The sequence below is a fragment of the Physella acuta genome, unplaced genomic scaffold (assembly GCF_028476545.2).
Source record: "Physella acuta isolate Inbredline_101_S28 unplaced genomic scaffold, ASM2847654v3 ptg001199l, whole genome shotgun sequence".
Classification (NCBI taxonomy): Eukaryota; Metazoa; Mollusca; class Gastropoda; family Physidae; genus Physella; species Physella acuta.
The window spans coordinates 188352-332530 of NW_026732716.1; the positions used below are offsets into that span (position 1 = coordinate 188352).

General features: G+C 39.6%; 6 protein-coding genes across 6 annotated transcripts; 3 read left to right on the forward strand and 3 right to left on the reverse strand.

Annotated features, from left to right (window-relative positions):
* Positions 1-13922: 13922 nt before the first annotated feature.
* LOC131957055 (protein JTB) lies at positions 13923-23972 on the forward strand. Its single transcript, XM_059321756.1, has 6 exons — positions 13923-14126; positions 21424-21527; positions 22236-22321; positions 22432-22502; positions 22679-22758; positions 23038-23972. The coding sequence occupies exons 2-6, from the start codon at positions 21469-21471 to the stop codon at positions 23198-23200; spliced, it is 459 nt and encodes a 152-aa protein (XP_059177739.1). The 5' UTR covers positions 13923-14126; positions 21424-21468; the 3' UTR covers positions 23201-23972.
* A 2891-nt stretch (positions 23973-26863) lies between these two features.
* Positions 26864-36683, reverse strand: LOC131957057 (SCO-spondin; the record flags this gene model as incomplete). The annotated part of the gene is made up of 16 exons (XM_059321758.1): positions 26864-26950; positions 27730-27937; positions 28066-28221; positions 29412-29530; positions 30094-30140; positions 30228-30365; positions 30918-30993; positions 31292-31335; positions 31660-31773; positions 32644-32809; positions 33218-33373; positions 34127-34311; positions 34798-34960; positions 35511-35664; positions 36110-36363; positions 36443-36683. Coding segments are annotated over 16 exons (2223 nt in total), but the record flags the coding sequence as incomplete, so codon positions are not given.
* Positions 36684-38189: 1506 nt separating this feature from the next.
* On the reverse strand, positions 38190-40643 carry LOC131957052 (uncharacterized; the record flags this gene model as incomplete). Its single annotated transcript, XM_059321753.1, has 2 exons — positions 38190-38783; positions 39237-40643. Coding segments are annotated over 2 exons (2001 nt in total), but the record flags the coding sequence as incomplete, so codon positions are not given.
* A 2262-nt stretch (positions 40644-42905) lies between these two features.
* Positions 42906-107098, reverse strand: LOC131957053 (uncharacterized; the record flags this gene model as incomplete). Its single annotated transcript, XM_059321755.1, has 48 exons — positions 106901-107098; positions 104206-104379; positions 104024-104085; positions 103653-103778; positions 102819-102977; positions 101684-101877; positions 100894-101038; positions 100389-100565; positions 99935-100005; positions 99543-99644; positions 98745-98916; positions 97873-98128; positions 96842-96992; positions 95542-95714; positions 95064-95178; positions 94701-94847; positions 93560-93743; positions 92523-92754; positions 82399-82615; positions 82075-82163; positions 81846-81901; positions 81307-81459; positions 80547-80747; positions 79684-79886; positions 78099-78226; positions 77519-77628; positions 77035-77184; positions 76693-76807; positions 76143-76303; positions 75053-75160; positions 74740-74859; positions 74426-74533; positions 74028-74057; positions 73554-73810; positions 73047-73173; positions 72893-72934; positions 72287-72373; positions 71386-71706; positions 69973-70059; positions 69271-69564; positions 68730-68816; positions 67533-68554; positions 64577-67289; positions 63842-64459; positions 58747-58861; positions 44979-45735; positions 43917-44765; positions 42906-43445 (listed from the first exon to the last, which is right to left on the reverse strand). Coding segments are annotated over exons 1-48 (12588 nt in total), but the record flags the coding sequence as incomplete, so codon positions are not given.
* Positions 107099-117887: 10789 nt separating this feature from the next.
* Positions 117888-127415, forward strand: LOC131957048 (uncharacterized). The gene is made up of 6 exons (XM_059321750.1): positions 117888-118210; positions 119121-119248; positions 122121-122583; positions 123236-123588; positions 124426-124812; positions 126302-127415. Exons 1-6 carry the CDS (start codon positions 118012-118014, stop codon positions 127148-127150), a joined length of 2379 nt encoding a protein of 792 aa, XP_059177733.1. The 5' UTR covers positions 117888-118011; the 3' UTR covers positions 127151-127415.
* Positions 127416-130758: 3343 nt separating this feature from the next.
* Positions 130759-132664, forward strand: LOC131957056 (E3 ubiquitin-protein ligase cblA-like). The gene is made up of 2 exons (XM_059321757.1): positions 130759-130909; positions 131507-132664. Exons 1-2 carry the CDS (start codon positions 130892-130894, stop codon positions 132122-132124), a joined length of 636 nt encoding a protein of 211 aa, XP_059177740.1. The 5' UTR covers positions 130759-130891; the 3' UTR covers positions 132125-132664.
* The last annotated feature ends 11515 nt before the right edge of the window (positions 132665-144179 follow it).

The window sequence follows — 144179 nt, forward strand, 5'->3', positions numbered from 1 at the left end:
TGGAGACATACTCGTGTGCGCACAATTGCACACACACAAACACATACAAACATTGACTCACAATTCAATGTAACTAAAATTTAATATTTTAGAGAAAGATAAGACTAGAAAAAAGAGATCAAAGTGGGGTATTTAGATAAAAGAATAAATGTCATAAAAGCTATAACTAAGTTCATCACCCGAAAGACTGATTACTGAAAGGCTGTTTTTATCAAAATTCTTTTTTTTTCTGTCTCTGTGTGCTATGTTACATTTTTTATGTTGTTTTAAATAACTGCGGCAACACATACAGTATCGCAGTGGTCACATAGCCAGTGGCGTCACTAGCTCGGGTGTCGCCCGGTGCGGCACTACGTGGTGTCACCCCCCCCCCCCCCCCCCAAAAAAGTATAGTCTCTATGTGTGCGTCGTCCTATAATTTAAAATATATGCCACATACCCGTGCATGTATGTGTATAAGGTTTAATCACTGTAAACTTAATAGTAGGGGCGATGTTTATCTATAGTGTGTTAATAATACAGTTGAATGTAGCATTGTAATGTAGCATAAAACTATTTAGTTTTAAATAATCATTAATAGAACTGACAAAAGACATTTTTTTCTGCACATTTTGCAATTTTTTTCCCTGGTGTCACCACCTTAAATAGTTTCACCCGGTGCGTTCTCAACCCCCCCCCCCCCCCCCGCCCCGCCATCGCTACGCCTCTAAACATAGCGACACTAATTTAAACAACTGTTGCAGCGATTAAATGATCATTTTCACGCGACTTGCAATTATTTCTTGTTTTAAAAATTTACTGGCAACATTTAAGATAACATTAAGCTACCAAAGCAACGAAACAGTTATTTTATGGTTTGTTTTAGCGAGAGGATTTTAAACGATCTCAAATTGGTTTTACCGATAAGAGTACAAATTAAAGTGCTACTCGGTGTTCAACTTACGTAAACATGTTATTTACTAGGCTTATATTTAATTTTAAAAAATAATTCTGATTTATAGGCCTGTGGGTAATAGAGAAATTTTTAATTGCAAATTTTTACCAATAGCGCTAGACACACAACAAAAAACACCGTATAAAAACGTTTTATGGACCAATAGTGACACAAAAAATCAAGAGAAAGTATATTTAAGAAAAAATAAGTCAATAATGTTTTTAATAGTGAAACAGTAGTCTGAAAACATTTTATTCGATTGTGTCTGATAAAAACGCTTCACACTTCACAGAATCTCGAATGTCGATTCCCATTTTAAATTTGCAAACTGATCCTCAATCAACCCTGTCTAAAAATCTTTTTAATTGCTAATTAAAACTCCTCATTAACACTTGCTGATGCTAGCGGCCTTTGTTCAAGTGTGACGACAAGCTAATACATCTGGGATCCTATGCATAACGATTCACATTGAATCGCGTTAATTTCAGAATCGTGTACCTGCAAACATGACAACATGCATACCACAGTACTATTTTTTTTTGGGTTTGTTACTCTTCTAAAAAGGAATTTTACTGTAAAATAAATGAATTAAAACACTTCAACACCTCCAAAAAAAACCCTCGAAAAGTCAATTCAATTCGTGGGTTCGGTCATAGATTTATAATTTTACTCATAAGTTAGCGATTTTCAAACTTAGAGAACGGTTGCACTCCGCGGATTTAGAATGTAAACGTTTTATTTTCAACCGCTAAATCTATTTTATCACAGTAATACAATGCAAACAGACCCTTTTGATGTTGTTTTTTTTTTTTTTTTTTTTTGTAATATCGCGGAGAGAAATTAAATTACAGTTGGATTATTCTGAAGTCTGTCGAATTGTAAGTTACAACGAAATATACGCACAAAACTTGCCAGTTTTACCTAGATCTAGACCTTACGTAAAATGTAATATTTCCATAGACCCGACCCAGAATAATAACTATTTTATTTAGGGATACAATGTATAAAATCTGTTTTCTAAATAGTTTTAGGGAAAATCGCTTGCTATGCTTTCGTAAGAAATTATTGAGAAGACTTAAATGTGTTAAAATTAAGAACTTTTAGCCAGTGATTGCAGCTTGTTCTAACAACGTTTATAAATAGTAACATTAAAGGCAGTGCATTATGTAACATTACTTGTAGTGTATTGCATTACAGGCAGTATACTGTAAAACAATAAAGATTGTATTATACGATAATAGGCTCTGTATTTTATATCATTAGTGGCTGTATTACATGAAATAAGGGGCAGTGTGTTGTATAACATTCGAGACTGTATTTTATAATAGAAGAGGAAGCGCAAGAAATAATTTGACAGTCAGAGTTTAATATAACATTAAAGACAGTATGTTATCTACCATTAAAAAAGCTTGTTATATAACGTGTTAGAACTTTGTTCGATATCATTTCTACCATATGAACAATATAAAGGCAAATCATAGAGAGAAAATGGGGATATAATGGGCACACGCTTAAGAAGGACGCTGGCAATAATGCCAGACAGATTCCTGAGTGGATTCCCCCCCCCCCCCCCCCCCCCCAAGGCAAGGGACGCAGGGGTCGACCCAGGACGGCATGGCGACGTAGCGTACAGGAAGAGGTGCGAGGACCTTTGACCACATTGCTTTGACCATAGGGGCTTTGACCACAGGTGTTTTCTCAGCAGAGTGTCTTTGATCACAGGCGATTTGTCAACGGGTGTTTGATCGCAAGCGCAGTGTCCGGCTTTGATCACAGGTGTTTTGTCCACATAGACAACTTTCTTGCAAGGTGTCGCTTGGGCAAGCTACCCAGCTGAGAAGCGATACAAGATGCTGCACGAAAAAGTACAACGTGCTGTCCAGAAATGGTTAAACAGATGTACTGACATATTTGCGTGCTACAGCACATCTGTCATTTAGTTAGCCATTTTAAGTATTACTTCTTTGACTATATTGTTGGCATGTTTTTTAAAATCATTTTTTTTGTCCTTTATATATGCTATGCATTTTCAAGTACATCTACATTTTTACTTTCTCGTATATACGAAGTATAGAGAAAGTATTGTAATCGTGCCCAAAAATCAATTGAAATTTTAACAATTTTCACCGTATTACACCTCAGTCCTTCATCACATCCGAAGTATAGAGGACTTATTTTAATCGGGCAAAAATTATCAATCCAGATTTATCAAAATTAAGAGGTTTTATGCGTAATCCAGTCTGAAAAACTGGGCTTTGCAATTCTGTCCGTATGTCTGTGTGTGTGTGTGTCTGTCCGTGTGTAAACACGATAACTTGAGTACCGTTACAGCTAGGTTGATGAAATTTCATATATAAGTTTTTTATCAAAATCGTAGATCCTGATCAACTTTTGAGCGATTTCCGATAACCGGAAGTGGTACTTTTCCTACTTTGAATTTTTCAAAAGCCTATAACTTGAGTACTATTTCAGATAGATAAATTAAATTTCACATGTAAGTATAAGATCTAATTCTCTACCTTCTATCAAATTTTGAGTAATTTCCGTTGCCCGGAAGTACTAATTTACGCTACTTCCGATTTCTCAAAAAACTAATGTAAATTTTTAAAGTACTAATAATATTGCGCACTTTTATGCACTTTTTTTATTTGGCGTTCACTTGGTGTGCAATCTTTTAAAATGGATTAAAAATCATGTCTATAGCCCGAGTTCCCATCCCCTGTTATTTTATATAAGAATATTCGAGAAAGTTTAGGGGAGATCACTCCCGGTTTATTTAAATACATGTTAATTTCTATTAACGTACTCCCAGAAAACATGTATAAAATCGTATTAATTGTATCATAAATTTAAATCAAATAACAGTTTATAATTTATATTTTGAAATATATATGGTTAACTACCCTCTGTGGTTAAAGCCCCGTTGTGGTCAAAGCCCCTATGGTCAAACCCTCTATGGTCAAACCCCCTATGGTCAAAGCACCTGTGGTCAAAGCACCTAGGACCCAGGAAGAGGAGCAAAAACAAAAAAATAATGAAGCTGATCATCATCTCTACCACATAACGCAATAAATAAATAAAAATGTATAATGCGCCGCTCTTGTTATATAATATTTACTCGACCGTTAATGGACATCTATCTATATATATATATATATAATTCTCTTCTGGGAAACGCTAGAAAAAAAGCTGTAAACGCGCTCCCTATCACCCCCACCCCTACATGGTCTGATGAGCTGTGGTTCACTCTAAATGTATACAAACAGAGCCGGGTTTAGTGACGACTATTAGAGGCAGATAATTTAGTTTGAAACGATTTTAAACGTAGAGGGGGGGGGGGGGGTAACTAAGTGGAATTTACTTTAACGAAGGGGGGGGGGAAGGAGGGGGGTTATCGTCCTTAACGAGCTACTTATAGTGTTTTAAAGAAATATTTTCAGTGGCAGCGTTGGTAGTGTCGAATTCACAAATTATGATTAACTGAAAAGTAGAAAAAACAACAACTAAATAGCGGCGTATGATATGCCGCGGGTCGGCTCGTTTTAAAAAAATAAAATCAGCAGTAGGCAGTGATGAACTGGGCGGCCGGCAATATCCCGAGGGGCCGCCTGCTAGAATCCAGGTTGCCCGTATAGAAAGTGCGGTAGTAACAGAAAAATGTCTCTTCCTGTGTTTTCCCCGAGCACTTGAACACTCCAGACCACAGATGACTGCATAGATCGACAAGCTGCATTGTTTTGGTCTTGACTTATGGAAATTCTGAAAATGTTTATTTGTTTTCTTGAAATAAGAAGTTTACTGTCTTACAATACATCTTTCGCTATTGGACACTAGGTAGTTCAAAGCTCGACAGACTTTTTTTGCCACGGTAGATTTTCGAGAATTAATAAATTTTTGTTCAGCAGAATGTTGACTTTTGATCAAATAAGTTTCAAATGTATTTCACTGGTATATTTTTTGTAGAGTCTATTATCATCTTCTCCTTGAAGAAAGCCAGTAGCGGTGTTTATGTTAACTCTCCAGTAGCCGGCATCAACAAAAATCACACACTACCATAACACACTCCCAAAAACATTTCTGGTCAGCATGACACAGCCAAAAAAAGCTCCCAAGGTAGAATTTTAAGAACAGCAGCCAGTTTTTTACTAACATTTTTAAAAAGTCTCCATCTGTGAGTATTTAAAAAAAAAACCTGTTCCCATTCTTATTCTAATATAAGACATAATGCATGACCAATTTCAGGCTTCTGGTGTTAATGAGGTAGACTACTCATAGGCTTGTGCTACTCATCAGCATCTACTACAAGGAACTCTCACGTTGTAAGCTTTTTTTTTCCCCGTTAAATTTAGATTGAAGTCAATTATTCATTAACTTAATTTCATTAGCTAATTAAGTGAGTTTTCACGTCATATCACCGTTACAGGTGGAGACATTAGGAAGTAACTGTGTAACTATATATCATTTTATTCCATAAAAGAAGTTGCCTTTACTCGCGGTAAAATACCAATAAAGAATGGTTGAAAAATTTAGCAACTAAATTATCTATTCTCCTCTTCAAAAAAAGAATATGCTGGATAAAAATAAATCTAATATATAAACAAATACAAATAAAACTAGCGTTTTCAACTATATCAAGTTCGAAACGGCTGTATAGTGAATGTTATTATTTTTGTAATGGCTAGAATGCGTATTGGAAATAGCTTCCAAACAAATTATTTTCATTGCTATAAATTATCAAATCAATAATCAAAGACATGAAACAAGAACATTATTTTACAAAGACAACAAGACTATAAAAACAACTAATGTAATTAAATTATTTGTAAAATAATCATGGTGTAAATCGACAGCTTTATTATATTTATGGGGTCCTTAAGTCCTTTCCACTGTCTAGCTGACGTCATGGCAAAGTGGCTGTTGACTAGGGAGAGTTTATTGACGTATCAGTTATTAATTATTGTTCCCTCTGTACATTTTACAAACGTTATCTACAGCCGGATGTATCGTTGTTTTTCTTTAATTAGTACGTTAACAGCATGGTGTAGCCCCCCCCCCCCTTCCACTCTCCTATCAGTGGGATCGTCAATTTGCACTTAAGTAAAGTTTCTCTTTAGACCCAGAGATCCATTTGGGCAGATGAAGTAGAGTTCATATGTTTCTTGACCTGGGCATATGAAGAGATGTTGTGGTCAGCACAATGCCCAGCCGCCTTTACTTTCCTCAACGTCAACGTAAGCCAGGTACTCATCAGAGCTTATCCAAGCTCAACAGCTAACCCTTGCAGTACCATAACAGTGTCCGTAACTCTAGTGTTAGGATTTGGTAAAGGGTCAATTGGTTATGGACGGGGAGGGAGGTGTGTGAAACTTAAGCTTCGACAGGGGGTAATTTAAGCTGCTCCCGAGCTTTTTACCCCATGATAACTAAATAAAAGTCGTATCGCTTTGTCGATTTAAGTGTTAGCTTTTTATATTCTGTTGTGATTGCCTTTTAGTCAATGATGCTGCCAGATCCTGCACTTTAGTTAACAAACATCTAGCAATGTAGTTCCACTACCTATATAGGTGTAAGCCCTGCTAGGGGGGGATACCTTAAAATCTACCCTTCTAGGCTTAACTAACTAATCTGTCCGGTCAGTGCAACCGTGGTAGAACCCACAGTGGTTAAACCCTAACCTTAGTCTAGATAATAAGCTACTAAAATAAAACAAAAACTTTTACAGTTAATAAAATTTATTTATCAAGAATGACTAATATAGATTTATTCAACAAAATATGGAACCAAAAGTTATAAAAAAAGAATAGATAAAACTGACACAAAACAGAACCAAACGAAACAAACTTTTTACATCAAACACAACACCCAATTTCGGACTACGTCCAGGACTACGACGAACACAAACACAAAATAAATATGGCTGGATGGTGCGAATTTGCTATTTTTTTTTTACCCGATGACCAGAGAGACTGCCTGCTCCCTTCACCGCAGCTTTCCACACAAAGACAGAGTTGAACAAGCCGGAAACCGACTTCCACACACCTCACACGCTACACGTAAACAAATAGTCCCTAATTCACGGATAACAAACCAAACACGACGAAACATGCAACAGAATATTATAAAAAGACACTTACTATAAACAATGACAACAATATAAACGAAATATATATAAACTAGCTATAACCAGGGACATAAACAGTGAGACAGCGGCGCCATAATACGGGACTACACAACTAAAAAATACGAACAATTTACGACATGAAACGAAACGATACATTCGCCTTCTAAGTTACAAATAATAAAAATACACTCCAGCCGCTCACATACACGCCCCCTAAAGCTTGCGGTCACCGCAAGCTAACAAACTTGAAAAAAACAGCCCACAGGGCATAATCATAAATGTTACAAAAAAACTTTACAGGAAGAACTTGCAAAAAAATCAGCCCACCGGGCACAATCATAAATTTTACAAAAAAACAATCTTTGCCAGAAAATCAGCCCACAGGGCATAATCATACATGTTACAAAAAACAAAACTTTGCAAAAGAACTTGCAAAAAAATCAGCCCACAGGGCACGATCATAAATTTTACAAAAAAACATTGTCAAAAAAATCAGCCCACAGGGCACAATCACAAGTCTAGCCTACTAGGGACTCTGCGCTCCCTGACCGACCTACGGAGAGGTATGTCAGGTACTGTGGGGTTACCGGCTGCTCTGGTCCCCGGCAATTGGACCTTATAAATAATGTGGCTGTAACCTGGAGTAGCCGGCGGTATCACTTTGACCGGCCTTGGGGAGGGTGGTTGAGCCCGGGGAGGCACATATCTCCTGATCTGGGTGCTGGCCACCCGGCGGGTGCCAGAAGGGCCATCTTTCTTTTTAATGGCGTAACACCCGCCGGTGATCGGAGGTACTTCGACCACGACGTAAACTGTCGGGCCGTACAGATCAGCCATTTTGTGCCTGCCCAGGGGGTGCTGCCTTAACAGGACCAGGTCGCCTATGGCCAGTTCAGCGGCTGGCCTGTTATTGGCCTGTCTGTCCCTCTTGGTGGCCTCTATTTGCAGCCTCTCCTGGGCTAGTTTGTGCAGGCTGGCCAGTCGTGTTAGGTGGCCCTGGAGGTAATCTCCAGCACCACCACTATTTGCCGTAGGGGCTTGATTTAAAAATAGGTCCAAAGGGACGGCTGCCTCCCGCCCAAACAACAGCTGGAACGGGGAGAAACCTGTTGACGAGTGCGGGGTTGTATTGTACAGGAAGACCAGCTCGGTCAGGTACCGAGGCCAGTCCTTTTTCTTGTCAACAGGTAGGGTCCGAAGCAGATCGTGTAGGGTCCGGTTGAACCTCTCTGCTTGGCCGTTTCCTTGGGGGTGGTATGCCGTTGTTCGGGACCTCTGTATCCCATAATGGTCGCACAGTTCGTGTATTACGGCTGCCCCAAAGCATTTGCCCTGGTCCGAGTGTAGTCGCCTGGGGACACCGTAGTGAACTATCCAGTCCTGCACCAGAGCCTTCGCCACGGTTTTGGCAGTCTGGTCCTTCGTCGGAACAGCAACTGTCCACTTGGTGAAAACATCGGTGAGAATCAATACATCCTCCGTACCGTCTGCCGCTTTGTCCATCAGAGTGAAGTCGACTGCCACAACCTCTAGGGGCATGGTGGCCAAAAGATGACCTTTAGGCTGGTGCACCTTCAGACTGGTCATTTTCGCGTGCTGGCAGCGGTCACATGCCTGGCAGTACTGGCGTATATCTGCCTCCATCCCCGGCCAGTAGCATCGTTGCCGTAACAGCTGCAGGCAGCGGTCTGGTCCTTGGTGGCCGTTGTCGTTGTGACTTAGACGGAGTACCTCTGGTCGTAGTTGATTGGGGATAACGCATTGTGCGATTTCCCCTTGACCTGGCAGTTTCACTGTGCGCTGCAGGATACCGTCTTTCAAACTGAGTCTCGACTTTTGTCTCAGGAGAATCTGGGCTGGGAGTGATAAAGTCGAGGAATGTAATCTGTGGCCGGGCGTCAGGAAGGGTAGGATCTCCTGGATGGTTGAGTCTACCTGTTGGGCATTCTTCACATCGGCCGGTAAGGCCGAAGACAGGAAATTGCAGTGGGCCTCCAGAGGGACAGGTTGAGGTGTTGATATTGCCACCTCTGGTGGGACCCGTGTGGTGACCTGGTACACTCCGGAGTACTGGACTTCTGGATCTCTGGCTGCAGGCTTGTCCACAGGAAACCTGGACAGGGCATCCGCATTGGCATTGGATTTGCCGGACCTGTATTTTACTTCGAAGTCGAAGACATCTAGGTCAGCAATCCAGCGGTGCTCAGTTGCACCAGTCTTAGATGATTTAATGTAGCTAAGCGGATTGTTGTCTGTCAGTACCAATGTCTTGCTGCCCAGCAAATACCCTCTGAATTTTTCGGCCATGGCCCACTTCAAAGCCAAAAGTTCTAACTTGAGGGCACTATAGTTTTTCATGTTTTTTTCATTTACTCGGAGTGACCGGCTGGCGAAGGCTATTACCTTCACCCCATCCGCTTGTTTCTGGCTTAGGACTGCACCCAAACCGTAGCTGCTGGCATCTGTCTCTAGAATAAAGGGTAGGGTAAAGTCAGGGTAACCCAGAACAGGCGTGGTGGTCAAGGCCGTCTTAAGCCGGTTAAAGGCTGACTGTTGTTCTGGGCCCCACAGGTTGGTTATGTCCTGCCGTTTGTTTCGCTTGCCGAATTGTTCATGAGTATTGGTGACTACTTGGTGAAGGGGCTGTGCTATGTTGGCAAAACCTTTAACAAATCTTCGGTAGTAGCTGGCAAGGCCCAAGAAAGAACGGAGTTCTTTTAGGGTCTTTGGGGGCTGCCACTCGCTGATGGCTGTAATTTTCCCTGGGTCAGTCTTCACACCATCCTTGGACACCACATGTCCCAGGTAGTGCACGCTCTCCGCCCCAAACACACATTTCTCAGGGTTAAGTTTGAGACCGATATCTCTCAGTCGTGCGAGTATTGTGCGCAGGTTGGCTAGGTGTGAGGTGAAGTCTGGGGCATATATCAGGATGTCATCCAGATAGGCCAGCATGATTCTCATGATGTGCTCACTCATTACCCCCTGCATTAATCTGGAAAAAGTCTGGACGGCGCCACATAGGCCAAATGGCATTCTGGTCCACTGGTACAGACCAAAGGGAGTAACGAAGGCAGTCTTTTCTTGGTCTTCTTCAGCCATGGCAACCTGGTGGTAGCCACTGGCCAAGTCCAGCGTGGAGAAGAAGGTTGACCCCGCCAGGGCATCCAAAGTTTCATCGATTCGGGGCAGCGGGAACGCATCCTTCCGGGTTATGCCATTCAGCCTCCTGTAATCGCAGCATAACCGGATCTCGCCATTCTTTTTCTTCACGATGACCATTGGAGCTGCATAAGGGCTCGTGCTGGGTTGGATAATGCCCCTGGTAGTCAACCTTTCAATGTGTTCTTTAACCGCAGCGAACTCTGTAGGCGGAAGCCGGCGGTAGGGTAACGCTACTGGTATGTCACTGGTTAGTGGGATGCTGTGTTTAATTTTGTCCGTGAAACCCAACTGGTCGTCTGTCCAAGCAAAAACGTCTGTGAATTCCTGGAGTAATTTCTCCAGAGCCGCCCGCTGTGGTGGGTCTAGGGTTTCTGCCATCATGCTGGAAAACGAGGGCTCTGGCATGGAATCGTGGGTCTCGCTGGACAGGGATGAGTCTATGACCACCTCAGCAGCCAGAGAGTTGACCCTGAACTGCAGGTTTGGGGGGACCAGCTCGAACGGGTGGATTGTTGCCAGACAGGTCCTACTGGAGATGTAGACGGGCTCCTCAGACAGGTTAGCCACCTGTACCGAGAAGAATCCCTCACGGCAGGAAGTTAGGCCTGGCACCACGAGCAGGTCCGGGTGAAATGGCTGTTCCAATGGCTGTACCAGCATGTCATCTACCATTCTGGGGTCTCCTCCCGTCGCTCGAATGGTCGATATGCTCTTGGCAGGCACCAGAGTTCTCTCGCGGGGGCTGAGGGCTTTGCCCTCTCGCCATACCTTCGGTGTCACCCCAGGTGGCTTGACCAGATGGGCCAATGTGGTAAGGTCTTGGAGAATGTTCATGCCCAGCAGGCAAGGTGGAGCTGGGCCGCCTACTGGGTCTCTTATGACCAGGAACCCCTTGTCACAAAGTTTTTCTTTGTTGACTTCAATGTCAGTAATAAAATAGCCATTGTATGGGATGGCCAACCCATTTGCTGCTCTCAGGGATAGATGGGTGCCTGTTTCTAGCACAATGTTTTTTAGGCTGCAGTTGAAAAATGTTTCTGTGACTGTGCTAACCTGGGAGCCACTGTCTATAACAGCAGTCACCGGTACACCTTCTATGTAGATAGTCAGAGTGGGACAGTGTCCAACCAGTTTGTGTAGGGTGGAGCCTGGGCCTGGCCCCCCAGCAGTGGGACTCCGATCTACTGAGGGCCCCCGTTTTTTGCAAGCCGGCAATGACGGGCTAAGTGGCCTTGTTGGTGGCAATTGTAACATGTTCTTGTTTCCGCCTCTGGACGTCGGCGGAGTACCCTTCGACCAGCTGGCACTTGGGGAAAGGCAGCAGGGGGGTTCTGGGCCAAATGGGTCAACAGGGCTGACAGCTGCTCTGCTAGCCTGTCTACCTTGTCTTCTAGCTTGGATCTGGGCAAGGCTGGTTCTTCCTTGGGGCGGGCCTGTAGAGCTGCTACATAAGCAGGTTCTGCCCCTGGATCCTCATCTCCGGACCACCTGATGGCTGCGTCCCGTAGAGCCATAAAGGGGGTTTTGGGGTCGTGGAACACAAGTTCTTGGAGCTGACGTCGGACCGAGGACTGGCTCAGGTTTTCAAGGAACTGGTCCCGAAGAAATTCCGTGTCGGTCTGTGGGACCTGCAGGGTGCCCTGCCTTGCAACAAGGGTCTTGAATGCCCGGTGTAGGCGGTGTGAGTAGGCCCTCACTGACTCATGTGGGCCCTGTTGCACCGTTTGGAATTGAGCCATGAGCTGCGAGACGCTCCTCTTCTCGCCATACACCTCCCGGAGGAGCCTGATGGTGGCTTCCGGGTCGCGGTTCAGGTCGTCACCCCTGCAACTCAGCTCCTCCCGCACTGCCTCGCCCAGGTACTGCCAGAGGAGGTCCTTCTGCTCATCGGCCGTGAGATCCTTCCTGACCTTCCAGGCAGCCCGGACTTCTTCAATGAAGCGATCAACCTCAGAGGCATGGCTGTCTCCATGAAACCTCCTAATGTGGGCCTCCCTGGGTGGGACGATGATTATGTTGGTCGATGCAGCCTCCGCCATCTCGTCCTAATTGGGTGTTGAGACTACAAACAATTCCTACACTAAACAAAAACTAAACACATATGGTTCCAAAAAAAAGGCCTATCAAAACAAAAAAATTTAACTAAGCTACACTAGCCCTAAAAAAACAAAAATTTAACTAGACTAAAGCACTGACCCCACTCGTGCTACCAATTTGTAAGCCCTGCTAGGGGGGGATACCTTAAAATCTACCCTTCTAGGCTTAACTAACTAATCTGTCCGGTCAGTGCAACCGTGGTAGAACCCACAGTGGTTAAACCCTAACCTTAGTCTAGATAATAAGCTACTAAAATAAAACAAAAACTTTTACAGTTAATAAAATTTATTTATCAAGAATGACTAATATAGATTTATTCAACAAAATATGGAACCAAAAGTTATAAAAAAAGAATAGATAAAACTGACACAAAACAGAACCAAACGAAACAAACTTTTTACATCAAACACAACACCCAATTTCGGACTACGTCCAGGACTACGACGAACACAAACACAAAATAAATATGGCTGGATGGTGCGAATTTGCTATTCTTTTCACCCGATGACCAGAGAGACTGCCTGCTCCCTTCACCGCAGCTTTCCACACAAAGACAGAGTTGAACAAGCCGGAAACCGACTTCCACACACCTCACACGCTACACGTAAACAAATAGTCCCTAATTCACGGATAACAAACCAAACACGACGAAACATGCAACAGAATATTATAAAAAGACACTTACTATAAACAATGACAACAATATAAACGAAATATATATAAACTAGCTATAACCAGGGACATAAACAGTGAGACAGCGGCGCCATAATACGGGACTACACAACTAAAAAATACGAACAATTTACGACATGAAACGAAACGATACATTCGCCTTCTAAGTTACAAATAATAAAAATACACTCCAGCCGCTCACATAGGCATATGCAAAAATGTAATTAATTTTTCCTTATGTAATTAAATAGTAAGGGAATGTGGGGGTAAAAGTCATACGGGATCACAAGTGGCCTATAGCCACATTTTGATCACTTAAAATTCAAAACTATTGCTAAGATCCTTCGATAAATCACTTTTAATGGTAAAAAGAAGCGATCCACGCAATTTTTTCATCACCAAATTTAAGGACATCAAATTCGAATTTTGAAAAGGATTTTGAAGTTTTGGAATTCTGGTGCGTAAACATATGAACCTATTTTATGAAAAAAAAAAAGAAGTAGGCCTATTTTTAACCTGGAACAAAGCACATTTTTCATCTATATCTAAAAAAAAAATTAAAAATTAAAAAAGATTTAGGGCCTAAAGAAATTTATTTGTTCATTTTGTTGTTTATAAGTTGCATATAGTTCAGTCTTATTAGTATTGATTTACTCTTATTCCTGTGACTTTTTTTTTCTACAATCCTTTCCCCTCCCATGACAAAATGTTGACTCATTTCTTAAAACTTTCTTCTTCTATTACTGTTTTCCTAAATATAGATCTATGTGTAAGCTTTAATATATCGAGTAATCTAGACCTAAATAAATTCTAATAACCTTAAACTTTTTTCCATAATGTTGGCTGTAAAACCAAGTCAAAAATTTCACCCAAATCATCCTACTTGTAGATGTACTAGCTTTAGCATTTTTGTTCTATGAAGTCTGGCCATATAATATTTTTTACTGCTACGAGATAGTTATCAAATGGTTGAATCGTCGATTGACAAAAACTTTCTCAATCTAGAAATCTAGCAAGAGAGTTTAGATTTCTTCTAGAGATCTAGATCTAGATTCTAAACCTAAATCTTTTTTTGTCGTTTAATTAAATCTAATTGGTCTAGCCTTTATTAATTTATTTGGTATTCTATCATTTTAGGTACGTAGAAACGGTCAAGGAGGGTGTGGGGAAATTGCGAGACGCGAAAAGCGAAATGGCGAGGCGGGAAAATGCGAGAAGGGCGCGAAAACGGTCGGTCACGTGACTTTATTGTTTCGCATTTTACCACAAGCCGATACTTACGCAGGGTGGTGTTGAAATGCGAAGATTTCTGCGAAAAATTTACCGCACCCGATTTTCAGTGGTATTTGGTCCAGACTTCAAGGAGTTTCGTTTACATTGTTAAAACTTCCGATTTTTCCGTCGCTAGACATACTGATGATTTGTCAACTCCCCCCATCTTTTGTGTCGACTTAGAATACCACATTGTTCGAAACCGACGGAAATACCGCAGACGATAGATCAACTTCTGTCTTTTGTGTGGAACGCCAAGGCCGCCTGATTTACCGTCTTTGAAGATCGCCGTGCCCGGATCCGCTGCCGCCGCAAACATCTATATACTACTAAAAGTCAAGTTTGTTTACATGTTTGAATATTTATTTGTTTGTTTGCCTGATTGAAAATTGTGATATGTTCGACTCTATCTGGAGAGCTGTAAAATAGTATGTAGGTAGAGAATAATTTTTTAATGCAGACAGACTGTTGATCACAAATTTATTTAAAGACGTTAATTAATTTATTGATTTATTCATACGTACAGTAACCCATTTTTTTAAAAAATATTTGAAAAGCCACTAGACTCGGCGGGACCGTGACGTCACAGGTTTTTGTTTACTCTTTAGTACAATAAAATGGCGGCGTCTATCGAAGAAAATTGTGTTCCCATTCACAAGTTTAACGCGTTCTAAATCTAATTTTCTGTCGGTCATAACTTTAACAATACGTCCGTTTGCTGTATTTATTACGTTCCAACACTTATATCAATTTTCAACTGTCTTTTTCATTTAGTTTTACAATAAATTTCTCTAGGTCTAAAGATCAGCTGTCGAAGGAAAGTTATTTATAGATCTAGATCTAGAATCTAGAATCTAAAAATCTAGGTCAAATCCAAGATTTATTAGTTATAAATACAATAAAAAAAACGAAACTTTAGCAAACCAGTCGTAGATCTAGAATATAGATAATTCTATCTAGATTTAGATAATAATGAGTTTCTATATACTAAACTATTTTAGACCTTTATTATTTTATATAAATCTTTTTTTGTATAGCTATGAAATATGCTAATTAGGAAATGCTGGATGCGGGGCCTATTTGCATAACTTAAGATTCATACGCGGCTTCTATACCGCTAAGTGTGCAAAATTATAGACGTAAACTCTAGATATAGCTCAGTCGTAGATCTAAAATATAGATAATTTTCTATCTAGATTTAGATAATAATGATTTTCTATATACTAAACTATTTTAGACCTTTATTATTTTATATAAATCTTTGTTTGGAATATGGTAATTTTGAAATGCTCGCTCCGGGCCTATAAGCGTAGCTAATGATTAGATCTAGATTCTAGGTCTAGCAAGAAAAACTAAACATAAGAAGACTTAAGCAAAAGAGTCGTAGAATCTAGACTAGATCTAGATAATTCTATCTAGATCTAGATAATTTCAGACCTTCTTTATTTTATATAAATCTTTGTTTGGCTAATTTAAGATAAAATTTAATTTGAAAGTTACTACTACTAGAACTAGAGTTAGATCTAGATCTATGCGCGTAAGGAGACTCAAAGTATAGTATAAAACTTCACTTATAATGTCAAGAGTAAATAGCTAACTTGGTAGTGAGGTCGGCTCTCATGTGGGTGGCACAGGTTCTAGACCAATTCGTCAATGATTTTTTTTTTCAATTTTTTTTTTAGATGTGAATAATAAAGTTGCCCATCTGAACTTGGCAGGATACAGGGCTGGTGAAGTAGAGTTTGTCTGTTTCTTTGTCCTAAGCATATGAAAGGATAGTGTGGTTTGGAAAAATAAATTGAAAGGTTGAGGGGGGTTCAAATCGAAAGTTTGAGTGGGGGGGGGGGGGGTGCACATCAAAAGTTTGAGGGGGGGGGGGGGGGTTGAAAATTGAAATCTTGGGAGGGGGGGTTAAAATCGAAAAGTTTGTCCCCGGGCGCCAGGAAGGGTCGCTATGCCTCTGAGTGACAGACGTGATGTTTTTTGATGGATGACCCCCGAAACCCACAGTTATCCAACGGATGACGGGTATTCTAGTATTTTCTATTGTTGCATAGAAATTTTGTATTATAGCCGCCGCCTACGATTTTTTTCTAGCTTTTTTTACCATATAAATCTAAGCATAAGGAAATGCCTACATCATTTGGATACAACAAAATAAAGTGACGTCACCGATATTATCAGTTGCTCGTGCTATATCGTAAGCTATGGGCCTACTTCAAATATTTTTAAAACCAAGTTGAACTTATCTGAATTTTTTGGTTTTGGTGGTGGTGTTATTTGGGGTCTTCCATAAATGACGTCACACTCGTAAGGGGGGGGGGTCTGTAATTTTATGACGATGTGTGATGAACGGGAGGAGGGGGGGGGGGGTTAGATGTGAAGTCACACTATAAAAAAGCAATGTTAGAAAAAGAATTTTAGACGTTTTTTCGCGTTTTAGAAAACTGTTTTAATACATTGTAATAGGAATTGATTAAAATACTCTATTTTGACCGAAATTAGACAAGATTTTGGGAAAATATCGATGTTTTAAAAAAACTCAACTGCTGGTGACAACAATGAGCAAGACATTGCCAAAATTACAGAAATGATAAAAAATACAAATAATAAAAAACGGAAAACAGATGTTGAGCGTGCGTATGATGATGATGAGAACATGGGTGCCAGTGTTGTTTGTGGGATGAACGAGGAGGTCAACTGTGATGAGAATGTGAAATGTTGTGAATGTGGATTGGAAGAAGTAGCAAAAGAAAAATGTATAAATGGGAGTCTAATGAACTGGGTTGGGTGTACTATGTGTGAAAGATGGTGTCACGAGGTGTGTTTGAGGACTGTTTCAGAAGATTTTGTTTGTAAATTTTGTTTGTAATTAAAATTACTTAATAAAAAAATAAATTGCACTTTTTAGAATTGTTTATACTTTTACACTTTTTGCAAGTACACAAATCCATAAATAGATGTTGCAGAATATCTCTCCTGTTGACAAGATTATACCAATTCACAATGACACAGCTCACGTTTGTATAAACATGAGCGGGCTAGATTTTTAAATTAATGCCGACTGAGACGGGATTTTCCTCTCGCTAACAAGAGCGGGCGATGACAGTAGCACAGCAACGATGTTAGGATTTTTAAATAGATAGATCTAGATATAGATCGATCTATCTTCTTAGTATCTAGATAAAAAATAACAACATACAACACTCGTGTTAAAGGGTATGGTTAAATGCTTGTTTATTTTAAAAATATTTTAACAAATAATTGAAATAAATAAAGATGAAAAAAAAAAGGAAAAAACTTTTTTCGCAAAAAGTGTCTCGCTATTTACCCTTAATTCCGCAGGTATGTCTCGCATTACCTTCTCGCATTTTCCCGCCTCGCCATTTCGCTTTTCGCGTCTCGCAATTTCCCCACACCCGGTCAAGGAGTAGTATGAAAGAAAGGCAGGGTTGCCAACTGTTGAACTTGTAATGTAGATCTACGTCTTATTTATTCTTGTGTCTTCACTTGTATCTAGTTGTAGATCTAGATCTACTTGTACTTGTACAGTAGGGTTTTGCCCGTAACTTTTTACTTTTTTCTTTACGATTTTGACACCCTGGTTACGGAATTACGATTATGTCGCAAAGGTTAAGCTTTTGCCTACAGTCAAGAATTAGCCTTATAGAAGAGAAATCTCATAGACTTATACTTATAGATCTAGATCTAGATCAAAATCGACTAAGCGTAGAATTTTTTTTCTGGTGGTAAAACTTAATGTTCCCGATCTGAGTTTTAGAGTTTTAGACAATGTTTAGCTAGTTTATTATGTCGCAAAGGTTAAGCTTTTGCCTACAGTCAAGAATTAGCCTTATAGAAGAGAAATCTCATAGACTTATACTTATAGATCTAGATCTAGATCAAAATCGACTAAGCGTAGAATTTTTTTTCTGGTGGTAAAACTTAATGTTCCCGATCTGAGTTTTAGAGTTTTAGACAATGTTTAGCTAGTTTAAATTTCAGCTGTGTTATCCCGCTGGATGGTTTCAAGTTTCGAGCATCTTCCTTAACAATCCCCCATCCCATCCTACCAATATCATGTTGGACAGTAGTCATTTGGTCTATGTTGTGAACTTAATTATAATAATTAACTCTGCAAATGGTCTGTCTGTGGTCTTGCCTTGATCATTGGAAGACGGGTTTTGCATGGAAAATGTCTCTGTTAAAATTAAACCTACATCTAGATCTAAATCTCTCTTCATTTTTCACGAGTAGACTTTCTCAAGTTTAGGCCTAAATCATCAAATAATAAATTATGCAAGCCTAGGTTTATATTTATTTAAAAAATGATTTGGGTGTGGGTAAAATGCGATACAGGAATGGGCGAGACATAGCTGTGGTGGAATATAATTTATCGAGGCAGGTTGTTTGAGATGTGCGAGAAGAAAGTTTTTTTTACTTAACAACTAGATTTAGACCTATCTAGATCAATCATGGATTGTATTTTTAAATAACTTTTTATTTTCTTCTAGATAATACCTAGCCTAGATAAAATGTAGATTAAAAAAAAAATTCATCAAGAAATATGCTGATTCTAAACATCTGACTCTTACTTTTTCTCATGAGCGGGAAAAAAATCTTGACATGGCCAAGGGGTCACTGAGTTCACATTGGTTTAGATATCAGTTGTGTAGGCCTTTAGCATATGTCATGCTACACACAGCAAGAACAACTCATATTTGAGATTTTCCATCATCGCCTTACACGCTGAATTCCACACCGTTTTTTTTTTTAAATTAGTCAATATCTTTAAAATAAAAAGTAGCTTGTGTAATGTAACGTCGCCGATTGTCATCATTACGCTGATAAGTTTTGCGATTATATCAAACTGGCTATGCAATAAAGTTCTTCACTAGTGATCACTAAATAGCAGTCACATGGTTTTTAAAAAAAAGAAAAATTTGTTGTCATTTTATTGGAGCGTCATATACTTATAAAAAAGTGGTTTACAATATTTTTTATATTTTTTCATAGACTGACATATCTACTAATAAAGCTACAATATTCCAATCAATTTTGTATTCCTCTGGCTGATATTTTAAAGGTTCTATTATTGTTAATAAAACCATCATTTAAATTTAGCCTTCATTCAAATTTAGCCTTCATTCTCCAAAGCAAATTTTGAAATGCTTTTCTGGCATATATAGCCCTGCCACCTATAGCTTATTTTTATAACGGGAAAAACCCACCATTGTGCCCATGGTAAACATTTCTAAAAGTAATTCTTAGAAGGTTACTGGAACTAAGACAAAAATCGTTGGAAGATTTACTTGGTGTTGACGCCATAATGTTGTTAGCAACCAGCCCTGCCTCCAGGGTAGCCAGCAGTATTACTATTCATAATTCAGTAACTTAGGTCTAATTATTAAATTTAGCCCAAAATGAGCTAGACCCTTCAAAACTAGTGACTAGTGTCTGATACAGAATAGGTTTCAAATGTACTTTATTTAATAAAATATAAGCATTTTGATGAAATTATCAAATCTATTTATTAACAGTATCAACCATCCACGTTTTAATAGCATAAAAAAATCAATTAAGCTAAAAAATGTGTAAAATTGTGTCCGGTTATTATTTATTAGGTCAACCAAAAAAAATTTCCAATGTGACAGTTTGCCTATCCTTCCTCACTTTTGTAAAAAAAAACTACATAATCGGTACTTCGCATATGACCTCCATAAAAACTTGCTTTATTCATTTGCTTTTAGATCTAATTTTAACTTTATATGTAATAAAAATTTGAAAATTAATTAAAAATTTTGGTTTTAAAGTGTGATAAAGAGCTTAGTAAACACATGCTTTCTTGAGGGGATTTGGCAAATCACAATATGAACTTTACCTATATTTTTTGTGTTTTATGACAATATTTGTACACAGTTAGTTAGAGTTAGCATGCTATGCTTTTTAAATTGACAGAGGGTAAGTATTGCAAGTTATAAAAATTGCAATCTAACTAATAATTAATATTTTCAATTTAAAAAATAAATAAAAAATTCTCATCAATGAGAAAAGCATAATGCTTCTATTTTTAGGTATGACATGATATAAAAAATTATCATACATGTGGTCAAATGACTAAATTTTAGCGTGGCACACATTATCCTGAGCTTCGTTTTTGGCAATAAAATAATGATAAAATGGCATAATTAGAGGATATGACCATACATACGGCCAAATGATATTTAAGATGTTGTCATGTATATAAACTAAGGCTTTCAAACATCTATTATTCATAAGATTGTTTTTAATGAGAGCGTTGTTTAGTAGCTATTTGATTTGAGCACAAAGAATAAGCATTGCATGGAAGAAAAACAACGAAATGACATCAAAGTACATTAAAATATCCTTAATTAACAGACATTAAATAGAAATGAGTAGTTTCAATTTCTAAAATTGGTGATGGCTTTAAAATCATTAGTTTTATCTCTCTACCATGTAATGAAAACTGGCTGCGATCTTAGTGAGATGAATTAAACAAACCTGTTAGCTGAGAACCGAATAGCCTACTGCTAGTATTCAATGATGAATGGTAAGCCTATTATTTTATTTAATAGGCTTCTAAACTTAGGCTAATGAAATATAAAAAATAATAATGCAGTACCTATGCAGATCACACATTAGCAATCCTATTAATTTTGTGTTCTGTACATTGTAATCTAAAAATAGGAATCAGGAATACTATTCAATACTCCAAAACATAACTAATAAACTCTATTATAGTACTAATATTAAAACTTAGGAGTAATAGTTTCTTAAGTTTCTAATACTAGTGTCTACTATTTCAAAACATTTTAGATGCATATTACTTGAAATCATGATATATTTTGTCTTACAATAAGAAAATATAGTTTATTTACTTTAGTCATCAGCTGTCTACTTATTTCAAATATTTATTATTTTAACACATCAAGGCAGATTTGACTGGCAGATATTGACTTATGAGCTCTGAGTTTGAATCTGAAGCTAGAGTGTTGTTTTATTTATTTTTTTATAAAGCAAACATTGTTTTTTTTTTTTAATCTTAACTGTGCCCCAAATTTTACATTTAGTGAGTATTTCTGTCAGTGGTGCAGGAAAAATTCAAATGTAATTTTGTAACTTAAAATTAATTTATTTTCAGATAGAGCAGCTACAAGTGTGACTATGCTGATACTGTAACTAAAACATGATGATTGAAGTATTAACAAAACGAAGAATTGCTGTTTTTGCAGTCTTTCTTGCACTGTAAGTTAATATTTTTAGCAAAAATTACTGGTCTTTTAGTAAACTGTATATTTCATGTCAGTTTACAGATATAATTTCTGACCTTGGTCGTAGAATTAGTACAAATACTACAATACCCCAAACAGGCTTGATTAGGCTTACTCTCGTAGGTTTACTAGCAAGATAGTTGAAACATTAAAGATGTATGCTAGAAGATTAAATTTGGGTGTGGTCAAGGATTTTTTTATCACTTAATTAAGAGAACTTAACCCCTTTGAAAGTATAATGAAAGAGGATAGAACAAAGAATAAAATTAAGCAGCACACTTCCATTGATGCACTAAAGACAAATCAGTACCTCTGAACTAGGACCAAATACAATGTCTTATATATTAATCTTAATTAGGTCTTTGGATTTCCTGTTGACAAAAATCTGGACTACATAACAAGGAGACTTATTATTTGTGGTTGACTTCATCGCTACTACTACTAGAACTACCCATTATCCTTCCTTATATTTTGCAGATATTGTTTTGTAAACATAAGCAAGATAAATGTATGCAGACTCACATATTGATTTTTTTAACCCAAGGCAACTTGTATTGTGCCTCATGGTTGTTTTGTATCAAAATATGCACTAAAAATAATCATTGCAATGGTATTTTTATAACTTTTCTGTAGGATCAGATGCATTTCATTAATTTGATTCTTTTTTTTTCTACTTAACAAGATTCACCATTGCTGGCCTTCTTTTAAGGAGTCACTGGGAGTATACCAGACTGCTAGCAATACAAGAAGCACAGATTAGGAGCAAAGGTGTGGATTATGTAAAGATTTTGTTTAGTGTTGTTGTATGTGGTTGTCTTTTAAACACTCACCACATTACATTGTTTATAGCTTACATTTATATGATTTTTTTTCTACAGCAAAGAAAGCCTCATCATGTGCAAACTACACATCACTATCTCAGTGTCAGAGATGCCCTAAAGAAGAATTAGTACGTTCTTTTAAATGATTTACTGTCAATTTAGTTAACATGTATTTTTACTGTTTTATCTGCCCCCAATGCAAAATTTATTTGACTAAAGTAAAGAGCAAGGCATTTTTAGCTAAAAAATTTCAGATTTAGAGCAAAGTTTTTAAACTATGAAATGTATGAAATTTTACTTTCAGCGCCAACTAGTGCCATATTGCATGCAAACTGGACACAAAGAGTTGATTCGATGTGATAATGGAAAAGAGGAATTTATATGGTAATGTACAAATTACACTTATTTTGTTAATTATTAAAAGATAAAAGTGCATTTAGTATGAATTATTATCTTGAATATACACAATGCTGTTCTATTGTATAGCTTAGCATTTTTTGTAAAAAAAAATCTTAAAACATCCAAAGTAAGTAATATATCATCCATATTAAAAATAATCCTATAAGTCAAGTGAGAACTTGAGAACTAGTGCTGTTAAAAATGTTTAAGTTTAGTTACATGAGGTATGCTCAACATTTGGATTTTAAAATCTTCTATCCCCAGGTGTGACATATCTCCAGCAATTGAAGAAAGAGATTTCTGGAAGTTTCAAATCTGTACACTTGTATTGGGCTTGTCATCTTACACTGTGGTTTACTTGCGACAGAAGAAACTTGATAAAATACTTATGGAGAAAATTAACAGACAAATAGCATCTGGGGTTTAATTATGAGTTCTAGCATGTACACATTTTACTGTAAATACATTCCTTCTTAAAGGTTGTCTTATTGAAATAATGTGAGATATTGAATATTCAGCTGCTTACTATATGATTCATGCTGAAAGATTTTGACTAAGTCTCCTTTTAACATATAAAAAGATGGTTTCTGTTTTTTTAGTAACAGTTTTTATAATTAGTTTTATTTTAGTTGTATGACTGGACTTTTTGTTTTCGCTAATTTTTAGATTATTTTGGCATAAAACTTCTTCCCATTGAATATCAATTCAACAGGGTTAGTTCTGTAATAGCTCAAAATGATATCAGTCAAAAAAAGCTTCATAGAATTTATGTGGTTTTAAAAGTATGCTTCCAAGTATGTTTGCTGTTTTAAAAGTAATTTTATTTGTAGTATGTGATAATTTGTAAAACAAATTATGCTGAAAGCTGCTTTTTTTGCAATGGTTCTTTTTTTTTAACTTTGTTTTAAAGTGCTTAATGATAAACACAAAACATTTTTTTTTCATCATAAATGTAACACAACTAATTTCTTTGATAGTTGTCATATTGTTTGCACGATTTATTGATGAATTGACTTCTAGTTCTAATTGATTTGGATTATTGATGAATTATCATATTGTTGTTGCTGTTATTGGCACTGTTGTATTTTAAATAGCAATTTTTACGTATATGCTTTGTGTGTATAAAAGAAAAATAAGGGTGTTCTAAATTAAATCTGTGGGACTCTAAATTAAAGAATTTTGTAAACTATGTGTTCAGTTTGTAAATTAATTTTTTCCCTACTGTCGCAAGTAAAATGTTGCTAGAGAAATGTAATGTCTTTAGGTAAATAATACGTCTATGTTTTAGCATATTTACACCACAAGGAATTAGTTTTTGATCTTTTATTCACGTTCAATTGTAAATAAAATATTCATACTGAAGTAGCCTACAACTGGAGTAGAATAACTGGGAGAATCCAGTGGCCTGTCTTCTCAGGTCTACTGGAATATTTTTCCAGAATTGCTGAAGCAGTTTCCTAAGTGTGGAAATTAAAAGCAAAATGTGTTGTTGAAATTGTGGGCTGATCAATATCTTTAATAATTGGATTTTGTTTTTAAATTGTTATATTTTTAACTTTGATTTAGAGGAAAACATTTTCGGCAGCTGAAAAAATGTTTAATTTTCGCACTTCCTGTTTCTGCGGTCCGGGCCGATTACCAATTACACTGTACCGGCCTGCCTAAAATGAAAGAAGTAAGACATGTAAGAGCATAATGGGCCAGCAGGTCTACCAACACCTTCAAAATATATCTCCAACCAACACTCCATGAACAAGATGGAGACCAATTACCCAACGTTAGAAATATGTACGATACAATTTACATGTTTCAGAAAACTTGAGTTAGTTCACAATCAATAATATATTAAAGTCAATATCTTTTACTTGATCAATGTTGAAGTGTCTGTTGACTACGCTGGTCATTTCACATATGTCTAGTAGCCTACACGCTATGCAAATGTTAATCTCAGGATTTGTGACGGCAGAGTTGCTTTCTGGCATCTCATCAAGTGGCGCTGCTCCACCCCCCCCCCCCCCCCCCAACCACTTCCACCGCTCCCCCTCTCCCCGAACAAAATAGAAACATACATAATTTATATAGAAAATTTACAGTTAAAATCAAGGTGCCCCCCCCCCACTGAGAACATTGTTTTTAAAAACACAGAGGAAGTGATAATGAAGATGTACGACAGGGGGATAAATGCCACCAAGGGAAGAGAATCTGTAGATGGTCCCTAGCTGGTTGTAGATCTACTCCACGCTTATTTATAAGATCTTGCAATTTCCAAGATATGCTTTCTAAAGAGAATGTATCGGTGGTACATCCAGTAGGTTACTGTCAGACATCTCTGCAGGAGGGTGGGTGGATATAGAAAAGTATTCAATTTAAATACAACATATTCTTTAACACCCCCCCCCCCCCCCCGCGAAATAGTTAACTACCCCTGAACAGTTTCTCTGAAAGAAACCTCCGCTAAACATCGGGTTGTTAAAATAAAGGAATTAAATGCCATTATCACCTGTGTGTCGGTAATATATTCAAATTTAATATAGTTCTTTTACTGTTGGCGTATGTCAAATAATTAGGCCAGAGGTTCTTATCCTGGGTTCAACCTAACCCCAGGGGTTTGGTGAGTCAGTCTGAGGGGTTCATCGGAGGTCAAGATGTACCCCCGACTCATATTATTCACGATTTGCTTTTGTCATTTCGGTCGATAGAAGGGTTATGTGAATGCATGTGAAATTGTTGGGGCTCGTTACATCTAAAAAGTTTAAGAACCACTCAATTAGGCTTTTACTTTCATGTCTCAACTTCATGGAGTAGCTTATGGATAGGACAAAAATAAATTAAATAAGTAAAGCAGTTAGTTTATCCAGAGCCTACTTAAGACAAAAAGCCCACTCATCGATATAGGCGAACTGGATTAAGTATCCGATAAGCTGTAATTACAGATCGTTTATTTTCCAATTGATTTAGACATTCAAAAAGTAGACTCTATGTTGTTTAAAGCCTAGGATTAGTGTAATAGGCCTACACGTAAGCTATACTCTGCCTAGTTCCCCACCAGGGGTGGGGGGAGGGGGGTAGGTGTATGGGTGAGAGGAAGTGGCTTTTTAGTTATATTTCCACATGTTGCAGCAAGCAACCATTGGTCACTTCTTTTCACAATTTTCTCTATTGACCCTAGTCTACAGTTTGAAAGAATATGTCTGCCCTTAAAAATATTGACGTATGTTTTTGTTGTTGTTTTGTCTTTAAGGCATGTCCTAACGAATGTTCCCGTAATTTCTTGACTTCAATGCACTTAGCAGAAGGGATCATCCATAAACAACGTCATGCTTTTTAAAACGATGTTAAACCCCCTCCAATCACCACAAAAGCCCCCCCCCCCATCTTTACAAAAGTCCGCCCCCCCTCCCCCAATAACCCTTTCAGCTTAGAAGTGTGACTGACGTCGTGTATGGACGCTCCCTTACAATCCAATCGGGCCTTGGACCTTACTCATGAGGAATGTGTTGTATAAGAACACGCTCTTCTCTAGCTTATCAGCTAACCAAGCAACATATGTCACCGTTGCCTAGCGAGATTATGACGCACATTTTTACGTTTTTCGATACTTTTAACGCTTGCAACATACAATCCCTTTATAAATGGGTATAGGAAATGAATTAGCTTGCTCGCGGTAAACACGGGCCAAAAACAGACGTAGAAAAATGATCCTCTTAAGCCGAAGATAAAAGAAACCATTTTAAAAAAACTAGAAATTTAGTTTTATTATAGTAGTGTTAATCATACATATGATAAAAAGGGACCTTTATCTTGATGCGCATTTAAGAATGCGTGTTCACCAGCCCATCCCTAATTGAGTAATTTTAGTACAGCTAAAAATATGTTAATTACTTTTTAAAACAAGATGTAAGCCTCTAATCTATTGGCCCACCCACAGAAAGCTTAGTCAACCAATCCTGAGGGACTTAACTAGGCCCATTGTGTTTTGTTACATAATAGTTAGGCTGACCCAATTAGCTTAGATTCTTATAGAATTTTTCCCCCATATGACTTGCACATTTTGTCTGTAACAAACAGAAAAAAAATTAAATAATACAGATATTGTTTAAAATATTTATTTATTTTCAAAGATGGCTGACAAACAAGCTGTATGGTGATCCTGTTGGTTTTCTGCTGTGCTTTAGCTCTGTTGACAAAAAAAAAAGCAATCCATGAACATTTTTGCTAGTATATTACCAAATGGGGTTTCATTTTAACATGCATTGTTTAATATGTGAAAAGACTATTGTATAACACTATAATGAAAAATTGGTTTGTATGTGATTTAAAACATTCTTCTAAAAATCTCAAAGCATCACTGATGAATCAGTTAGATATTCTTTGTTTCATGGATTTACTATTTATTTTTCTCCTGTTTGCCTAGTCTATCATATGTTACCTTGTTCTTTTTACGCTTTGTTTGAGGAAAATTATAATTAATTAGCATTAGTAAAGTTCCCTTTTCAAACCTGGCGTTCAATAGGGCAAGTAGAGTTCACCTGTTTCGGGGAACTCTACATATGGAGAGATAGTGTGGACAGCACTATGGCTAGCCACATTTAATTTCCCTTACGTGAGTTAGGTATCAATCAGAGTAGGGTGGACTCAGGGAGGTTCAAACTCGATTTTTGGATTAGCAGTCTAGACTCTACCGCTAGACCGCCGTCCCATATTAGTGAAACAATTTTAACTAAAATAGTAGACCTAAAAACATGTCATACATAAGATAAGATGACTCAACAGGGCAAGCAGTCTGGTATAGAGAGGTATCACTTTATAATTTAAGTATAGTAATAGCAGTAAATGACCCAAGTCTCTTCCATTGCAATAAAACTAGACAAAAAGTCAAGTGAATGCAGTGTTTTAGAGGCAGGAATCAAGTGGAAAACTAGATGAATAAATAAAAAAAGTTTGAAACAAACTTACATTGGCATCTGTCACAGCTACATCCAGAGATGTAAGAGACTTGGTAAGATTTGGTTGTACCATCAGCACACTGGAAGTCTACTGATTTACTTGATGTGCTAGCCTTGCAGCATGCACAGTTCTGTTCAGTAAAGAGTTCAAATCTTCCAGACTGGAATTTTCTGTTGACAACCATATCTGTGCTGTAGTCACATGTTCCTGAGCACATCTGGTGGGAGATTAAGTACAAAAAGTTAATGATATGAATAATAATTGCACATCTTCATCTGAATGTCAATGTAATTCTGGCACCACGCAATCAATTTGATAACATCACATAAGTTTTCACTGACTTACTCCGATATCTAAAGGCTGAGACACACAGAGTCCAGACACACTGTCAGTGACTTGGAGAGGTTCTGTGGAGCTGACTTTGTATGTACATGGTATCATCACAGGTATACATTGAGGACAACAATCATCTCCTTCAGTGTATTGCAGGATGTGAGTGGCCTAAAACATTAGAGACACATCCATTACAACTTGGAGAATATTTTGATTCAATGTTCCATTAAGATATCCTTATAAAATAAATAATTTTGTTTCATTAAAAGAAAGATTAGGCAATATAATGTATTATATGTTATAAGTTCATTAAAACTAGCAAACACTTTGGCAGTACTAAAATGTGAATTAAAAAAATATTCACATGCAATTTATTACTAAGATAGTGAAAGAAAAGTGAAATTGTTTAGAAGTGGTGAGAAAAACACTTAGTAGAATTAACCCATCTAATAATTCAATAAATCAATTAAAATATTCGCTTTTGAAAACTGCATACTTGGGAAGCATACACATTTTTTTTTTTAAAACACAACCTAGTTTAAAAACTGTGAAGCTCAACAAAATGATTTTGGAAATGTGCTAGACACTAGATTTATGGTAATACATGAACAATTTCAGACTATTCTCACATTGTTACAGTTGTGTATAAATGTGCTAGCCACTAAGGCTAAAGATGACACAAGCAATTTCAAACAATTCTCACATTGTTACAGTTGTGTATAAATGTGCAAGCCACTAAGCTAAAGATGACACAATTTCAAACAATTCTCACATTGTTACAGTTGTGTATAAATGTGCTAGCCACATGGTTAAAGATGACACAAACAATTTCAAACAATTCTCACATGGTTACAGTTGTGTATGAATGTGCTAGCCACATGGTTAAAGATGACACAAACAATTTCAAACAATTCTCACATTGTTACAGTTGTGTATAAATGTGCTAGCCACATGGTTAAAGATGACACAAACAATTTCAAACAATTCTCACATTGTTACAGTTGTGTATAAATGTGCTAGCCACATGGCTAAAGATGACACAAACAATTTCAAACAATTCTCACATTGTTACAGTTGTGTATAAATGTGTTAGCCACATGGCTAAAGATGACACAAACAATTTCAAACAATTCTCACATTGTTACAGTTGTGTATAAATGTGTTAGCCACATGGCTAAAGATGACACAAACAATTTCAAACAATGCTCACATTGTTACAGTTGTGTATAAATGTGTTAGCCACATGGCTAAAGATGACACAAACAATTTCAAACAATGCTCACATTGTTACAGTTGTGTATAAATGTGCTAGCCACTAGACTTAAGGTGACACATGAACAATTTCAAACAATGCTCACATTGTTACAGTTGTGTATAACTTCTCTGCATCTCTCCAGCTCAGGGTCCCTGACACATTCCATGATTCCACTGCTGTTACAGTAACATTTCTCTGTACATTCAACATTTGTCCAGATGTCTAGAATAAACATTTTTATATGAAATATTTTCAACATTTTCAATTAGAAACTTTTTTACTTGCTTATTTGAACACCTTATATTGAAATCAAAATATAAAGTAAAACAATCTTTGTTCATATCTTAATGTAGGTAGGCTTTTATTCCATAGTTGTGTCACCTAATGTGTTTACTTAAACACTAATAATTCAGTAATTAATAACCAGATATATAAATAAATATATATATATATATATATATAGGTAGATAGTAAAGTAAAGCATTCTTTAAGACAGTTTCATTCAATGGATAGTTGGCCTACAGTGAGCACCATGCTAATCCTTTTAACTTCCCCTGACAAGCCAAGTACACACTAATGCCAAGTGGAACTTCAGACTTCCTTACAGCCTGGCAAACTCACTAAAGTCTTCTGGGTTATCATATGCACACTCTACCTCTTGAATCCTACAGTGAATGTGGCCTGGGGCTTTACAAGCTTCTCAATATTGTCAGAAATATCTGACCATGTTTGGGCAAGTTTATTGTAATTGTCACATATATCTGATCATGTCTGTACCTACTTACCATTATTGTCATAGATATGACAATCCATAGCTCCATTGTTGCATGAGCTGTAAAGGAAAGTAAAAAAAAGATAATTAAGAAATACAATTAAAACATAAATATAGTAACAAAATAAATGAATTTATTGCTCATACCATTCTCGACATTGGTCTTGTACAACCTTGCCTGATTCCCATTCTTCTCCCTCAAAGATACAAGGGCATTCACCCAGGTTGCAGGACTGTGTCTGTACAACTTGTGTCTCTGGTGGGCAGCCACTGCCAAACTTTTGTCTGCATGAACAAACAAACAATTTTTTACTTTACAATCAAATTAAAGGAAGATATGTTAGCCATAATATTTGAGGGATTTTTTCAGAGCATGGTTCAATTTAGACCATATACATTTCTTGGATTTTTTCAGCGCATGGTTCAAATGAGACCATAACATCTGTTGGATTATTATTTAACTTTACAATCAAATGAAAGAAAGATATATGTGGGCCGTAATATTTGAGCAATTTTTAAGTGTATGACACAATACCAACCATAATATTTGTTGGAATAATTCAATGCATTACACAGCACTATGCTTCATCAACTTTTCTAAACGTCCTTTTGAACTTTATGGCGCAAGTAATTTCTAAGGGGTAATTTGTAAAATGTAAATAAATGTAATGATCCTTTTAATCCTTACATTATATTAAAAGATGTATCTCTGACAGAAGATGTAATCCAACAAATTAAAAATAGTCTTTTAGTGCTTGGATAGTTCTTGACAAACTTCTAGGAAAAAGCAGTTCTAGCTACTTAAAATTATAAAAACTTTTAAAAAGTTACTCTCACCTTGTTCTAGACTTTATTCCTTGGTCACATGTCTTTGAACACTCTGACCAATCAGACCATTCTGATAGTTCACAACCTATTTAAAAAATTTAAAATAACCAATCAACATGTCTTCAAACAACCATATAATAGTAAAATAAGCAAAATAATAGTTCTCTAGGTGGTAGAACAAAGGGATATGCTGGGTTTAAATTATTTACTGAATTGAAAGATAAAAGAGTACACTTAGAAAATAGCAATTAACCAATGCCAGACCTAGATTAAAATAAAATATCAGTTTTAATAATGGTTTACTGCCAAGAGGTATTGATCTTATATCAAGGACCTGTTATAAAAACACTAATCCAAGCTACAATTAGTCATGTTTAACTTACAGTTTGATTGTTCCTTGCACACTATTCCAGTAGACAGACATTCACTGTAAAAGTTTGTATAAAAATGGTTAAGTTTATTTAATAATTGATGAAAAATGTCAGCCAATGACTCCCTTTAAATTATTTTTGCATATTTAGTAAAAATCAAGGGACAGCATGGTCTAATCTCAGAGTTGACGACTGCTAACCCATAAGTCCTAGAGTTTGAATCTTGGGTTTGAGTCTGTAAGATGCCCCTGAGTCCACCCAGCTCTGGGTATAGGGCTGACCATAGGTAAACTCTATTTTAAATGCTGCATGTGTATTGGGCATTGATGGGAAAATATGAAGTAAAAATGAGATGAAGTAGTAAAGTTAAAAGTACTGACCAGGTTTGACATTGTGTAACATTAACTATGTATGACTGTGGGATTGGTGTAGTACCCATAGTACCCTCATAGCACTCACATTCCTCTGCTTTGACACAGTTGCCTGCATCATCCCTGGGGAGAAATAACACACTTTACTTTATAAAAAAGAATCAAACATAGGGTTACCATCACTGATGGAAATAGTTCATCATGTTTTTATATAAAGTATAGTGTGGAGGTGTTTCCTAGCTCTAGTTACACAAAGAAATAACTAGCTGCATAACCATGCTTCGCCACAGTGAATCTTTTTTAAATGTACTTGGGAACAGAACAGAACAAAACCAAACACAATCACAATGCAAGACGCAAACACAAACACAAAAGAAAACACAAACAAATGCAAATGCAAACTCAAACAAAAATGCAAACACATTGCAAATGCAAACACAAAGGAAAACACAAAGGCAAACATAAACACAAAAGCAACACACAAACAAAAACACAAAAGAAAACACGAACACAAATTCAAACTCCAACAAGAAAATTAAAATGGTAAGGGCACATCTCAAGAACAAACCACCTATCCAAAACAATTACGCAGGACATTGTGCCAGGTAGGAGAGGAAGGGGAAGGCAAAAGCGCCATTAGAAGGATGACATCTAAGACTGGACTGGGCTGCCTGTTGTACAACTACTCAGAGCAACAGAGAACAGAGACAGATGGCGGAAAATTATGAGAAAATCAACTCTGGTGCACCAATGACTCCTAGGGTTACAGGATAAGTGATTGATTGGTTGAAGTTGGTTTACAGTTAAGTGTGGTACTGGTCAAGTCTGGGTTTGCAATGGTTTTTCAAGCACACATGTAGACATGCTTCATCACAATGTCCATTGTATTTGATCAGAGATAACTTCTCTTTGCATAAAAATCCAGAAGTGTTTAAAATAAATAGAAATTATTATTCTTTAAAACAAGAAAGTAATTCAGTCCAACAAAATTACCTTAAATACCCTTCAGCACATATACATTTGTCAACACATGTATCATCATCCTTGAGAGAATCACATGTTGAAGCTTTCCTGAACACAGCACAAGACTCCATACATTCTTCGTATTTGCTGACACATTCTGGCACTTCATGATCCTCACACTCAAATACCGTGGTTGCTAGTATTGTTAGAAAAATAAATCACAAACCCTAATGCTTACATTTCATTATAATAACAATATTGGACATAAAGTATTTATTAAAAGGCAAAGGCGTAGACAGTACAGAACAAAGATCTAGGTTCTTGTAAAGACAGAACAGATTTAGCCAGATTAGAGCAATAAGTGTCGTGTTTCTTAAGAAGAAAACAGTATTGACATAGGTAATGGAAAGATCTTTTAAAATTTTAACATTTCATCATTATAAGATAGAAAAAATGAAGTACAAAATTACTAATAGCAGTGGAGTGATTAAAACCAATTTTTTTTGTTGGTTTAAAGAAAGAGTAGAATGGATGATAAAAATGTAAACCTACGAATAAAACAAAAAGTAAGATTTTTGCATTAATTCAATTAGAAATATCTTACAGATGATAGCACAGTTTCCACACTCCTGGGTTTCTGTGTCATTGAACTGGTGACACAGGTCACCACATTCTTCTCCGCAGTGGCGTTTGCGGAACTGTTGGCAGTTACTGGAGCAGGGTGACCATGATGACCATGGGGTGGGGCAGTTGGCAGGGGCTGAAAATGTTTAAATTCTGTTGTCTACTTCTGTTTACAGCATCAGGGTTAAAGGTTTGTTCTAAGAATCACACCATTGATTTACTTGCTATTTGTGATAATAAACTACCCATTTGTTCTAAGAATCACACCATCGATTTACTTGCTGTTTGTGATAATAAACTACCTATTTGTTCTAGGAATCACACCATCGATTTACTTGCTGTTTGTGATAATAAACTACCTATTTGTTCTAGGAATCACACCATTGATTTACTTGCTGTTTGTGATAATAAACTACCCATTTGTTCTAAGAATCACACCATTGATTTACTTGCTGTTTGTGATAATAAACTACCCATTTGTTCTAAGAATCACACCATTGATTTACTTGCTGTTTGTGATTTAACTACTATCACAGCTGGATACCCGTTTCTTAAAAAATGATGGTGGATTGCTTTCACTGGCATCCACTGAGTTATCCACTGAGTTATCCACTGAGTTATCTAAAGGGTTTAATTAGAGAACCACCAACTGTGTTTACTTGGACTTTGCCAACATTTTCTTACAAAATGTCAGCATCAACACATTAAAAAAAAAAGCCCAATTGGTTCCTTTGAGAGTCTACAGCACATACTCAAGGTAAGAAAAGTTGAGGTGGTTGGCTTTGTATATAACCATTAGCTGGACCAAACAACATCTGAGAGTTACAAACTTAATCAAAGTGACCAATACAGCCCAAGAGTAAAAACGTGAAGAAAAAAAACAACTAACTTGTGCAGCCCTCAGGGACACAAGGTGTGGACTCCACTTGACAGTGGGCAGGGATGCCAGGGGGAGAGTAGATCACTTCAGTCAGTCCACTGTTACAGTCTCCTTTACACTCACTGGTAATGTTTGTTGGACATTCTGAGCAATCTGACACCTGAGTGCACTCAAGCTGATGGTTTTTACATATGCTAGAGGGAAAACATATTGTTTATATATTTCATTTTATTTTTATATATTATTATTTATATTTTTTATATAACATATTGTATATAATTTATAAATACAGAGGTTTTATTTAATTAAAAAAAAAGTTTATTAGGATTATAGATTTATTTATTCTAATAAAATACTCTTGTTATTGATTATAGAAAATATGCCCATTAGAAATTGTGTTTTAATATAATTAATTCCCGACATAACAGAAAAAATATTAAAGATCTTTGAAATTTATTTCTGACTAATCCCAGATGCAATTAAAAACACTTGCTGTTTTAGAACATTTTAATTATAATTTTTCAATAAATAAAAGATTTAAATAAATATTTTTTATTGATGAAAACATTAAATCGACAAAAAGGTTTTAATGCATGCTAGGAAAAAAAATAATTTTAAAATGTTTTTAACTCAAAGGCTAAATATTGTCAAATGCAGCAAGTAAAAGTTAATGCTCTTACCAAACATAACATGAGCCATTCACAATAACACCTTCTGCAATAAAGTCCCCATTGTCACCTGTGTAAACTAATTCATTGTTCTCAACATTGATCCCAAGTATGCTGTCGATGGGCAGGAAATGAAGGGCATCCAGAACGTCCTTAGTACTCAATGTACAGAAATCTAAAAATATATCAAGAGAAACAAATCAAATACATGAGGTGGCTACACTTTCGGAGGTTTCCTAGAACTCAGTTAACAGAAATATAAAAATATATTGAGAGAAACAAGTCAAATATATAAGGTAGGTACACTTTCAGATCTTCATTAGAGCTCCATGAACAAAAATCTCTCTCTCTCTCTCTCTCTCTCTCTCTCTCTCTCTATATATATATATATATATGCATAAATATATATATATATATATATATATATATATATATATATATATATATATATATATATATATATATATATATATATATAAAATCATGTCAAATATATGAGATAAGCTATCCATTCAGACATGATAAGAGAGAGGTAAATTAAACCTGACCAAACAACATAAGTATACAATAAGATTGTGTGGTCAGTTGCATTTACTACATGGACTACAAGAACTTCCAACTCAGACTTTACATTTCACTATGGTTTCCCCAATCTTTGAATAGCAAAAAATACAAGTAACTGGTTTTAATTAAACTTATAAAAACAACACTGAACTACAGTATACCTGTATCTGGAAGGCAGACTTTAAATTCATCAAAGATGACGTTGAAACCACTGGGTGATCCATGAATAGTGAAGATAATGTTTGAATGCTCAGGCACAACAGTGTTAAAATCATTTACTGAATTAGGTAAAAAGACAACTTCCCCATCTGTGTTCTGAAAAATTATGAAACTATATTTACTATTATATTAATAAAAAGTTTCTTAAAAATGCAGTAATAATATATTATTGAATTAGGTATGGATTGGCCATATGGTAGAAAGCACAAATGGTACCCTGAAAACCTTAAGTTAAGGTTCCAAACTGGAGTCCAAAAAAAATGTCCTTAAGTCCACCCAACTCTGATAGGTACCTGACTTAAGGTAAATAAAAGGCTGCAAGGACATATAACTATTAGTTTCTATGCAAAGATCACAGAAACGGGTAAACTCTACTTCATCTGCACTATTAACTACTGTGTCTAAAAGTAAAAAAAAAAAAAGTAAAATTGCCCTATCCAACCTGGTAGAATATTATTTTATAAATAAAATTTGAATCTCTTTAATAAACTTCAATCTCTATTTCTAACAATGTTAGTAATACACAAAAAAATTAGGTTACCTGAAGATATGGACTTAGAGTTCCATTCTCATATTGCAAAGTAATTTCATATTCAACAAAGGTTCCACTTATAGAGACAGACTCAATGCTTGCACCATAGAGAACATTCACTTGAACAGTAACAACCTCGACACCAGGTCCAACAACAAAATTAAATGAAGAACCTGTTATGTCCTTATCAGGAGATATAACAATATGTCCCACAGGAAGATTGGTAGTCGAAATGTCTGTTAACTCTACTTCATAAGCACAAACTGAAAGAGAAAGTAATTATTGAACACAATAATTTTAAAAAGTTACTTAAGTTATTTATGAAAAGAGATAAAAAATTACCAGCTGGTGTACTTGGGACCTTTGGTGTAGTAGCTGATGATGAAGTAGGTAATTCCGGGGAACTAAAAGATCCTATTGAACCTGGTGTACTAGATGAGCCAGATGTGCTTGAAGAGCCAGGTGTACTTGATGAACCAGGTGTGCTTGTTGATAGTGGTGTACTAGATGAGCCTGGTGTGCTTGAAGATGCAGGTGTGGTTGAAGTGCCTGGAGTACTTGATGAAACGGGTGTGCTTGTTGATTGTGGTGTACTTGGTGTGACTGACGAACCAGGTGTGCTTGATGATCCTGGTGTACTTGATGAGCCTGGTGTACTAGATGATCCTGGTGTGCTTGATGATCCTGGTGTACTAGATGAGCCAGGTGTGCTTGAAGAACCAGGTGTACTTGATGAACCAGGTGTGCTTGTTGATGGTGGTGTACTAGATGAGCCTGGTGTGCTTGAAGATGCAGGTGTGGTTGAAGTGCCTGGAGTACTTGATGAAACGGGTGTGCTTGTTGATTGTGGTGTACTTGGTGTGACTGACGAACCAGGTGTGCTTGATGATCCTGGTGTACTTGATGATCCTGGTGTACTAGATGATCCTGGTGTGCTTGATGATCCTGGTGTACTAGATGAGCCAGGTGTGCTTGAAGAACCAGGTGTACTTGATGAACCAGGTGTGCTTGTTGATGGTGGTGTACTAGATGAGCCTGGTGTGCTTGAAGATGCAGGTGTGGTTGAAGTGCCTGGAGTACTTGATGAAACGGGTGTGCTTGTTGATTGTGGTGTACTTGGTGTGACTGACGAACCAGGTGTGCTTGATGATCCTGGTGTACTTGATGAGCCTGGTGTACTAGATGATCCTGGTGTGCTTGATGATCCTGGTGTACTAGATGAGCCAGGTGTGCTTGAAGAACCAGGTGTACTTGATGAACCAGGTGTGCTTGTTGATGGTGGTGTACTAGATGAGCCTGGTGTGCTTGAAGATGCAGGTGTGGTTGAAGTGCCTGGAGTACTTGATGAAACGGGTGTGCTTGTTGATTGTGGTGTACTTGGTGTGACTGACGAACCAGGTGTGCTTGATGATCCTGGTGTACTTGATGAGCCTGGTGTACTAGATGATCCTGGTGTGCTTGATGATCCTGGTGTACTAGATGAGCCAGGTGTGCTTGAAGAACCAGGTGTACTTGATGAACCAGGTGTGCTTGTTGATGGTGGAGTACTAGATGAGCCTGGTGTGCTTGAAGATGCAGGTGAGGTTGAAGTGCCTGGAGTACTTGATGAAACGGGTGTGCTTGTTGATTGTGGTGTACTTGGTGTGACTGACGAACCAGGTGTGCTTGATGATCCTGGTGTACTTGATGAGCCTGGTGTACTAGATGATCCTGGTGTGCTTGATGATCCTGGTGTACTAGATGAGCCAGGTGTGCTTGAAGAACCAGGTGTACTTGATGAACCAGGTGTGCTTGTTGATGGTGGTGTACTAGATGAGCCTGGTGTGCTTGAAGATGCAGGTGTGGTTGAAGTGCCTGGAGTACTTGATGAAACGGGTGTGCTTGTTGATTGTGGTGTACTTGGTGTGACTGACGAACCAGGTGTGCTTGATGATCCTGGTGTACTTGATGAGCCTGGTGTACTAGATGATCCTGGTGTGCTTGATGATCCTGGTGTACTAGATGAGCCAGGTGTGCTTGAAGAACCAGGTGTACTTGATGAACCAGGTGTGCTTGTTGATGGTGGTGTACTAGATGAGCCTGGTGTGCTTGAAGATGCAGGTGTGGTTGAAGTGCCTGGAGTACTTGATGAAACGGGTGTGCTTGTTGATTGTGGTGTACTTGGTGTGACTGACGAACCAGGTGTGCTTGATGATCCTGGTGTACTTGATGAGCCTGGTGTACTAGATGATCCTGGTGTGCTTGATGATCCTGGTGTACTAGATGAGCCAGGTGTGCTTGAAGAACCAGGTGTACTTGATGAACCAGGTGTGCTTGTTGATGGTGGTGTACTAGATGAGCCTGGTGTGCTTGAAGATGCAGGTGTGGTTGAAGTGCCTGGAGTACTTGATGAAACGGGTGTGCTTGTTGATTGTGGTGTACTTGGTGTGACTGACGAACCAGGTGTGCTTGATGATCCTGGTGTACTTGATGAGCCTGGTGTACTAGATGATCCTGGTGTGCTTGATGATCCTGGTGTACTAGATGAGCCAGGTGTGCTTGAAGAACCAGGTGTACTTGATGATCCAGGTGTGCTTGTTGATGGTGGTGTACTAGATGAGCCTGGTGTGCTTGAAGATGCAGGTGTGGTTGAAGTGCCTGGAGTACTTGATGAAACGGGTGTGCTTGTTGATTGTGGTGTACTTGGTGTGACTGACGAACCAGGTGTGCTTGATGATCCTGGTGTACTTGATGAGCCTGGTGTACTAGATGATCCTGGTGTGCTTGATGATCCTGGTGTACTAGATGAGCCAGGTGTGCTTGAAGAACCAGGTGTACTTGATGAACCAGGTGTGCTTGTTGATGGTGGAGTACTAGATGAGCCTGGTGTGCTTGAAGATGCAGGTGAGGTTGAAGTGCCTGGAGTACTTGATGAAACGGGTGTGCTTGTTGATTGTGGTGTACTTGGTGTGACTGACGAACCAGGTGTGCTTGATGATCCTGGTGTACTTGATGAGCCTGGTGTACTAGATGATCCTGGTGTGCTTGATGATCCTGGTGTACTAGATGAGCCAGGTGTGCTTGAAGAACCAGGTGTACTTGATGAACCAGGTGTGCTTGTTGATGGTGGTGTACTAGATGAGCCTGGTGTGCTTGAAGATGCAGGTGTGGTTGAAGTGCCTGGAGTACTTGATGAAACGGGTGTGCTTGTTGATTGTGGTGTACTTGGTGTGACTGACGAACCAGGTGTGCTTGATGATCCTGGTGTACTTGATGAGCCTGGTGTACTAGATGATCCTGGTGTGCTTGATGATCCTGGTGTACTAGATGAGCCAGGTGTGCTTGAAGAACCAGGTGTACTTGATGAACCAGGTGTGCTTGTTGATGGTGGTGTACTAGATGAGCCTGGTGTGCTTGAAGATGCAGGTGTGGTTGAAGTGCCTGGAGTACTTGATGAAACGGGTGTGCTTGTTGATTGTGGTGTACTTGGTGTGACTGACGAACCAGGTGTGCTTGATGATCCTGGTGTACTTGATGAGCCTGGTGTACTAGATGATCCTGGTGTGCTTGATGATCCTGGTGTACTAGATGAGCCAGGTGTGCTTGAAGAACCAGGTGTACTTGATGAACCAGGTGTGCTTGTTGATGGTGGTGTACTAGATGAGCCTGGTGTGCTTGAAGATGCAGGTGTGGTTGAAGTGCCTGGAGTACTTGATGAAACGGGTGTGCTTGTTGATTGTGGTGTACTTGGTGTGACTGACGAACCAGGTGTGCTTGATGATCCTGGTGTACTTGATGAGCCTGGTGTACTAGATGATCCTGGTGTGCTTGATGATCCTGGTGTACTAGATGAGCCAGGTGTGCTTGAAGAACCAGGTGTACTTGATGAACCAGGTGTGCTTGTTGATGGTGGTGTACTAGATGAGCCTGGTGTGCTTGAAGATGCAGGTGTGGTTGAAGTGCCTGGAGTACTTGATGAAACGGGTGTGCTTGTTGATTGTGGTGTACTTGGTGTGACTGACGAACCAGGTGTGCTTGATGATCCTGGTGTACTTGATGAGCCTGGTGTACTAGATGATCCTGGTGTGCTTGATGATCCTGGTGTACTAGATGAGCCAGGTGTGCTTGAAGAACCAGGTGTACTTGATGAACCAGGTGTGCTTGTTGATGGTGGTGTACTAGATGAGCCTGGTGTGCTTGAAGATGCAGGTGTGGTTGAAGTGCCTGGAGTACTTGATGAAACGGGTGTGCTTGTTGATTGTGGTGTACTTGGTGTGACTGACGAACCAGGTGTGCTTGATGATCCTGGTGTACTTGATGAGCCTGGTGTACTAGATGATCCTGGTGTGCTTGATGATCCTGGTGTACTAGATGAGCCAGGTGTGCTTGAAGAACCAGGTGTACTTGATGAACCAGGTGTGCTTGTTGATGGTGGAGTACTAGATGAGCCTGAAGTGCTTGAAGATGCAGGTGAGGTTGAAGTGCCTGGAGTACTTGATGAAACGGGTGTGCTTGTTGATTGTGGTGTACTTGGTGTGACTGACGAACCAGGTGTGCTTGATGATCCTGGTGTACTTGATGAGCCTGGTGTACTAGATGATCCTGGTGTGCTTGATGATCCTGGTGTACTAGATGAGCCAGGTGTGCTTGAAGAACCAGGTGTACTTGATGAACCAGGTGTGCTTGTTGATGGTGGTGTACTAGATGAGCCTGGTGTGCTTGAAGATGCAGGTGTGGTTGAAGTGCCTGGAGTACTTGATGAAACGGGTGTGCTTGTTGATTGTGGTGTACTTGGTGTGACTGACGAACCAGGTGTGCTTGATGATCCTGGTGTACTTGATGAGCCTGGTGTACTAGATGATCCTGGTGTGCTTGATGATCCTGGTGTACTAGATGAGCCAGGTGTGCTTGAAGAACCAGGTGTACTTGATGAACCAGGTGTGCTTGTTGATGGTGGTGTACTAGATGAGCCTGGTGTGCTTGAAGATGCAGGTGTGGTTGAAGTGCCTGGAGCACTTGATGAAACGGGTGTGCTTGTTGATTGTGGTGTACTTGGTGTGACTGATGAACCAGGTGTGCTTGATGATCCTGGTGTACTTAATGAGCCTGGTGTACTAGATGATCCTGGTGTGCTTGATGATCCTGGTGTACTAGATGAGCCAGGTGTGCTTGAAGAACCAGGTGTACTTGATGAACCAGGTGTGCTTGTTGATGGTGGTGTACTAGATGAGCCTGGTGTGCTTGAAGATGCAGGTGTGGTTGAAGTGCCTGGAGTACTTGATGAAACGGGTGTGCTTGTTGATTGTGGTGTACTTGGTGTGACTGACGAACCAGGTGTGCTTGATGATCCTGGTGTACTTGATGAGCCTGGTGTACTAGATGATCCTGGTGTGCTTGATGATCCTGGTGTACTAGATGAGCCAGGTGTGCTTGAAGAACCAGGTGTACTTGATGAACCAGGTGTGCTTGTTGATGGTGGTGTACTAGATGAGCCTGGTGTGCTTGAAGATGCAGGTGTGGTTGAAGTGCCTGGAGTACTTGATGAAACGGGTGTGCTTGTTGATTGTGGTGTACTTGGTGTGACTGACGAAGCAGGTGTGCTTGATGATCCTGGTGTACTTGATGAGCCTGGTGTACTAGATGATCCTGGTGTGCTTGATGATCCTGGTGTACTAGATGAGCCAGGTGTACTAGATGAGCCAGGTGTGCTTGAAGAACCAGGTGTACTTGATGAACCAGGTGTGCTTGTTGATGGTGGTGTACTAGATGAGCCTGGTGTGCTTGAAGATGCAGGTGTGGTTGAAGTGCCTGGAGTACTTGATGAAACGGGTGTGCTTGTTGATTGTGGTGTACTTGGTGTGACTGACGAACCAGGTGTGCTTGATGATCCTGGTGTACTTGATGAGCCTGGTGTACTAGATGATCCTGGTGTGCTTGATGATCCTGGTGTACTAGATGAGCCAGGTGTGCTTGAAGAACCAGGTGTACTTGATGAACCAGGTGTGCTTGTTGATGGTGGTGTACTAGATGAGCCTGGTGTGCTTGAAGATGCAGGTGTGGTTGAAGTGCCTGGAGCACTTGATGAAACGGGTGTGCTTGTTGATTGTGGTGTACTTGGTGTGACTGACGAACCAGGTGTGCTTGATGATCCTGGTGTACTTGATGAGCCTGGTGTACTAGATGATCCTGGTGTGCTTGATGATCCTGGTGTACTAGATGAGCCAGGTGTGCTTGAAGAACCAGGTGTACTTGATGAACCAGGTGTGCTTGTTGATGGTGGTGTACTAGATGAGCCTGGTGTGCTTGAAGATGCAGGTGTGGTTGAAGTGCCTGGAGTACTTGATGAAACGGGTGTGCTTGTTGATTGTGGTGTACTTGGTGTGACTGACGAACCAGGTGTGCTTGATGATCCTGGTGTACTTGATGAGCCTGGTGTACTAGATGATCCTGGTGTGCTTGATGATCCTGGTGTACTAGATGAGCCAGGTGTGCTTGAAGAACCAGGTGTACTTGATGAACCAGGTGTGCTTGTTGATGGTGGTGTACTAGATGAGCCTGGTGTGCTTGAAGATGCAGGTGTGGTTGAAGTGCCTGGAGTACTTGATGAAACGGGTGTGCTTGTTGATTGTGGTGTACTTGGTGTGACTGACGAACCAGGTGTGCTTGATGATCCTGGTGTACTTGATGAGCCTGGTGTACTAGATGATCCTGGTGTGCTTGATGATCCTGGTGTACTAGATGAGCCAGGTGTGCTTGAAGAACCAGGTGTACTTGATGAACCAGGTGTGCTTGTTGATGGTGGTGTACTAGATGAGCCTGGTGTGCTTGAAGATGCAGGTGTGGTTGAAGTGCCTGGAGTACTTGATGAAACGGGTGTGCTTGTTGATTGTGGTGTACTTGGTGTGACTGACGAACCAGGTGTGCTTGATGATCCTGGTGTACTTGATGAGCCTGGTGTACTAGATGATCCTGGTGTGCTTGATGATCCTGGTGTACTAGATGAGCCAGGTGTGCTTGAAGAACCAGGTGTACTTGATGAACCAGGTGTGCTTGTTGATGGTGGTGTACTAGATGAGCCTGGTGTGCTTGAAGATGCAGGTGTGGTTGAAGTGCCTGGAGTACTTGATGAAACGGGTGTGCTTGTTGATTGTGGTGTACTTGGTGTGACTGACGAACCAGGTGTGCTTGATGATCCTGGTGTACTTGATGAGCCTGGTGTACTAGATGATCCTGGTGTGCTTGATGATCCTGGTGTACTAGATGAGCCAGGTGTGCTTGTTGATGGTGGTGTACTAGATGAGCCTGGTGTGCTTGAAGATGCAGGTGTGGTTGAAGTGCCTGGAGTACTTGATGAAACGGGTGTGCTTGTTGATTGTGGTGTACTTGGTGTGACTGACGAACCAGGTGTGCTTGATGATCCTGGTGTACTTGATGAGCCTGGTGTACTAGATGATCCTGGTGTGCTTGATGATCCTGGTGTACTAGATGAGCCAGGTGTGCTTGAAGAACCAGGTGTACTTGATGAACCAGGTGTGCTTGTTGATGGTGGTGTACTAGATGAGCCTGGTGTGCTTGAAGATGCAGGTGTGGTTGAAGTGCCTGGAGTACTTGATGAAACGGGTGTGCTTGTTGATTGTGGTGTACTTGGTGTGACTGACGAACCAGGTGTGCTTGATGATCCTGGTGTACTTGATGAGCCTGGTGTACTAGATGATCCTGGTGTGCTTGATGATCCTGGTGTACTAGATGAGCCAGGTGTGCTTGAAGAACCAGGTGTACTTGATGAACCAGGTGTGCTTGTTGATGGTGGTGTACTAGATGAGCCTGGTGTGCTTGAAGATGCAGGTGTGGTTGAAGTGCCTGGAGTACTTGATGAAACGGGTGTGCTTGTTGATTGTGGTGTACTTGGTGTGACTGACGAACCAGGTGTGCTTGATGATCCTGGTGTACTTGATGAGCCTGGTGTACTAGATGATCCTGGTGTGCTTGATGATCCTGGTGTACTAGATGAGCCAGGTGTGCTTGAAGAACCAGGTGTACTTGATGAACCAGGTGTGCTTGTTGATGGTGGTGTACTAGATGAGCCTGGTGTGCTTGAAGATGCAGGTGTGGTTGAAGTGCCTGGAGTACTTGATGAAACGGGTGTGCTTGTTGATTGTGGTGTACTTGGTGTGACTGACGAACCAGGTGTGCTTGATGATCCTGGTGTACTTGATGAGCCTGGTGTACTAGATGATCCTGGTGTGCTTGATGATCCTGGTGTACTAGATGAGCCAGGTGTGCTTGAAGAACCAGGTGTACTTGATGATCCAGGTGTGCTTGTTGATGGTGGTGTACTAGATGAGCCTGGTGTGCTTGAAGATGCAGGTGTGGTTGAAGTGCCTGGAGTACTTGATGAAACGGGTGTGCTTGTTGATTGTGGTGTACTTGGTGTGACTGACAAACCAGGTGTGCTTGATGATCCTGGTGTACTTGATGAGCCTGGTGTACTAGATGATCCTGGTGTGCTTGATGATCCTGGTGTACTAGATGAGCCAGGTGTGCTTGAAGAACCAGGTGTACTTGATGAACCAGGTGTGCTTGTTGATGGTGGAGTACTAGATGAGCCTGGTGTGCTTGAAGATGCAGGTGTGGTTGAAGTGCCTGGAGTACTTGATGAAACGGGTGTGCTTGTTGATTGTGGTGTACTTGGTGTGACTGACGAACCAGGTGTGCTTGATGATCCTGGTGTACTTGATGAGCCTGGTGTACTAGATGATCCTGGTGTGCTTGATGATCCTGGTGTACTAGATGAGCCAGGTGTGCTTGAAGAACCAGGTGTACTTGATGAACCAGGTGTGCTTGTTGATGGTGGTGTACTAGATGAGCCTGGTGTGCTTGAAGATGCAGGTGTGGTTGAAGTGCCTGGAGTACTTGATGAAACGGGTGTGCTTGTTGATTGTGGTGTACTTGGTGTGACTGACGAACCAGGTGTGCTTGATGATCCTGGTGTACTTGATGAGCCTGGTGTACTAGATGATCCTGGTGTGCTTGATGATCCTGGTGTACTAGATGAGCCAGGTGTGCTTGAAGAACCAGGTGTACTTGATGAACCAGGTGTGCTTGTTGATGGTGGTGTACTAGATGAGCCTGGTGTGCTTGAAGATGCAGGTGTGGTTGAAGTGCCTGGAGTACTTGATGAAACGGGTGTGCTTGTTGATTGTGGTGTACTTGGTGTGACTGACGAACCAGGTGTGCTTGATGATCCTGGTGTACTTGATGAGCCTGGTGTACTAGATGATCCTGGTGTGCTTGATGATCCTGGTGTACTAGATGAGCCAGGTGTGCTTGAAGAACCAGGTGTACTTGATGAACCAGGTGTGCTTGTTGATGGTGGTGTACTAGATGAGCCTGGTGTGCTTGAAGATGCAGGTGTGGTTGAAGTGCCTGGAGTACTTGATGAAACGGGTGTGCTTGTTGATTGTGGTGTACTTGGTGTGACTGACGAACCAGGTGTGCTTGATGATCCTGGTGTACTTGATGAGCCTGGTGTACTAGATGATCCTGGTGTGCTTGATGATCCTGGTGTACTTGATGAGCCAGGTGTGCTTGAAGAACCAGGTGTACTTGATGAACCAGGTGTGCTTGTTGATGGTGGTGTACTAGATGAGCCTGGTGTGCTTGAAGATGCAGGTGTGGTTGAAGTGCCTGGAGTACTTGATGAAACGGGTGTGCTTGTTGATTGTGGTGTACTTGGTGTGACTGACGAACCAGGTGTGCTTGATGATCCTGGTGTACTTGATGAGCCTGGTGTACTAGATGATCCTGGTGTGCTTGATGATCCTGGTGTACTAGATGAGCCAGGTGTGCTTGAAGAACCAGGTGTACTTGATGAACCAGGTGTGCTTGTTGATGGTGGTGTACTAGATGAGCCTGGTGTGCTTGAAGATGCAGGTGTGGTTGAAGTGCCTGGAGTACTTGATGAAACGGGTGTGCTTGTTGATTGTGGTGTACTTGGTGTGACTGACGAACCAGGTGTGCTTGATGATCCTGGTGTACTTGATGAGCCTGGTGTACTAGATGATCCTGGTGTGCTTGATGATCCTGGTGTACTAGATGAGCCAGGTGTGCTTGAAGAACCAGGTGTACTTGATGAACCAGGTGTGCTTGTTGATGGTGGAGTACTAGATGAGCCTGGTGTGCTTGAAGATGCAGGTGTGGTTGAAGTGCCTGGAGTACTTGATGAAACGGGTGTGCTTGTTGATTGTGGTGTACTTGGTGTGACTGACGAACCAGGTGTGCTTGATGATCCTGGTGTACTTGATGAGCCTGGTGTACTAGATGATCCTGGTGTGCTTGATGATCCTGGTGTACTAGATGAGCCAGGTGTGCTTGAAGAACCAGGTGTACTTGATGAACCAGGTGTGCTTGTTGATGGTGGTGTACTAGATGAGCCTGGTGTGCTTGAAGATGCAGGTGTGGTTGAAGTGCCTGGAGTACTTGATGAAACGGGTGTGCTTGTTGATTGTGGTGTACTTGGTGTGACTGACGAACCAGGTGTGCTTGATGATCCTGGTGTACTTGATGAGCCTGGTGTACTAGATGATCCTGGTGTGCTTGATGATCCTGGTGTACTAGATGAGCCAGGTGTGCTTGAAGAACCAAGTGTACTTGATGAACCAGGTGTGCTTGTTGATGGTGGTGTACTAGATGAGCCTGGTGTGCTTGAAGATGCAGGTGTGGTTGAAGTGCCTGGAGCACTTGATGAAACGGGTGTGCTTGTTGATTGTGGTGTACTTGGTGTGACTGACGAACCAGGTGTGCTTGATGATCCTGGTGTACTTGATGAGCCTGGTGTACTAGATGATCCTGGTGTGCTTGATGATCCTGGTGTACTAGATGAGCCAGGTGTGCTTGAAGAACCAGGTGTACTTGATGAACCAGGTGTGCTTGTTGATGGTGGTGTACTAGATGAGCCTGGTGTGCTTGAAGATGCAGGTGTGGTTGAAGTGCCTGGAGTACTTGATGAAACGGGTGTGCTTGTTGATTGTGGTGTACTTGGTGTGACTGACGAACCAGGTGTGCTTGATGATCCTGGTGTACTTGATGAGCCTGGTGTACTAGATGATCCTGGTGTGCTTGATGATCCTGGTGTACTAGATGAGCCAGGTGTGCTTGAAGAACCAGGTGTACTTGATGAACCAGGTGTGCTTGTTGATGGTGGAGTACTAGATGAGCCTGGTGTGCTTGAAGATGCAGGTGAGGTTGAAGTGCCTGGAGTACTTGATGAAACGGGTGTGCTTGTTGATTGTGGTGTACTTGGTGTGACTGACGAACCAGGTGTGCTTGATGATCCTGGTGTACTTGATGATCCTGGTGTACTAGATGATCCTGGTGTGCTTGATGATCCTGGTGTACTAGATGAGCCAGGTGTGCTTGAAGAACCAGGTGTACTTGATGAACCAGGTGTGCTTGTTGATGGTGGTGTACTAGATGAGCCTGGTGTGCTTGAAGATGCAGGTGTGGTTGAAGTGCCTGGAGTACTTGATGAAACGGGTGTGCTTGTTGATTGTGGTGTACTTGGTGTGACTGACGAACCAGGTGTGCTTGATGATCCTGGTGTACTTGATGAGCCTGGTGTACTAGATGATCCTGGTGTGCTTGATGATCCTGGTGTACTAGATGAGCCAGGTGTGCTTGAAGAACCAAGTGTACTTGATGAACCAGGTGTGCTTGTTGATGGTGGTGTACTAGATGAGCCTGGTGTGCTTGAAGATGCAGGTGTGGTTGAAGTGCCTGGAGCACTTGATGAAACGGGTGTGCTTGTTGATTGTGGTGTACTTGGTGTGACTGACGAACCAGGTGTGCTTGATGATCCTGGTGTACTTGATGAGCCTGGTGTACTAGATGATCCTGGTGTGCTTGATGATCCTGGTGTACTAGATGAGCCAGGTGTGCTTGAAGAACCAGGTGTACTTGATGAACCAGGTGTGCTTGTTGATGGTGGTGTACTAGATGAGCCTGGTGTGCTTGAAGATGCAGGTGTGGTTGAAGTGCCTGGAGTACTTGATGAAACGGGTGTGCTTGTTGATTGTGGTGTACTTGGTGTGACTGACGAACCAGGTGTGCTTGATGATCCTGGTGTACTTGATGAGCCTGGTGTACTAGATGATCCTGGTGTGCTTGATGATCCTGGTGTACTAGATGAGCCAGGTGTGCTTGAAGAACCAGGTGTACTTGATGAACCAGGTGTGCTTGTTGATGGTGGTGTACTAGATGAGCCTGGTGTGCTTGAAGATGCAGGTGTGGTTGAAGTGCCTGGAGTACTTGATGAAACGGGTGTGCTTGTTGATTGTGGTGTACTTGGTGTGACTGACGAACCAGGTGTGCTTGATGATCCTGGTGTACTTGATGAGCCTGGTGTACTAGCTGATCCTGGTGTGCTTGATGATCCTGGTGTACTAGATGAGCCAGGTGTGCTTGAAGAACCAGGTGTACTTGATGAACCAGGTGTGCTTGTTGATGGTGGTGTACTAGATGAGCCTGGTGTGCTTGAAGATGCAGGTGTGGTTGAAGTGCCTGGAGTACTTGATGAAACGGGTGTGCTTGTTGATTGTGGTGTACTTGGTGTGACTGACGAACCAGGTGTGCTTGATGATCCTGGTGTACTTGATGAGCCTGGTGTACTAGATGATCCTGGTGTGCTTGATGATCCTGGTGTACTAGATGAGCCAGGTGTGCTTGAAGAACCAGGTGTACTTGATGAACCAGGTGTGCTTGTTGATGGTGGTGTACTAGATGAGCCTGGTGTGCTTGAAGATGCAGGTGTGGTTGAAGTGCCTGGAGCACTTGATGAAACGGGTGTGCTTGTTGATTGTGGTGTACTTGGTGTGACTGACGAACCAGGTGTGCTTGATGATCCTGGTGTACTTGATGAGCCTGGTGTACTAGATGATCCTGGTGTGCTTGATGATCCTGGTGTACTAGATGAGCCAGGTGTGCTTGAAGAACCAGGTGTACTTGATGAACCAGGTGTGCTTGTTGATGGTGGTGTACTAGATGAGCCTGGTGTGCTTGAAGATGCAGGTGTGGTTGAAGTGCCTGGAGTACTTGATGAAACGGGTGTGCTTGTTGATTGTGGTGTACTTGGTGTGACTGACGAACCAGGTGTGCTTGATGATCCTGGTGTACTTGATGAGCCTGGTGTACTAGATGATCCTGGTGTGCTTGATGATCCTGGTGTACTAGATGAGCCAGGTGTGCTTGAAGAACCAGGTGTACTTGATGAACCAGGTGTGCTTGTTGATGGTGGTGTACTAGATGAGCCTGGTGTGCTTGAAGATGCAGGTGTGGTTGAAGTGCCTGGAGTACTTGATGAAACGGGTGTGCTTGTTGATTGTGGTGTACTTGGTGTGACTGACGAACCAGGTGTGCTTGATGATCCTGGTGTACTTGATGAGCCTGGTGTACTAGATGATCCTGGTGTGCTTGATGATCCTGGTGTACTAGATGAGCCAGGTGTGCTTGAAGAACCAGGTGTACTTGATGAACCAGGTGTGCTTGTTGATGGTGGTGTACTAGATGAGCCTGGTGTGCTTGAAGATGCAGGTGTGGTTGAAGTGCCTGGAGTACTTGATGAAACGGGTGTGCTTGTTGATTGTGGTGTACTTGGTGTGACTGACGAACCAGGTGTGCTTGATGATCCTGGTGTACTTGATGAGCCTGGTGTACTAGATGATCCTGGTGTGCTTGATGATCCTGGTGTACTAGATGAGCCAGGTGTGCTTGAAGAACCAGGTGTACTTGATGAACCAGGTGTGCTTGTTGATGGTGGTGTACTAGATGAGCCTGGTGTGCTTGAAGATGCAGGTGTGGTTGAAGTGCCTGGAGTACTTGATGAAACGGGTGTGCTTGTTGATTGTGGTGTACTTGGTGTGACTGACGAACCAGGTGTGCTTGATGATCCTGGTGTACTTGATGAGCCTGGTGTACTAGATGATCCTGGTGTGCTTGATGATCCTGGTGTACTAGATGAGCCAGGTGTGCTTGAAGAACCAGGTGTACTTGATGATCCAGGTGTGCTTGTTGATGGTGGTGTACTAGATGAGCCTGGTGTGCTTGAAGATGCAGGTGTGGTTGAAGTGCCTGGAGTACTTGATGAAACGGGTGTGCTTGTTGATTGTGGTGTACTTGGTGTGACTGACGAACCAGGTGTGCTTGATGATCCTGGTGTACTTGATGAGCCTGGTGTACTAGATGATCCTGGTGTGCTTGATGATCCTGGTGTACTAGATGAGCCAGGTGTGCTTGAAGAACCAGGTGTACTTGATGAACCAGGTGTGCTTGTTGATGGTGGTGTACTAGATGAGCCTGGTGTGCTTGAAGATGCAGGTGTGGTTGAAGTGCCTGGAGTACTTGATGAAACGGGTGTGCTTGTTGATTGTGGTGTACTTGGTGTGACTGACGAACCAGGTGTGCTTGATGATCCTGGTGTACTTGATGAGCCTGGTGTACTAGATGATCCTGGTGTGCTTGATGATCCTGGTGTACTAGATGAGCCAGGTGTGCTTGAAGAACCAGGTGTACTTGATGAACCAGGTGTGCTTGTTGATGGTGGTGTACTAGATGAGCCTGGTGTGCTTGAAGATGCAGGTGTGGTTGAAGTGCCTGGAGTACTTGATGAAACGGGTGTGCTTGTTGATTGTGGTGTACTTGGTGTGACTGACGAACCAGGTGTGCTTGATGATCCTGGTGTACTTGATGAGCCTGGTGTACTAGATGATCCTGGTGTGCTTGATGATCCTGGTGTACTAGATGAGCCAGGTGTGCTTGAAGAACCAGGTGTACTTGATGAACCAGGTGTGCTTGTTGATGGTGGTGTACTAGATGAGCCTGGTGTGCTTGAAGATGCAGGTGTGGTTGAAGTGCCTGTAGTACTTGATGAAACGGGTGTGCTTGTTGATTGTGGTGTACTTGGTGTGACTGACGAACCAGGTGTGCTTGATGATCCTGGTGTACTTGATGAGCCTGGTGTACTAGATGATCCTGGTGTGCTTGATGATCCTGGTGTACTAGATGAGCCAGGTGTGCTTGAAGAACCAGGTGTACTTGATGAACCAGGTGTGCTTGTTGATGGTGGTGTACTAGATGAGCCTGGTGTGCTTGAAGATGCAGGTGTGGTTGAAGTGCCTGGAGTACTTGATGAAACGGGTGTGCTTGTTGATTGTGGTGTACTTGGTGTGACTGACGAACCAGGTGTGCTTGATGATCCTGGTGTACTTGATGAGCCTGGTGTACTAGATGATCCTGGTGTGCTTGATGATCCTGGTGTACTAGATGAGCCAGGTGTGCTTGAAGAACCAGGTGTACTTGATGAACCAGGTGTGCTTGTTGATGGTGGTGTACTAGATGAGCCTGGTGTGCTTGAAGATGCAGGTGTGGTTGAAGTGCCTGGAGTACTTGATGAAACGGGTGTGCTTGTTGATTGTGGTGTACTTGGTGTGACTGACGAACCAGGTGTGCTTGATGATCCTGGTGTACTTGATGAGCCTGGTGTACTAGATGATCCTGGTGTGCTTGATGATCCTGGTGTACTAGATGAGCCAGGTGTGCTTGAAGAACCAGGTGTACTTGATGAACCAGGTGTGCTTGTTGATGGTGGTGTACTAGATGAGCCTGGTGTGCTTGAAGATGCAGGTGTGGTTGAAGTGCCTGGAGTACTTGATGAAACGGGTGTGCTTGTTGATTGTGGTGTACTTGGTGTGACTGACGAACCAGGTGTGCTTGATGATCCTGGTGTACTTGATGAGCCTGGTGTACTAGATGATCCTGGTGTGCTTGATGATCCTGGTGTACTAGATGAGCCAGGTGTGCTTGAAGAACCAGGTGTACTTGATGAACCAGGTGTGCTTGTTGATGGTGGTGTACTAGATGAGCCTGGTGTGCTTGAAGATGCAGGTGTGGTTGAAGTGCCTGGAGTACTTGATGAAACGGGTGTGCTTGTTGATTGTGGTGTACTTGGTGTGACTGACGAACCAGGTGTGCTTGATGATCCTGGTGTACTTGATGAGCCTGGTGTACTAGATGATCCTGGTGTGCTTGATGATCCTGGTGTACTAGATGAGCCAGGTGTGCTTGAAGAACCAGGTGTACTTGATGAACCAGGTGTGCTTGTTGATGGTGGTGTACTAGATGAGCCTGGTGTGCTTGAAGATGCAGGTGTGGTTGAAGTGCCTGGAGTACTTGATGAAACGGGTGTGCTTGTTGATTGTGGTGTACTTGGTGTGACTGACGAACCAGGTGTGCTTGATGATCCTGGTGTACTTGATGAGCCTGGTGTACTAGATGATCCTGGTGTGCTTGATGATCCTGGTGTACTAGATGAGCCAGGTGTGCTTGAAGAACCAGGTGTACTTGATGAACCAGGTGTGCTTGTTGATGGTGGTGTACTAGATGAGCCTGGTGTGCTTGAAGATGCAGGTGTGGTTGAAGTGCCTGGAGTACTTGATGAAACGGGTGTGCTTGTTGATTGTGGTGTACTTGGTGTGACTGACGAACCAGGTGTGCTTGATGATCCTGGTGTACTTGATGAGCCTGGTGTACTAGATGATCCTGGTGTGCTTGATGATCCTGGTGTACTAGATGAGCCAGGTGTGCTTGAAGAACCAGGTGTACTTGATGAACCAGGTGTGCTTGTTGATGGTGGTGTACTAGATGAGCCTGGTGTGCTTGAAGATGCAGGTGTGGTTGAAGTGCCTGGAGTACTTGATGAAACGGGTGTGCTTGTTGATTGTGGTGTACTTGGTGTGACTGACGAACCAGGTGTGCTTGATGATCCTGGTGTACTTGATGAGCCTGGTGTACTAGATGATCCTGGTGTGCTTGATGATCCTGGTGTACTAGATGAGCCAGGTGTGCTTGAAGAACCAGGTGTACTTGATGAACCAGGTGTGCTTGTTGATGGTGGTGTACTAGATGAGCCTGGTGTGCTTGAAGATGCAGGTGTGGTTGAAGTGCCTGGAGTACTTGATGAAACGGGTGTGCTTGTTGATTGTGGTGTACTTGGTGTGACTGACGAACCAGGTGTGCTTGATGATCCTGGTGTACTTGATGAGCCTGGTGTACTAGATGATCCTGGTGTGCTTGATGATCCTGGTGTACTAGATGAGCCAGGTGTGCTTGAAGAACCAGGTGTACTTGATGAACCAGGTGTGCTTGTTGATGGTGGTGTACTAGATGAGCCTGGTGTGCTTGAAGATGCAGGTGTGGTTGAAGTGCCTGGAGTACTTGATGAAACGGGTGTGCTTGTTGATTGTGGTGTACTTGGTGTGACTGACGAACCAGGTGTGCTTGATGATCCTGGTGTACTTGATGAGCCTGGTGTACTAGATGATCCTGGTGTGCTTGATGATCCTGGTGTACTAGATGAGCCAGGTGTGCTTGAAGAACCAGGTGTACTTGATGAACCAGGTGTGCTTGTTGATGGTGGTGTACTAGATGAGCCTGGTGTGCTTGAAGATGCAGGTGTGGTTGAAGTGCCTGGAGTACTTGATGAAACGGGTGTGCTTGTTGATTGTGGTGTACTTGGTGTGACTGACGAACCAGGTGTGCTTGATGATCCTGGTGTACTTGATGAGCCTGGTGTACTAGATGATCCTGGTGTGCTTGATGATCCTGGTGTACTAGATGAGCCAGGTGTGCTTGAAGAACCAGGTGTACTTGATGAACCAGGTGTGCTTGTTGATGGTGGTGTACTAGATGAGCCTGGTGTGCTTGAAGATGCAGGTGTGGTTGAAGTGCCTGGAGTACTTGATGAAACGGGTGTGCTTGTTGATTGTGGTGTACTTGGTGTGACTGACGAACCAGGTGTGCTTGATGATCCTGGTGTACTTGATGAGCCTGGTGTACTAGATGATCCTGGTGTGCTTGATGATCCTGGTGTACTAGATGAGCCAGGTGTGCTTGAAGAACCAGGTGTACTTGATGAACCAGGTGTGCTTGTTGATGGTGGTGTACTAGATGAGCCTGGTGTGCTTGAAGATGCAGGTGTGGTTGAAGTGCCTGGAGTACTTGATGAAACGGGTGTGCTTGTTGATTGTGGTGTACTTGGTGTGACTGACGAACCAGGTGTGCTTGATGATCCTGGTGTACTTGATGAGCCTGGTGTACTAGATGATCCTGGTGTGCTTGATGATCCTGGTGTACTAGATGAGCCAGGTGTGCTTGAAGAACCAGGTGTACTTGATGAACCAGGTGTGCTTGTTGATGGTGGTGTACTAGATGAGCCTGGTGTGCTTGAAGATGCAGGTGTGGTTGAAGTGCCTGGAGTACTTGATGAAACGGGTGTGCTTGTTGATTGTGGTGTACTTGGTGTGACTGACGAACCAGGTGTGCTTGATGATCCTGGTGTACTTGATGAGCCTGGTGTACTAGATGATCCTGGTGTGCTTGATGATCCTGGTGTACTAGATGAGCCAGGTGTGCTTGAAGAACCAGGTGTACTTGATGAACCAGGTGTGCTTGTTGATGGTGGTGTACTAGATGAGCCTGGTGTGCTTGAAGATGCAGGTGTGGTTGAAGTGCCTGGAGTACTTGATGAAACGGGTGTGCTTGTTGATTGTGGTGTACTTGGTGTGACTGACGAACCAGGTGTGCTTGATGATCCTGGTGTACTTGATGAGCCTGGTGTACTAGATGATCCTGGTGTGCTTGATGATCCTGGTGTACTAGATGAGCCAGGTGTGCTTGAAGAACCAGGTGTACTTGATGAACCAGGTGTGCTTGTTGATGGTGGTGTACTAGATGAGCCTGGTGTGCTTGAAGATGCAGGTGTGGTTGAAGTGCCTGGAGTACTTGATGAAACGGGTGTGCTTGTTGATTGTGGTGTACTTGGTGTGACTGACGAACCAGGTGTGCTTGATGATCCTGGTGTACTTGATGAGCCTGGTGTACTAGATGATCCTGGTGTGCTTGATGATCCTGGTGTACTAGATGAGCCAGGTGTGCTTGAAGAACCAGGTGTACTTGATGAACCAGGTGTGCTTGTTGATGGTGGTGTACTAGATGAGCCTGGTGTGCTTGAAGATGCAGGTGTGGTTGAAGTGCCTGGAGTACTTGATGAAACGGGTGTGCTTGTTGATTGTGGTGTACTTGGTGTGACTGACGAACCAGGTGTGCTTGATGATCCTGGTGTACTTGATGAGCCTGGTGTACTAGATGATCCTGGTGTGCTTGATGATCCTGGTGTACTAGATGAGCCAGGTGTGCTTGAAGAACCAGGTGTACTTGATGAACCAGGTGTGCTTGTTGATGGTGGTGTACTAGATGAGCCTGGTGTGCTTGAAGATGCAGGTGTGGTTGAAGTGCCTGGAGTACTTGATGAAACGGGTGTGCTTGTTGATTGTGGTGTACTTGGTGTGACTGACGAACCAGGTGTGCTTGATGATCCTGGTGTACTTGATGAGCCTGGTGTACTAGATGATCCTGGTGTGCTTGATGATCCTGGTGTACTAGATGAGCCAGGTGTGCTTGAAGAACCAGGTGTACTTGATGAACCAGGTGTGCTTGTTGATGGTGGTGTACTAGATGAGCCTGGTGTGCTTGAAGATGCAGGTGTGGTTGAAGTGCCTGGAGTACTTGATGAAACGGGTGTGCTTGTTGATTGTGGTGTACTTGGTGTGACTGACGAACCAGGTGTGCTTGATGATCCTGGTGTACTTGATGAGCCTGGTGTACTAGATGATCCTGGTGTGCTTGATGATCCTGGTGTACTAGATGAGCCAGGTGTGCTTGAAGAACCAGGTGTACTTGATGAACCAGGTGTGCTTGTTGATGGTGGTGTACTAGATGAGCCTGGTGTGCTTGAAGATGCAGGTGTGGTTGAAGTGCCTGGAGTACTTGATGAAACGGGTGTGCTTGTTGATTGTGGTGTACTTGGTGTGACTGACGAACCAGGTGTGCTTGATGATCCTGGTGTACTTGATGAGCCTGGTGTACTAGATGATCCTGGTGTGCTTGATGATCCTGGTGTACTAGATGAGCCAGGTGTGCTTGAAGAACCAGGTGTACTTGATGAACCAGGTGTGCTTGTTGATGGTGGTGTACTAGATGAGCCTGGTGTGCTCGAAGATGCAGGTGTGGTTGAAGTGCCTGGAGTACTTGATGAAACGGGTGTGCTTGTTGATTGTGGTGTACTTGGTGTGACTGACGAACCAGGTGTGCTTGATGATCCTGGTGTACTTGATGAGCCTGGTGTACTAGATGATCCTGGTGTGCTTGATGATCCTGGTGTACTAGATGAGCCAGGTGTGCTTGAAGAACCAGGTGTACTTGATGAACCAGGTGTGCTTGTTGATGGTGGTGTACTAGATGAGCCTGGTGTGCTTGAAGATGCAGGTGTGGTTGAAGTGCCTGGAGTACTTGATGAAACGGGTGTGCTTGTTGATTGTGGTGTACTTGGTGTGACTGACGAACCAGGTGTGCTTGATGATCCTGGTGTACTTGATGAGCCTGGTGTACTAGATGATCCTGATGTGCTTGATGATCCTGGTGTACTAGATGAGCCAGGTGTGCTTGAAGAACCAGGTGTACTTGATGAACCAGGTGTGCTTGTTGATGGTGGTGTACTAGATGAGCCTGGTGTGCTTGAAGATGCAGGTGTGGTTGAAGTGCCTGGAGTACTTGATGAAACGGGTGTGCTTGTTGATTGTGGTGTACTTGGTGTGACTGACGAACCAGGTGTGCTTGATGATCCTGGTGTACTTGATGAGCCTGGTGTACTAGATGATCCTGGTGTGCTTGATGATCCTGGTGTACTAGATGAGCCAGGTGTGCTTGAAGAACCAGGTGTACTTGATGAACCAGGTGTGCTTGTTGATGGTGGTGTACTAGATGAGCCTGGTGTGCTTGAAGATGCAGGTGTGGTTGAAGTGCCTGGAGTACTTGATGAAACGGGTGTGCTTGTTGATTGTGGTGTACTTGGTGTGACTGACGAACCAGGTGTGCTTGATGATCCTGGTGTACTTGATGAGCCTGGTGTACTAGATGATCCTGGTGTGCTTGATGATCCTGGTGTACTAGATGAGCCAGGTGTGCTTGAAGAACCAGGTGTACTTGATGAACCAGGTGTGCTTGTTGATGGTGGTGTACTAGATGAGCCTGGTGTGCTTGAAGATGCTGGTGTGGTTGAAGTGCCTGGAGTACTTGATGAAACGGGTGTGCTTGTTGATTGTGGTGTACTTGGTGTGACTGACGAACCAGGTGTGCTTGATGATCCTGGTGTACTTGATGAGCCTGGTGTACTAGATGATCCTGGTGTGCTTGATGATCCTGGTGTACTAGATGAGCCAGGTGTGCTTGAAGAACCAGGTGTACTTGATGAACCAGGTGTGCTTGTTGATGGTGGTGTACTAAATGAGCCTGGTGTGCTTGAAGATGCAGGTGTGGTTGAAGTGCCTGGAGTACTTGATGAAACGGGTGTGCTTGTTGATTGTGGTGTACTTGGTGTGACTGACGAACCAGGTGTGCTTGATGATCCTGGTGTACTTGATGAGCCTGGTGTACTAGATGATCCTGGTGTGCTTGATGATCCTGGTGTACTAGATGAGCCAGGTGTGCTTGAAGAACCAGGTGTACTTGATGAACCAGGTGTGCTTGTTGATGGTGGTGTACTAGATGAGCCTGGTGTGCTTGAAGATGCAGGTGTGGTTGAAGTGCCTGGAGTACTTGATGAAACGGGTGTGCTTGTTGATTGTGGTGTACTTGGTGTGACTGATGAACCAGGTGTGCTTGATGATCCTGGTGTACTTGATGAGCCTGGTGTACTAGATGATCCTGGTGTGCTTGATGATCCTGGTGTACTAGATGAGCCAGGTGTGCTTGAAGAACCAAGTGTACTTGATGAACCAGGTGTGCTTGTTGATGGTGGTGTACTAGATGAGCCTGGTGTGCTTGAAGATGCAGGTGTGGTTGAAGTGCCTGGAGTACTTGATGAAACGGGTGTGCTTGTTGATTGTGGTGTACTTGGTGTGACTGACGAACCAGGTGTGCTTGATGATCCTGGTGTACTTGATGAGCCTGGTGTACTAGATGATTCTGGTGTGCTTGATGATCCTGGTGTACTAGATGAGCCAGCTGTGCTCGAAGAACCAGGTGTACTTGATGAACCTGGTGTGCTTGTTGATGGTGGTGTACTAGATGAACCGGGTGTGCTTGAAGATGCAGGTATGGTTGAAGTGCCCGGAGTACTTGATGAAACGGGTGTGCTTGCTGATTGTGGTGTACTTGGTGTGACTGACGAACCAGGTGTGCTTGATGATCCTGGTGAACTTGACGAGCCTGGTGTACTAGATGATCCTGGTGTGCTTGATGATCCTGGTGTACTAGATGAGCCAGGTGTGCTTGAAGAACCAGGTGTACTTGATGAACTAGGTGTGCTTGTCGATGGTGGTGTACTAGATGAGCCTGGTGTGCTTGAAGATGCAGGTGTGGTTGAAGTGCCTGGTGTACTTGATGAGCCTGGTGTACTAGATGATCCTGGTGTACTAGATGATCCTGGTGTACTAGATGAGCCATGTGTGCTTGAAGAACCAGGCGTACTTGACGAACCAGGTGTGCTCATTGAAGGTGTACTAGATGACCCTGGTGAACTTGATATACCAGGTGTATTTGTAAAGCTTGCAGTTGTATACAATTGACCAGTGGTGGAAAATAAAGGTGTTATAAGCGTTGGTGTAGTAGTTTGAAAAGGATAAGTTGGAGAAAATGTTTCAAGAGTAGTAAAAAATTCAGAGGTTGTAGATGTGACTATTTGAGTAGTAACAAAAGGTGTAGTGTTTGTTTCTGAAGAAACTGGTGTAATTGAAGAACTAGGTGTATTTGATGAACCAGGTGTGCTTGTTGATGGTGGTGTACTTGGTGTGACTGACGAACCAGGTGTGCTTGATGATCCTGGTGTACTTGATGAACCTGGTGTACTAAATGATCCTGGTGTGCTTGATGATCCTGGTGTACTAGATGAGCCAGGTGTGCTTGAAGAACCAGGTGTACTCGATGAACCAGGTGTGCTTGTTGATGGTGGTGTACTAGATGAGCCTGGTGTGCTTGAAGATGCAGGTGTGGTTGAAGTGCCTGGAGTACTTGATGAAACGGGTGTGCTTGTTGATTGTGGTGTACTTGGTGTGACTGACGAACCAGGTGTGCTTGATGATCCTGGTGTACTTGATGAGCCTGGTGTACTAGATGATCCTGGTGTGCTTGATGATCCTGGTGTACTAGATGAGCCAGGTGTGCTTGAAGAACCAGGTGTACTTGATGAACCAGGTGTGCTTGTTGATGGTGGTGTACTAGATGAGCCTGGTGTGCTTGAAGATGCAGGTGTGGTTGAAGTGCCTGGAGTACTTGATGAAACGGGTGTGCTTGTTGATTGTGGTGTACTTGGTGTGACTGACGAACCAGGTGTGCTTGATGATCCTGGTGTACTTGATGAGCCTGGTGTACTAGATGATCCTGGTGTGCTTGATGATCCTGGTGTACTAGATGAGCCAGGTGTGCTTGAAGAACCAGGTGTACTTGATGAACCAGGTGTGCTTGTTGATGGTGGTGTACTAGATGAGCCTGGTGTGCTTGAAGATGCAGGTGTGGTTGAAGTGCCTGGAGTACTTGATGAAACGGGTGTGCTTGTTGATTGTGGTGTACTTGGTGTGACTGACGAACCAGGTGTGCTTGATGATCCTGGTGTACTTGATGAGCCTGGTGTACTAGATGATCCTGGTGTGCTTGATGATCCTGGTGTACTAGATGAGCCAGGTGTGCTTGAAGAACCAGGTGTACTTGATGAACCAGGTGTGCTTGTTGATGGTGGTGTACTAGATGAGCCTGGTGTGCTTGAAGATGCAGGTGTGGTTGAAGTGCCTGGAGTACTTGATGAAACGGGTGTGCTTGTTGATTGTGGTGTACTTGGTGTGACTGACGAACCAGGTGTGCTTGATGATCCTGGTGTACTTGATGAGCCTGGTGTACTAGATGATCCTGGTGTGCTTGATGATCCTGGTGTTCTAGATGAGCCAGGTGTGCTTGAAGAACCAGGTGTACTTGATGAACCAGGTGTGCTTGTTGATGGTGGTGTACTAGATGAGCCTGGTGTGCTTGAAGATGCAGGTGTGGTTGAAGTGCCTGGAGTACTTGATGAAACGGGTGTGCTTGTTGATTGTGGTGTACTTGGTGTGACTGACGAACCAGGTGTGCTTGATGATCCTGGTGTACTTGATGAGCCTGGTGTACTAGATGATCCTGGTGTGCTTGATGATCCTGGTGTACTAGATGAGCCAGGTGTGCTTGAAGAACCAGGTGTACTTGATGAACCAGGTGTGCTTGTTGATGGTGGTGTACTAGATGAGCCTGGTGTGCTTGAAGATGCAGGTGTGGTTGAAGCGCCTGGAGTACTTGATGAAACGGGTGTGCTTGTTGATTGTGGTGTACTTGGTGTGACTGACGAACCAGGTGTGCTTGATGATCCTGGTGTACTTGATGAGCCTGGTGTACTAGATGATCCTGGTGTGCTTGATGATCCTGGTGTACTAGATGAGCCAGGTGTGCTTGAAGAACCAGGTGTACTTGATGAACCAGGTGTGCTTGTTGATGGTGGAGTACTAGATGAGCCTGGTGTGCTTGAAGATGCAGGTGAGGTTGAAGTGCCTGGAGTACTTGATGAAACGGGTGTGCTTGTTGATTGTGGTGTACTTGGTGTGACTGACGAAGCAGGTGTGCTTGATGATCCTGGTGTACTTGATGAGCCTGGTGTACTAGATGATCCTGGTGTGCTTGATGATCCTGGTGTACTAGATGAGCCAGGTGTGCTTGAAGAACCAGGTGTACTTGATGAACCAGGTGTGCTTGTTGATGGTGGTGTACTAGATGAGCCTGGTGTGCTTGAAGATGCAGGTGTGGTTGAAGTGCCTGGAGTACTTGATGAAACGGGTGTGCTTGTTGATTGTGGTGTACTTGGTGTGACTGACGAACCAGGTGTGCTTGATGATCCTGGTGTACTTGATGAGCCTGGTGTACTAGATGATCCTGATGTGCTTGATGATCCTGGTGTACTAGATGAGCCAGGTGTGCTTGAAGAACCAGGTGTACTTGATGAACCAGGTGTGCTTGTTGATGGTGGTGTACTAGATGAGCCTGGTGTGCTTGAAGATGCAGGTGTGGTTGAAGTGCCTGGAGTACTTGATGAAACGGGTGTGCTTGTTGATTGTGGTGTACTTGGTGTGACTGACGAACCAGGTGTGCTTGATGATCCTGGTGTACTTGATGAGCCTGGTGTACTAGATGATCCTGGTGTGCTTGATGATCCTGGTGTACTAGATGAGCCAGGTGTGCTTGAAGAACCAGGTGTACTTGATGAACCAGGTGTGCTTGTTGATGGTGGTGTACTAGATGAGCCTGGTGTGCTTGAAGATGCAGGTGTGGTTGAAGTGCCTGGAGTACTTGATGAAACGGGTGTGCTTGTTGATTGTGGTGTACTTGGTGTGACTGACGAACCAGGTGTGCTTGATGATCCTGGTGTACTTGATGAGCCTGGTGTACTAGATGATCCTGGTGTGCTTGATGATCCTGGTGTACTAGATGAGCCAGGTGTGCTTGAAGAACCAGGTGTACTTGATGAACCAGGTGTGCTTGTTGATGGTGGTGTACTAGATGAGCCTGGTGTGCTTGAAGATGCAGGTGTGGTTGAAGTGCCTGGAGTACTTGATGAAACGGGTGTGCTTGTTGATTGTGGTGTACTTGGTGTGACTGACGAACCAGGTGTGCTTGATGATCCTGGTGTACTTGATGAGCCTGGTGTACTAGATGATCCTGGTGTGCTTGATGATCCTGGTGTACTAGATGAGCCAGGTGTGCTTGAAGAACCAGGTGTACTTGATGAACCAGGTGTGCTTGTTGATGGTGGTGTACTAGATGAGCCTGGCGTGCTTGAAGATGCAGGTGTGGTTGAAGTGCCTGGAGTACTTGATGAAACGGGTGTGCTTGTTGATTGTGGTGTACTTGGTGTGACTGACGAACCAGGTGTGCTTGATGATCCTGGTGTACTTGATGAGCCTGGTGTACTAGATGATCCTGGTGTGCTTGATGATCCTGGTGTACTAGATGAGCCAGGTGTGCTTGAAGAACCAGGTGTACTTGATGAACCAGGTGTGCTTGTTGATGGTGGTGTACTAGATGAGCCTGGTGTGCTTGAAGATGCAGGTGTGGTTGAAGTGCCTGGAGTACTTGATGAAACGGGTGTGCTTGTTGATTGTGGTGTACTTGGTGTGACTGACGAACCAGGTGTGCTTGATGATCCTGGTGTACTTGATGAGCCTGGTGTACTAGATGATCCTGGTGTGCTTGATGATCCTGGTGTACTAGATGAGCCAGGTGTGCTTGAAGAACCAGGTGTACTTGATGAACCAGGTGTGCTTGTTGATGGTGGTGTACTAGATGAGCCTGGTGTGCTTGAAGATGCAGGTGTGGTTGAAGTGCCTGGAGTACTTGATGAAACGGGTGTGCTTGTTGATTGTGGTGTACTTGGTGTGACTGACGAACCAGGTGTGCTTGATGATCCTGGTGTACTTGATGAGCCTGGTGTACTAGATGATCCTGGTGTGCTTGATGATCCTGGTGTACTAGATGAGCCAGGTGTGCTTGAAGAACCAGGTGTACTTGATGAACCAGGTGTGCTTGTTGATGGTGGTGTACTAGATGAGCCTGGTGTGCTTGAAGATGCAGGTGTGGTTGAAGTGCCTGGAGTACTTGATGAAACGGGTGTGCTTGTTGATTGTGGTGTACTTGGTGTGACTGACGAACCAGGTGTGCTTGATGATCCTGGTGTACTTGATGAGCCTGGTGTACTAGATGATCCTGGTGTGCTTGATGATCCTGGTGTACTAGATGAGCCAGGTGTGCTTGAAGAACCAGGTGTACTTGATGAACCAGGTGTGCTTGTTGATGGTGGTGTACTAGATGAGCCTGGTGTGCTTGAAGATGCAGGTGTGGTTGAAGTGCCTGGAGTACTTGATGAAACGGGTGTGCTTGTTGATTGTGGTGTACTTGGTGTGACTGACGAACCAGGTGTGCTTGATGATCCTGGTGTACTTGATGAGCCTGGTGTACTAGATGATCCTGGTGTGCTTGATGATCCTGGTGTACTAGATGAGCCAGGTGTGCTTGAAGAATCAGGTGTACTTGATGAACCAGGTGTGCTTGTTGATGGTGGTGTACTAGATGAGCCTGGTGTGCTTGAAGATGCAGGTGTGGTTGAAGTGCCTGGAGTACTTGATGAAACGGGTGTGCTTGTTGATTGTGGTGTACTTGGTGTGACTGACGAACCAGGTGTGCTTGATGATCCTGGTGTACTTGATGAGCCTGGTGTACTAGATGATCCTGGTGTGCTTGATGATCCTGGTGTACTAGATGAGCCAGGTGTGCTTGAAGAACCAGGTGTACTTGATGAACCAGGTGTGCTTGTTGATGGTGGTGTACTAGATGAGCCTGGTGTGCTTGAAGATGCAGGTGTGGTTGAAGTGCCTGGAGTACTTGATGAAATGGGTGTGCTTGTTGATTGTGGTGTACTTGGTGTGACTGACGAACCAGGTGTGCTTGACGATCCTGGTGTACTTGATGAGCCTGGTGTACTAGATGATCCTGGTGTGCTTGATGATCCTGGTGTACTAGATGAGCCAGGTGTGCTTGAAGAACCAGGTGTACTTGATGAACCAGGTGTGCTTGTTGATGGTGGTGTACTAGATGAGCCTGGTGTGCTTGAAGATGCAGGTGTGGTTGAAGTGCCTGGAGAACTTGATGAAACGGGTGTGCTTGTTGATTGTGGTGTACTTGGTGTGACTGACGAACCAGGTGTGCTTGATGATCCTGGTGTACTTGATGAGCCTGGTGTACTAGATGATCCTGGTGTGCTTGATGATCCTGGTGTACTAGATGAGCCAGGTGTGCTTGAAGAACCAGGTGTACTTGATGAACCAGGTGTGCTTGTTGATGGTGGTGTACTAGATGAGCCTGGTGTGCTTGAAGATGCAGGTGTGGTTGAAGTGCCTGGAGTACTTGATGAAACGGGTGTGCTTGTTGATTGTGGTGTACTTGGTGTGACTGACGAACCAGGTGTGCTTGATGATCCTGGTGTACTTGATGAGCCTGGTGTACTAGATGATCCTGGTGTGCTTGATGATCCTGGTGTACTAGATGAGCCAGGTGTGCTTGAAGAACCAGGTGTACTTGATGAACCAGGTGTGCTTGTTGATGGTGGTGTACTAGATGAGCCTGGTGTGCTTGAAGATGCAGGTGTGGTTGAAGTGCCTGGAGTACTTGATGAAACGGGTGTGCTTGTTGATTGTGGTGTACTTGGTGTGACTGACGAACCAGGTGTGCTTGATGATCCTGGTGTACTTGATGAGCCTGGTGTACTAGATGATCCTGGTGTGCTTGATGATCCTGGTGTACTAGATGAGCCAGGTGTGCTTGAAGAACCAGGTGTACTTGATGAACCAGGTGTGCTTGTTGATGGTGGTGTACTAGATGAGCCTGGTGTGCTTGAAGATGCAGGTGTGGTTGAAGTGCCTGGAGTACTTGATGAAACGGGTGTGCTTGTTGATTGTGGTGTACTTGGTGTGACTGACGAACCAGGTGTGCTTGATGATCCTGGTGTACTTGATGAGCCTGGTGTACTAGATGATCCTGGTGTGCTTGATGATCCTGGTGTACTAGATGAACCAAGTGTGCTTGTTGATGGTGGTGTACTAGATGAGCCAGGTGTACTAGAAGTTCCTGGTGTGCTTGATAATCCTGGTGTACTAGATGAGCCAGGTGTGTTTGAAGAACCAGGTGTACTTGATGAACCAGGTGTGCTTATTGATGGTGGTGTACTAGATGAGCCTGGTGTGCTTGAAGATGCAGGTGTGGTTGAAGTGCCTGGAGTACTTGATGAAACAGGTGTGCTTGTTGATGGTGGTGTACTTGGTGTGACTGACGAACCAGGTGTGCTTGATGATCCTGATGTGCTTGATGATCCTGGTGTGCTTGATGATCCTGGTGTACTAGATGAGCCAGGTGTGATTGCTGATGTTCCGGGTGTACTAGCTGATCCTGGTGTACTTGATGAGCCAGGTGTACTAGAAGATCCTGTTGTGCTTGATGATCCTGGTGTACTAGATGAGCCAGGTGTACTAGAAGATCCTGGTGTGCTTGATGATCCTGGTGTACTAGATGAGCCAGGTGTGCTTGAAGAGCCAGGTGTACTTGATGAACCAGGTGTGATTCCTGATGTTCCGGGTGTACTTGATGATCCTGGTGTACTAGATGAGCCAGGTGTACTAGATGAGCCTGGTGTGCTTGATGATCCTGGTGTACTAGATGATCCTGGTGTGCTTGATGATCCTGGTGTACTAGATGAGCCAGGTGTGCTTGAAGAACCAGGTGTACTTGATGAACCAGGTGTGATTCCTGATGTTCCGGGTGTACTTGATGATCCTGGTGTACTAGATGAGCCAGGTGTACTAGATGAGCCTGGTGTGCTTGAAGATGCAGGTGTGGTTGAAGTGCCTGGAGTACTTAATGAAACAGGTGTGCTTGTTGATGGTGGTGTACTAGATGATCCTGATGTGCTTGATGATCCTGGTGTGCTTGATGATCCTGGTGTACTAGATGAGCCAGGTGTGATTGCTGATGTTCCGGGTGTACTAGATGATCCTGGTGTACTTGATGAGCCAGGTGTACTAGAAGATCCTGTTGTGCTTGATGATCCTGGTGTACTAGATGAGCCAGGTGTACTAGAAGATCCTGGTGTGCTTGATGATCCTGGTGTACTAGATGAGCCAGGTGTGCTTGAAGAGCCAGGTGTACTTGATGAACCAGGTGTGATTCCTGATGTTCCGGGTGTACTAGATGATCCTGGTGTACTTGATGAGCCAGGTGTACTAGATGAGCCAGGTGTGCTTGAAGAACCAGGTGTACTTGATGAACCAGGTGTGATTCCTGATGTTCCGGGTGTACTTGATGATCCTGGTGTACTAGATGAGCCAGGTGTACTAGATGAGCCTGGTGTGCTTGATGATCCTGGTGTACTAGATGATCCTGGTGTGCTTGATGATCCTGGTGTACTAGATGAGCCAGGTGTGCTTGAAGAACCAGGTGTACTTGATGAACCAGGTGTGATTCCTGATGTTCCGGGTGTACTTGATGATCCTGGTGTACTAGATGAGCCAGGTGTACTAGATGAGCCTGGTGTACTTGATGAGCCTGGTGTACTAGATGATCCTGGTGTGCTTGATGATCCTGGTGTACTAGATGAGCCAGGTGTGCTTGAAGAACCAGGTGTACTTGATGAACCAGGTGTGCTTGTTGATGGTGGTGTACTAGATGAGCCTGGTGTGCTTGAAGATGCAGGTGTGGTTGAAGTGCCTGGAGTACTTGATGAAACGGGTGTGCTTGTTGATTGTGGTATACTTGGTGTGACTGACGAACCAGGTGTGCTTGATGATCCTGGTGTACTTGATGAGCCTGGTGTACTAGATGATCCTGGTGTGCTTGATGATCCTGGTGTACTAGATGAGCCAGGTGTGCTTGAAGAACCAGGTGTACTTGATGAACCAGGTGTGCTTGTTGATGGTGGTGTACTAGATGAGCCTGGTGTGCTTGAAGATGCAGGTGTGGTTGAAGTGCCTGGAGTACTTGATGAAACGGGTGTGCTTGTTGATTGTGGTGTACTTGGTGTGACTGACGAACCAGGTGTGCTTGATGATCCTGGTGTACTTGATGAGCCTGGTGTACTAGATGATCCTGGTGTGCTTGATGATCCTGGTGTACTAGATGAGCCAGGTGTGCTTGAAGAACCAGGTGTACTTGATGAACCAGGTGTGCTTGTTGATGGTGGTGTACTAGATGAGCCTGGTGTGCTTGAAGATGCAGGTGTGGTTGAAGTGCCTGGAGTACTTGATGAAACGGGTGTGCTTGTTGATTGTGGTGTACTTGGTGTGACTGACGAACCAGGTGTGCTTGATGATCCTGGTGTACTTGATGAGCCTGGTGTACTAGATGATCCTGGTGTGCTTGATGATCCTGGTGTACTAGATGAGCCAGGTGTGCTTGAAGAACCAGGTGTACTTGATGAACCAGGTGTGCTTGTTGATGGTGGTGTACTAGATGAGCCTGGTGTGCTTGAAGATGCAGGTGTGGTTGAAGTGCCTGGAGTACTTGATGAAACGGGTGTGCTTGTTGATTGTGGTGTACTTGGTGTGACTGACGAACCAGGTGTGCTTGATGATCCTGGTGTACTTGATGAGCCTGGTGTACTAGATGATCCTGGTGTGCTTGATGATCCTGGTGTACTAGATGAGCCAGGTGTGCTTGAAGAACCAGGTGTACTTGATGAACCAGGTGTGCTTGTTGATGGTGGTGTACTAGATGAGCCTGGTGTGCTTGAAGATGCAGGTGTGGTTGAAGTGCCTGGAGTACTTGATGAAACGGGTGTGCTTGTTGATTGTGGTGTACTTGGTGTGACTGACGAACCAGGTGGGCTTGATGATCCTGGTGTACTTGATGAGCCTGGTGTACTAGATGATCCTGGTGTGCTTAATGATCCTGGTGTACTAGATGAACCAGGTGTGCTTGTTGATGGTGGTGTACTAGATGAGCCAGCTGTACTAGAAGTTCCTGGTGTGCTTGATGATCCTGGTGTACTAGATGAGCCAGGTGTGCTTGAAGAACCAGGTGTACTTGATGAACCAGGTGTGCTTATTGATGGTGGTGTACTAGATGAGCCTGGTGTGCTTGAAGATGCAGGTGTGGTTGAAGTGCCTGGAGTACTTGATGAAACAGGTGTGCTTGTTGATGGTGGTGTACTAGATGATCCTGATGTGCTTGATGATCCTGGTGTGCTTGATGATCCTGGTGTACTAGATGAGCCAGGTGTGATTGCTGATGTTCCGGGTGTACTAGATGATCCTGGTGTACTTGATGAGCCAGGTGTACTAGAAGATCCTGTTGTGCTTGATGATCCTGGTGTACTAGATGAGCCAGGTGTACTAGAAGATCCTGGTGTGCTTGATGATCCTGGTGTACTAGATGAGCCAGGTGTGCTTGAAGAGCCAGGTGTACTTGATGAGCCAGGTGTGATTCCTGATGTTCCGGGTGTACTAGATGATCCTGGTGTACTTGATGAGCCAGGTGTACTAGATGAGCCAGGTGTGCTTGAAGAACCAGGTGTACTTGATGAACCAGGTGTGATTCCTGATGTTCCGGGTGTACTTGATGATCCTGGTGTACTAGATGAGCCAGGTGTACTAGATGATCCTGGTGTGCTTGATGATCCTGGTTTACTAGATGAGCCAGGTGTGCTTGATGATCCTGGTGTACTAGATTGGCCTGGTATGCTTGAAGTGATTTGAGTATTTGGTGTTGCAGTTGTAGATGATGGTGTGATAACTGTTTGTATTGTTGTATCTGGAGTAACTAAAATTAAATGAAAGAAAATACATTTATTCTTTAAAGTATAAATTGGTGATCTTACTGCTAATAATAAACAAATTATGAAATATCCAATTATAAATATTCTTTAAAATTTGGCTACAACTGGTCTAAAATGTTACGATTAAATTTACAAATGTAAAATAATTGTTTGACTTACAGCAGTCAGCTGGTGGACAGGGAGAGAGACAAGGATGTTCAAAATCATCTAAACAAACTCCATTACAGAAGCCAAGCAAGCAATCATCTGGTGGAAAATCAATAGGTCACCATTAGGAAAGATGTTTTAATTGCCTGGCTTTCAAATAAACATTTATATGCATTATATCATGATAATTTCAGCTTGAGTTGATAAATGTTTATATACATTATATCATGATCACTTTATCTTTAGTTGACAATCACACTCATCTTCCTTTGAGGTATAACTATTTGTAACTGATGCATGTTTTTGCGACACTTTACTTTTAAAATGTTGCATTGCGACACTTTACTTTAAAAATGTTGCATTTGCTTGGATTTATGTACTAGTACCCATAGATGATCCCCCTTCAACTGCGATTTCCCGTAACACAATAAGAGAAAGTTGGAGATCATGAAAACACTATTAGCTTATACAGCAATCTACCTGTTTAAGTAGCAAGTTTTGTAGCACTTAATTTGTAGGTTAAGAAAGAAAATTCTTGTCATGGTTTACATACTTAAAGGGGGTGTGCTTTGTGATTCAGGTGTGCTAGATGACCCAGGTGTGCTAGATGATCCAGGTGTGCTAGATGACCCAGGTGTGCTAGATGATCCAGGTGTGCTAGATGATCCAGGTGTGTTAGATGACCCAGGTGTGCTAGATGATCCAGGTGTGCTAGATGATCCAGGTGTGCTAGATGATCCAGGTGTGCTAGATGATCCAGGTGTACTTGATGACACTTGTGTACTTGGTATTATAGTTGTACTTGAAGGAGTGATAACTGTTTCTACTGTTGTATCTGGACTTGTAACTAGTATAAAACAGAAGAAAAAGACAGCGGCAATATATCAATCTAGGCTTATATCAAAATAGCCAGCAATCTTATTTTGATGCAGAGTTTATATTTTTGTTATTACTGAATATAAACTTTTCACATGATTCTTTTTTTTTTGGTGTGGTAGACAAATATTATTTTCAGCAAAATAATTGTATAAAAAATTTGGTTATGTTGTACTGTCTACCAAAACACATATGGGGAAAATACAACCATTAGAATTTTTTATAACTGTGTATGCATGTAATGATGAATAATTTTACAGCTTTTGATTTCAAATAATTGGTAATTAAAAGATATAACCTTATTAAATTTTAAAGATTTATGTACATTTTGTATTATTACTTAAGTTTAAAAGAAAAAAACACAGCAGGTTTGACTTACAGCAGTCAGCTGGTGGACAGGGAGAGAGACAAGGATGTTCAAAATCATCTAAACAAACTCCATTACAGAAGCCAAGCAAGCAATCATCTGGTGGAAAATCAATAGGTCACCATTAGGAAAGATGTTTTAATTGCCTGGCTTTCAAATAAACATTTATATACATTATATCATGATAATTTCAGCTTTAGTTGATAAATGTTTATATACATTATATCATGATCACTTCAGCTTTAGTTGATAAATGTTTATATACATTATATCATGATATAAGTTGATAAATGTTTATATACATTATATCATGATCACTTCAGCTTCTGTTGACAAACAATCTCATTTTCTTTTGGAAGTTAAATTTGTTCTATCTGGTAGTTGTTTTTAGTGATACACTATACAATCAATAATAAAATACTAATTGTACTGTTTTTTGCTTAATATTCTCTCAGCTTACAAAATGAAAAATAAAACTATCATTCAGTATTATGCTCCACTCCTTGTTAAAGATTATATATTGTATCACTAAGCTATGTTGTCTTTATTTAAAAGTTATTGACTATGTTAGCAACTGGACAATTAATGTTATATTTTTTTATTTGTGTTACACACTGGTGAAGTGTCTATAGTTTATCACCATCTAGAACTAAAGTAGGTTTACAAAGTTCCAAATATCTTATCATGTTTTCTTTGGCAACCTTTAATGCTGTGGTGTATGTTACCAGTGTGATGGGAACAGCTTTGCATACCTGATGGTCAAGTCAGACCATGATACCCACCATAAAAGATGAAATTACTGGACAACAAGCCCCAGTAAGTGGCCACATATTTCAGTGTAAGTAGATTCTGCACAATTGCTGCTAAAACTCACTACAACACAAATGGAGTCTAGTAACCTAGCTAAGAACTTATTGACTAATTTAACCTGATGAGCCTAAACATCATTCATTCAACAAAATATGTATAGAGTATTATCAGGGATAGTGGGGAGGGTGAGGTTAGGTGGTAGAGCATTTGGTTGCTGACTAGCTGATCCTTCTCCATAGCACCAGTTCTTATAAAAAACATAGAGGGTATAAACAAGTGGTGGGGTGATAGCCATAGTGTAGAGCAGGGGTCTCCAAACTTTTCAGTACGAGGGGCGAATTAACTATCAAATTTTAGTTCAGGGGCCAGTTTCTTCCAGGCATGTCTTTGATTTTTCTGGGCAAAGTTCCTCAGACATCACCAACAAACAATTTTTCCTTGGACAAAAAGATCTCCGCGGGCTGCAGTTTGGAGACCCCTGGTGTAGAGTATCGTATTCTGTTTAAAACAGAAAGCTCATGACATATCAGCATGGGTAAGAAGGACATTTGGGGATAAACATATTTCTATCTGTCAAGGTTTTTGTTTAAAGTGATTCGGGTATGCTTGAGGTACCTGGTGTGCTTGATGATCCAGGTGTGCTTGAAGAGCCAGGTGTGCTTAAAGAACCAGGTGTGCTTGATGAACCAGGTGTGCTTGTTGATGGTGGTGTACTAGATGAGCCTGGTGTGCTTGATGATTCAGGTGTGCTTGATGATTCAGGTGTGCTTGAAGAACCTGGTGTACCTGATGATCCAGGTGTGCTTGATGATCCAGGTGTGCTTGATGATTCAGGTGTGCTTGGTGATCCAGGTGTGCTTGATGATCCAGGTGTGCTTGGTGAACCAGGAGGAGGAGGAGTTACAATAGTTTCCACTGTTCTGTTTGGTGTTGTAACTGAAACAAACATTTTTTATAGTAGGCTTAACACGTACTACCTTTTAATTTACTTTTAAAATAATTCGTCTTCAGTGATTGCTACAAATATGTTGACAAATCAATTTTACAATCAATGTTTACAGTCAAAAGTATAACAAAGCTCCTATAGTGATCTCAAAATGTGTGATAAAGCTGTCTTGAAGGAAGAATTGAGGCGGGTGGAACAATTGCCATTTATGATGAAATAAGGGAGTGAACAATTTAACTATGCTGAACTTATGAAGGCTAATGGTGTTACAAGGATATATAAAACCAAAATTTGTTACATTTGTAAAACTAGTCAAAAGATAGCTATCAGGAAAATAACTAATTTTGACAATTCTAAAACAAGTTCACCTAATACTTTTCTTTTTTAATAAACAACAATTTTAATTTAAAATAGACATTTATTTGAAGAAAAAAAATAATTATCTGCAAAAAGTTCGATAGTATACAACTAGAAATAAATAAATGCATAAGTAGGTGTATAAATAAATACATACATGGAAATATGAAAAATGAGCTTGTTTCATTTTAAAATTACAAGTCTTTAACTTACAGCAATCACTTGGTGGACAAGGTGAACTGCAAACATTGTCAAAATCATCTAAACATTCACCATTGCAGTAGCCAAGAGTGCAGTTATCTACGGTTAACAGACAGAAAAATTGGTTTGCATTTGAAACAATACAATTTTAACTAGAGAAAAAGAATTATAAGTGAGAAAAATCTTTTATTTTTAAAACATGATAAACCCTGAATATAACTCATAGCAAGTTTACTTCGATTACATGCTGATGAATGGACACAATTCTCTATCAATTTGTTTTTATTGAAATTATCATTTTCTTTTATAAGTAGTCACAGCAAAGTGAGATGCTATTTTAAACTGTTTACTTCAAGTATTAATGTTTTTTTCCTAGAACCATTTTTTCTGTAATTGTTCTAACACTGGTTTTACTCATTAATTAAGATAAAAAATATGGAAGCTTTCTCATTTTCTATGGTTAATAAACTTGTTTTTAATACCTTTTTCCCCTCAATGAAGTGTGTTTTTCAGCACAAAAGCTTTAATAAATTTGTTGGTAAAATTTTTTATAGGAAGTAAATTAGTATAGTTAACACTGGGGAAAAAACTTTGATTTAAGGTGTTAAATTATATTACCGAATATACTTGTTGAAGTGAATGGAGTTGTTGTTGTCAATGCTGAAAAATATTTACATAAAAACATTTACAGATGGAAAAGGAGTATATCCAATATCATATCAGTAATGATAGTGTGAAAATTTCAATTTTTATCAAATACATATGAACTTACTTGTTGGTTCATAGCAGACATCCACGTAAAATGATGATATGTTAGCGTCTGTCACAATGGAGAAATAATCAAAGATAACATTGTATTGGCCTGTGAATTCCATTGGATTTGAAGTTATGTGATGAGTCTGTAAATACAAGAATTTTTTGTTGTGTTCAATTTTCTTTAACCCATCAATATATTTTTAAAATATATTAGGTGAGATATCTAAAAATACAAATATAACTTGAGACAAAGTTTAGCTGTAAAACTCAAATAAAGTTGTAGGATTAATGTATTAGAAATCCTAGCATGCAAATACTTTTAAACAACATAAATAAACAGTTTTCCCTACTTTAACAATGACATTCCTTTCATTTGTCATAACTTTTACACAATACAAATGAACAATTTCCACTTGGAACACTTTTACACAACACAAACAAGCAATTTTCCCTAACACCAACAAGAACATTCCCTTCATTTATCACAAGTTTTACACAACACAAAAAGGGAGTTTCTACTTACATCAACCAGAACATTCCCTTCACTTGAGACAACTGTTACGGTAACGTTGGAGCCTATACCATTGTTGAGCACAAAACCAACTTGTACAAGAGTTGCTGGAACTGAACTAACAACAGAAAACACTAATGGGTTTTCTGTTCCACCATTAGGCTTCCAGCCACTTTCCAGAAATATGTTATCAACAAAGACAGAGCTGCTTTGAATTACAAGCCACTGTGATGGCCGTGTGAAGTGTGTTAGAGTATATTCACATTCTACTGGAAATAGAAAGAGAATGGAATTATAGCGTAAAGTTACATTCTACTGAAAAAATTTAAAAAGTATAAATAATAATGTCTTGTAATTTACTGAAAATCAAAGTTGTATCTCATTTTAAAATAACAAATCTAATAAAATTATTGATGAATATAAAAGACATAATATGATTTGATTTATTTGTATTTAAAATAGTTTAAAAGCAGTTTAAAATCATACCTTCCCTAATGGTAGTAGTAGAAGGTGTCACTGAAATGAAACAAAATGTAAGTTTGAATATAATTTGTTATGGGTGCTGTAGTGGAAAACATTCCATTATCACAAATAAAAACAACTCAACATTATTATAAATGCTGTAGAATAATAATTAGACAGTAAATATTTACACACTTCAACTTCTCTAAGACAAGTCTAAACAAAAGCAAATGCAGGGTTCTAAGGTTAGAATTCATAAATTATATTTTCAACAATATACCTATCTATTAATGTATATTTATGAAAAGCATGCATTAGATAAAAATACAACACACTTGTAAAAATTTAAGTCTTCAACTAATCACCAAGTGGTTTTAGTATAGTAAAGTAAAGATGAAAGTAAATTAAAGTAAAAACTTTACCACAGCCAATTTCATCAGATCCATCCCCACAGTCATCATGACCATCACAGTGGTAGTCTTTAGGTATGCAGTAGGTTTGGTTACAATGTGTTTCATTGTGAGGACAGGCTGTAGAAAACATTGCAAAAATAATATTTTTTAAATTTTTCATTATGTTTAGATAGGTTAATTTAACATACAGATTCTATTCTAATAAAATAATATAATTAAATCAGCTTTGTAAAATGTCTGATCTATCACAGGAGCATAGTTCTTCCAATAAAATAAAATCAGCTTTCTAAAACGTTTGTTAGGAACAACATAGGCCTACTTACGCTGACAATCAAGTTCATCTTCACCGTACCAACAGTCTAGATTCCCATCACAAAGAAAAGACTCATCTATGCAATAGTTACTTTCAGGACATTTGTAGGACCCATTCGGACATTCAATATCTTTAAAAAAAAGTGAGTCATTAGGTCTATCGGACATGTTATTTAGAAAACTAACAAAAATACTTAATATCAAACTATTACTACACTACTAAATAATTTTTTTTTATAGATGTTAGGAATTTTTAAAAAATCTTATTTAAAGAAAACAATTGTAGTAATTATAACTTCCCACAGTTAAAGAGAGAAAACCTACCACATTTGTCCTCATCTGAGCCATCCATGCAGTCAGTTATTTGATTGCAGACAGTCTGGTTTCCCACACACTGTCCGTTGTTACAGCTGAAGCCAGAGCAGATCTCTCCTGTAAAGAACCAGAGCTAAACTTGTGATACATGTGAGAAGTTCTACTGTAGAGAACCAGAGCTAAACTTGTGATACATGTGAGTGGAAGTTCTACTGTAGAGAACCAGAGCTAAACTTGTGATACATGTGAGAGGAAGTTCTACTGTAGAGAAGGAGAGCTACATTAAACTTGTGATACATGTGAGAGGAAGTTCTACTGTTTGAGAAGCAGAGCTAAACTTGTGATACATGTGAGAGGAAGTTCTACTGTAGAGAAGGAGAGCTACATTAAACTTGTGATACATGTGAGAGGAAGTTCTACTGTAGAGAAGCAGAGCTAAACTTGTGATACATGTGAGAGGAAGTTCTACTGTAGAGAAGCAGAGCTAAACTTGTGATACATGTGAGAGGAAGTTCTACTGTAGAGAAGCAGAGCTAAACTTGTGATACATGTGAGAGGAAGTTCTACTGTAGAGAAGCAGAGCTAAACTTGTGATACATGTGAGAGGAAGTTCTCTTGAAACCAGAAATAAAAAACAGATAACAATGTACACACTTAATGTGTACAATTCCATCTCAATGATGGTAAAACAAATGAAATATATCCACAGTTAAACTCATATTGACTTGAAATAATAAATTTTAAGGTTTTTAAAAATTCAGGAAGAATTTACTTATAAATGAATTAGACTACCCATTAACAGTCTTAATAAGCACATGTTACATTAAATTAAGTACAGTGAATATAACTTCAAAAAAAAAATAATACATGATAATTAAAAAAAACATCATTAATACTACAAGGCGAAAACATGATAAAAGCAGTTTCTCAAAAATAATTTTTAAACACAGCAATCTTGCAGTTAATCAAATGTCTACAGATTGGTGTAAAAATATATACAATTAGAATATATCTGTATTTTGATGTAAATATTTCTACAATTAGAATATACCTATATTTTGGTAAAGGGTATACTGGTATGGGTGAAGATAAAACCAACCTGAACATTCAAGCTCGTCACCACCATCTTTACACTCAGGAACTCCGTTACATTTCAGCTTGTCATTTAGGCAGTGTCCATCATTACATCGGAATTCATCCTCCTTACATTCATTTATACATGTGTCACCAGTACACAGAAGCTCTCCATCTATGCATTCACTGTTCAATTAAAAAAAAAGGTGGCGAATTAGATTTATGTTGTAGAAATGTGTTCTAAAGTTACACTGGTACAGAAAAACCTTTCACACTATACATACTAATAACTTACTGATGTTGGGGTAGGAAACATAATTTTAAAAATATATCAATCAGTTTTATTTAGCTTCTCTACTAAGAATTGGTATATTTTATGCATGTTTAAACATTTTTCTGGAACAATATCAATTCAGCACTCTAAATGCAATATATAACTAGAAACTAAAATTATACATTTTAAAAATGATTTTTACATACAGGTTGACATCCCCCCCCCCCCCCCATAATTTCAACAGTTCTTTTTTCTTTATTTAAACTGCTAAGATTACTACAAATGAGTGAAACAACATTACCAGTCTTGACAATTGATTATTGCAGACTCCCCTTGTGGGATTGTTTGACCATGTTCATCAATACATGGGCATTCAGATTTTTTAATACAAGTTGATGTTTCCATGTTGTCAACATCTTGATATGCAAAGACCATCAATGTGTTAAAACATTTTTAATGTCACATGGTAAAACCATGTCATATAGGCTTATACGATTACATCAAAATATCAAGTAATGCTTATCTTATATTTCAATATTTTAAAATAATTTAAAAACAGCATTAACAAGACCTCAATAAAAGTGTTTTTTAACAAATATTTTTTTTACTTGATTAATATTTATTTGACTAAATGTGTGCTGACCTGATCTGACATAGCCTTCAGGACAGAAGCAACCTTCAACACAAGTGAGAGATGAACAAAGGCTGTCTGTGCCATTTGCTGGGTTCTCACATGACTCAGGACATACACTGCCACAAGGCTCATAAATACTGCCATCATCACATTGCATTGCTTGAGAAGAGAACAAAAGAAGACTATTATAAAAAAAAATTCAAGAGAAAGACATATTTTAAACATAAAACACACAGGGAAAATAAGTTTTTCCTAAAATTTTTGCTTTTTCTTGGCAGTAAAGTGTTAATTATCAACAGAATTTAACAAATTAATTGTCTATTTATAAATAATGCTGACATGATAAATATTTAATCAGTGCATAGCATATCTATATAATTACATTTTAAATTACATGAAAAAAAAAACAACTAAAATAGTCATTTTGCTTGGTAAGTTTTTAATTCAGCTGAAGTGACTGTGTAACAATTATGAGAGTAATTTGTAGACTTACGACATAGTCTCTGATGTCTCCAGCGAGCAGGGGCTCCAATTCTGTTACAATGTGCAGCATAGGCACCAATAGCATCACAGAGACACTCACAGTCACCACCAATATCACAACTGAAATAAAATAGAATTTGTTGCAATACACACTTCACTGTAATAAAGATGTAAACATCTATATACCTTCATTTCAATATTAAACACATAAATAATAAATATAATTTATATATGGATGTATTTAGATTGTTTTTATTTTCCCATTGTATATTTAGAATAACATTCTGTTAAATTTTTAGCAATTACAAAAATGTTCTAATTTTTTATTTGTTAGTTTTTTGTTTAGCTCTAACCATAGGCCCTTATATTAAAACTTTAACTTTTTTTTTCAAGGCAATGTTCTGTTTCTGATACATATCTGGTTTCTATGATATTCCTAAATAATGCAGCAAATATTAATAAAAATATATGTAATGGTTTATGATAGGCAGTTGTAAGAAGTTGAAGAAAATTATCATCCTACTCTTACTTGTGCATTTATTTCATCACTGTAAACAAGAATAATCAAAACAAAATTCTTCAAGTCTTACTTGCATGACTGGGCAACACAGTTGTCATAAAAACTGACAGCTCCACCTTGTTTTCTGCATTGAGCAAAAGCTTCTCCTTCCAAAATAACTTGACATGATTTTTGTGACCATGCCTCTCGAGGGGAACCCTTTTGATAGTTAAAAATAATTGATGATAGTTCTTATCAGAACCCACATTCAGCTAGACTGGGATCCTAGCATTATAGTTATGTAGATCTAGAGATCTATTCTATAATATAATCTATATGTAGATTCTGTATTTAATAATTTATAGCATTACTTGACTACATTACATCATGAATCATGATGGGATGATAATGATAGACCAAGGGGGCAGTGTTTCTTCCAGACTTGTTTCTCCGGTGGGGGGGGGGGGCACTTGATATTTTCCAGGGGGGGGGTGGTAGACTTTCTTCGCCCCCCCCCCCCTCCCCCACGAAGAGATGCCTGGAACTGACTGATTTCACTGAGTGAAGAAACTCTGTGATCGACATCAACTTCAAGATCTCAGTCACTGCGACTTTTCCCTTCCACCCCCTCCCGTCTATAAGCAATGTGATCTAGATATATATACATTTTTAGTCTTATTTAATCAAAGGAATTTTGAACTGTGTTTTAAAATTTTAAGCCGATTGCACTTCCGAATTTTTGTCAATGTTTGTATTCTGTTTTTATTTTGGACTTTAAAACTTTAGTACATAAAAAGATAATTATAAATTACAGTAGCCGCCCCTTAAGATGCCAGATAATTATAAGCAAAACAAATACAAATATACATTTTGAAAACTAAAATACAAATTATCCAACAATATGTAGGAGAAGCTTCAGTCAAAGTGTCGCAATTTTGACTAAATGTATGGAAATAATTTGATTGCAATAAGAATAAGACGAAGCTGACAGAACTTCGTTTTTTGACCAAACATTTTAAATAAAGTTTTCATGTCTGATTCATTAAAAAATTTCAGACATTTTGCTCCGTGAGTACGGGGGTATCTCGAACAGTGTTTCTTCCAGACTTTTTTCTCCGGAGGGGCACTTGAAATTTTTTGGGGGGGGGGGGGGGGGGGGCGGGAGACTTTCTTCGGGGGGGGGCGGACACTGTTAGAAGTATATATTTTCTATATAAATTATATAAATTTCATTTCGTTCGGGGGGGGGGGGCGGTAGAATTTGTTCGGGGGGGGGGGGGGGTTTGCCCCCCCCCCCCCCGAAGAGATGCCTGGAAGAAACTCTGATCTCGAACCTTCAGACCGGGCCAACGATTATGAGAATGGTGAAAGTATACAATACTTTCTATTTATATTAAAATAAATCTTTATTTTGTTAGGGGGAGGAGAACAGTAGACGATTAGGGGGGGGGGGGTGATTTGTGAGAGGCATAAAAGAAACGCTTATCACATATCGCTGCTCAAAGTTTGATATCTAGTATTTCCTTGCAAGCTTGTCTTTCATCAATTATTAAGCGCATACAAAGAAGCCGTTCTAGTTTTTATACTTTCATTGAAGATGTCTAAATGTAATGGCTCAGGGTAAATTTGTACTTATTTTTATCCGCCGAGTAGTTCGACCCAGACATTAGGCTCACCTCACAGGAAGCAACCGTCTGCTCCTCAGTCATGGTGCACTCATCCTGGTTGACAATCCAGCTCTTAGCAAATTTGCTTAAGGTTTCTTTCTGAAGACTATCGCTTCCAACGTTGTCATCTGAGGCATCCATGTTGAAGTTGCCACATAGGCCAGAGGTCTGGTTGAACAATTTACTCGCCACTTCGATAGACAATGACAATCCTGCAAAACAAATCATCATCTACAATATCTACTGTAAAGCTGATTTTTTTTTCAAGTTATATTCTACTGGGCATGAAATATGGCCAATGAGATAAAGAAAGACAGATGGTCATCTAGCGAGAAAGTCAAACAACACTGGGGTGAAAGTGTGATAATACAAAAAGATTAAAAGGCAGGCCTAAGCTGTGTTGCATGGCGTTGAGGCAGACCTGCGGCAACTTGAAGACGTGGAATAAGAAAACTAAAACAAGTCTGAGTAGAAATGGCTGGGAATCAGATAAAAAATCTCTGCATGGCATCTAGAGCCACAGGGATGAATGGATGATCAGGTTCATACATCAAACTGAAAACCGTTTTATCTATTTCCAGAGAAGGGAAAAACTAGAGGTGAAAAGGAAGACGAAATGGAACTCTATTACTCGCCCACTAAACGCCACCCTTGTACCCAAAAAGTGAATTGTACAGTTTACGATATGGTGTAGGTAGACAGCGTGAGTTGAATTTTATGTCGAAGAATCTTTAAGACAACATGAAACAACTGAGCTTTACCTGTCACTTGACTTTAAATAATACCTAGATATTGTGACTAGGTTCAACCAACACGTATAATTTTCAGTCCCCCCCCCCATCTCCCGCCCCACCCCCATGACCCCAACCTACCTTTGTTCCATGTTATCGCCACCTCGTCGCTAATTTTAGCGGTGTACTGGTAGTTGTTGTCGATGATTTTGATGTTGGGCCCCACGTTCTTCCTGTACTCTTTGTTCCCCACCATGACAGTGCCAGGGTCAGTTGACCGCAGGAGAATCGGGTCACTCAGGTAGGCCGTATCGATGTTGATCATAAACATACAGGCTGTTTCTATTGGAGAATACAATGATTAGTAGGACTGTAAAGAATAAACATACAGCCTGTTTCTATTAGAGAATACATTGATTAGTAGGACTGTAAATAATAAACATACAGGCTGTTTCTATTGGAGAATACAATGATTAGTAGGACTGTAAAGAATAAACATACAGCCTGTTTCTATTAGAGAATACATTGATTAGTAGGACTGTAAATCATAAACATACAGGCTGTTTCTATTGGAGAATACATTGATTAGTAGGACTGTAAATCATAAACATACATGCTGTTTCTATTAGAGAATACATTGATTAGTAGGACTGTAAATCATAAACATACAGGCTGTTTCTTTTAGAAAATAATTGATAAGTAAGTAAGTAAATCATAAACATACAGGCTGTTGTTATTAGAAATTCCATTTATTATTTAGTCTGTAAAGCATAAAAATACAGACAGTTTCTATCAGATAATACACTGAATAGCAAGTCTGTAAACCACACAGATCACATCATTTTAATAAAAAAAACTAAAAAAAAACTACTGCGTTGCTATAGAAACAAGAGATGCTTACTCTTGCTACCGCAGCGCATGGGTCTTATCCTAACGACCAGAGATCCGGCCTTGAGGGCGTAGTACTCGCAGGTCCCATCGATGGAGAAGTCACTGAAGGTGGCAGCATCGAAAGGTTTCAGTTTCATGGAGGAGCCGCTCAGTACACAGGTGCCTGGTGGGGCGGGATAGAAGGGGGTAACGTTAGGAGATTTCACGCGATTTCTGATCAACCGAAAACTGAGAAGCTTTTTGGCTATTTTAGGATTATTGTTAAAGCTAGGGCTTGAAGAAGATAGGGCTAAGTTATAGTTAGGCATCATTATCGGTTATGTATATTTAAATTTTAAAAATTCAGGCTAAAATAAAAGGAACCTGATTAGCCTTTAAAGATTAAGGCTAACGGTGAGATAAGTTTGTACAATTAAACCCTTACATTGAGATAATTTTGTACAATTTCCCTAATATTGAAAAACGTTTGTACAAATTAACCCTAACCTGAGATAAATTTGTACTTATGTAGGTATATGCCAACTTTTGTACTTTAAACAATTCTGTTACCTGTACAAGTCACTGTTCTTTGCGAGTCCACCTCAAAGATACCATCTCTACAAACTCTGGTGATTTAAACAAAAGTGTGTGTTAGAATAATAGACAAAATAATAAATACATAAAAACAAATATCCAGGCTTACACTGCGAACTGGCGCGTATTAAAATACTATTCACAGTACAGCCCTAAGCTTTTAAAAACATCCAAGTAACATGAAATTTCTAAAATAAATTCTTACTTGGTCTGGCAATTCTTTTCAAAGCTCTCACCGTCATTGTACCATTTCCCCGCTTCATAGCAAGGACATTTTTGTACGCACGATCCGGTCTGAAATATCAGATACGTATGTAGTCACATCATTTATAGACACGTGAAATTTTCAGATCAAAACAATGACATAAATTTAACGCCATAACAAGGACATTTTTATACACACGATCCTGTCTGAAATATCAGATACGCATGAAGTATGTAGTAACATAATATAGGTTTGAAGTTTTTTGGGGAAATTTATTTTTTAACGTAATTTTTTTTTTACAACAAATATGTTTAAATGAGTTACTTGTGTCTGCTTGTATCCCTGTCCACAAAAACACAACTGTGAACTTGTCGCAACGTTCAAACACTCGGCCTCGGCGTAGTAAGGTTTAGGGCACATCTTTCTGGCACATGTCGGGTCTGCGATCTTGGCGAGCAGGTCACTCTTTGAGACCTGGGAGTTGGCACAGATCACCTGTTCACAGTTGTGGTCGCACACTAGCTCACTCCCGTTGCAGACACTAGGAGAAGAAAATAATCTACAGTTATATCCACAGAAGAAAACTCTTTTTCTTATCAATCCTTGCACCTACACTGGCATGTTCTAGCGCTTTCGTTATTTTACCATTGCCTACACTTTTACATCAACTTCTCTTACCATTCCCTACACTCTTACATCAACTTCTATTACCATTCCCTACACTCTTACATCAACTTCTATTACCATTCCCTACACCCTTACATCAACTTCAATTACCATTCCCTACAGCATTGTGTTGGGTCATTTTACCTTTCCCTACAACCCTATATCTATTGCAATTCAATGCTACCCATGCTACCTTACCATTCCCTATATCATTGTGCCCATGTTATCTTATCATTCCAAACACCCGTGCATCTATACCATTAACATTCTTTACAGCCTTATTTCTATATTTCTGCCTATCGCATCCTTGTATCCATGTTATCTTACCATTCCTTGCACCTGTGTGCCCGTGATATCTTATCACTCACTACACCCTTATGTCTGTGATACATTACTATTCCCTACAGCCGTGTGATATCTTACCATTCCCTACACCCTTCTGATATCTTACCATTCCCTACAGCCGTGTAATATCTTACCATTCCCTACAGCCGTGTAATATCTTACCATTCCCTACAGCCGTGTAATATCTTACCATTCCCTACAGCCGTGTAATAGTAGTATATTAGGTCCCTTTTGGGTCGTATGGGTGAAGGAGCCATGGGTGAGCAGGATGCGGATGCGGATGCGGATGCGGAACAAAGGATATATAGTAAAATACTCACCCACCTGGCGGAGGGTGAAGGAGCCGGCGGGACAATGAGATATAGTAAAATACTCACCCACCGGGGTGAGGGTGGGTGAGGGTGAAGGAGCAGGCGCAGGGTGAAGGAGCCGCAGGCGCAATGACATATAGTAAAATACTCACCCACCTGGGTGAGCAGGTGGGTGAGGGTGAAGGAGCCGCAGGCGCAAAGGCATATAGTAAAATACTCACCCACCCTAGGGTGGGGGATGCGGATGCGGAGTAGGTCAGTAGGTCACCACCGGTGACCTTGTGACGTAATTAGTAACATTATGACGTAATCATTGACCTAGTTACGTAATTTTAATGTGTTTTTTAATTAGTTTTAATGAGTTTTTTAAATTTTAATTAATTTTTTAATTAGTTACGTAATTTGATTATTTGTTTACTTTTTTAATTGTTTAATTTGTTGTTTACTTGTTGTTTAATTTAATTATTTGTTTGATTTTAATGAATTTAAATACTTTGTTTATATTTTGTTTGTTTATTTTTTTAATTAGTTTAATTATTATTAACGAGTTACGTAATTGGATTTTAATTTTTTTGAATTTTTAAATTTTAAATTTTATTTTATAATTAGTTAAATTATTATTATTAACTAGTTACGTAATTTGATTTTAATTACTTTGTTTATTTGTTTATTTAATATATTTCTTTTCTTTGTTGTTTAATTTGTTGGTTTGTTTATTTGCTTGTATGTATGTTTTAAATAAAAGACTAACACTAGCGTGGACTTTGTATAGGGACCATTCAGCAACACAACGAACGGTTACCGAAAATAGAACATCCATTTAACCACATCTGTTACTTATCGATCCGTGATCCTTTGTTGACACGCGCTGCGCTTTTAATGGGAATGTATTGATCGCACCCACGGAGCCATCGGGACAACGGGCGCGTTAATATTGATTCCACACACAGCCATCAAATGATGGTCCGCCTAATTAATTTGGTCATGCATCGTGGGTTTATGTCGACTACAAACATCCATTAGAGACACCTGTTACTCGCTAAGGGCACCCGACACGTATCGATCCACATGCGATCCTTTGTTCTTGTCAACCACCGTACAAGGGCCAAGTTAATATTGATCGAACCCACTGACCATCAGTATGATGGTCCACGTCATGTGTAATTTTTATTAACGAGTTACGTAATTTGATTTTAATTTTTTAAATTTTTAAATTTTTAATTTAATTTTATAATTAGTTTAATTATTATTAACGAGTTACGTAATTTGATTTTAATTTTTTTTAAATTTTAAAAATTTTTTTAAATTATTATTTTTAAATTTTATTTTTAATTGTTGTTTACTTGTTGTTTAATTTAATTACTTTGTATAATTTATTTGTTTGAAATTCATTTTAATTAGTTTGCTTTTAATTTCTTTGTTGTACGCCGTTTGAAATAAAAGACTAACACTAGCGTGTACTAGAAAGTGTCATTGTGTATAACATCCATTTAACCACAGCTGTTACTTATTAGCGACAGCTTGTACTTATCGATCCGCCCGTGAGCCTCCCCGGCGCTCCCCGTGGTTGCTTAATAGCGGACTCACTGAAGCGATCACAACAGGTAATTAATCGAAACCATTAAGTCCCTCTCCGCGTTAAGTGTGGCGACAGCTGGTGCTGTAATTAGTCACGGCTCTCGGCTTTTTTCATTAGACTACAGCTGTACATGAACTATGTTCACATATCGTACGCCCGGTCATTCTTTGATCAAATTAAAAAATTTTGTTTCCACATGTCCTGCGAACCGTCCCTTGCTATGTATGAAAGATTAATGGTTGTAACTATGCGCTTATAGCGAGGGTCAGCGAAAACAAAAATATATTTAAGGGTCGGAATTTTCTTTCAACCACCGTTAAGTCAGGTTTTGAGACGAAACGAAGTCTCGGTAGGTTCGTGTTTTTTAATGGGCGACAGGGCGACTTGATGCGTTGGTACGTAGGTATGCGGGGTTAAGGTTCTATAACTCTATATATTTAAATACGTTTTTTTATTCAAATGAGTTTACTCCCCCTAACGTAAGTACATGTAAAGAGGGATTTCCTATAGATCTGTAATGAATTAGGCCTTTTTGACTATGACTTGTTGCCCAGGTGTTGACATGATACGCTTTTTTGAGATATACATACACACACACACACACACACACACACACACAAACACACACACACACACACACACACACACATGCGCGCGCGCGAAATTCATACTAGGTCGGTAATGGCGGAGAGAACTTATAGGTATACATTATCATGGCGACAACAAAAGCGACTCTTATTTTATTTACATGAAAGCGTGTTTTCCAAAAAGTGTCACCATGCCATTGTCATTTTCGCAGCGGGGTTTATTTTAAGTGTACCCCGTGCACGGTTGTTTACATTTTAAAAGACGTGTCGCGTGTCTTCCCCTTACGGCTTCCCTAATAGAGAAACGAGAGGAAAGACAACTGTTCTAAAATTAGAACAGACTTATCTACACACACGAGTATCGTCCCTTGTGAAAAAAATTCGCGTCAGATTCCTTAACTAAACAGTCAATTTCTTTAACAAGTTAAAAAATAATTTAGGAAGACAAGGGTTAACAACATTAGACGCTACCGTTTTTGTTTCCTGTGACGACAAGGCACAATACACTTTTGTATTTTATGTCTCAAGTAGAGGGTGGGATATTTTTTCTTTGTAAGCGTGTTGTAAACAATGGGTAGAGGAAGCGATTACTAGGTAAGAGGGGAGAGAACGTGACGTACATCGCGATATTTGAAAACATGGCGATGTTTAACCTCAACCAAAAAAGGCAATGAACCTAGAAGGAAGACGAATATATATCTTAGTCTTGCACCAGATTACCTCCCCATGTTCGCTTTAGTATTACAGTTTTCATCAAACTTCTTTTTGACTTGAACTTCTTTAATTTTTAAGAAAGTTTACTTATACATATAACATTACGTCTAAAGACATTTTTATTTTATTTTTACCACTCAATGTATTTTGTTTTTCTATATCTTACATTGTCATCTTAATTTTTGATCACCTTAGTAAAAATTTGCTTAAGATTATAAAATTCAAGTTTTAAAAAACAACAACGTTGTAGTACGTCGTGTCAAATGACACACCGTTTAAAATGCCTACATTTAAAGTTCACCAAAATAAGGACGTAAAAAACTAAATATGATATGACGTTAGCATACATATCATTCAATCTAATCACTCTAAAGTACAAATCAATAATTTTTATTGATTAAGGGGCTGGGTGAGTTATTTTTATCACTACTCGCCCTTCCCCTTCCCTTTGTCCGCAATCCTTCCCCCTTCTCCCATCCAACCTTGCGTCATCACACTAACCTCAATACCAACCGCTAGATAAACAGACCGTACTACTACCCACACTATACCTATTCCATTTAAGAGACTAAGGCTGTATGACAATCCTACAGACAAATATTTATTCAACTAATATCACAACCTCCTAGAAACCACTCCAACAGACTGGGATACATAACTTGTAGACACCACTCTTCGTTGAATATCTCTTGCACCCTACCTACATCGACAACTTTGTCCGCCGCCCTCGCCCCCGTCCCTAAACACCTGCTTGATAAACAGACCGTACCTCTACCCACACTATTACTTGGACAGACAAAGGACAAAGTAACAGACAAACATTTATCCCCCTTCGTTTACTGTCACAAGTGACAACGTTCCCATCCAACTCCGAAACATCCATGTACCAATTTTGAAACCTGTCTTGTTGAAAACAAAGACCGTCCCACTCTAGTGTAAACTCTACACCGAGCAACTCCGAAACAGAGATGTCCCCCGTTTGAAACCTGCCTCGGTGAAAACAAAATCCTTCCCACTCTAGTATAGACTCAGCTCCTAACACTTCCAAAACATCCCTGGACCAACCTTGAAACCACCCTCGGTGAAAACTTCACCGACCCTAGTATGGACTCTACACCTACCGATTCCAAAACATACAAGTTCCGAGTTCAAAACCAACCTTCACCGACACTAGTATGAACTCGGCTACCAACAATTCCAAAACATGCATGTTCCGAGTTCAAAACCAACCTTCACCGACAGTAGTATGAACTCGGCTACCAACAATTCCAAAACATCCATGTTCCGAGTTCAAAACCAACCTTCACCGACACTAGTATGAACTCGGCTACCAACAATTCCCAAACATACCTGTACCAATGTTCCAACCTGCCTCAGTGCTAACAAAATTCCCCGACCCTAGTATGAACTCGACTGCCATCAATTCCTAAACATCCATGTACCAACTGTGTAACCTGCCTCGGTGAAAACTTCACCGACCTTAGTTTAACTCTCCCTAACATTTCCAATGATGCATGTACGAACTTTGTAACCTGCCTCGGTGAAAACACCCCCGTCCCTAGTATGAACTCGGTTACCAACAATTTCAAAACATGCATGTTCTGAGTTCAAAACCAATCTTCACCGACACTAGTATGAACTCGGCTACCAACAATTCCTAAACATGCATGTACCAACTTTGCAACCTGCCTCGGTGTTAACAAAAACTCCCCTGACCCTAGTATGGACTCTACACCTACCGATTCCAAAACATGCATGTTCTGAGTTCAAAACCAACCTTCACCGACACTAGTATGAACTCGGCTACCAACAATTCCTAAACAAGCATGTACCAACTTTGCAACCTGCCTCGGTGAAAACATCTCCGACAGTAGTTTGAACTCGGCTGCCAACAATTCCTAAACATACCTGGCCCAACTTTGTAACCTGCCTCAGTGAAAACTTCACCGACCCTAGTATGAACTCTAGACCTATCGATTCCAAAACATACATGTTCCGAGTTCAAAACCATCCTTCACCGACCCTAGTATGAACACGGCTTCTAACAATTCCAAGGATGCATGTACAACTTTACAACCTGCCTCAGTGTTAGCAAAACTCCCCGACCCTAGTATGAACTCAACTGCCAACAATTCCTAAACATCGATGTCCCAACTTTGCAACTTGCCTCGGTGAAAACTTCACCGACCCTATAAAATTATTGATTTGTACTTTAGAGTGATTAGATTGAATGATATGTATGCTAACGTCATATCATATTTAGTTTTTTACGTCCTTATTTTGGTGAACTTTAAATGTAGGCATTTTAAACGGTGTGTCATTTGACACGACGTACTATAACGTTGTTGTTTTTTAAAACTTGAATTTTATAATCTTAAGCAATTTTTTACTAAGGTGATCAAAAATTAAGATGACAATGTAAGATATAGAAAAACAAAATACATTGAGTGGTAAAAATAAAATAAAAATGTCTTTAGACGTAATGTTATATGTATAAGTAAACTTTCTTAAAAATTAAAGAAGTTCAAGTCAAAAAGAAGTTTGATGAAAACTGTAATACTAAAGCGAACATGGGGAGGTAATCAGGTGCAAGACTAAGATATATATTCGTCTTCCTTCTAGGTTCATTGCCTTTTTTGGTTGAGGTTAAACATCGCCATGTTTTCAAATATCGCGATGTACGTCACGTTCTCTCCCCTCTTACCTAGTAATCGCTTCCTCTACCCATTGTTTACAACACGCTTACAAAGAAAAAATATCCCACCCTCTACTTGAGACATAAAATACAAAAGTGTATTGTGCCTTGTCGTCACAGGAAACAAAAACGGTAGCGTCTAATGTTGTTAACCCTTGTCTTCCTAAATTATTTTTTAACTTGTTAAAGAAATTGACTGTTTAGTTAAGGAATCTGACGCGAATTTTTTTCACAAGGGACGATACTCGTGTGTGTAGATAAGTCTGTTCTAATTTTAGAACAGTTGTCTTTCCTCTCGTTTCTCTATTAGGGAAGCCGTAAGGGGAAGACACGCGACACGTCTTTTAAAATGTAAACAACCGTGCACCGGGTACACTTAAAATAAACCCCGCTGCGAAAATGACAATGGCATGGTGACACTTTTTGGAAAACACGCTTTCATGTAAATAAAATAAGAGTCGCTTTTGTTGTCGCCATGATAATGTATACCTATAAGTTCTCTCCGCCATTACCGACCTAGTATGAATTTCGCGCGCGCGCGCATGTGTGTGTGTGTGTGTGTGTGTGTGTTTGTGTGTGTGTGTGTGTGTGTGTATGTATATCTCAAAAAAGCGTATCATGTCAACACCTGGGCAACAAGTCATAGTCAAAAAGGCCTAATTCATTACAGATCTATAGGAAATCCCTCTTTACATGTACTTACGTTAGGGGGAGTAAACTCATTTGAATAAAAAAACGTATTTAAATATATAGAGTTATAGAACCTTAACCCCGCATACCTACGTACCAACGCATCAAGTCGCCCTGTCGCCCATTAAAAAACACGAACCTACCGAGACTTCGTTTCGTCTCAAAACCTGACTTAACGGTGGTTGAAAGAAAATTCCGACCCTTAAATATATTTTTGTTTTCGCTGACCCTCGCTATAAGCGCATAGTTACAACCATTAATCTTTCATACATAGCAAGGGACGGTTCGCAGGACATGTGGAAACAAAATTTTTTAATTTGATCAAAGAATGACCGGGCGTACGATATGTGAACATAGTTCATGTACAGCTGTAGTCTAATGAAAAAAGCCGAGAGCCGTGACTAATTACAGCACCAGCTGTCGCCACACTTAACGCGGAGAGGGACTTAATGGTTTCGATTAATTACCTGTTGTGATCGCTTCAGTGAGTCCGCTATTAAGCAACCACGGGGAGCGCCGGGGAGGCTCACGGGCGGATCGATAAGTACAAGCTGTCGCTAATAAGTAACAGCTGTGGTTAAATGGATGTTATACACAATGACACTTTCTAGTACACGCTAGTGTTAGTCTTTTATTTCAAACGGCGTACAACAAAGAAATTAAAAGCAAACTAATTAAAATGAATTTCAAACAAATAAATTATACAAAGTAATTAAATTAAACAACAAGTAAACAACAATTAAAAATAAAATTTAAAAATAATAATTTAAAAAAATTTTTAAAATTTAAAAAAAATTAAAATCAAATTACGTAACTCGTTAATAATAATTAAACTAATTATAAAATTAAATTAAAAATTTAAAAATTTAAAAAATTAAAATCAAATTACGTAACTCGTTAATAAAATTACACATGACGTGGACCATCATACTGATGGTCAGTGGGTTCGATCAATATTAACTTGGCCCTTGTACGGTGGTTGACAAGAACAAAGGATCGCATGTGGATCGATACGTGTCGGGTGCCCTTAGCGAGTAACAGGTGTCTCTAATGGATGTTTGTAGTCGACATAAACCCACGATGCATGACCAAATTAATTAGGCGGACCATCATTTGATGGCTGTGTGTGGAATCAATATTAACGCGCCCGTTGTCCCGATGGCTCCGTGGGTGCGATCAATACATTCCCATTAAAAGCGCAGCGCGTGTCAACAAAGGATCACGGATCGATAAGTAACAGATGTGGTTAAATGGATGTTCTATTTTCGGTAACCGTTCGTTGTGTTGCTGAATGGTCCCTATACAAAGTCCACGCTAGTGTTAGTCTTTTATTTAAAACATACATACAAGCAAATAAACAAACCAACAAATTAAACAACAAAGAAAAGAAATATATTAAATAAACAAATAAACAAAGTAATTAAAATCAAATTACGTAACTAGTTAATAATAATAATTTAACTAATTATAAAATAAAATTTAAAATTTAAAAATTCAAAAAAATTAAAATCCAATTACGTAACTCGTTAATAATAATTAAACTAATTAAAAAAATAAACAAACAAAATATAAACAAAGTATTTAAATTCATTAAAATCAAACAAATAATTAAATTAAACAACAAGTAAACAACAAATTAAACAATTAAAAAAGTAAACAAATAATCAAATTACGTAACTAATTAAAAAATTAATTAAAATTTAAAAAACTCATTAAAACTAATTAAAAAACACATTAAAATTACGTAACTAGGTCAATGATTACGTCATAATGTTACTAATTACGTCACAAGGTCACCGGTGGTGACCTACTGACCTACTCCGCATCCGCATCCCCCACCCTAGGGTGGGTGAGTATTTTACTATATGCCTTTGCGCCTGCGGCTCCTTCACCCTCACCCACCTGCTCACCCAGGTGGGTGAGTATTTTACTATATGTCATTGCGCCTGCGGCTCCTTCACCCTGCGCCTGCTCCTTCACCCTCACCCACCCTCACCCCGGTGGGTGAGTATTTTACTATATCTCATTGTCCCGCCGGCTCCTTCACCCTCCGCCAGGTGGGTGAGTATTTTACTATATATCCTTTGTTCCGCATCCGCATCCGCATCCGCATCCGCATCCTGCTCACCCATGGCTCCTTCACCCATACGACCCAAAAGGGACCTAATATACTACTTGTAATATCTTACCATTCCCTACAGCCGTGTAATATCTTACCATTCCCTACAGACGTGTAATATCTTAAAATTCCCTACAGCCGTGTGATATCTTACCATTCCCTACAGCCGTGTAATATCTTACCATTCCCTACAGCCGTGTAATATCTTAAAATTCCCTAAACCCTTCTGATATCTTACCATTCCCTACAGCCGTGTAATATCTTAAAATTCCCTACAGCCGTGTGATATCTTACCATTCCCTACAGCCGTGTAATATCTTACCATTCCCTACAGCCGTGTAATATCTTACCATTCCCTACAGCCGTGTAATATCTTACCATTCCCTACAGCCGTGTAATATCTTACCATTCCCTACAGCCGTGTAATATCTTAAAATTCCCTACACCCTTCTGATATCTTACCATTCCCTACAGCCGTGTAATATCTTAAAATTCCCTACAGCCGTGTGATATCTTACCATTCCCTACAGCCGTGTAATATCTTACCATTCCCTACAGCCGTATAATATCTTACCATTCCCTACAGCCGTGTAATATCTTACCATTCCCTACAGCCGTGTAATATCTTACCATTCCCTACAGCCGTGTAATATCTTAAAATTCCCCACAGCCGTGTGATATCTTACCATTCCCTACAGCCGTGTAATATCTTAAAATTCCCTACAGCCGTGTGATATCTTACCATTCCCTACAGCCGTGCATGAACTCCTCATTAGGCAGGTAACACCTGTCAGGGTTGGTGAAGTCGCAGCAGCCGCACTGGTTCAAGGCCACACATTGACCTTGCTTGTTGACATACTGCCCCTCCGGACAGCCGCAGCTGTAGATGGTCTCCGGCTCGCAGTCCTTAAACAGGTGGTCGTTACAGTTGGCGTCGCAGACGTTGATCTTTCTTCTAGGGCAAGTCGTGTCCGCTGTTCATGGTGAAAACTGTTTTAGATTTCTGCACTGTTGCCTACGTTAAAATAATCTTAAGCAAGGTGTTTATATGGTAAATAAGAACTGTATGTGAGCATTGACCTAAGTAGTTCACTTTTGGGGAAAAGGTGCTCGTCTATAAATGAAGCAAGAATCCTACAGTGTAGGGGTTGGATATATTGATGATGTATGTACGAAAAGAAGGTGGGTGGAAGATGTGACTGTACTCAACTGCATTTAAAAAGTAATTTTAGAAAATGAATTTTTTTGTAGCAGTTATTTCTTGTACGTAGAGGTATTTTGGTAAAATTAAATGATCACTGTTCAAAATGTCACAAATTGTGACAGTTTGTCGATCGGAGGGGGTGAAATAAGAATCGTCAAAAAATCATGACGTCATTTTTCGACAACACTCAAATAATCTGTATAGCAGCAATATTTACATTCCTTAACAAAGACATATTTAAAAGCCTTCAACGCTAAAACAATTCAAAATTGGGACTATCAGTCTTTGATAGACGAAAAATATAAATATCTAAACGGGTATGAGAGTTATTAGAAAAAACCTTATTATATATATATATATATATATATATATATATATATATATATATATATATATATATATATATATATATATATATATATATATATATATATATATATATATATATACATATACATATATAACAGTTGTTTACAATCTGACCTTGACCCAAACTTAAGATAATTTCTGTAATCTCATTACTTAAATAATTAAATGTTTTACTTAAATCAAATTTCTGTATGAAACAGACGTACAGCATGAGCCTACGTCACTAAAGGCTGTTTGGAAGTTGATGTTGGCGGCAAAGGCAAACGACTGCAGGACGGCACATCGGACGACCTCGTTGGGGGCGTTGCTGCACATCTTGACGTAGCTGTCAAGGTCAAGCCTGGAGTTGGTAGGCAGACGGATGTTGTTGAGGGCGAAACAAACCGGATCCTGGGGAAACACGCAGCTTATGAGCTCATTCTTAGACTAAATTTATTGGAAACATTGTTCAGCTTTAAGCTTAAAGCCGTTTGTTCAATGTTTGATTTGTACTAGATCTATAGTGCAATACAGTTATTTAAAAACAAGTTGACTTCGATTTTTCGCAAACAAATAGTGAATGTGGATCATAAATCTGATTTCCACGGCGAGAAAACTTTACCAAAGTGAACTGTATCCACACATAATAAAAACTTTACAGAACAACAAGAAAACTTTACTGGTGTGGTCATAGCCTATTCAACCAAGAGAAAGCACGATCAGAAGAGTTTTCTTTGTAGACATTATAGTAAAAAAAACTTTATCAAAATATTTTACTAGAGAGAAATGTGGCCACATAGGAGAAAACTTTACCATCGAGAAAATTACCAGTGTGGGTTATGCTCAGCCAATACAAAGAATACTTTACCAAACACTAAGAAAACTTGACCAAAGTAGTGTGGGCAAATCCACTCTTGACAAAGTTTTATGGACAATAAGAAAACAACTTATGCAGATTAAACTTTACTCAAATAGAGAAGACTTTACCAACAGAGAGAAAACTTTAACAACTAAGGGAAATTCTACCAGCAAAATGAAAACTTTACAAATCAAGAGAAATCATTACCAACCAAGATAAAATCTTACCAGAAAAAAAGAAAACTTTTAAGCAAAGAGAAAACTTTACCAACAGAAAGAAAGCTTTAACCAACAAAAAGAAAACTTTACCAACAAAAAAGAAAACTTTACCAACAAAAAAGAAAACTTCACCAACAAAAAAGAAAACTTTACCAACAAAAATGAAAATTTTAACACGAGAACACTTTACCACCAAAAAAAGAAAACTTTACCAACAAAAAAGAAAACTTCACCAACAAAAAAGAAAACTTCACCAACAATAAAGAAAACTTCACCAACAAAAAACTTTACCGGGGTGGTCTGTGCCAGTTCCGAGTATACAGCCTCACGACATGTGGTGTACAGCTTGAGGAACTCGGAGCTCTCCATCACAGAGTTGGACGGCGACAAAAAGTCGTTGTCCTTGTTATTGTCCATATTGCCACATAGACCCAGGACCTGAAACAAGAGTTAGACGGTGGTGTTAACTTGCTTTAAGAATAAATGAATAAAAACATGTTTTCGTTACAGCGAGAGTTAGACGTTAGTGTAAACTTGCTATAAGAGTGAATGAATAAATACAGTTTTTTGTTATAGTAGATTATGCATAATTTAATATCAAACAATAATGTTTTGCCTTGCATTTAAACTAATTTTAAATGAACAAAGACTTACTTTGCCTCTAAAACTAGTAGTCTTCATCTTCAAGTACAGAGAACCATCACGAAACAGATACATGCGAATTTTTCCGCCATTGATGTCAATAACAAAAGTATTTTTAGCCACTTGCCTGAGATGTAATACAAATCTTTGCTTTATTACCTTTCTCTCAAAACTATGTTAATTACTTCAAACATTAAAACTGTTTTCAATTAAAAGTCAATGACAGTTAAAATCCACGTGTTAGCATTCATTTTTATGTATCTTTTCGAACCTGACTATCAATGGGGCAGGTGAAGTAGAGGTCACCTGTTTCTATGACCTCGGTGGATGGAGGTATACTGTGGTCAGCACTATGCCCAGCTGCCTTTAATTTCCCTTACGTGAATTCAGATATCCATCAAAAATGTATCACAATGTTGAGGTTATGATCTCAGAACAATGTCTTTGTTAATGATACATTGAATATATAATGCAATAAAACAGAACCTACCTAATGTTGATCCTAGGAGAAAAGCCGTTTTCTATTTGCGAGGAAGATTTGGAGACTTCCAGTCTGGACTTGATGCCCTGGTACTCAACATTGACAAAAGACGGAGTGATGTTTTCTCCGTTCTCGTCAGTACTGCTGGACAGTGTCCCAAACACGATCTTTAGGTCTTGACCCTGTGCATATAACGTACTCTTTATGATGAACAAAATTGTTTATAATCCTAACTTCAAGTTATGTAGGGGCCAAATTATTCAACTTTATTTATAACCCTTTTAACGTTTGGGAATTAGACGAGATACACACACGGATAATAAGCCTAACTATAGGATTTGAGAATGTTGGCAAGGATAATCCCGTTGTAAATGATTTAAAAAGGTTAGTGATATGGGCGAGGGTAAACTAAAGTTGTCGATCTAAACTACAAGATTTAGGCAAGATTAAAAGTAAGGCTTGCATGTATACTTAATAATAGGATCTAAGTACCCAGATGACTACATTGTTCAACAACTTCAGCGATTTACTACCAAGGCGAGTATAGATATACATCGTTCTAGCATAGAACAATACCTCAGCTAACATAAGCTCCACGCAAGTTTTACTGGAGCTAATTTAAGATTTCCTAAGCAAACAGCTTACCTGAGCTAACGTGAGCTCCCCGCAAGTGTTCTCAGCTTACCTGAGCTAACGTGAGCTCCCCGCAAGTGTTCTCAGCTTACCTGAGCTAAGGTGAGCTCCCCACAAGAGTTCTCAGCTTACCTGAGTTCTCAGCTTACCTGAGCTAAGGTGAGCTCCCCTAAAGAGTTCTCAGCTTACCTGAGCTAAGGTGAGCTCCCCTAAAGAGTTCTCAGCTTACCTGAGTTCTCAGCTTACCTGAGCTAACGTGAGCTCCCCTAAAGAGTTCTCAGCTTACCTGAGCTAAGGTGAGCTCCAATAAAACTCTCAGCTTACCTGAGCTAAAGTAAGCTCCCCACAAAAGTTCTCAGCTTACCAGAGCTAAAGTGAGCTCCCCGCAAGTTCTGAGCTTACCTGAGCTAAAGTAAGCTCCCCTAAAGAGTTCTCAGCTTACCTGAGCTAAGGTGAGCTCCAATCAAACTCTCAGCTTACCTGAGCTAAAGTAAGCTCCCCACAAGAGTTCTCAGCTTACCAGAGCTAAAGTGAGCTCCCCGCAAGTTCTGAGCTTACCTGAGCTAAAGTAAGCTCCCCACAAGAGTTCTCAGCTTACCAGAGCTAAAGTGAGCTCCCCGCAAGTTCTGAGCTTACCTGAGCTAAAGTAAGTTCCCCACAAGAGTTCTTAGCTTACCTGAGCTAAAGTGAGCTCCCCACAAGAGTTCTCTATCCCGAACATCCGTCCGTCGAACGTCCTGACGTAGCTGCCGCCCAGGACGGTGCAGGTGGACGAGCACCTGTCTGGGCTCTCACTGCACTCCCACAGGCCCAGGTGTCCACATTTGCTGGCATGGAAGGGTGACATACACATAAGGTTTTCATAGACACATATCACTACTGATTGATCAAGTACCATACACATACTGTTTTGATAGACACACACATATGACTACGGATTGATCAAGTACCATACACATAATGTTTTGATAGACAAATACATATGACTACGGATTGATTGAATATGACCTCTATACTTTTTGATATACACGAACACATAACAGCTAATTGATCAAATATCATACACATAATGTTTTGACACATGTATACATCTAACTACTTGGACATTCAAGTGTATCATACTTTCAAACACTGCACGAATACAAAGAAAAATGAGTCTATAGAAATGAAAAGCAGTATGGCCTCATTTCTGTGAAAACAGTGCTCATTAAAATTAATATTGGCAATATGGCAAGCTTGTATAGAGTATTGATGTGACATGTCTGAATACTAGAATACAAATGTTTCTGTAACGCCCTAGCATAAAACTGTGCACTATTCTAACATGCGATTGAAAATTTAAAACACATATTCTCGTGATTTAGTTTTTGAACATAGTTCGTTTGTGCTTTAAACATTCCAACATCATTCCTGAAACTTCCTCAAAGTAGCCTACTTACAGACTACAACAAAATATTGAATTTTGTAGTGTAAAAGTGTGTAATAAATTTAAGAAATTCTTTAATTTGACACATATTAATTCACAGTAATCATTATTATGTATGAAAAACATTACAATATAATATGCACGTGTTTAAATATATTTAAAATTATGTGTGGCCCTTTTTTGTACGGAATTTTATTTCCCATGTGAAGAAATCAGATTTGTTAGTTTTATTCAGCGTAAAACACACTCACTCAATCCAATCCAATTTTTTGGGAACTCACCAGGTTTTACAGTGGTCTCCAGACTCAATGACGTCACCATTGTTGTAGTACCGCCCATCGTCCCCTTTACACTGACAAGCGTCAGGTGCGACACATGTGTTGTTGATCCTAGCTTGACCTTCCGGACACTCACACCCCCCGTACGGCTGAGTACGGCACGAGCTTCTTGTGTAGGAGTAGAGTGAGGCTCCGCAGGTCAGTGGACACTTGTTGACGATCAGACCATTAAACTGGAACGGCTGGTTGCACGTTTTCGCTGAGAGTATATATATATATATATATATATATATATATATATATATATATATATATATATATATATATATATATATATATATATACATATATATAAATTCAGACAAAAATCACGATCGGGGTGATCATCTTGTAGCGTATTAATTCTTCTTCTTCTTCGTTCTTAATTTTAGTGTTGGGAGGATCCCCTACAACACAATTAATGCTATGTGTCAACTGGTTATGCGCCATTGAGGCCATTGCCTCCGATATCAGCCTGCTTTTCTTTTTGGATTTGCTTCCATAGCCTTTGTCCAACCGAGAACAAACTACAAGGCAGCAGTTGTTTGATTTTGAAGTTTTCTCTCTTAGAAGAGTGGCTGTTCCCAGCTAACGAGCCTCATCTGCCAGAGGGCTCAAACTCGAGACTTCTCGGTTTAGCAACCATGAGCTTAACCGACTCGACCACGCCGACCCATTAGCGTATTAATTAATTTACATAAATTGCAGTATAATAATTCCACAATAATGTGTTGCTATACTATAGACTGTGTAACAAAAACCACGTATTAATGTGGTACCAGTCATCTAAGACTTATGACAGTAAAACATGACGACACAAACAGAGTTTGACGTACGACAGAGGGACGAGGTTCTCCAGGCTATAGCCTCCCCTGATATCATGCTGCAGACCTTGTGGTAGGTGGACAGGACATTGCACACGGCCTTGGTGGCAGCCTCCACTCCCCCGGCACTTAAAGACGTGCAGTAGGCTGACCGGCACCTCTCTGTGTAGAAGTCCACGTCCACCTGAACAGGTTGTGGACATTGTATTAAGGTATGCACTCACACGAGGAGGCACATTTATTGTGCAGTTTAATAGTCTGACTAAATGCTGATAAAATGAAAAATAATTTTGTTCCGGGAAAGAAAAAGTAGTAGTTTAGTAACGCAGTGCATTATGGTTGTGATGAAAGATAAGGAAAATTTGAAGCACTCCCATTTAATAAGAAGATATCAGTCAATCACACTATTTAGACACTCAGTGTTGTTTCAGTGTCTTAACCAGACTAAGGTACAGATAATCACACGGGTTTTGTTATGATATAATGTGATGATAAATGTGAAGTACTCACGGACCATGACACAGTGGTTTATTTATGATAAATGAGATGATAAATATGAAGTTCTCAAGAAAGATAGGCACAGTGATTTAGTTATGAAAAAATGTGATGATAAATGTAAAGTGCTCACGAACGAGTAGTACAGTGCAGAGGTTTAATTTTGACAAATGGGATGAAAAATGTGAAGGACTCACAAACGAGTAACAGAGAGGCTTAGTTATAATAAAATGAGAGAATAACTATAAAGTAGGCCTACACACAGACGAATGACAAAGTGGTTTAGTAAAGATAAAATAAGATGATAGTACTCACGGACGAATGGCACCTGTAGAAGACGGTCGTGAGAGCCTGACACGCTTCACTAGCTTTTGCTGTGGCATCGGGTGTGGCACATTTAAAGATTCCTTTGCCGCACTGAGACAGTTACAGGGGTTAATGCGTTATTTGTGTGTTCAAGAATTAGAAACATTAGCACTTTACTCAAGTGATTACAGAAAAAATCAATATAGGTCTACTCAACGATGGGTGCTTAAACAAGATATTTAAAAAATTAAATAATATGCAATCTTTATGGAGCAATTCAGTTGGCTATTGTAATTAAAAAATTAAAACTGCGCATAATATTCTACACTTGTTGTAATATGTAAATATGATTACCAGTACTGAAATTTAAAAATAATGAGATGTAAAAATTCTGAACTTACTGGAAGGTTTGGGTTGCTGTACAGTTCAAAGATTCTCTGAGCTCCCATTGGGGTTAGGAGTCCAAACTCATCTAGAGATGAAATAGTTCTGTAAAAATCTCTTTTGGTGGAATACGATACAGGACATTTTAAACGATACAAATGAGGACGCAATCCCTATGAAAAATAGTGCTGACATCTGAAGATACAGCATCGTTGGTGTAATAAACCCCTTCAGACACCTAGAACCTTCTGTAACACGATAATATTCCACATCGTCACTTAAACAATGTCGGGGGAATTGAAACACGGGAACTCTACTTCAACTGCTCCACTGATCGTAATGTTTGAAAGGGTACTTTACTTTTAATATATATATATATATATATATATATATATATATATATATATATATATATATATATATATATATCCTGATAAAACGCCCCCACTGACTAAATAAAGCGACTGTTACCATCCGAATAGCCATCCATGTCCCCACAGACTCCAGCAATACTGCCCACCAGTATGGAGTTTTTCTTGATGGTCAGCATAAGGGTGCCGTCAGCCTCAGCCCGGATCTCCACACCCAGGGAGATGAAGCTCAGGTAGATGGTCTTCACGTCATGATCCATTTTCCAGATCAAATTACCTGTGGACACACCAAACCGTGGTAATAGCTATACAATCTAATTCTACGACACACAGGCTCAGCTTTACGTTTCATGGAGTCACAAGATTGTGATGATGTGTTGGGGAGTAGGGTGGTTATAGGTTCCTCAACATTAACTTGTATTTATTTTTAAAAATAATTGATGAAAAACAATTGATGCTAATTTTCCTGAGATCTATAATTTAATAAAGGGATATTATGATAAGGAATAAGAAGTATATATGTGGAAAGGGAGTGACAAAATGACTTAAGAGTGTGTAGTTTTTACTCAAGGGAACCCATAACCCATAAAAGAAACAAGCAGTACCATTCTTATCCAAAGCCGTTGGGGTTTTGTCTGGAAGTTTGGCAGCGTCATAGCTGTCTGTTGTTGTACCGTCTGCCACTGTTAATATCGTCCCCTCCAGGGTGTAGGTGTAGGTTGGTTCGCCGTGTAGGATTATTGTGATGATCTGAAAGCATTGTTTGTGTTATATTGCAGTTAATAATAGATTAACACTTTCGCCTGCTTCTAGTTCTAGATTAAGCTATTCCTTTGAATAGAAATTTCAATGTATTTAATGGCCTTATTTTTTATTTGGTGTGATGGCGTGGTCGAATGGTAGAGCTAGATGGAAGTCTCAAGCTCTGATATCGGTTCGAACTTGTGGTTAAATGACGTCCATGAGCCCACCCAACTCTGAGAAATACTAAACTTACTTCGGGAAAGTAAAGGCAGCTGGGCATAGTGCTGACCACACTATCCATTCATAAGTCGAGGTCGAGAAATTTTCTGAATTCTACTAGATCTGCCGCCTAGATGATCGCTAGGTTTAAAGAGGAATTTTTATGTTTCTAGATTCCTTATCTTCTAGATTCTGCTATGCCCTACATCGTTTTGATAGATATACCTAGACCCTGTTCTGCTTTACTGTGTAGAGACGCTTTCTTATGCTCCATATTCCTTCAATTTACAGTGGTGTATTCTAGACCCAATATTGGTACAGATAATAGAGCGATATGCCTCAACCCCCACCTTATAGCACGTATGCTACAATGTATTCTAGACCAAATATTTGCACAGATAATAGAGCGATAAGCCTCATCCCCCCATCCACCTTATAGCACGAGCACTCGTCTAGAGGATCACACTCTGTCACGGTGTAGATGTCGATGGTGGGCGTGACCAGAAGACCAACAGCACACAGCGTGCTGTACTTGAACAGCACATTGTCGAACGTGCGGTAGATGTCATCTCCAGATGTCATGCAGGTGGCGCTGTCCAGGTTGTTGACATACTTGACAGTTTGGGCTGAAAGGTGAAAAAAGTTTATTTTAAACGCTGTTATATGTGTGCTGTTGGTTATATATGTGCTGTTGGTCATATGTGTAATGTTGGTCATATGTGTATTGTTGGACATATGTGTGTTGTTGGTCATATGTGTGCTGTTGGTCATATGTGTAATGTTGGTCATATGTGTGTTGTTGGACATATGTGTAATGTTGGTCATATGTGTGTTGTTGGACATATGTGTAATGTTGGTCATATGTGTGTTGTTGGTCATATGTGTGCTGTTGGTCATATGTGTAATGTTGGTCATATGTGTGTTGTTGGACATATGTGTAATGTTGGTCATATGTGTGTTGTTGGTCATATGTGTGCTGTTGGTCATTGTGGTACCGTGAACTTAAGTAGAGGAGCAGGAAAGTAGCCTGAATATCTGAAATAGTTTTATTTTAAGATGGTCTGACGGAATATTTGTTTTTAATATCTGATTTTAAAGTTTATATTGAACATGCTATATTTGAGGTTTAAAGTTTAGTTAAAATTCAAAATAATCAGTTCATTAAAGTCGTTTACAGAATATGTGTTTGCGTTAATGCTATAAAACATGTTTTTTGTTAACTAAAACAAATTTGAAATATAATAATTTTGGGTTTAAAACAAAAACAAATAATTTGAGCACGGGAAAGTGCCAGGTTTAGTGTTTTTTGTTTGCCTAGTTGGGCTACAATGAACAAATCCATATGCAGTGATGTGTTTGGGGAGGGGAAAACCTACTTGGGCTACAAGGAACACAGCCATATTAAGTGAAGTGTATGTGGAGGTGTGGGGGAACAACCTACTAGGGCTACAAGGAACAAACTCATATGAAGTGATGTGTGTGTGTGAGGGATGAGGGAACCTACTTGGGCTACAAGGAACAAACTCATATGAAGTGGTATGTGTGTGTGAGGGGTGAGGGAACCTACTAGGGCTACAAGGAACACATCCGTATGCGGTGGTCTGGCTGCCCCAGGAACCAGAGAAGCCGTCCACACAGCACCTAGAGATCTCCATAGCAGCCAGGCTAGTCAGGTTACCCTGGCAGTTATTGCCCCTGTAGCAGTACATCAGGCCGCTCTTCAGTGCTGAAATAGAGGAAAGTTGGTTTACAGTAATATCTTGTGGTATTAGTACAGTGGAGTTGCTTTCAGACATTTATCACTGAAAATGGTGGTGGGGGGGGGGGAGACAATTGAAACTTTCGTGGATGGCGCGGGTTTGAATTTCCGGGGGGTCGGATGTTGATTGCTGTATATAAATATATATTCTATACAAATTCGTTCAGATGGGGAGGGGGGAATAGACGGGCGGTAGGCGTGCTTCTCTTCCCCCCCCCTACCCCAACCCACGAAAAATCTGCAGTAGTCTTGTTTACAGTTAAGTTTTGTGTTTACATCAGTGTCCTGAAATAATAATAAGCGTTTGGTTATATTTTTTTTAAAAATTTACTTGCTAGAGCGCACGACTCTTGCCCCAAAACTCTCGAGTGCGGTTCCCGGGCTCGAGTCTGTACAAATTCCACCCAGCCCTAATGGGTACCTGACTCACGTTAGCGCAAGTAAAGGCGGCTTGGAAAAGAACACTGATTTTACATAAATAAATGGACTACTCCATCTACCTTACTGGCCACCGTGTTCTAAAGTGTCACACAAAATTTAAGTAAAACATTTTTTAAAAAAATCACAATTTTGAAAGCTCTTTAAATTATTGTTAATAAAATACAAATGGGTTTATTTCATGTCTTGTATTTATCTACTTACTGTCTAGATTTTCTTCACAGGCCCGTCCAGTGAAAGGACTAGGACAGGCACATTTGGGCAGTGCTGTGTCGTAGGTCTCTGTCTCGACACACTGGCCTCCATTGACACACGGTGGGCTGCACACGGCTGCACAACACACCAAGATGCACTCATTAATGCACAATACTTGTTAGTGGTAATTAAGGTGATTTATGGTAATTTAACGGGCTTTAAGGTAACTTAAGGTGCTTACCATAACTCGAGGAATGTGGTTTAAAATGTATTGACTTTAAAAATAATTGTTTGACGTGTTGAATGATTTTGACTTTGAAAATGTTGTTTTAAACATGGATGTTATTATAGGGCTAAACATATAAGATTATATTTCTTACGTTGGTTGCAGTTTTCGCCAGTCCAACCTTTACAGCAAATTGTCTTTGGGACGCTTTGAGATCTGGATAATAAATGTATTGCTTAAATATTTTCATATTACATAAAAAAATTATATGAAACGTACCATCGATTAAAACACTATTTTAATTAAATAAATGAAGCAAGGTGTTTGAAAACAAACCTCTGGTAGAGGCACATGGCGGTGGGGTTGACAAGGTCCGGCACGTCTGATCCGTCCGCGGCACCCAAGAACGATATCCGGGTGGTCTCAGAGGTCATCGTGATCCACTTGATGATTTCGTTACAGGGGTGAGTCTCCGTCGTGTGCTGGTCTTCGTTGATGGTGCACACGTGTCTGCTCCAGATAAAATAAAACGTCCGGGTTTATCGTTTATGGAATACGGGTCTTTTTCAGAAAACAAACATTTTGGTTTATGGGTATGGGTCTTCATAAAAAAACAAAGAATATGGTTTATCGTTTATTAAATATGAGCGTTCTTCAGAAGAAGAAAAACCATTCTGGTTTATGGCACACGAGTCTCCGTCACAAAGAAGCCATTCTGGCTTTTGTTATTTACATGTCTGCTCTATAAAGCTGGCATTCTGGCCTATGTTATTTGAATGTTTACTACATACAGCAAATATTCTGGCTTGTAAAGTATTTCAAAAATCTTTTCTAATTGGCACTAGATGATTATAATTGATTGCAATTTCAATCAGATGTTAGTGAGATGGTGGCCCCAGACAAAGTTTTGCCTACATTGTTTTTATTATCTAAAAAAAATCTCTCTGTTTCGTACACATCTTTTGGGACTTGTTATTTACCAGATCCAAAACTAATACCCGCTCCCCTGGTTTAAAATATTTAAAATAGGACCACTACCATCATATTATACACAAACTAGCCTTTTAGTAATATATTACATATGCGAGTGTATTATTTTTGCTTATTCATCTTTTTATTCTAGTTACCAGACATTTTGAAAAAAAAAAGTATTCAGAAAATCAATTTTAAATAACACGCGCAAACTTTATATAACTTTATATAACAAATAACACATTACTTTATCGCCTAATAGCTTTATAGAATATGGTTACGGTCCGTTAATCAATTGTTCCTGTAGCAATGGAATATAGTTTACCTCAGTGATTACAAGAACTGAACATTTGACTAAACCGTTCTAGGAGACTGAGAAACATCAATATTTGTAGTGGATATTTTTTATTTCAAAATTTCATACATTTCATTTATATTCTATTACACTTATAATTAGGGTTAGGATTAAGGTACAGATATTATAAACGGTTCAATGTGTGATATGGTCTCTAAACTGTACTGAATGTCAAATTTAAAATTACAATTATAGTTTTAAAAACTGACTTTTACAAAGAATAATTTTCACAGTACTTAGCAATACAGAACATAAATGTTATTGTCATTATTTTAAAAATTATTGAAGTATTTTTATTTGGCGTAAGTTTAAGATCGGTTCTATGAACTTCAGTGCATTTATGAGTAAAAAAAATGTGAAAAAATAATAAATAAAGAAGTTAAAGTATAATTCATCTTTCAATATTTTGGTGAAATTTTTGGCTACTGCAACGACTAGCATACGCAAGGAGAGACTTATGAAAAAGTAACAATAGGGTCTGTGTTTAGGAAACGGTTTTGTATCATTAGGCATTTAATCCAGAACAATTCAAGCTCCTAACTGTTGATCAAATGTTGCAAATATAGTTGCTCACCTTACGAAAGTATTGCAGTTTAGTGTTGTGTACCGTGAACAAGTGTGTCCGTTGAAAGATATTTAAATCCAAGGTTAGATCCGCTTATATAGCTAACAATTGTAAGATGCTGGATCTTACGGATCTTTCGAGAATAGTCTCGGATAGTCCATTAAATATTTTTTAAATAAATGTAGTTATACAAACTTTATTGTGAGATTTGTGTCGGACTTTACTAACAATTGGATTCATTTAATGTTTTAGTATTTTTGAGAACAAAAATAAATAAATAAACAAATAAAACAAATACCAAAAACATTTTTTTCTTCATTCCCCATTTCTCACTGAAAATGTAACTAAACGTGGCATAACCAAGTCATGCGGTAAGAAAAAGTAAAATTTTTATTAACAACTTTCATTGGTAACGTTTTGAGCACAAATTACTCAAAAGGGGTTTTCAGAAAATCGAACACTGATCTTCATTACAACCAATCAATGTTTGCCATGCTAAAGTAAAATTTCAGGCTGTAATTTAGGCTTGATGAAAAAAAAAATTGAAATGTAGCCTTAAACTCTAAAATAAATATTTTTAGGTTCTTTACGTGTGCAACTATTATAGTCCCGGTTTCTTAAAATTTTAAACTTCTGAAATTGTGATTAGGCTTAACATTAAGTTTATGATTTATTTATGTTTTTACATCCACTATGAAGTGAAAAATGGACAAAAAACACTTTGTTTTCTAATGCTACGCTAATTATTGCCAGTGGCTAGATCTAGTTAAAACAAAGCTAATTATTGCAATTGGCTAGATCTAGTTATAATTCCTAGTAATGACAGTGTGATTACAACGCTAATTATCGCCAGTGGCTAGACCAGGTTTTAACGCTAATAAATACCAGAAGTTAGATTTTATTATAATGCCATGTAATGTCTGATAACAGGACTAGTCATGGTATATCGGAGGCCAGATTTGTTATACGGCAGTAAGTTCATCTGTTTTTTAAGACCAAGGCACATGAAGAAGTTTTGAACAGCGTTGTTTTACTCTGTCAATTCCATTACAAAACTAAACAGAACTTACATCCCTAATTAGTAATCTGATTATCTAATTAGTACCACTGGACAGGTCAGCCTGCGGACGTAGACCTACCCGGCATTGGCTGACGTCACGAAGGTCAAAAGCCACAGAGTTATCCCCAGCAGAGTGATGGGTATTCTCCCCTTGTTTGCCATTCTTGGCGACGGCACAAAGCCTCTTGTTCTGATGCTGTCGTTGAGATCTTATCTAGCAGTGTTCAAGACTCGTACACCAAACTTCACAAAAAATACTCAGAAATTCTCACGACTCTCAGAGCTAGAAGCTCTCTAGCCCTCAATACGATACAACTCTCTTTATATACCATCCTAAATTCCTTAAGATACGCCCATTCAAATATCTTTACACAGGCTATAAAGATATCTACTCATCAATACATTACAATCCACCATTTTGAGCTCACCCAGTAAGAAAACCTATATAAGATACTCTCTTGTACGTCCGCTCATGTTATCAGTAGCAATAATTCTAGATTGATAAAAAAAAATTCTCTTTAAGACAGGATTAGTTTCGTAGGCTGATTGATTGAATTTATTGTCACAAGCAGATTGATTAAATTTATTGTCACTTTCAAGAGATTACTGGAGTTATGGCCTTTTTGGCAAATACCAGCTGCCTCTGTTGTTTAACCTGGCCAAAGGTTGGAGCCAATGGGATACACTTCGTCTTCTGCGCAGTATTTTTTTACCACATTCTACAATTTTTTTCATCAGTAAACAATATGTATCTTACTTTTTAACAAAGTTTTTAAACAATAAAATGATAACTATTAAAATTAGGTTTCAACAATCAATTTAGTTATGTGTAACGACAATCACTTTTCGGTAAATACATTAAAAACAGTTTGTTTTGCAACACTGCAATGAGAAATGGTAAATATAAAACATATAAGTATGTATATGGCTGGTCATAGAGTTATGATCTACTGGACGCTCGACACTAGTTATAGGCAAGTCTTCAGTAAGATGGTGTAAATCTCCGTGCTGGAAATTGGCAAGATGAAAGATGGTGTAAATCGGAGCCGGACGTTGTCCCGAAAGACACTTGCCCGAATGCAGTTTGTCTCATTCGGGCAAGTGACCATTCTGGAAAACGTCCTTCAGGCAAATGGCTTTCGGGAATTAGTCGTAGACCCGTGTAAATCACTGTGCTAGCAGTGTTTCTTCCAGACTTTTTTCTCCGGGGGGGCACTTGAAATCTTCGGGGGGGCGGTAAACTTTCTTCGGGGGGGGCGGACACTGTTAAAAGTATATATTTTCTATATAAATTATATAAATTTCATTTCGTTCGGGGGGGGCGGTAAAAAATTTTCGGGGGGGCTTCGCCCCCCCGAAGAGATGCCTGGAAGAAACTCTGTGTGCTAGCACCTGGCAGGATGATGTAGTGGTCGCGTAAGATGGTATTGTCAACATTTAGTATGTGTAGTGGTCGCGTAAGATGGTATTGCCAACATTTAGTATGTGTAGTGATTGCGTAAGATGGTATTGCCAACATTTAGTATGTGTAGTGGTCGCGTAAGATGGTATTGCCAACATTTAGTATGTGTAGTGATTGCGTAAGATGGTATTGTCAACACTTAGTATGTGTAGTGATCGAGTAATATGGTATTGTCAACATTTAGTATGTGCAGTGATCGCGTAAGATGGTATTGTCAACATTTAGTATGTGGAGTGGTCGCGTAAGATGGTATTGTCAACATTTAGTATGTGCAGTGATCGCGAAAGATGGTAATATCATGTTATGTGTATTGACATAATTTGAGTCCATTTTAGAGTTTTTGTCTGCAATAACTTGTATATTGTGCCTTTTATTGGATGTGTGTGCTTGTTTCGTTTGCAGCTGGCACTAAAAGTTTTGTGTAACATTTGCTACCTCGTCTGTCCCCCACCATAGTAAACCAGCTTTGTTCTCCGACGATTTGGGTGTGTGTATGTGTGTGTGTGTGTGATCGTTTGCTACTAGCATTACATATTTCTTGAATTACTCCCCACATCATCCACCAACCCCTTCCCCATAGCCAACCAGCTTTGTCCCCCGATGGTTGGCATGCTACATTTCCAGCTCAAATCCACATTTTTTTTATTATACACTGCCAGATCAAATCCACATTTTTTTTATTATACACTGCCAGATCAAATCCACATTTTTTTTATTATACATTTCCAGCTCAAATCCACATTTTTTTTATTATACACTGCCAGATCAAATCCACATTTTTTTTATTATACACCGCCAGATCAAATCCACATTTTTATTATACACCGCCAGATCAAATCCACATTTTTATTATACACCGCCAGATCAAATCCACATTTTTATTATACACCGCCAGATCAAATCCACATTTTTTATTATACACCCCAGATCAAATCCACATTTTTATTATACACCGCCAGATCAAATCCACATTTTTATTATACACCGCCAGATTAAATCCACATTTTTATTATACACCGCCAGATTAAATCCACATTTTTATTATACACCGCCAGATCAAATACACATTTTTATTATACACCGCCAGATCAAATCCACATTTTTAATACACCGCCAGATCAAATCCACATTTTTATTATACACCGCCAGATCAAATCCACATTTGTATTATACACCGCCAGATCAAATCAATGATACCAATCAGGCGCAGCTGATGTTTTACTAATCAACCAGCTAAAGATATTTTTATGAAGTCTAACATTTGTCTTTAATACGATTATATATTTCAATTTAAATTAATGGGCTCAGGCAAAGAACTCCTATTTCGATTATCTGAATCGTGAAGCAATCGGTTCAAATCCATCACAGCTTTTTACAAACTTGCACTCTGCATTCATCTAAGTCCATTCTACATTCTCTAGTTACTCTATTATTTGTATAAGCTTTCTTTTTCCCCCAACTAGTTACAACCTATTAACATTCTACGTTCTCTAGTTACACTATAATTTGTATAAGCTCTATTTTGTCCCCAATTAGTTACAACCTCTTGACTTTTCTTCTAATTTATTTAATAATCAGCACTGCAGCAAGTTCTGTATCCCTTTATATTGCAATAATTAGCTTCGTCTATTATTAATATCTAGTACATTATTCTATAGACACACAACATCGTCGATGATAATTAATTGACATTTTTATGCTCGCCTTTCACGCACCAACCTGCTCTGACTTTAAGGACAACATTTGTGTAGTTCTACTTTCATGATCTGAACTTTGGGACATCATTTTTGTGTTCTACTTTCACAATCTGACTTTAGGGACAACAAATGTTTAGTTCTACTTTCACGTTCTGACTTTAAGGACAACAATTTTGTTCTACTTTCACGTTCTGACTTTAAGGACAACATTTTTGTGTTCTACTTTGACGATCTGACTATAGGGAGAACATTTTTGTGTTCTACTTTCACGTTCTGACTTTAAGGACAACATTTGCTTAGTTCTACTTTCACGTTCTGACTTTAAGGACAACATTTGCTTAGTTCTACTTTCACAATCTGACTTTAAGGACAACAATTGTTTAGTTCTACTTTCACGTTTTGACTTTAAGGACAACATTTTTGTGTTCTACTTTCACAATCTGACTTTAGGGAGAACATTTTTGTGTTCTACTTTCACAATGTAACTTTAGGGACAACATTTTTGTGTTCTACTTTCACGTTCTGACTTTCAGGACAACATTTTTGTGTTCTACTTTCACGTTCTGACTTTAGGGACAACATTTGTTTAGTTCGACTTTCACAAGCTGACAACATTTGTTTAGTTCAACTCTCATGACCCAACCTTCTCTGACTTAAGATGTTAACACCAGATGACGTCGTGTGTCGCAGCCCAGACACCGTCTGTTACAGTCTGGGCCACCATTTAAATTCTTTTATTTTGAATTTTAAAATGTCAAACGTAATACATCAATCGAAAACTGCATAGCTTGTACATTTGAAAATTTTGTCGCAAATTCTTTTTTTCTACAAAGAACAGTGATGTTATGTCTTTTCTTTTACTTTAAAAGATAACAATACATTCATGCCGGTTATTGTTATCTGACGTCAGCCCCCCCCCCTCCCCCATTCCCCCCAACGATTCTACTTACATTATGGCGCCAATACTTGACTGATTTTTCCTGTGTTAAATTATCAATATTTGCCATTTTGATTTATTATATCGGCTGAGCGACATTTAATCTTTTTAAATGTTAGTTATAGCTCATGCAGCAAGTCGAGTAATTTCCTTTTGGTGAAGTTTAGCTTTTACAACAAAAACTTTACTTAGAGAAATTCAGAGTTTTTTTTAATGCATTTGTAAGACTAGAAAACAAGATATATCTTATTCTCACTGTTAACCTATCTTATTATGGAGATGCTTTTCGTATAATAAAGTACATACGGAGATTTTTTTTTGTTTATTTTGTTAACTTTATAGCTACTGGAACGTTTCAACCGACTCTGATAAACAAGATGAAACTAGATGGCTCCATAGTCTGATAGACGATTGGATAGTTGCGTCATGGAGTTCAATGCGCAAGGCCATCCTGGGCAGCCCAGATGTTGCCCCCCCCCCCTCTCCACACAGATGAATTACAGTGTTTCTTCCAGCCTTTTTTTCTCCGGGTGGGGGGGGGCACTTGAAATTTTCGTTGGGGCGGTAAACTTTTTTCGGGGGGCGGGGGGGGGGGCGGACACTGTTAAAATTATATATTTTCTATATAAATTTCATTTCGTTCGGGGGGGGGCGGTAGCGATGCCTGAAAGATACTCTGATTGCTCAAGGGAGAGGCGTCACCTACAAAACTTGGCATCAGCTTTGTCGCTACTTCTGAAAGGAAACAAGAGTTGGGTTATCCTATCGCCTATTGTGTTCTATTCCTGTTTGATTTATCACAGAATGCTGTCCACACCTATCGAGCCTTATCTGTCCTGAGGTTCGAACTCGGAACGTTACCAGTAAAGGTCACTTGTCAGAGCGCAATAGTTCCTAGGTGGACTTCAACGGTCACGTGTTTGTGACAAAGGCGAGCCACTTAGATTGAGGCATCCGGTCGTGGTCAGGTATGGAGGGGTGGGGACCGCCATGTGACACTTAGCCCTAGACACACTACAAATCTGTGGTACCCAAACAACCATCAAAGTTCAAGGGATAAATAAATAAATTAATATATATTTAATTGGATAATACGCCATAATAAGCTAGTAGATGTGATTTGTTGCTGTTACTTTTTTACTATACATCATCAATATAAACTCTTCTCCATTACGATACAGTTTTACCTCAGGACTTAATCTTATATAAGCTTATATACAAATTAAAAACTTGCGATCTAAAAAAAGTGGAACAAACATAAGGCTGCCATTATTGGGAAACAGCTGCTGTTTTCTCCACAGCAATACAGTTGTTGTTTTCATGAGTATAATATTGTCCTTTTTGTGGGGAGTTGTTCAAATATAACAGGACAAAATGTTCAAAATGTGAACAAAAAGTAACAGAAAAGTTTGAACACTGTTCCCGAGTCACATTAAAATAAACCCCTGGCAATTCTGAAAGTAAATTATGTAACCCTCCCACTCCAGGCTAACCTATGCAATAATAAAATGGGGAAAAACGGGTCAATCAATATTACATTTACGAAGCTTTCATAGTGGGAGGGGGGGGGGGTCGAACTAAAGTTTCTGGTGGGGGGGGGGGGAGTATGTATTTTCTATATGAATTCTATTTCGTTCGGGGAGAAGAGATGCCTGAAAGAAACACTGGGGTCGATTTAAAACAATACCCTTCCCAATTCTGAAAGTAAATTCGAGAACTTTCTCAACCACCTTCAACTAATACAAAATAAAACAATCTCTCCGCGACCACCTGCCCCTCCCCTGCACGCAACTCACGTGAAATCAATTCCCACACGAGCTGCTGACGTCTGAGATAGTTTAACTCACAATCTAACCACTCCCTCTTCGTAAACCTACCGACATGACGGGCAGGATTTACAACCTCCCCCCCCCCCCCCGGGACTGGATCGATGGTCAGATTTGCCATCTGTGGCCAGGTTGGGCTTTACTCTGGTCTTTCTTGAAACATTTGTCAATCTTATCGCCACTGTTCAAATTTGTGCAGACTTATGTAAGATTGTTGCGCAGAAAAAGATATTTGAGATAAAGGACAAATCTGACGTAAGAACAAGAAGTAGACTACAGTATTTTTTTTAATCAATTCAACAATTAATACAAAATATCAGCACTGTAGCAAGCCTTTATCGTAAGGTAGTCTTTATCAAAATGTTGCAAGTTGGCATATTTCTTGAGTAGTTGTAGGAATCAAAAAGTTCTACGGTAGTTGTTCGAGAATTATCCGGTTTTTTTTTTATAAGCTAGTGCATAGCTATTCTATACGTCGACATGGAGTATTGAAGTTAGTTTGAAGTTTTTATTTGTAAGTCATCTTCACGGTGTACACTAATTCTTAAAGTGGTACTCAGTGTTTCTTCCAGACTATTTTCTCCGGGGAGTGGGTGGGGGGCACTTGAAAAAAAAATTTGGGGGGGGGGGGGTGGAAAACAATTTATCTGGACACTGACAAAAATATATATTTTCTATATAAATTCCATTTCGTCCGAGGGGGGGGGGGGAGGGCGGTAGACTTTCTTCGGTGGGGGGTAAGAAACTCTGGTGGTACTGCTAACGTTAGTTTAAACCGACCGCTTTAAACTACTGCTGAAAATAATAGCCTTGGCTTTATACGATGTTTAATTAGCTTTTTTAAATAAAGTAACTGTAAACGTGTTTTTTCGTGCCTTCAATAAGGCTTAACGTCAAAGTTAAGTTTATTGTTTAAATTCAAGTACATGTAAATGGTAACAGTCGGTGAAATGCTTGTGAAAAATGCACGAATTAGGTCAGGGAATCTCAAACATTGTTTAAAATGGACCCGGTTTGCCCATACACCCAGGCCATGAAGTAGATCTAGATGTTACAACGAGAGATACGCTGTTCTAAGCTGTGTACTTATCAGTCTTTTTTCCCCGACGAAGTACACGTAAACATGACTGTGTTGGCAGTGGCGTAGCGAGGTCGGGTGTCACCCGGTGCGGCACTTAATGGTGTCACCCCCCCAGAGGCATAGAGACCCTTCCCAGGGACAAACTTTCAAATTTTCGATTTGCACCCCCCCCCCTCAAACTTTTGATTTGCACCCCCCCCCCCTCAAACTTTCGATTAGCACCCCCCCCCTCGAGTTTTTCTCTATATATTTTGCTATTTTTTGCCTTGGTGTCACCCCCCTAAATGGTGTCACCCGGTGCGGTCCGCACCCCCCGCCCCCCCCCTCGCTACGCCCCTGTGTGTTGGTTTGGTCTACTGTATATATTTGATGGCCGAAACTCAAAGGATTTCCTCTATTGGTGTCTTTACAATGGTACACAAGGGACGTCGTGTTGTGTTTTACAGAGTTGTCCGCAGACGGGACCTGAGGTCAATGGACATGAGTGGACATCTGTGGGAGCAGTTGCCCAAGACAGTACATTGTGGTGACCGACATGAGTGGACATCTGTGGGAGCAGTTGCCCAAGACAGTACATTGTGGTGACCGACATGAGTGGACATCTGTTGGAGCAGTTGCCCAAGACAGTACATTGTGGTGACCGACATGAGTGGACATCTGTTGGAGCAGTTGCCCAAGACAGTACATTGTGGTGACCGACATGAGTGGACATCTGTTGGAGCAGTTGCCCAAGACACTACATTGTGGTGACCGACATGAGTGGACATCTGTTGGAGCAGTTGCCCAAGACACTACATTGTGGTGACCGACATGAGTGGACATCTGTTGGAGCAGTTGCCCAAGACAGTACATTGTGGTGACCGACATGAGTGGACATCTGTTGGAGCAGTTGCCCAAGACACTACATTGTGGTGACCGACATGAGTGGACATCTGTTGGAGCAGTTGCCCAAGACACTACATTGTGGTGACCGACATGAGTGGACATCTGTTGGAGCAGTTGCCCAAGACACTACATTGTGGTGACCGACATGAGTGGACATCTGTTGAAGCAGTTGCCCAAGACACTACATTGTGGTGACCGACATGAGTGGACATCTGTTGGAGCAGTTGCCCAAGACACTACATTGTGGTGACCGACATGAGTGGACATCTATTGAAGCAGTTGCCCAAGACAGTACATTGTGGTGACCGGTCGACAAACTGGCACTTCCATCGCTGAAGTTAACAAGGCGAGGTGGTCTCAGAGAGGAGAGGAAGGGTAGAATCAGCTGAGACAAAACATCATCATCCTCATAATTATTTTGTGGCCCTTGGGGAGCAAAGGGCTGCAACCACAAACATGATCTGAACTAACTGCGGCACAGATTTTTAAAAAGTAAAGTTAACTTTTCGAAGCTGATGGTCCATGGGGCACGTGAAGTAGAGTTTACCTGTTTCTGTGACCTCGGCATATGAAGGGATAGTGGGGTCAGCAATTTACTTTCGCTAACAGGAACGTTCTACTGACGCTAACCTGAATTCGAACTCGATACTTTTGCAATTTAGCGCTCTGCCTCTAGGCCACGCTGTCCCATTGCCGTAGAGATCGGCACTCCAGAATCTGAATGATCAGCCACACCAGCGCCCATGCCTACAAAACAAAATGGCACACATTTTACATCTCTAGACATTCATCTCTAGGCATTGTCTTTCTAGGCATTGTCTCTCTAGGCATTGTCTCTCTAGGCATTGTCTCTCTAGGATTACCCCTCTCTATATGCATATAGACATAAACACAAGTAATTACTTTTTGTAATATTAATGCCTCATAAGTGAACATATACAGTCCAGACACTAGGAGTGTATTTGAACCAACACATTTTATTTCTATTTTACTCAGATGACAGCAGTAATCTATATCTGTTACAAACGTACCCTGTAAAACTGTAACGTTGAGAAATTTCGGTGTTATGGCAACAATATTTATTTCACAGATTTATTATTTATTGTGATTCAAATATATAACACTTAATATTATTTGTAATGTATATGTCTAATGCAAGCAATGGTGATGGTTTTTTTCGGTGTATGCAAGTTTCAAGTTAGAAATAACAGAAAGCAAATAGCAAATATAGATCTACATTTTCGCTATTGATTTTCTCATACTTTATCCCCACACAACAAGCAGTGAATCAAAACAGCACATTATTCGAGTATAATGACGTTCATAACTGTGTTTTATATTGGTATTTAACTCAATTTTTGTTTGAAGTAAGATTAAATTTAAAAATAATTTTTATATGAATAACCCTAAAAATAAACATAACAATAAGGTAAACAAACGAAGAAATCGTTGTAATGGAATATAACATTTTATCGCCATTTATATGAATTGTTTCTTTAGAAACTTGTATGTATAAACTCGCTGGGATTAAAAAACATGTTATATCCATACAATCAAAATGACGTAGAAAACACCGTGGTATCTGATCGGATTATCAATTGACGTCACAACCCACAGCCGTCATGACTTAATCTAGCTGTTGCACCACGATACTGTGGTTCTATATTTAGATGTTCTGATAGGTTAGCACAACTTTTGTTGGGCTGAAGATTTAAAGATTTGAAAACTGTGGGTAAAACACTCGAGCTATTGGTCAACAGTACAGTAGGTCAAAGTTGAGTTAGGACTATACAGAGAAGAGGGCAACAAAGACCTGTGTTTCTTCCAGACTGTTTTTCTCCGAGGGGGGGGGGGGGAGACACTTGATATTTTCAAGGGGGGGGGGGGTGGGGGGAGGCTGTCAACATTTTCCGGGGGGCGGGCGGACACTGGTAAATAATAATATTTTCTATAAGAATTCCATTTCGTTCGGGGGGTAGAGGGGTGGTAGACTTTACAGACAATAGGACAATACAGACAGTAGGACAATACAGACAGTAGGACTATACAGACAGTAGTTCTATACAGAGAACTGGACAATACAGATAGTAGGACAATACATATAGTAGGACAATACAGATAGTAGGACTATACAGACAACAGGACAATACAGATAGTAGGACTATACAGACAACAGGACAATACAGATAGTAGGACTATACAGACAACAGGACAATACAGATAGTAGGACTATACAGACAACAGGACAATACAGATAGTAGGACTATACAGACAACAGGACAATACAGATAGTAGGACAATACATATAGTAGGACAATACAGATAGTAGGACAATACAGATAGTAGGACAATACAGATAGTAGGACAATACAGAAAACAGGAGAATACAGACAGTAGGACTTAGCCCCCCCCCCCCAATGGGTCAAGTGCCCCCCACCCTCTTCTCCCCCACTGGAGGAAAAAAAAGTCTGAAAGAAACACTAAACAGGATATTAAGAACAGCAAAACAATAGAGACAGCTAAAATATACAGACGTATACATTTAAAAAATACATCCCATAAGCAACGACTCAAATGAAAGCTGTCTGTCAGTGTCACAGGTCACAGGTCACAGGTCAAGCCAGTCACACGAGGGCTAGTGTTGCTTGTTGTAGATGTTTATGCTGACAAGTTCAAGTTTCCATATTCAACCATTATTTTATGTTTTGATATATTTACTTTCTCGTATATACGAAGTATAGAGAAAGTCTTGTTTTTATATCAATATGTTTTGATAATACACAGCGCTTCTCTGTGCTGTATCAAAACATCTCAAAGCGCATTATCGGATTTTCCTTATTTCTTTGTCTCTTTTTTTTGTAACTAAGGGGAGACGACTAGAAAAAAGATTTTTTGTTTTAATTTCCTAAAATATTGGTAGCAAAATACAGGCTACCTTGTACTTGTAGCAAAGTGGGTCTGAAAGAGACTATAGTTATCGAACATGTTTAATGCCAGAGTTCTAAAAATATAAAAAGCCCATCGTTAGCCTAACCCATTTCATGCCATTGATCATTTTAGTCACACTTCACATTTTTTTAAAAACGTAACTTTTCATACTTTATCGGAAATATCAAATTTTAGCTTACTTCCGTTTAGTGCTAATAAAAACGTGACGCATTTCCTTTCCAATATAACTATAGTCTATGTTAGCGTATAATTTAGTACATTTTTTTGTAAACGTTTTATATAAATATTCAATGTTTTGATAATTTCAAATAGCTTGTTTTAGTACATCGCGCTTAACAAATTTCCAAGTAAACATGGTCAGCGTGAAGCCCTCGGTGAAGTTTTCCCCAGAGCCTGACATCCAAGAGTTCAGTCTGACCCAGGTCGAGTCGTTCGATCAACCGCTGCAGGTGTTCCCCAAGCATCAGGACGCCGAGTGCCAGATTCTGCTGTCGCCGTCAGAGGATGAGATAAGGATACAGCTCAGCACCAAACGGTCCAAGCGGAAACTACGTAGGTTGATGCAGGAAGTTATTATGTCATGCAAGTACGCGCTGGTGTGTACTCACAGTGCTGGTGTGTACTCACCACGCTGGTGTGTACATACCACGCTGGCGTGTGTACAAGCAGTTCAAGCAGTGTTGGTATGTGTACAAGCACGCGTCAGTGTGTACACACTGTGTTGGTGTATACAAGCACGCTCAGGCGTTTAGCGTGTACTCGCAGTGCTGGTGTGTGTACATATGTTGGTGGGGATGGGATGACGTTAGTAAGAATAGAGTTAGGGAGTGAGTCAGGGTTAGGATCATGGCTAATGCAATTAAAAAGGTAATGGGCATGGTTAGGTTAAAGCGAGACTATAGTTAGGATCAATATTTTGGGACAGTTAGGCTATGGGGATGACTAGTATTGGGTAAAGTTAGGCTATGGGGATGACTAGTATTTGGGTAAAGTTAGGCTATGGGGATGACTAGTATTTGAGTAAAGTTAGGCTATGGGGATGACTAGTATTTGGGTAAAGTTTGGCTATGTGGATGACTAGTATTTGGGTAAAGTTAGGCTATGGGGATGGCTAGTGTTTGGGTAAAGTTAGGCTATGGGGATGGCTAGTATTTTGGTAAAGTTAGGCTATGGGGATGACTAGTATTGGGTACAGTTAGGCTATGGGGGTGGCTAGTATTTGGGTAAAGATAGGCTATGTGGATGATGAGGCTATGATGTATACCAGAGTTAGGGTTTTCTATATGCTGTAGAGACTGGAAATATAGAATAAAATTCTAGACAGACCCTGGCAATATTCGTATAATTACTAAAAATAAGTTGTGTGGTCAAGTCTTTATAAAACATATTTAACATTTACTTAATTATTTTCTTATTTGTTATTTAACTAACCAAATTTATGCATTTTGTATAAATGTTTTAGAGAACAAATCATCGCAGGTAATGCGCGATCGTCTGCAGAGTATATCAACAGCACCCTTAGATATCACTAGAGATGATCCCAACTTTATGGCCGGCGTTGTCGTCTTTCTTGAGACGTACACACAGGAGGTAAGGTCAAACTCCTCCCACACATGAGGTAAGGTCAAACTCCTCCCACACAGCAGGTAAGGTCAAACTCCTCCCACACAGCAGGCAAGGTCAAACTCCTCCCACACAGCAGGTAAGGTCAAACTCCTCCCACACATGAGGTAAGGTCAAACTCCTCCCACACATGAGGTAAGGTCAAACTCCTCCCACACAGCAGGTAAGGTCAAACTCCTCCCCCACAGGAGGTAAGGTCAAACTCCTCCCACACAGCAGGTAAGGTCAAACTCCTCCCCGACAGGAGGTAAGGTCAAACTCCTCCCCCAGAGGAGGTAAGGTCAAACTCCTCCCCCACAGGTGGTAAGGTCAAACTCCTCCCACACAGGAGGTAAGGTCAAAGTCCTTCTACACAGGTGGTAAGGTCAAACTCCTCCCCCACAGGAGGTTAGGTAAAACTTCTTCCACACAGGAGGGCAGGCCAACCCCCCCCCCCCCCCCCCACACACACACATATATTGTGTCACTTTGCATTGTCATCGAGTCTTGACCCTACTTGAACATTTTTAAAGAAATCGATCTAGCAGAATTGGTCGAATTTTGTATCGCAACTTTCCGCCCTTGACAGACGATACACAACGAAATAACGTTAAGTAAAGCTTGTTATGATCACATTCTGAAAGTTTGTGAGAAATAGAACCCACAGTACGGACGGACGTAGGGAAGGACGGACGATTACAAAACGCTTTTTATATTTTATGTATGAAACCGTAAGACAAAAGAATAGTATTTCAGAACTACAGTTGTTTCTGAAAAAGGAGGGGGGGGGGAGGTCTATAGAAGCGGGTGGGGGTTTAGCTTTATGCAACAACGGTGTTTGACTATTTGAGTGAACAAGGGTGGATATCTTCTAAATCTGAATGATTTGTATATATCTTTATTTATATAGGTATACATATATATATATATATATATATATATATATATATATATATATATATATATATATATATATATGAATATATATATATATATATACGTATATATTATATATATATATGTTTATATATATATATATATATATATATATATATATATATATATATATATATATATATATATATATATATATATATGAATATATATATATATATATACGTATATATTATATATATATATGTTTTTATATATATATATATATATATATATATATATATATATATATATATATATATATATATATATATATATATATATATACATATACATATATATGTATATATGGTGACAGGACAAATGATCTCAGGACAAATGATCCCAGACAAAATATCTCAGACAAAATATCTCACGGACAAATGATCTCAGGACAAATGATCTCACGGACAAATGATCTCACGGACAAAAGATACCAGGACAAAATATATCAGGACAAATGATACCACGGACAATTGATCTCGGACAAAATATCTCAAGACAAAATATCTCACACCTAAATTGTAATAGTGTAGTTGATGATTTTAGTTGATCTGAATTTTTTTTATTGATTGTTATATGGTTTTGTTTACTATGTTTAAAATATTGTTTATAGGCCTATATAATAAGTGTAAGAAATGTTTGCCGTATACATTTGTCATATTGCAGTAAATATTTTAAAGTTAGTATTTGTAATATAGTATACGAAGATTAAAGATTTTTTTTCGATAGACAGCGTAGGTGGGCTTGACAAACATTAGACAATCCTACCATGTCAGGTGGACGAAACTAGATCAAAGGGAATGAAATAACAATAAAGACACACCTTCGTATCAGGGTGGCCTCCCCTTTGATAGAAGAGTTATGCCTTAAGGGCTTAAAGGAAAGACATCCACCCTCTATGGACAACACAACTAGCCTCTAAAGTCCATTGTTATGCGTCGGTCACACCTTAGTGATCAGTGACAAATGCTTATTTAAACAAACAGCGGTCATCGCGGAGCTAAGTTTGTCGTAGGGTGCATCAAACAAAGCAGTATTAGTGGTGATTACTCAGCTAGCGCCTCTTTCGTTACCTCGCAGAAAGGTTTTAGGAATTCTGGTGAATTTATGTTTGCCATAAGCAGGCAAAGAGATTTGGAAATGTGAAATTAGGACATGTCGAGTAAGAGTTAACACAATAGATGATCACGTAATATTGGAGAGGTGTGATCATATTGATGTAGGCTACCTGCCAGCAAAGAAACGTAAACATTATGTTTGTGTTGATGATGCAATAAAAACAATAGTTTAACATTACAAACCTGAAGACCCATTCACATTTTTAAAAAATATTTCGCGTGTTTTGAACCTTAATGTTGTATAATTACCGTAACTTTATTTGTTTTATACATTATCATTTATTATACCTTTGAGGCTAAAGGAGTAAATTTGTTATAATTTTTACTTTTTCAAATCAAATGCTACTACAAAGTTTAATAAAACTTTTGATGGTTTGTTAGGTTTAACAAATTCATTTTATTCACAATTATTAAGCGTAAAATAGTAAACAAAACCATATTAGCATTCAATAAAAAAGTTCAAATCATCTAGGGTCTTCGTACATACTATTAAAATTCCGCTGTGAGATATTTTCTCTGAGATATTTTGTCTGAGATCATTTGTCCATGGTATCATTTGTCCTGATATGTTTTGTCCGTGAGATTATTTGTCCTTGAGATCATTTGTCCTGAGATCATTTGTCCTGAGATCATTTGTCCGTGAGATATTTTGTCTGAGATATTTTGTCTGAGATCATTTGTCCTGAGATCATTTGTCATGGAACCGTATATATATATATATATATATATATATATATATATATATATATATATATATATATATATATATATATATATATATATATATGTTTGTATGATGCATATAGAGTCTAGAGAATGTCCAAGCCGTTGCGATGGCCATTCAAGATGAGAAATTGTCCAACACGATGGTCATTGACCGGATCACGGAAATTCTGCACGAGACGCTGGAAAAGTTTCCCCATATGATTGCTGGGATCTGTGAGCTGATCAGAAGCACCAAGGACCCGACGGAGAGACGCAAGGAGAAGAAGAAAAGGTCGAAAGGTCAGGTCAGGCAGAAAAAGAAGGAGAGTAAGAGTTCTAAAGTAGGCAGTGAGTGCTCTATCAAGCAGGGTCAAAGTCTGATGGCTAATAAAGTGGAGGAAATAAATGAGAACAAAGAAGAGGTGGTTGATGAGATGTCCACACAGGAAAATATCAGTTCTAATCGGCCACAGCAAGAAAATAGGAGCGCTAATCGACCAGAGCAGTCAAATACGATTTCTGATAGGCCAAGTGTGTCTTCAGAATCTCCAGAGACCTCCAAAAGTGAGTACTTTTTGAATATTAATTATTAATTCATTATTAATTATACACTTTTTGAAAAAATTATTAATTAATTAGGAATACAAACACCATTTTTATAAACTAATGGGTATCAAATGGTATCAAAAAGGTGTGAAACAGTAACAAAAGGCAGCAAAAGGTATCGTTGTAAAACACGAAAGCTGTCGTTTAATGTTTGAAGAAACGTCTTTAGAATAGTTACATGGCGGCAGGAGGAATAGTAGTAGACTTGTAACACTTACATTGAAACAGTTACATTTTTACATTCCTGCCTTGGATTCCAAATTACAACATTTCAAAAGAAATACGACATATGAAAGACAATAGCAATCTTTAAAGCACAGTCGTTTTAAAAGAACATTCCGATAGACAAGCAATCCAAAAGGCACGAGTAATTATCAGTAAGACATAGACAATTTATTTCACACGAGCTTTTCATCACAATAGGGCTGGTAAGTAGGTCAACAAACAGTTCTATGGCTCATGCAGGTTTTATTGAGCCGTAGAACTGGTTGATGATCTACTTACCAGCCCTACAGCTGAAGCATAACCCAGCCAGATTTTTAAAGCCAGATATTAATTTAGTTTTAGATCCATTTAAATAACAACTCCTGTTATTGATGTACCTTTGCAGATTCATCTCAAGAAGACGACAAAGAAGACGATAAACATTTACCGGCGTTATCGAGCTCGATGACACAAATGTTGGAAGACTTGTCAATAAAGATCAAGGTCCCCGAGGGCGGGAAAGTCAGTAGCATGACGTACACACTCGTGAACATGTTGCTGTTGTCAACAATCAAGAGGAGCAAAGGGAGACCACTCGGCGTGGACATTGCAGCAAGCACGGAGGAAATAGGATCTGCTACAGCTGCCCTATCCGACGAGGCGTTCGAACAACTAAGGTCCCTTAAATTAGAGGGCCCAATTGTCGAGGAAAGGATTTCCCTACCCCCTGAGATTCAGCATAGTGAGGACATGCTAAAGGTTAGTCATCAGATATAGTGTCAATTCGTTTTTATTTAACAAACCCTTGGTTTTGTCAATTTTTTTTTACACCAGTCGAAAAAAAAAAGTTTTGCAATTTGGTCCGTATGTATGTGTGCGTGTGTCTGTCTGTTTGTGTGGATGTGTGTCTGTGGACACAATACCTTGAGTACCGTTACAGCTAGGTTGATGAAATTTCATACATAAGTGTTATATCAAATTTGTAGTTCTGTCTCACATTTTCAGCAATTTCCGACAACGGAAGTGGAGTTTATTCTACTTTTGGTTTTTCAATAGCCTATACCTTGAGTACTGTTTCAGATAGATAGAAGAAATTTCACATATAAGTAAAAGATCTGCGTTCTGTCGAATTTTGAGTAATTTCTGTTTACCATGAAGTAGTACTTTTTGCTATTTACAATTTCTCAAAAAAGTATATGAATTTATAAATAACTAATATTCCGCACTGTTATAAATTCATTGTTTGCTGTTTACAATTCTTTTTATTTACAAGATTCTATTCTATTTTTAAAAGTTTAAGTAATTAAAAATGGATTAAAAATCAAGTCAATACCCCGCAGAGTTTCTTTCAGCCCCCCCCCCCAATGAAATGAAATTTATATAAAAAATATATACTTTTAACAGTCGCCCCCCCCCCCCGAAGAAAGTCTACCCCCCCCCCCCCCCGAAAATTTCAAGTGCCCCCCCCCCCCCCCCCCAGAGAAAAAAGTCTGGAAAAAACACTGTGTGATACCCCAAGTTGCCATCCCTCGTAGTGTTACATAAGAATATTCGTGAAAATCTATGGTAGATCACTCCCGCTTTTTTTTCCCCCAGTACCTTCTGAACAAGTCAACCACTATCCGAAAAAACGTTGCAGACTTTATTGAGTCGGCATTACCAAGCACTGTTAGACTACCGTCGTTCAACGCTACGGGCGACTCAGACGAGTACCTCGGTGGCAAGCAAGCCGTAGGCCTACCTTGGGCCTCAGCTCGGAAATCCCAGGTTGAAGAGCTACAGAAAAAAAAGTCAATCGATCACCCATGGAGCTTGAAGTCGAAGCTGCTAGCCAGCTCTCCGTCCCCGGCGAGGATAGAGTCACCGGTTGACGGCCCATTTCTAGCAAGTTCCCAGTCCAAAGTTGTGCTCCCGCCAATTCACCAACCGGAAGAAGCCGCTGTGGACTATCTTGAAAAGAGGAACATTTTGTCCATCTTTGAGGTGAGCCGCTAGTCCTCTAGTAACAAGCTTGTATTTTGTTATGGTGTGAGCTTTCCGCTTTGTGTCGCAGATTTAGTCAGCGCCAGTAGTGAAGCTAGGATGACGCTGATTGGTTGATTCAGTTGTCGCAGATTTAGTCAGCGCCAGTAGTGAAGCTAGGATGAAGCTGATTGGTTGATTCAGTTGTCGCAGATTTAGTCAGCGCCAGTAGTGAACCAGGATGACGCTGATTGGTTGATTCAGTTGTCGCAGATTTAGTCAGCGCCAGTAGTGAAGCTAGGATGAAGCTGATTGGTTGATTCAGTTGTCGCAGATTTAGTCAGCGCCAGTAGTGAACCAGGATGACGCTGATTGGTTGATTCAGTTGTCGCAGATTTAGTCAGCGCCAGTAGTGAACCAGGATGACGCTGATTGGTTGATTCAGTTGTCGCAGATTTAGTCAGCGCCAGTAGTGAACCAGGATGACGCTGATTGGTTGATTCAGTTCACGCTCATTCGACCATTTGTTTTTAAGCTTGCAAACACACAATCAAATATTAAGAGCCTAAGCAGTTAAGTTTTCATGCATAACAACCCCCATTTGTGTTATTATAAAAAAAAATTAAAACAATATTTATGAGGTATGTAAATGTATTTAAAAAATGTCATTTGAAGACACTAAACAGCCCAATATTGTATTTCATTAAACCATGTATCTCCACCGTTTAGTTACTAGATTTTACGGGTATAACCGGCACGAGCCCTGAGGTAAAAACCAGTGAGTACATTCGAAAGATTGTCCTTGTTGCCAACACAGTAATGGCCAGTTTTGACCATTAGGAATTTTTTTTTATGTCACGCGGTGCTTCACATTGCTAATTTTGACGCGTGTGTACACGTGGTTTGGTCAGTCACCGCACTTTCCACTGCTGGGCCACCTTCCTTTTCCTGTTCGTGCCCAAGACACATCGGGCAGATGAAGTAGAGTTCATCTGTTTCAGGGACCTCGTGAACGGACAGTGTGGTCAGCACTATGCCTTTGCTTTTCCTTAACATGAGTTGGGTGCCCAGAAGTGGGTGGACTCAGGGACCTTCTACTGACTTAAACCCGGATTCGAACACGTGACTTTCGGGGAAGCAGCATAGCTCTCTACCACTAGAACACTCGGTCACCTGCTGTCTAGATACTTGTTATTTGTTCCTACAAGAATAGCATGCTTTGATTTTGTTCGATGCTAAGTGTGAGTGTTTCTACAAGACTAGCATGCTTTGATTTTGTTGGATGTTAAGTGTGAGTGTTCCTACAAGAATAGCATGCTTTGATTTTGTTCGATGCTAAGTGTGAGTGTTTCTACAAGACTAGCATGCTTTGATTTTGTTGGATGTTAAGTGTGAGTGTTCCTACAAGAATAGCATGCTTTGATTTTGTTGGATGTTAAGTGTGAGTGTTCCTACAAGAATAGCATGCTTTGATTTTGTTCGATGCTAAGTGTGAGTTTTCTTTCTGTAGGAGTTAATGAACCGAGTGGTGATGTGTTTACCTGCTGACCCGCTCACCTTTATGATAGAACACCTGAGACGACGGAACTGCCTGCAGAAAACTAAACAAAACGTTTGCTGCAGTGTCAAAGCCCTGAAGCCCAGCTATAGAGTACCTAGACAGTATAAGCCCTCCCCATTCAAAGTTGAAAGCAAGCCCTCTGCTAAAGTTAAAACCCCATCAAAAACAAAATCAAAAAAACAATCAAAATCAAAATCTGCTTTAAATTCTAAATCAACGTCTTCGATGAAACAAAGCTTGACAACAGTATCCGAGAAACTAAAATCTTCGAGTGTAATCGACAAAACTGAAACTTTATCTCAGAGCTTAGTAACCTCCCCTGGCAGTTTACCTTTTGCGGAAACAAAGTCAATGTCTCAAAGTCAACTCAAGAAGGAGCCAAAATCTTCGGTATATCTGGAGTCCTCAGACACATCAGTCAAAGAACGGAAACTTGTATCTTCGACAAGTCTGCCGTTACCAAAACTAAGCCCAAAGTCGATGTCCTCCATCAACTTAAAGTTATCCTCCGCTGATCAAAGACAAGTGTCTTCAGAGATGGATTTTAACACTTTCTCCAATTCCCACCTGAAATCCTCCTCTGATGTAGATTTGGAATCTCTTCCTAAAGAAAAAATAGACGATAAAAAATCTTCTTCGGCTGCTTCAAAATCAAAACAAAAATCTCTTCTGCTGCAGGATTTAGAATCTCCCATTGTAACACCAGCCAGTAGAAAGTCCTCTCCAGTAGACCCTAAATCTAGTGAAGGGGCCGTTGAGTATTCGCTTAAAGTCCCGGAACAGAATAAGTCGCCGTAAAATTTCACCTTATAGGTTTATATGGAATGAAAAAAAATCTCTGATAATCTGCGACAGACTCCCTCGCAACGTTTTTTTTGGGTTACTCATGTAAAAAAATGATAGAGGAAATTGTATTTTTACATGAATACAAATATAAGATTATATACTAATTGTTTTACAAAATGAACAATTTAAATGTTTTTTATATTTAATGTTGGCTGAATTGTTTACACTTTATAAATAATGTCAAATAGTTTTGAGGTGAATATACGTTTAAACTTGTCTTTATTACAAGGTATTATTAAAAATGTTTCCTATAATTCTCTATTGTTGGTGTTCTATACATAGATGTTTTATTTATAGTTTTTCTGTAAACGTTATCCATTCAAACTGAACTTTTTCCATATTTCGTTAATTTAAGATGGTTGCTTGTCGGTTCTAGTGGTAGTTGTGGCTCACACTAAGATGTTGCCGACCTTAATTTCTACACATTGATGTTGCTGACCTTAATATCTATACATTTATGTTGCTGATCTTAATGTGTATACATTGATATTGCCAACCGTATTGTGAACACTTTGCTGTTATATTTATATAAGGCTGATGTAGCTGACCTAAAGAAGTATACGTTGAAGTTGCCGTGCCTTAGGTTTGTATGTTTATATTGTGACCCTAAAGTATATGTGCTTATTGTCGACCCTAAGATGTATGTATTAGTGTTATTGCTTAAGGTTTGTATGTTGATGTTGCTGATCCTAAAGTGTATGTGTTTAATTTCGACCCTAAGATGTTTGTATTAGTGTTGCCTAAGGTTTCTATGTTGATGTTCCTTCTTTAAATAAAATTTAATTTATACATTTAAAACATCTAACATATTATTTTCAACAAAAGTCCATGTCAAGTTCTCCATATATCGCTGAAGATACTGATATCATAGCATGTGAAAATATTTTGCGGACAGAGAGAGAGAGTGAGACAAAAGTGCGCACGCCGCACATGAGCTTATATTAGGATATATATATATATATATATATATATATATATATATATATATATATATATATATATATATATATATATATATATATATATATATATATATATATTGTTGATTGCCAACCCTGTGATGTAGCCGCCTCTGTAGTGTATTGCGAGATTTTGTTGAACTTGTACGTGTAGCGTTAGAGTTTTCAGACTCCGTCGTCTAATTAAACTTAAGATCGCTCCACCTCATCGAAGGTCATAACTTAGGTTGTGAATGAAATAGATGAGTATCAGCTTCAGTCTCCTAAAAGTTAAAGTAACAAACGAAATAAATATTTCATCTACTCAGCAGAATGTTTTACAAACACAAAAACATCGTGACGTGAATAAAACCAATACATTCATATAACACATGTACTAATAATATGGAGTAACTTGAGTTCAACCAAGCAAAGGGAAATAAGCAGTGAAATGTACATTATTTTTGTCTCTCTGGGTAGCTCAACTTTCTCTAAAATTGTTTATAGATGTAGCTGAAGTAGAATTTAATTCTGAAAGTTAAATATTAAAATTCCACGCACACCGAATCCCAGAAAACTGAAGATTCATTAATCAAAATCGGGATTTCCCGCTGACCTAGTAGAGTCGCTCACTTATATATTGGGAAATTTCCTTAGTGGTTGTTGTTACTATAATTAACTTTGAAGCCACTATTTTTTTAGATGTTAAAAAAAAAAATTCCTATAACTAATCAGCTTTTTTTTTTACCACTTTGTCATTTCAATTTTAATCATATGTCTAGATAATCGAACTTCGAGATCGGGACGGCAATTATCTATCCCAAATTGACGTGAAATCAGATGCTTTTCAACATTTATAAGGTTACAACTTACTTACTTCTGTATGTGCTTTGCAATTACCGAATAATAATAAAAATAATAATAATAATAATAATAATAATAATAATAATAATAATAATAATAATAATAATAATAATAATAATAATAATAATAATAATAATAATAATAATAATTATAATAATAATTAGTATTATTATTATAATTAAAATATAATAATAATAATAGGTTAATATTAATAATACTAATAATACTAATAATAATAGTAGCTATAATAATAATGATAATAATACCATTTATAATAATAATAATAATAATAATAATAATAATAATAATAATAATAACGAGCCGGCCCGCGGCATAACATACGCCGCTATTTAGTTGTTGTTTTTTCTACTTTTCAGTAATTCATAATTTGTGAATTCGACAGTACCAACGCTGACACTGAAAATATTTCTTTAAAACACTATAAGTAGCTCGTTAAGGACCATAACCCCCCCCCCCCCCTTCCCCCCCCCCCCCTACGTTTAAAATCGTTTCAAACTAAATTATCTGCCCCTAATAGCCGTCACTAAACCCAACTCCACGAAGGTAAACATAGCGTGAACCACAGCTCACTAAGATCATGTAGGGGTGGGGATGTTAGGGAGCGCGCTTGCAGCTTGTTTTCTAACGGCTCGAAGAAGAGAATTATATATATAGATAATAATAATAATTAGTATTATTATTATAATTAAAATATAATAATAATAATAGGTTAATATTAATAATACTAATAATACTAATAATAATAGTAGCTATAATAATAATGATAAAAATACCATTTATAATAATAATAATAATAATAATAATAATAATAATAATAATAATAATAATAATAATAATAATAATAATAATAATAATAATAATAATAATAATAATAATAATAATAATAATAATAATAATAATAATAATAATAATAATAATAATAATAATAATAATAATAATAATAATAATAATAATAATAATAATAATAATAATACATGTTTGCAATACAATGTTATATAAGCCCATCTATAAAACCGCTGAGTATTTTACACAAAATAAAATATGAAATGTAGGTCCCATAGGAAACACACAGTGATATGAAGGTCTTACAAGAGATAAAATTTATATGTGTGTCCTATATAAGATACACATTGGGATATGTATGTATTACAAATCGCATTTAGTTATATTATGTAGGCTCTTTAAAGCACACAAAAAGATATACGGGCCCTAAACAACAGGCAGACGCACATTGTTATATTTAGATCCTATACTGTTTCTTTCAATGTTTAACGCGATAGATGATGATTTTATTATAATAATATTTACAATATAGGCTAATTTAAAACAAAACAAAAAACCCGGTAATATTTGTGTTCAAATATAACTATGCGCTCATACCTAAACTGAAATAGTGGTAAATTTTTTTTCCAGATGAATGTTGTTCAAAGCTTAGTTTAATCTACACGTTACTATTAAAACGCTCTATTTTAAACGTGCCATTTGACAAAAATTAAGAATGTATCTTGAACTGGTTTAGGTTCAACGGGTAAGAAAAACAAAAAATCACCTTCTAAAATGCATTGTTTAAAGAATGTCTTAATGTATATAAAGTCAAAGGGTGTGTAGTTTATAATTACCAAAGTTTTTATTATAGGACTTTAAAAACCCAATTATTTCTATTTATATCTAGATCTATTTTTGGCGACATATTTTTGTGGAAATTCCCGATGTTGTTACTAAACCAAAACCATATTAAGAACTGACATTTTAGTTGTATGCATTTTAAAAGGTGATAAAACACTTGCTAGAACTTAAATTAGTTAAAGACACAATAATTCATCTGACATTTTAGTCAGTGAAAGACACAGCTTTGGGCTCAAAGTTTGTAATGAAATTTTCAACACAGGTAATTATAAAACATTTTTTTCCCGTTAAACTGTGTGTGATTTTTAAAAAAAGCGAATGTGTGGATACGTAATCATTTAACTTTTAGCTTAAAATAAAAAGACCATTCTTAAGTTATTTGCTTACTTCAGAATATATTTTGAATAAGTTTTATTATATATATATATATATATATATATATATATATATATATATATATATATATATATATATATATATATATATATATATATTTATATATATATATATTTATTTATTTATATACGTATAAATAACTATAGTAAATAAAGATTATATATAAATATATATGATAAATGAAAATATATTTAAAGATATATATACACACACACACACACACACTATATATATATATATATATATATATATATATATATATATATATATATATATATATATATATATATATATGTAATGGAACATAACACGTCAAGCTGTTAAGTGTTATCAAACAATCTTCACGTTTGTGATTTTAATACTAAGTTTATTTCTGTAGACATAATCTAACGATACCATACTACGGTACATATGCGTTTATATGTGTAAGGTGCATACATTGAACGCATCTTTTTATCCCCAGAATCCCCGAGAGAACGAAATCAGCATGGAGCATGAAACACAAAGTCATTATGTTGACCGTAAAGTTGAAGCAGTAGCTTTCATGACTGATATAAACAGAAATCAGATAGAAAAATTTGTGCGAGATGCTGAACAAGCTGGGAGACCCTCTTGCAATAATGTGCAATCTCTACTTTTGGAAGTTCTGCAACATTTTGAACTAGATCTAAATACCAACAACAACGCTCACGGTAGTTTCAGTGACGAAAATACTACTATGGAAATTTCCGAATATGACAACTGTTTTGAAAGTAAAGAGTTGTTACAAACGGAGTCGACTTCAAATCCTTCTGAAAGTTTGGATAATGCGAAAAATTACGACGTGTGTGACGGTTTGGATGACACTACCTCTACCTACCCCGCCCACGAGAAGAATAGATTAATGCTGCAGGCATTGAAAGCGGAACAAGCAATCCTCAGAACAAACATAGTGTGCAGGGAATGTAAGAGATCTGAACGGGATTGTATTTTTATGCCTTGCGGCCATTTTATTGCGTGTTTCCAGTGCGCTGATAAGATATCTACATGTCCATTATGTTGTAAAGTTATTCTTGCAACTGCGAAAACTCATATTTGTTAAACATAGTTCTGTTTTTATCAGTAGCCAAGATGTATAGTAATTGCTTTATGAAATATATGCATGATCGACATTTGTAACAATTCCTTTATAAAATATGTGCATGCTGTTTGTTTATAGTTCTAAACAATGTTACGCTAATTACAAAACTACATTATTAGTTAAGTAATGTTTAATTCATCCCTCAACAAAATTATCTCACTTTAAAAATTAGGCTGTTCTTTTTTGTTACTGCGCATTGTACAGATATGTTTTTGTTATTCTATGTTATCTCAATTTATTTTAAGGTTACTTCAACCAAATGTTTTCTTTTTCTCATAGCGACCTGTATGAGTGAATAACATACATGTGAATTAACTGGCAATCATTCGGGAAATGTAATAATTCCTAACAACATATAACTAGTGTATTTAATTAATAATTTTAAATCAGGTGTTTGTCTGTTGTCTAATGTACTGTTTACTGTTTACTAATATACTTTTTACTGAGGAATTAAAAGACATTGTTATGAAAATAACCAAAACCTAAATATAAAAGATATAAAGCACACGTAATGTGTAGGGTGTTATCTTGTCTATCCAAAGTGACGTGTTGGGATCTGGCTTTTGAGTTGTGTAATCTGATGTTTACTGTTTACAATCTGGCTTTTGAGTTGTGCTTTATGGAAGTGTATATATATATATATATATATATATATATATATATATATATATATATATATATATATATATATATATATATATTTACGCCACTGACTGTTTACACTATTTCTTATTATCAACCTGTCCTAATCTAGTAGAACTTTGTTACGATACCTTGTTACGATACCTTGTTACGATACCTTGTTACGATACCTTGATGTAGAAGGTGTCTGGCTTATCGTGATGATACCTTGACTTGATGTAGAAGGTGTCTGGCTTATCGTGACGTCACGTGACTATCAAGGCTTGAGTATAAAATGCGTGATGTCTTTAACGGATAAGCTCTACGCTGTGGGACGGAGTGGTCTAGCGGTAGAGAGCTGGATTGCTAACCGCAAGTCTCGAGTTCGAATCCGGGTTCAAGTAAGTGAAACCCAACTCTAGTGGGTACCTAACTCACGTTAGGGAAATTAAAGGCGGCTGTGTAGTCGATGTTGTGTAGCATGAGTGGTTAAACTCGTTACATTTGGCACTACAGGCAAATAGTCTCGTAACATGTGGCGTTGCGAGCAGGGTAACTGTTCGCTCGTTACAATTGGCGTCGTCGGACAGGATGAATTCAACTAGACTTGCCGCTTTAGGCACCCATAGTCAACCTTGTGCATAACTGTGTTTAGTGTGTGTGTGAATTCGGACATTCAGGAACTGTGAAAATTGAGGAACGAGAAAAATTTTTCATACACACACGGTAAGAAAGAACTCTTTTTTTGTTACTTACGGAATAAAATGTCGACTCTGGACGAGAAGCAGACCCATATAGTGGTCCTACCCAGAGAGTCCCACATTAACAAATTTTACGGGGACGGTGATCCAACTTTAACCAACAGGTTCAGTGAAGAGGTCAAAGCGGCCTGGGCCTCGAGAGGCATGTCACCAGAGGAAAGATTAAGACTGCTGATGGGCAGTATAGGAGAGACGGTTAGGGCAGAGGTCAAATGCCACGATAAAACCATCCAATCAGATCCAGATAAGGTGCTGGATCTGATTATGGAGACCTTTGGGGAGAGACGGTCGGGATCGCAACTGCTGGCAGGGTTCGTAGGCTTAAGGCAGAGAATGGCGGAGAGTGTGATGGAGTACTCACACCGGATGAACGGGGCCTTTGATTCGGTAAAGGTCAAAACACCTGACATTGATGTGCGCCTACTGAGGGACCATTTCATCGAGGGGCTAGCAACCCCGATCCTAAGAAGAGAGTTGAAAGAGGAGGTCCACAAAGACCCGCAGTTGACCTTCCTACAGGTCAGGAACTCAGCGATCCGCAGGTCCGAGGATGAGGACCAATCGAACTGTTCGGTGGACAAAGTCTCTGTGCCTGAACAGAGACAATCCCCACCCACAGGGGCCGACACGATGGAGACCATGATGGCTCAACTGTTGGCCCACCTAGATAAGGTTGACCAACGTTTGGAGAGGTTAGAAAGCAGGTCAACAGCTGAGAATCAGGAAAAGAACGGGACAAAACAGAGACGGGTTGGACGGCCGCGTCCTGCCAAGCCATCACTCCAATGGACGGCCGACGGTCGACCAATTTGCTTGTCCTGTTCACAACCCGGACACATGGCACGGTACTGCCAGGGAAACGGTCGTCCTCTGTAAGGCAGGGTCAGGCTACAGAGGGGCGAGGTAATGGCCCAAGAAACAAAATGATGGGAGTCTGTCCCGAAATGGTGATTACGATTGGGGACATTGCGGTGAAGGCAATTGTGGATACAGGCTCCCAAGTGACGACAATTACGGAAAATTTTTACACCAAATGGATGAAAGGAAAAGACCATAGGTTAAGGTCTGACACGTGCATGCGCCTGACGGCAGCTAATGGACTAACCATTCCATACTGTGTATTTTCTGGCGGATGTCGTGGTGGCAGGACATAGGTTGAAGCAGGTTGGGGTGTTCGTTACGAAACACAACCTAGAGACAAATGTGTCAAATATACCTTGCCTGTTGGGCATGAATATTCTTGGCCAGTTGCCGGAATTTCTTACAAATATTGTCGGATCGACCACACCAGGTCGGGGATCCAAGTTGGCCAGGTTTGCCAAGACCAGAGGAAGGACAGCAGTCCCGGCAAACACGGTCAAGGCAATCACATTACAAATTGGTGATAGAAGCGTGAATGGTGATGTGATGATAGAACCATGTGGCGCCGCACTGAGGGCAGGCGTCGTGTTACTGCGGACATACACATCAGCGGAAAACGGACTAGTTCAAGGGTTGGTAGCTAATGTTTTGGATGAGGAAATTTTTATACCGCCTAATACTCTGGTAGGAGTACCACAGAACGTCGAGGTACTAAGGTCGGCACAGTGCATCGAACTGAGCAATACCAGCAGTAATGAAGTAACAATTAGGTCGGTCAATGTGACGGCCGAGGTGAAGAAAGAGGATGGCCGATCATATACATTCCCGGAAACTGAGGACCCAAAACTAAATGAATTGCTGAATAAATACAGTGATATATTTGCCTCGTATGAGGGTGATTTGGGGTACACGGAAGTAATCAAACACCAGATACCCTTACTACAAGACAAGCCGGTGGCGCAACCCTACCGAAGATTACCGCCAAGTCACTACTCGGCGGTGAAAGCACACCTGAATGATCTACTAAAAAAGGGAATTATTACAACCAGTACAAGCCCGTATGCGGCACCGATAGTAGTGGTAAAAAAGAAGTCAGGGGAGATAAGACTGTGTTGTGATTACCGGAAATTGAACAATATCACAAGAAGGGATGCATTCCCCTTGCCTCGTATTGATGAATGTCTTGATGCGTTGGGGGGAGCAAGATTTTTTTCTACCTTGGATTTGGCCAGTGGCTACCACCAAGTGGCCATGCACCCCAACGATCAACATAAAACTGCATTTATTTCTCCACTGGGACTGTACGAGTGGACCCGTATGCCGTTTGGTCTAACTAATGCACCTGCTACATTCCAGCGAGTAATGCAGAGTGCTATGAGTGACTTTCTATTTCAAATAATGTTGGTGTACTTGGATGATATACTGGTTTACTCAAAAACTTGGGAGGACCATCTAGAAAGATTAGAACAAGTGTTTCTCCGTCTTAGGGAGATAGGAGTAAAGCTGAACCCAGACAAATGCTGCTTTGGTCTGAAATCGGTACATTTTTTGGGTTATGTGATTTCGTCGGATGGCATCGCCACTGACCCAGATAAAATTGCAGCTGTTAAAGAATGGAAACAACCAACAACTACGGTAGAGGTCAGGTCATTCTTGGGTTTTGCTTCCTATTATAGAAAATTTGTACCTGGTTTTGCAAAAATTGCCGCACCATTGCATGACTTGGTAAACAAAATGACAAAGAAACACAGTAAGGAGAAAAAGAAAGGCAAAACACAACTGATAGGTGAATTATGGACTGAGGAATGCCTGAACTCGTTTAAGCTATTGAAAAAGGCTTTGACAGAGGCGCCGATATTAGGATATGCAGACTTTGACAAACCATTTCGGCTAGAAATTGACGCCAGCTCTAAAGGTCTGGGAGCTGTGCTATCACAACAACAAAAGCAAGGCTTCAGGGTTATTGCTTATGCCAGTCGAGCTCTGAAGGAATCAGAGAAGAACATGACAAATTACAGCGCCATGAAACTAGAACTTTTGACATTAAAATGGGCTGTGACGGAAAAATTCAGGGACTATTTATTAGGTGCTAAATGTGTGGTATACACTGACAATAACCCCTTGAGTCACCTAAAGACAGCAAAGTTGGGATCCATCGAACAGCGATGGGCAGCAGAATTGGCACTCTTTGACCTAGAGATAAAATATCGCCCGGGGCGGTCCAATGGCAATGCGGACGCCTTATCAAGGAATCCTTACGAGAGACCGGGCGATGAGGAAGAAACGCTGACAGGAATATGTGAGGTCAGAGCGTCAACAGATATCCCTCACGGGGTGCAAGTGAGGCAGAACGGACAGACCGGGGTGGAGCACATTTCCACAGAGCCCGGACATAGGGACATTGGTGATTTTAGTTGCCTTAATCACAAAGAGATAAGAAATGCCCAGAGAACGGATAGTGGCTTACAGCCGCTGTTGAAACACGTCCAGGAACAAAAATTCCCAGGAAGAAGGGAAAGAGAACAATTTGGTCGAGAAACAAAGAAAATACTGAGTCAGTGGGACCGTCTCAGTATACAGGATGGTGTTCTCATGCGGAGAATTCATGACCAAATTGATGGGACAATACACCAGGTGGTGGTGCCTGGACAATTACGAGAAGAAGTGCTAAGGTTGGCACATGACAGGGCAGGACACCAGGGTCAGGACAGGACGCACAAAATTTTACGACGGAGGTGTTACTGGCCCAATATGGAAATGGAGGTCAAACGCCATTGTGAGGCTTGTGTGAGGTGTCAGCATGCGAAAATGCCAGTTGTCAAAATGAGACAGCCATCAGGACACCTACTAGCGACAAAACCACTAGAGATTGTGGCTATGGATTTTACGTCGTTGGAGCAATCATCGGATGGGACGGAACATGTGTTGGTAATGACTGATGTATTCACCAAATGGACTGTGGCGGTGCCCACACGAGATCAGACTGCCAAAACAGTGGCAAAGGTCTTAATAGAACATTGGTTCATCAAATATGGCATACCAAGACAATTACACTCTGACCAAGGAAGGGCTTTCGAGTCAGAAGTAATTAACCAACTGTGCAGCCACTACGGGATCAACAAATCTAGAACAACCACATTTAATCCGAAAGGAAACGGACAGTGCGAGCGGTTCAACCGCAGCATGCATGATTTGCTGCGTACCCTAGAACCTGAACAGAAAAAACGTTGGCCTGATTTTCTCCCAGAGTTGGTATATCTATACAACTGCACACCCCATGCCACAACCGGCTTTTCGCCACACATGTTGCTGTTCGGACGGGAGGCTCGACTCCCTCTTGATTTGTTCCTAGGAAAAAGGGAGAGTATGACTGGCTCATACACCGCACTGGAATATGTGAATGAACATATGAGAAGAATTAGAGAAATGTACAGGGTAGTACAGGAAAGACTAGAACATGAAGCACGGCGAAGGGAACCGCCGGTACAGACAAAGGACCCGCCACTCAAACTGAACGACAGGTTATTACTGCGTAGCCACCCGTTAGGCAGAAACAAAATCCACGATCTCTGGGGACAGGAGATATGGCAAGTCGTGGAGATGCCTAAAGTAGCAGGTGGCCCCTTTAAGATAAGACCCATCGATCACGCCAAACCGGATCGGTGGGCGAATATTGCTCAATTAAAGAAATATTGGAATAGGCAAGAAGAGCAGTTACACACAAGGAAATCCAAGACAATTAGGGAACCGGAAACTATAACGGAAATTCACATACCCATCCCGGAACCATATCACCATCAACAGAACAACCGCGATACACAAGTGGAGGATAACGGCAACAAAGAGGATCCCGTTCCTTCCAGAAGCAGAGAGACAGTAGACCATCAGATAAGTGGTCCGCGGAGAAGTTTGAGGAACAGAAGGAAGACGAAATTTTTTGTCAGCAACCATCAAGTCTTTCATGGTCGCGCTGGTATGAGAACAGACGGTTCAAAAAGCTATAAAAGTGAACTGGTGAAGGCACCAAACGAAAAGGGTGGATGTGAATTCTAGAACTGTTTTGTGTCTCAGGAAGATGATGTAGACACAGTTGATATGTGAAATAGGTATAACTGTCAATCGTATACGAATGGGACGACGTGGACAGTGAGTGGAACAATAAAAATTTTTTTACGATTGTGCGATTGACTTTGGAGGAGTGCACCTGCCAGGCGTTGTTTGTGGTGGAAAACACACAAAAAAAGGCAGGGGTGGATGTAACTAGGGTAGGCCTAGCTACTAGTTACAAATCTGATGCAACTGATAACGAACGATAAGCCGAGACGCAGTATTACAGTCTGATGCAACTGATAGCAGGTGGCTTATTAGATCGGAATGATAACAATCTCAAAGCCAACGCGTGCTATTTTGGGAAACGGTACGAGGGGATTCAGACGGCCTGTCAACTTTGATTGATAGGACGCAGATGTTTTATTAAACGGACTGTACGTTAGAACTGCGCAACTAGTAGTCGGAGACATCGAGTACAAGTATCGATTACGGAGGAATACAAGTACGAATACGAGTACGAATACAAGGGATAAATAGGAGGGGACGGCTGAACTCGCCCTCTTCCCTTTTCGATCGCCCGCTCTCTTCATCGCTCGCTTTAGATCAGTCAGTCTGTGTGACATATCAAGTTGGTTATATTGTGTTAAGAAGGACAATAGACATGTGGATTCAGTTATATGAAGCCTAGTGAGGACTGTTAGGGGTCAGTTGATTCAGACTATTATTGTGAAGCATTCCTGTTGATTCATTGTGTTATATTGAAGCATTTCTTGATTCATGTAATAAAAGGATCAATAGCGAACCTGCATCTTCGAGTATTTCTACTGTAGTCGATGTTGTGTAGCATGAGTGGTTAAACTCGTTACATTTGGCACTACAGGCAAATAGTCTCGTAACATGTGGCGTTGCGAGCAGGGTAACTGTTCGCTCGTTACATATATATATATATATATATATATATATATATATATATATATATATATATATATATATATATATATATATATATATATGTATATATGTTTATGTGTGTGTAACACAGGTGTGAAGGTTTTATGTTTGCGCTGTATAAAAAGTTAGATTAAATGTTGTAACCGACTTAGCTCGGCTGTCCTAGTTGACCTACCCCCACCAAGTGAGTTGAATTCACTATCTCCTCCGGGCACCATATCAGCTAAATCTCTCCACCAACCTTGTGAAAGGTTGATTTACGTTATATGAGGCTTGACATATCATTTCTCCATTAGCTTTTGATTTAGTGAATGGAAATGTGTGTTTGGTGAAGCAGTCGTTGAAACGAAGAGTTTCTATAAATAATGGTTATCAAAAAAATTAAGGTCACGTCAGCACGCCGAGGAATAGCCAGAATGATTGAACAAGAAAAGTTCATCACTAACTGGCAACCTTGCCAGTCCGGTGGCCAGATAAGTTCAATCGGCGGCGGCCAAAGCCACACGTCCGTTTCTCGGGTCCGACTTAATGCAATTGTGCTGAGGTCTTGAAAGAGCTGATCTAATATGAGAGGCTGTCCAAACTTATGCATCAATATTCTGACGTCGGGGGTCGATGGGAAATCTATCAGTCTTGATGGGAGTGCTTGGTTTGGGCAGACAAATACTCGAAAACTCAATAAGTACATAACGAAGGCTTTATATAAATGATATATATATATATATATATATATATATATATATATATATATATATATATATATATATATATATATATATATATATATATATATATATATATGTGTGTGTGTGTGTGTGTATAAAATAAATATATATGAATAGATGCCTATATATATTATATATATATATATATATATATATATATATATATATATATATATATATATATATATATTTATTTATTTATTTATATTCATATATGCGTGCGTGTGTGTGTATGTGCGTGTGTGTAAGAGAGTTCGAGACTATCAAACTGTGCAAACTTTTAAAATTCTAAACTGTGCTTAACAGACAGCAGCAGTGATTCAGTTATTTTTTTTATATAATATTAACGAAAATATTTAATCCGATCTTTCACGAATTATTTTGAAAATATTACCAAGTAGTCTATAAAACAAATTTTGAGCAAATAGATTTTTAAATAATTATTTGTGTAGAATTTGTATAGATTAATATTTTAAAATAATTTCGCTTTATATATTTGTTTCCTCCAATATAAATTTCTATACCAAGACAATATACAAAGCAACGTGTTTTAATTCGGTTGTTCATTTGCGCCCAATGTTCGCCTATACATATTATATAATTATTGTAAACTATAGAAATATATTTTTCCTAAACATCGTTGTATAACATAAACGTTAGAAAAATGACTAAGACCAAAAAGAAAGAGAGATTTACGGAAGGAAGTACCGGGTACAAGAATTATAAAAGAGTATTTAGCTATAGACTATATGACTGGATAGACTAAATCTGAAGCTAATGGTGCCCACTTGACGTGAAGGCTGCTGGGAAATTTGTATAGACCTCATAAGCTCTGGCCATTAGCCGGCCCGCGGTGATATTAGAGCTGGGCGGAGTACTAGATCAGCTTCAAAGTCTTGGTGGTAATAGGGTGGTAAGTGGTGGCGGGTAGTGGTGTCAGACATAGCAGACATATGAAGACATGGCAGCCATATGAAGACACAGCAGACACATGAAGACACATCAGACATATGAAGACACACCAGAAATATGAAGACATATCAGACATATAAAGACAAAGCAGGCACATGAAGACATATGAAGACATACAAAGACATAATAATATAAAGACAAAGCAGGCACATGAAGACATACCAGACATATGATAACACAAGACACCCTAGAAGAATAAAGACCTACGCAAGTCAAATGATTTCAGATGATAAACACACAGATTTGCCACAGATTTGCCGCTTATAACTAGCTAGTCCAAACTACCAAACCAGCATAACTACTGGTGTGATTATTTTCTGAACTACCAAAACATCATATTAACTGATGTGATGATTATCTAACTACCAAAACAACATATTAACTGATTACATAAACTACAAAAAAATCATTAGTATGGGGAAATAATTATGAAAGAAATAAAATAATACTAAAAATATTTGCGTGCGATAAAGTGAATTGTTTGGCTTTGTGACAGACAAAAGTATGGGATGTAGAGCCAAAAAATGTGAGTTGTAAAACACAGCTTTAGGTTAATGGGAGTAAATTAGGCCTGACACGTCTGTTACACATCAAGACACTAGTGTAAATCTCTCTGTGTGAGATGTCAGTCTAACTAACGTATTGTGGATTAGATAGTGTCAATAGAAAACATGGCGTCAAAATGGTGACACAGCAAGGGTTTAACAGACAATATGGCGACATCATATAGGTTCAACAGTCGAAATGGTGACACTTAAAATGGTGACACAGCAAGTGTTTGAATGTAAACATGGTGGCATCATACTAGCTCAACAGTCGAAATGGTGACACTTAAAATGGTGACACGGCAAGGGTTTAACAATCGAAATGGTGACACATCATGTGCTCGACATTTAAAATGGTGAAACAACGTGTGCTTACATGTAGAGGGTAATAACTAAAGTATGGAATGGAGTTAGCTCAGCTGTATGCACCTGTTGGCATCAAATTCGATTCAAAATATTGTGGTTGTTACATGTATAAAGCACTTTGACTAATATCACCACTAGTGTCGCTGTGTAATGTACATTGCCTAATATTACCGCTAGTTTTACTTTATATTGTACATTGCATTATGTTAGGCTAGTCTCACCTCTATAACATACATTGCCCAATAAAAGGGCTTGTCTCACCTCTATAATACTCATTTGTCAGCATAAAAAATAAATCCCACACTGACCTATGTTAGTGCTTCTCTCACTTTTAGAACAATCACTAATGACTACATGACTTAAATACTGTTAATCTTAATATAGCGATTTTATGTCAAGTCCAATTTTGTCTAAAGTTCTCCAGAAGTCTATTTGATCTCAACTACTCGAGCAATCTAAACCAATCTTTGCTATCCGTCTCTCGCGTTCTCGAGTATTGTGTTTTATTTATGGCCGCTGAATGATAAGAAGAATATTATATTCAAAATTAGCGTTTCGCGTTATATCCTACACTGTGGCAAAGACCACAGTCTCATACATTTTAAGGAAATAACTTTTTTTCTACAAAAAGTCTTACGGATAACCACACATTAAAATCTGCCGAAAACAAAAATAAAAAAACACGGAACAAACCATGAAACTCTACTGCGGGTTGTAGTTATATTACCAGCTTAGGTTCTCGTGTTTATAGCTTTAACACAGCCTTGCTTTGAAACTTTTAATGTTGCATTCACATTTGAGTAGGCCTTTCAAAGATTTAATTTTTTTTTAATTTTCTTTCATTTCGAAACAAAAAAAAAACCCACCACATTAAATGGAATTTTTTTGTGTGTATGTGTTTTTTTAAACATTTTTTCAACGTCCATTGTCATCTAGCACAAATGATATCAATTAATAAAATAAATAAACCGGGAGTGATCTCCCCTAAACTTTCTCGAATATTCTAATATAAAACTACGAGGGATGGCAACTCAGGACATAGACAATATTTGTAATCCATTTTTAATTACTTAAACTTTTATAATAGAATGGAATCTTGTAAAAAAAAAAGAATTGCACACCAAGTGAACGCCTAATAAAATGTGCATAATAGCGCGCAATATTATGAGTACTTTATAAATTTATATGCGTTTTTTTGAGAAATCGGAAATAGCGTAAATTAGTGCTTCCAGTCAACGGAAATTATTCAAAATTTAACAGAAGGTAGAGAATTAGATCTTTTACTTACATGTGAAAGTTTTTTTATCTATCTGAAATAGTACTCAAGTTATAGGCTTTTGAAAAATTCAAAGTAGAAAAAGTACCACTTCCGGTTATTGGAAATCGCTCAAAGGTTGATAGGGATCTACGATTTTAATAAAATACTTATATATGAAATTTCATCAACCTAGCTGTAACGGTACTCAAGTAATCGTGTTTACACACAGACACACACACACACACACACAAACACACACACAGACACACAGACATACGGACAAGATTGCAAAATTATGTTTTTCCGTATCAGCGAGGTGTAAAACGTCGAGATATGTAAAAATCTCGATTTTTTTTTTGCACGATTACAATACTTTCTCTATACTGCGTAAAGTAAAAACAAAATAAAATAAAACAGATTGCCATAAACCAAACTTTGAGTTTGTGGAGATGTACCGACAAGCCAATAACACTCGATGTAATATTAAAAAAATAATTGTTGACTAAAATAGAACATATGGTCTGTGTGTTTCACGTGCGTTCAAACCTACTTGTGTTGGTGAGTCTAGACTCACCTGGACGTCTGAGACTTGAGGCAAAATCAGGTACCTCCACGCACCAGTGGTTACGATAAAAAAACATAATTAAAAATCAACCGACCGTTTATCCTGATCAACCTACCAACCACCTAGAAAAGGTAAGTTTTGGTTTTCAATCATTATGGTTGGCTTGATACAACCACCTAGCCAACTTTAGCTCCAATCGTTAACTCCCTAATCTTCGTTTAGCCTTATTTGTTTACTTAGGTGAACTTTAGCTCCAATCGTTAACTCCCTGATCTTCGTTTAGCCTTATTTGTTTACTTAGGTGAACTTTAGCTCCAATCGTTAACTCCCTGATCTTCGTT

Coding starts and splice junctions, on each gene's coding strand:
- LOC131957048 (XM_059321750.1), top strand. CDS start 118,012: ATGGTCAGCGTGAAGCCCTCGGTGAAGTTTTCCCCAGAGCCTGACATC. Junction 118,211..119,120: donor ACGGTCCAAGCGGAAACTAC/GTAGGTTGATGC, acceptor TAAATGTTTTAG/AGAACAAATCATCGCAGGTA. Junction 122,584..123,235: donor ATCTCCAGAGACCTCCAAAA/GTGAGTACTTTT, acceptor GTACCTTTGCAG/ATTCATCTCAAGAAGACGAC.
- LOC131957055 (XM_059321756.1), top strand. CDS start 21,469: ATGATGATTGAAGTATTAACAAAACGAAGAATTGCTGTTTTTGCAGTC. Junction 21,528..22,235: donor TTTGCAGTCTTTCTTGCACT/GTAAGTTAATAT, acceptor CTACTTAACAAG/ATTCACCATTGCTGGCCTTC. Junction 22,322..22,431: donor AGCACAGATTAGGAGCAAAG/GTGTGGATTATG, acceptor TTTTTTCTACAG/CAAAGAAAGCCTCATCATGT.